Genomic DNA, 106,603 nt, shown 5'->3' on the forward strand with positions numbered 1-106,603 from the left:
CTTCAGTCTGCCTCTGCGGGGCCATCACATGCGGTGTATGTGAACCTGTTCTCCTCGGCATTTTTCTCAAACGACTCAGACCTTGACTCCTTAATTTTCCTCATGCCCTCCCTTCACAAGTATAAGGTCTCAGCGGCCTGGGGAAAATACTATACAGACGTCTAAATTGGTACAGCTTTCCTCCAAAGACATATTAAGACACAATAAACATGACTGCATCCAAACAAATTTAATTTAAATTTTTTTTTTCTGTCCGCTTCAGCTGTTTCTTCATTCAGAGGTTCAGGCAGTTTTCCAGTGGCTGCACCAGCGTGCTGCACATTTCAAGGACAGGGAAACCCTTTAACCACAGTGGGCACATATGGTGGCAGGTATGACGTCATCTGTCAGCTGATCACTGAACCTTGACGAATACTTGTTACACCATGATTTGTCACTAAACCTCTGCCTATGCAAACCTTGACAATAATTATGTTCTCTCACCATGATTTGTGTGTTATGGAATGCACAGTAAAGTGATGCAGACAAGGGCAAAACACCATTAAAGTTCCTAAAAAATAGTTTCTCTGGAGGTGATATAACATTTGGTGACCTTCACTGAGGATAAATATCTAACACTTACTATTTGAAAACAAAAAATTATGTTGGAGTTTTGCTGATGTAACTACTGTATCTCAGTTTGTGTAGTTTTTAATGTCCTTCATGAGAGTTATGATTGGGAGTCCATGAAGTTGAAGGGTAATCATCATCTTTAATGCACAGTATGAGGTGATGTTGTCTGTGATAGTTCAGTTTTGGACCCAAAAATGAATGAACACAGGCAGTTAGGCATTTAAAGGCAGTTTTCTTGAAGACTTGTGGGGCAGTGTGAAGACTGGAGGCTGGATTGTGTCTGGACTGGCAGAGCAGGCCAGGCAGATGGTGGAGGAAATAGCGATCCAAATTTGAATTACAGGCAAGGACTGAGCTGGACTGAGGTGGATTGGCTGGAGCAGGTACCGGATGTTCCAGGCGCAGCAGGATAAACTGGGGACAAACAAAGCACACAAGGGAGGGGACGACGTCAGGTAAACACAGGGAAAGAGAGAGGGAATCGGCCAAACAGACACATATCAACACATTGGGATATTCTGCTGCTCCGTTTTCCAGCTGAGCACCAACACAGCAGTTTTGTCACATTTGCTCCCAGGATTGGCACATCCAATCGTCTGGGGCTTGATTTGCTTTTCTTTCTGTACAGTATGATTCATCTAGTGTATGATATAAGTGGCATATGATGCAATTGTACGTGACACAAGGCCAGTGCATTATACACTTCTATCTTTGCCTTGGCACCGTACCATAACACCAAAAAAATTTTTTTTTTTAAATGAAAGATGGCAAGGCATGAGGAATGTAAAATCACATTTTCATGAATCAGCCGATGCTTTCATCCAAAGGGACTTTTATATGAAGGGACGTCACTAAAGCTTTAGTTTAGAAGGAGACCTTGGTGAAAGTACAAAGTACCACAGCTATTTAATAAGTGCAAGGAGATCAAGATGTGCAGTGAAAGTGCATCATAAGTGTTAGTGTATTAGTGTTACAGTACGTTGTTAAAGGAGAGGCAATGCTCTGAGATGAATTTTCAAGAGATTATTGATTCATTACATTCACTTACCTGTTTCACCAGAAACAAAAGGCAAGAGCTGTCTGGACTGTGATTTCCCGCTTTATGGTAATGCCAGGCAGGGGCCATGGAGGAGCATAAGCCTGTATGATTGAGTAGAAGAAAATGGACACAGACCTAGAAGCTGGTCTGAGGGCAAGTATTAATGACCGGAATTACATTTACGTGACCAGAGTAGGTTGATGGGTAGCAGAGTGACTTTGCCCTTTGGACTGATCAAAGACCAGATGTACTGCTGGATTGTGGAGTTCCACCGGCAAGGCAAGGCAAGGCAAGGCAATTTGTATAGCCCGTTTTTACAAACAGTTTGTCTCAAAGGGCTTCACATGACATCATAATAACATCCTCTGCCCTTAGACCCTCACATTGACTGAGGAAAAACTCCATGGAATACCCTTTTAACAAAATCGGAGAAACAGTAGCTGAGGTGAGAGATAACCATGGCATTGGCCGCGAGGGTCATGGGATGGTGTGCTGTCTGAGTCAGTTAAGGCCCAAAGCTGCACAGCCAATAGACAAATGTAACATGGTTAAAGAAGGAACATGACACAGATAAAAATGCAATTTTGACACTGATATTGAGATCAATGGGATGGGATTGTGAGTACTTTGTAGGAGTCTGTAGAATGTAAAGTAAGGACAAATAAAAGAAAGAGTTGGTGTTGGATGACAGGTTGGTGCATGGTCGAGTAAAAAAAGAGGATGATAATGAGATTGGAAGGAAGAACACACATGGGACCAGAGGTGAAGGACAATGAGACGTCATAAAAAAAGAAGTGGAAAAACAGAATGAAAACAAAACCCCTGCTCAGAAAAGAAGAAGCAAAAAGATCAAGGGGAGGTTAAAAAGGAGGTTGCATGAAGAGAAAAATTAAAGCGACCCTTATTATCTAGCAGAATAACTCAATTAACTCAGAGGTCTAATAACCTGACTTAATGAGACACACTGATTATTAGTATGCATGTTGGTGTATATCTACTATCTATTATTTGATGAGCTTTACTACAGAAGAGAGTTCTGAAACAGGTTGTAGCTAATTGTTATGGTTATCCAGTTGTTCTGTGTTTGATCACTTTGTGTAGTTGCTTCTCCTTTCATGCGTTTCTCTTGGTTTCGTTGCCAGGTTGACAGAACAACGGATGAAGCACTTATGGCGAAGACTGCTGTGTGAGTTGGGATAACTGAGACCAAGCCAGGCTTTCATGTAGCGTTCAAATTCTACCACCCTGCAGACAGGAACAACAACAAACACTACGGGGATTATACACTCCTCTAAAACTCTCCCTCTCTTCCTTCATGTCTCTCTGTCTCTTTCTCCTTCTTGCTTTCTGTCATTCTTTCTCTGTGCTTCTTTTTCTCCAGCTTGGTATCTTTCTTCCTTTCATGCTCTTATTCTTCTCTGTCGTGATTTCTCTCTGTCTCCGTCTGATTTAATAGAAGCGGTAGAATAAAGGGTTTACACTCAAAGGGAAATCATTCAGGGAGCCAGGAAAATAGAAATAGCCTGTCTTAATCACCACATGCACACTTGCAATCGCACATGCGCATGCGTAGTTTAAAAAGCACCCACACAGAAACGCATACTCCATATATCATTATCACGAGGTTCCAGGCAGCAGATAATCCGGTAACAGTTGACATTTAGCTGCCTGGTGTTCGCATAGACACATTCAGTAGAAGCCCTGATTAACACTGAGCATTAACACGTTTTATGAAGGCGAGATTAACACCAACTAGCAGGAGATACATGCCCTCGGAAGCTGCAGCAGCACAACAAAACAATTGTGTCGTTCTTTGTTTGTTCTTTGTTCATCCTGAAGGTATTTTTAAGTGTTTGCATAATGGAAGTTCAATTGTTGACAGAATAAGGCACAAATTGAAAGCAGATTGAGTCAAGTGTGAGTCCAAAGAGGTGTGTCAAATCTTGGGATGTTTTTATTGCCAACTAATTCCATTATAAGATTAAAACAATTTGTTTAAAAAAAAAAAAAAAATCAAGTCCATAAAAAAAGATACACAATTTAATCCAGTTTGACCAGTGTTTGCTAATTGCTAAGTGCTCACCTGTTTTGGTTTTGCTTACAGTATTAGTTTATATTGCTGCCATATCATGACTACTTTCCTCCAGTCTGTGTTTTTTTTTGTGTGTGTGTGTTTTATGCATAATGCAGATCATGCAGTGGAACTACTTTACTATAGTTGTGGCTCAAACAGGTCAAAATTAGTTTACTGTAATAGTAAAATATTAAAGCATGTTGAACATGTTCACTATAACAAGAACTCCCATTCAGCTCATTTGCCATTAGTAATTCCAAAAGTGGATTTACCTCAAGATCCCACAAATCCGGTCTGATGAAGTGTGTATTTGCGTGTCCATGTGCCTGTGTGTCAATGCAACAGCTTGAAGGCAGATTGATCTGGCAATGGAAACGGATGAGTCCAGTGAGCTAATTACACAGCTGTAATGTACTCATCAATATTTAGGGGTAATCACAGTCTTAACTGGTAGTGATTATGCCCGAGGAGAAGAGAAGAGAAGAGAAGAGAAGAGAAGAGAAGAGAAGAGAAGAGAAGAGAAGAGAAGAGAAGAGAAGAGAAGAGAAGAGAAGAGAAGAGAAGAGAAGAGAAGAGAAGAGAAGAGAAGAGAAGAGAAGAGAAGAGAAGAGAACTTGTATCATTCATAGTGTATCAAATAAAACTTATGTATAAGCAATACACCAATATGGCATTAGGGGACCATATTGGGCACTGCTGTGGCAGAGGAAAAAAACAAACTCTTCTTATTTCTGGCTATGAAAATAGGGGCACAAACAAATAAACACTAGATCTGGCAACCACATTATGATTACAGTGTACATATAGAACAGATTGAATTTGAAAAGACAGAAGTCCATCTCTGAATCTTTATATAATCTGTGCGGCTGTTCATGTATTTCTAGTTTTCTTTTAATCCCCCTCCTTGATTTCTTTCTGGTCTCACATCCTCCACAGGTGATTCATTGTCTCCTCTCCTTATCATCTCCCCTTTTTTAATGTTCTCCTCCTGGATACCATGAAAGGAATAACAGCTCAATGTCTGACTAATACTTCAAAATACCCCAAGGAGGGAAAACAGTTCAAGTACATTTGATAAGAAAATGGAAAGAAATAGCAATGGATTAGAAAGGATCATCCGGAGAAAGTAAAGGAGAGCAAAGAGAGCAGAAGGAATCATTATCCTCTTGATTTCATTGCAAACAATGAAATCAAGATGGAGGCAAAAGAGAGAAAGGTCATTACTGTATTTTATCATTGTGTTTTCAGAACCTAATGTTGCCACTACAGGATCTTCCGTGCTCTGGTTAGCCCTTCACATCATGACACAAAAGTTACGCAGATACATCAAGCACACATGCTCCAGGGAACATGCTCCAGGGGACGTGCAAGCATGCAAACCCCACTCAAACACACACACACACACACACACACACCCCTTCACGGTCATTTGCACCCACACCTGGATGCGTGCACAGGAACAGTCCCACACACGGTTGCTCTCTGGTTCGTCATAGCACAGTCACACACCACACAGAAAGAGGTCAATTACTAAGGTAGAACAGACAAATATTTGGGAGTATAAATAAAATACAGAGAAGTGTGAATCTGCAAACACAGACAGATGGGGGAGAATCCTGTAAGGATTTATTTTAATGAAACAGAATTTTTTTTTTCATATGTTTGCAGAGCTGGATGATTGTCTATCCTGAACGTGAGATGTGATTGATCTCTTCCGCTGTAATTCGGATGCTCTGTCTCATTCTTCACTATGATTTATTACAGGAAACTGATTTTGTTCCCCCTCCTCAACTGTGTGTCATACCAGGTTGCGCCCTGTTTCACTGACAGGTGACAAAGCAACAAATTCACAAGTGTCAACTTGATCCCAGAACATTATACCTCAGGTACATTTCAATGTAGTTATTAGTTCTGTTTGTTTGTTGCCTTCGTTGTTTAATATATGAAAGACACAGATATGAGAGGAGTTCACACTAGTTGTTTTGCATCTGTTTGTGTGATACACATCATACATCGTCAAAGGTATAGTTAAGGACTGTGGAAAGTTTGTTGATTTGGTTTCTTACAAACAGATTTATCACTCGTATGTCTCTATGGCAGGTGACTAACCTTTGGTGGGCTCTATGCACAGCTCCACTACTTCCTGAACTTAAGGCTGCTCTTTTATTTCCTGTCTTATTGGACAAACTGATTAATCCGGGTGTGTCTGAGTAGTCACAATGGTCAAACTATATTTCCTGTGTATTCCTCATATTAATGCTAATAACCAGCTGTTGGCTGTGGCAGGGATGGACAGTATATCAGTGCTCAGCGAGCAAGCAAATAGTACATTTCCCAAAATACATACATTTTCTAATTAGCTATGTGTTAACCACTCTTTCAAGGACATGTTGCATGTTAACCCATGTATCCAAGTGTGGGTTAGTGTACACACTCACACACACAGACACACACTCCCAGTTGTAACAGGTTGCTCTGTGTGTGGTCATAAAAACAAGGTCATTCCCTACATCTTGGGCATGCCAACCCCACAGGCAACCATGCTTGCAAGGTTATTAAACGGACCATCTGTCACTAGACACACACACATACAACCACACAGACACACGACTAAGCACAGTCACATGTAACATATGTATACAAAGCATGTTTTTGAAGACATGCTCATGTGCATAACAACACATGCATACAGTATATGGGTTCACACACACACATAGCATTAGTGCACACAGACCCAGAAGAGGAAGGTGTTCATTTGGGTCTGTGAATGTTGTAGTGGTTCTGCAACTGCAAAATGATCTTGTAGTTTTTTAACTTGGAAGATGTTTTCTGGATTTACAGCATGTTTGTCTATTTGCACATCTTGAGTTGCAGTACTTTTTTTTTTTTTTTACCCCCACTGGAGACAGACATTTTGAAATTCATGTAGCACACATGCCATACAAACGCATATACAGTAAATGCCAAGTTTCTTCTACTTAATGCTAAATGCAGATAATAATTGTTCTTCAACCAGTTCATGCACATGCACATGCACATGCACATGCACATGCACATGCACATGCACATGCACATGCACATGCACATTGCATAAAAAAATGTTACTTGTTAATAATAATAATAATAATAATAATAATAATAATAATAATAATAATAATAATAATAATAATAATAGCACATCTCTAACATATGGCTGTATTATTAACAAGTAACATTGTTGGTTGGTTGGTTCATAAATATATGAACCAACATGCTGTAGCACCCAATCCTAGCATCCTCACCTTCTCCTTCTCCTTGGCAAGGCTCCCTCACTGCAGCTGTTGTTGCTTGGTGCTAAGAGGGTGCTAAACCTCCCACAGAAATGACTATGTGAAAAACTACGATTCAAACAGTTGGATTCAAATGCAAGTTAAGGTTAATAAAAGAAAATTGCGTTAAGCACCTGTAATTCTGAGCACCAGCAATGGCATCCTCATGTCCTACAATTTACATGAGTGATTATAATTTGAATCACAGAGGGAGTAATTCTTCTGCCCTTCTTTCATCTGTAAATAAATGAAAGCAATCATTTTGAATTTACCTGCCACTGTGACAATTGCACCACTGAAATCCCTGTGGCTGAATTCATTTAAGAGTTAAAATTAACCATCATTCTGATTCCCCTTTTTTTCATCAGCTTAAAGACAAATCAAGCCGTAAAGCCACCATGACAGATAATCTCTGCAAAATAAAATGATGGCAGTGCTCTCTAAAGCTTTGTATTAAATTTAACCTTCCTTTAAATCTGCATGTTGATTTTAACTGATAGGGAAGGAAGGAGTAGGATGTAGGTGTTAAACCCAGATTGTCCTATTATTCTTGGTGCCATACAGAGCATGTAAGTAATGTAGCACAAAGAACTAATGGCTGAATGTTCTATTTCAAGATGACATTTGGCTTAGTGTAATCATACTACAGCAGGATGCCTACCAGCACTGCCTTAATATTGAATGTTCATGACTTAATGCTCATAACAAATGTGATAAAGTCTGAATGCCAATTTCATTTTCCCAAAACCTTTGCCACAGTTTCTTTAGGCTAATGATAGCTTGGGCACACCACACCTCATTTACAATAAAATACCAAACATTTCTAGAGTGGTATTGGAGTTGGGAGAAGACAGGGCTCACAAGGCGAGATCTGCATGTTCACTTGGTCACTTTTCAAGCTTGATCAAAAAGCTGTCTGGCTGCTACTTGAAGACTGGCTGGAGAGGAAAGCATCGGCTTCTGCCAGCCTTGGATCTATGCCTCGTGAGTTCTTCTCTGCAGAAGCTCCTCACCTATTGGTTGTGGGTTGTTTGTTTCATGCAGTTTGTCACATCTTCTCTCTTATGGGTGGTAATTTATGCAGTTTGATCATCTGGACAGGGCCAGACAAGATCCTTGGACCGCGAGAGCTGGAAGCGTCTCAGCTAACTTTCAAGCACCACTCTGCTTTTAATTCTGTAGTCTGCAAACTTGGAAGATTAACCCATGAAATATTCTAAAGGTCTGAATCCACAAGAGGGAGGGGTCACTTTGTTGTATATGTTCATCCAACCTTTGTATAGGATGATATACTTGATTAAAGCAGAAGTAAGTGGTCCGGTCGTTTTCGCTAATGCTGCGTTCCAGGCAGGCTTTTGAAATCGTAAATTACAGCTTCAAGTCACAACTTACGACTTTGTAGCGTTCCAGGCAACCCACTCGTGTTTTTCCGACCTGTTTTACCTGTGAAAGTCACTATAACGGCCACTCGTAACTTCTGACCCGTGAACTCGTACCAGATCGAACTGGTACGACGCACCATAACAGTCTTCGTCCCTACGTCGCCACATTCACGGCGTTCCTTGGCTGCACACACAGCCTTGCATGCCGTTCTCTCTCCTCATTGGATAAAAACTGTAGGATACGATAAATGTTTTCTCCTCGACTCAGAGCAGAGCAGATTGACTGACAGACCCGTGTTTCAGTCCAAACACTCTATGTAAGTGATTGCTGTCGGAAGATATAACTATTTAAGACTTATATTAACACAAATATATCACTTACTTCTGCTTTAATGCAAAATTTCATTTTAGGAACCCATTTTAGCGCTCATTTTTGGCCCAGGGCACAGATTATGTAGACAGTCAATGCATGTGTACACTAATCTGCATGATTTTTAGTATATTTTTCAAAATTCAACAAAAGGGCATTGATGTTTCACAGATGCAACACTTTTTTGGGAGGGAAATCCTTTCATGTAGAACATTTTGGATTGGATGTTGGAGGGAGTTTTGCTTCTGTTTACATCTTGGACGATTCCCTTCTTTCTTCCCAGGTGTAGTTAAATCCCAGTGGGACAACAATCCAAGCTCCAAGTGCTGCGTCCACTTTGTTAATCTGCAGTGCTTCTCTGGTTGAAAATTATACCCAGAGAAGCTGATTGCGGGAGAAAAGTATCCGTCAACACCTGTCATGTTGGAGGCTTTCCTCGGGTCAATGTCCTGCCAAGGTTTTGTATACAGTATGCTCAGTGGACACTAGATATTTTGGTATCTCCAAAGGAGCTCTGTGGATGTCCTGTGTTTCTTTTAGAGTGGTTGAAAGATTAAAAACTGAAGATTTGTGGCTTAACCTTGTCATGAAGGTTCATATGAAGTCTTTTCTCCTGTGGACAAACATTCTTCTAAGTGCTCTTCATCTCAACCTGTTCACGACCCTGAAAGACGCCATGTCCACTGGCACACTTAAGTCCAAGACCTTGTGGTGACTTCATCCTGACATGCACTAATCTAATCTACCTTTATTTTCCTGTTCAAAGATTCAGGTGTGCTTCACTTTGTTGAAGCACTTGCCTTTGCTTGACCTAAAGTCACTTGCTTTCTGAACACTGTCCGGTCACAAAGAGAAAGAAAAAAAGCTATTAGTGACAAAAGTTCAGCATATAGTCAGCTTAGGCATTAGCAGCAAATGGCTTTCCACATGCTATCAGAAGCTGTCCAGCTAATTAAGTGCTATCACGGCTGTGGTTATCTACTAATTCTGTCTAGCCAGCTTTTTCCATCATGACTCAGAATGTGTTTATACCAGTTGTGGAAATTAACTAAGGACATTTAGCCAAGTATTTTAACTTTCTGCTTTTTTTCAGAGAGAGACATTATACTCCACTACATTGATATGACCGGAGGAGAAAGTCAGGTGATGTTGTGCAGCAGAGCAATAAAGTATGCTTTAGGAGGAGGTCAGAGTGGATGGATGGGTCCACACAACAAAGGCACAGGGGATCAGTGTTTGTTTCCTGTTTACAACCGACAGTCTTTTTTTTTTTTTTTTTTTAAATCTAGTAACGATCCACAAACTTTTCAACGTCTCCTGTTGTAACAAAAACAATGAATAATCATAATATTTCCCTAAACCTAACTGAGTTGTTTTTGTGCATGAATTACACCTCCTGTCTTTATACTAAGCAAAGCTAACTGGCTGTTGGCTCTACCTTGATACCGAGTGTAGCTACCTTGATTTTCCCACCAAACCTTCAGCAGGAAAGTGATTAAGCCCAGAATATCAAACTCTTTCTCTGATATAAATCCATGTAGGAGTAGTTTCACATTGTTGCATTAGTACTTTGAGGAATCCTTTTTTTCTGCTGCTGATTTAAGCAGCCATTTACTTCTTAAGCAATTACCAGGCCAGATCAGATTCACTATCATCTTAAACAAACCAGGAACTGAAAGTACATCCTGCTTTGAAATCTTAATTATCACAACATGTATGCCCATACATGCATTCACACGCATGCACACATGTATTAAGTTGTGAGCCTTTGTGAATTGTGCAGCATCATGTGTTTCCTCTGTGTGAAAGATTGATGTTTAACAGCAGCTCCGGCTCACACTATCACAGTATACTGTAGACATGTCTCTAGCTCTTTCTGCCTTCTTTCCCTCAGTGCTTGTCTGTCATCTCTCCTCTTTTGCATTTCAGTACTCTGCTTTGAAAAGGTCAGATGACTTTTTTTTCTGCTAATGAAGTCTAACTTTTTTTAACAACAGCCTTTTCAACATTGGTCTGAAGTTATAAATGCAGTTATAAATTAAATCATTTTGAAGCTCACCCAATGTTTTCTTCCATTAATAAAAATAAGTCATTCTAAATATTAAATCCCATATATATATATATATATATATATATATATATATATATATATATATATATATATATATATATATATATATATGAAAGGGCTTATGCACCTGTTCATCTCATTTCTAATTCAGACTCAACTTTTTCATCTCTATAGGCTAGATAAACCTGCCATTACTGTCTTCTCCTCTCTTTCTTGTTCTCTTTTCTCTCCTCAACCTACCCTTGATCTTTGATAGTTTGCCTCCAACCCCTGTAACATTTCCATCACATCTGCTTTTTTACCACTTCACTGCTTCTCTTCTTCACATTTTTCTTGTCATCTGTCTCATCATGCGTGTTCTCATACTCTGTCTTGTCCTTTAAATGTTATACAATACCTATATCATCTTATGGGTCGATACACCTCTCCTTTGAATAAAATAGCACTGTGTAATGCTCAGAAGTTGGAACCAGCAGGGGGCAGTAATTTGTTGCTTTTGAAGTTGGCTAGTTTCTTTACACAGTGGTGGAGACAATTTAAATTAAAATTGTCACTACGAGAGGGAGTTAGCACCCCAGGAAGAATAGCCGATGCTGTTGCAGGTGCTAATGGGGATCCTAATAAAGAAAAGGAGAAAAAAAAGCAAATATTTGGTGGAATAATGCTACAGGTCAGAAAAGACTACAGTGTATCATAGCAACAGCTATAAGTAGATTTAAAAACTTTGGAAGGCAGACAGTAGCCTATTCTATGGGAAGAGGATATAAAGATTGTGTCTACAATTTAATCAAAATATAGGGATAATATAGGGATTTTAAGCACTTGGCTCATTTTATGGGATGGTGGAATAAAAAGTGAAAAGAACATGTTTTAAAGTGAACATTATCTCTCTGTAGCTATTGTTAATCTTTCCTGCAATATTATGAAGGTGTGTTTAAACCGGCCGACACAGAGCCACTTGTACAGCCAGATGAAGAGATAAGGCATTCTGATGTCCTATCTGCATGCTGCTTGTGATTCATAGCTGTTATAGCTATGCATGTTGGAGATCACAATTAAACAACAGAAAAGCAAGACACGTTAGTTTTCCCATGATATTGCAAACAAGAAAACTATGAAGAAGCTATTATGAGTTATTGATGCATTTATTCTAATGTCTTTGCATCTAATACATTATTTGGTGGAAGTGTAGCAATAGCAAGATAGCCTACTGTTGCTGGTTCACACACATTTGTAGCAGAAGTAGAAGAAAGTGTAAATCCTACATATGTATTGATTTGAGCATATTGCTATATGATGCAATATTGTAGATAATTATAAGTGATAATATTCATCATCACCCTTGATTCCTGTCTAATTGTCACATTTTTACAATAAACCCAGCTATAACCCGTAGTGTTTCTGATTTCCGACAGCCGTGAACGCACCATTTCACCGATCGCATCAGCTATCCCAGAAGCCTCCCCACCAGGAAGTAGTATGCCGGAGACGTCTCCGGTGTTGTTTTGACAATGATGGAGGAGGAAGAATTTGAATTTGCTGAGGATTTGGAGGCTATTTTGCACCTGACCCCAGAGGTGCAACTAGCCATTGAACAGGTAGCTGTCTGAACTCGTTACTGTCGTAGCTCTTACAAACGTCGCCGCCGGTATCGGCAACATAGAGGCAACTGTTAGCAGGCTAACCCGTCCTGCTGCTGGCTCCGGAGATGTGACACTGCTGTTTTACTGGGACAGCCAGCTAGCGTTATAAAACATTCAGTTTCCGAGCAAATAAATGACGTTAAGCTAACAGAACAGTTTGTCAAAAAGATAACATTTTGGCTTTACGTTAGCTAGGAGCAGTGTTTACCAACCTATCATTGGCTTTAGGATAATAACGCAGCACCTGTCACCCCACCGTTTACCCATTTACCAATATGTAGATAAATTCAAGTTGTCACGTATCGTTGGATTCGGTTCCTCTAGCAAATCTATGAATGACGTTTCAGGTCAGTGTGATATGTCGCGAGATATTCAGTGAGACAGTCGTGACTGATTAAAATGTCTTCTGTGCGCTAGGTCTTCCCCAGCCAAGACCCGCTGGACAGAGCAGACTTCAACGCTGTGGAGTACATCAACACACTGTTCCCCACCGAGCAGGTGCAGTCAAGTCACACACACACACACATACATACATACATACAGACACGTTTTGGTTTGTTGTGAATTACCTGTGGGTCACATTTAAGATGGATCTTCTGTAGGCTGCAGTTGGCACATTAGAAAAAGAGTAGGTGCTACAGTATTTTCAGGGGTTCAAACCGTGTACAAACATGAAGAATAAGACTTTTAAGGACAGTGAAACAGCTAAATGAAATACAGTGGTCAAATATTCTTGTATTTACAGTTGAGGTTTTCCTGCTGTGAAATGCCAAAATCATAACATAAATGGGAAATGTATCTGTGAAATAAATAAAACAAAATAAATTGATTCGGTTTTACTCAACTGGCCCAAAAGAGATTACAGCTGTAACCTACCTCTGTGGATAATATGTGTAGATGTGTATGCTATGCTGTACAAGCTAGTGACTGATGTGACCTTCTCTAAACTTTTGAATGTCCAACTGTAGCCTACATTGTTTCAGTACAACATAGCACTCACAGACTTTGCAGTAAAGGTGCTGGTGTGTGCAAAATAAGTACCTGAAGAATTCAGTGCTTTAGAAACAATATTATCTGATTAAATGTCTTAGTTCTAAGCATCTGTTCTGGAGAAAACAAAGTACCTAACCGCTCCCCACCTGCACATTATTCAACAACGGTGAAACATGGTGGTGGCAGCATCAAGCTTTGGAGGTGTTCTTCAGTGGCACAGACAGTCAGACTGGTCAGGGTTAGGGAAAAGCTGAGCAGAGTAAAGTACAGGGATGCTTAATGAAAACATGATCCAAAGTGCTCAGACATCTGGGACTGGGCCAAAGGTTTACCTTCCAGTAGGACAATAGGACAGAACAATGACCCCCTATGCATGCAGCAAAGACAACACGGGAGTGGCTTAAGGACAAACCTGTGCCCAGCCAAAGCTCTGAATCCTACATCTCTGGAGGGACTTGAAAATATCTGCTCACCAACAGTCTCCAACTCTCCACTCAAGAGGGAGAGGATCTGCAGAGAATAATGGCAGAAAATCCCCGTCCATAGGCAAAGATTGTTGCATCACACCCGAGAAGACTTAAAGCTGTTATCACTGCCAAAGTGCTTTAACAAAGAACTGGATAAAGGGTCTGAATATTTATGGGAATGTGATATTAGTTTCTCCATTTTCATAAATTTGAACTAAAATTCAGAACTTCTTTTTTCCACATTATGAAGTATTAAGTGAAGATTAATGAAGGAAGAACATTATAATGTATTGTTAGCATAAAGCAACAAAATAACAGGATGTACAAAAAACTGAAGGGGTCTGAACAATCTCTATACAATGTGGATGTGTAGTGTGAATCTCAAATGACTGTTAGACTTAATTTTTTTTTTTTTAAGATTATTTACCATGGCCACATATAATACATGTATGTGAACTCCATCTCCATGAGGGGTCACTGTAACCCTATTGTGTATGGTTCTATACCAGTGGCTCTGAGTAGTTGTCATGGTACTTTCACCTACTTTGGTATTAAAGGTAATAACTAGATAGGTGAGAGGTTTAGCTTGTCCTGCATATGAGGTATAGTATGTGTTAAGGATAAAACAGTAGATAGAACTGATCGGTGTCATCTGAAGTCATATTTATTTGGACACAAATGCATCAAAACTCTAGGAAGCATGTGCACTTAGGTCATATAATCAGAGGTGTTATTCATAGAAAAGAGTCAGTGAATGTGTGTTTTTTCAGGTTGTTAAATTAAATGTTTCTGAATGTTTTCCTGGCTTGTCCCTCAGTCTTTAGCTAACATCGATGATGTGGTAAACAAGATTCGCCTCAAGATTCGGTGAGTAGATGCAAATTATGTAACGATACATGATGTTGCTGTTTGTCGACTACCCTCGATGTGACTGCAGCATTTTGTCATGTTTCACAGGCGACTGGATGACAACATCAGGACGGTGGTGAGGGGCCAGACGAATGTGGGCCAGGATGGCAGGCAGGTGAGTTGAGCTACCGGCGATGAAGGAACTTGATGCAGTGGTTTGACATGAAACAGTTCTAGAAAAACTAGAATTTGTCCTGTTGTACAGCAGCGCTCCTCACACATCGGTGCAGAAACACAGCATGTGGAAACAAACAACCACAGTGACATATTGTACATGCTCACCACCACGCTTGTTTAATCATATGTAGCGTTCAAAACATCTTTTTCCTGAAGTCAGAATTGTGCCATTAGTTACTCCCAACCCAGACAAACATGATCCTCCCCCTCTCCTGCTCTTTCCTTTCTCCACATTGCTTCCATGGAAAAGGACAAGATGACTCAGATCCATTCCCGCTGCTCAAACTGCCCCTCTTTACGGAAAACATGTCTGGGAAATAGATTCCCGTATGTAAATACTTGGATTTCTTTTAAAACCCAGGCATTTGAGTCTTTGCCTTTTTCTTGTGGGTACATGAGGGAAAAGAACAACCCCTGCTGATTTAATCCAGGCCCCTCGCTCTGTCAAGGAGCTGTGGCTTAAAAGGAACGTGACACCTGATGGGGGAGCCGCGTATGTTCTGACCAGCTGACATGATTAGGTGTGCGTTGTCGTCAGGGTGTCTGGCCTGGTGGCCCTGTCTTTCCCTGTTAGCTACCGTTTGGTAGCGGAAACGCTCTAAATCCCATCCAGACCAATAACATTAGACAGTCACAGACAATAATTTTAGTTTGTTTTTCCAGCCCCACTGAGCCCGTCCAACATTTCCAGAGGGAAAATCCTTTCTGCGGACGGAAAAGACCGAGAGGTGTTCATTTCAAGATGGCGACTGAAACATAAAGACGGCGAATAGAATAAAAACCAATAGGATCAGCAGTTTAGTTGTTTGTCCTCTCGACTGGACTCACTCACAGAGCTCAATGAAATCCCCAGGTTGAAACCCAAGATGGTAACATTTATAGAGACGGATGGAGACAGCAAGATAGGAGGAAATCTGGGGAACGAGTTTCCTTGTGGTTATTTCTCCTGTAGGGAGTCAAGTCAGTAAAATGCAGCAGGAGTGTGGAAATGTGGCTGTCATAGTGGTCAGACCCTGTCGACTAATAGAGCTGATAATTAGCTGATAATTAGCTGATAATTAGTGTGTTGATGGCTGTGAAGGAACACGTTTTCATGAAGATGTGGTGAATAGATAACATGAGTATTTTAGTAGATTAATTATTTGCCATGAGTCCATGTAGTTTTTCCGGGGGGTGGTTCCAGACACTGAATACACATAAGCACCAAAACTGTTGTTGCATCACACTCACACAGATGCATGCACACACAGCCACACAGGCCAAACCGTTGACACAATGATTGACTGTAATACGTGGTGTCCAGGGGCAGAGAGACAGACTCGATTATAATGACATGAACACTGTCATTAACCCGAAATTATGACAGGCCGTACTAATCCTTCAGACCTTTCCTGAAGTGCTGAAGATGCGGGGGCAGATTGTGGGGATCTCCTCACCAATTGTGCACACGCACAGACGCACATGCACACAAACACAAAATATCTGTGTCAGTGTGTGCTTAAAGTTTCCTGCCACACACAGCTGCCATTGTGTGATGTTCTCGCCTGCCTGTTGTCATGGCGATGTGGCTACTTTATGCACACCTGCTCCCCAGTTAGCTGAACTCAGTTTCATAGTGCAAATGAAAAGGTTATTTTGCATTCATGCATCTTTTCTAGCAACGCAATTGAAGGAGGTGGAAGCCCTTTCTGGAGGTTGGACTGTTGGACTGTTGGAGCCCACGTGTGGAGGTCTGAGTCAGAGAGGGTCATTAACAAGACCAAACATTTGTTATCAATTCATGCTAGTTGATTGCCGTTCTGGCATTTGCCAGAGATAGCTGCTGTGCACAACGGTTTATGCACGCACATGTGTACACACTCCCAGAGTCACAACATAATAATCTGCTTGCAGAATTTGGCATCAACTTCTTTCCTCTGTGTGTGACTTTTTCTGGTACGTGTGGGCTTCACTGTGGTATCAGAAGGGCTACATTAGAGAATACAGTGTCAGGTGGTCTTCTTATAGAGTTGACTTTAATGTAAATATTTAACATCACTTTTGCAGCTCGTTTTAGTTTCCATGCTTTCAGTCTCTCAGAGCTACGGCTTGTGTCACTTCCTTTTGTTCTGCCTGCTAATGTACAGTTTAGCGTTATTCACTTTCTGCCTGAATTATGTTTCGTGACTTTTTCATTATAGCTCATTAGATGTGCTTATTTCACCATCTGAAAACACCAACTGTGCTAAAAAAAAAAAAAAAATGTTCTATTGTTTTTCAGCAGCATAGTTTCATGTTGCTATTTATAGCAGAATGCATTTGAAGTGGTGCTTCAGATTTGAGCTTTTGTCAGGCTCAGCTATTATAAAACGGAGGAGAAATTCTATACAAAGCAATGAGCATTTCCTGAGCTATTCTTCTCTCTCTAAATTGACCCACTAAAAATATTGACACCAAAGTGTTGTGCTCAGGCCGTGTTCCAGCTGTTATAGTTTGGTTGATCTGATTTATTGTCTTTGGCCCTAAACTCAGAAGTGCCTTTTAATAAACCCTCTGCTAGAGAGCTAAACTGATGCCCATCAGGAGTGAAATGCATCCCGATCCTGTTCAAGCTTTGGAGAGAAGCTCCTCACTTCTTTTTTAACCTCTATAATACCACTTAATGTGTGCCATGGAACATGTGCTGCTTATTGTGTGTGTGTGTGTTTGTGTGAGAGCAGATAACATCTTGGGCATGGAGGCGCCTGCTGGGCAGTGGTCTCCCTCTGCTTTTCTCAAGGCTAAATACAGGAAATGAGTGCTAGGAAGCGAGCCAGATTGACTCAGCTGAGTCTGGAGGAGCAACAATTGCAGCCTTGGAGGTTCTGGCCTCTTCTGAATGCACTTTGTTTGCTCAAGATGTCCTCCAGGGAACCTCTTTAAAGATTCAGTGGCACTCCCTTCCTCCACGCTCAGATCAAAGAGTAACCTGCTATCATTTTTCCAATTCATTTATCACCGAAAAACCAAAGGGTTTTATGAGGCATCAAAAGAAAGAAGGATGAAATCAAGGCGGAGTCAGTTTGCCACTCATCATACTCAAGATATTGTCAGTACTTAACCTCCTCTCACTTTCCCTCCACGGCAGACAGTCTTGACAAGGATTCAGGTTTAAACGCCCCAAATGGTTTTGTTGAGACTTTATGACCTGGTCACATGGGGCCATCATGACTTTGACCTTGTCTCCATGACGATGTCACCCACCACTGCTCTTTGACACCACTCAGCAAGGAAAGTTAATCGTCGCCGGAAGTTGTATCTGTATCTGTACGTGCATGTGTGTTTGTACGCACGTGCACATTTTGGTGTGTGTGTTCACTCGCTGTCCACTTGTTTCTCAGAGGTGCTTGTAAAAGTGGTAAATTCCTTGCACAGCTGGTGCCGGCTGTTAGCATTCCTTGTGTGCATGTGTCTGAGTGTGTGTGTCTGTGTGTGTCAGTAGAGGGTCTAAGTTGTGTCTGCAGAGCCGCCACAGCATTGGGCCAAGTGAAGCCAATTACTCTGGCATCAGATATCAGAGCAAAATCTCTGTTTAGGACCATCAAAGAACAGCTGCCATGTCAGATGATAGGGAAATATTAGAATAGCACTCCAACTATCTTACAATTGTATCTGTCTAATGTTATCTAATCCAGTCTAGCTTTATAGACTGTTAAACTGCTAATGATCTCTTTAGTCTTTTTAGTGATAGCCTTTATGCAGTGCTTAGCCTCATGACCTGTATGTCAACTTAAGACCTATCAATGTCAGATATCTAGATAGCTTGTCAATTAGACATCCAATTAGTCTGTTTGACATTACCCCCATCCCCCATTCTGGGGTTGGGAACGGTGGGGTAATTTTTCACATGGACCAAATCCAGTGGTGAGACCGGATAAACAAAATATCTCTTGGAAATTTGACCCACACCACAAGTGACTCATGGATATTCTTTCCACTCCGCTTCTCACAACAGGAAGCTTATTTTTAAGGAAGTAAATTGCAGTTGTTTTTTTAAAAATATGTGGTGATACATTTTAATCAAAAGCAAATTAAGACGTAATCAGTTGTACCATCAGCTGCCGACTGGGTTTTCATTTTCCTCTACCCATGAAAACAAAACTAAATCCAGACTTTAATCGCTGTTGTGTCATTTTTGATAGACACCAGGAATCAAGTTAATGACCTATTGTTAGGCTGACTTGTTTGTTGTCGAGCAATAGTACACAAAGAGTCCGTCAGCCCTGTGAATGCGGGTACAGGCAATTCTGAAGCGATACACACCTGTATTGTGCCTCATGTGAATACCAAACAGCAGAGGGATTTTTTAAATTGTATTTATCAATGCAGCTAGACTCACCGTTGCTCTTGTGATTGTTGAGTCAATCAGTGCCATGATATCGTTCCTCTATCAGTATATCAGTGTAAACCAGGAGAGTAAGGCTGCATCTCTATGTTCCTCTCAAGGATTTGCTCCAGCAGCTCTGTTTGGTTTTCCATTTTCCCTTCCTGCTGCTGTTTCTGCTTCAAGTGTTATTCTGACATTATTAAGGATGTGCTGAGCTCGGCTTTGACCTCAGGGACCCAGATTTTCAAGCCTGCTCAGAACACTGATTTGTGGTGTTGCCCACTCTAAACAAACACACATACACACACGCTGTTAGGGATTCTTGCACAGTTGTTAAAATGTGTCGTTTTTGTCTGCTTCTTATTTGTCTGTTTGTTTTGTGCAGGCACTGGAGGAAGCCCAGATAGCCATCCAACAACTCTTTGGCAAAATCAAAGACATCAAGGACAAGGCAGAGAAGTCTGAACAAATGGTATGTGTACACACACACACACACACACACACACACACACACAGCACACAAAGGTGGCTTGTTGAAGATAATCAGGGACACGACCCTAACACAGGGGAGATACAACCTATATCCTCTTGTGTGTCACAATAGAGGACATTAAAGGGATAGTTCACCCTAGAATGATATTTCGCTCATTATCTACTCACCCTCATGTTGACTAAGGGCTGGAAGAAGTTTCAGATTCCTCCGTGGCTTCTCTGAGTTACAGGGGGTCTCGGCATAGCAGTGCATGTCCATATAACGGTTGCAAAGGGACACTGGAGCTCTTCGTAAAAAAACACACACAAAAAAACATCCAAATACCTCCATGATGCTCGTATGTAATGTCCGTCTTGTGCTGAAGCCCCAAATTGCGTAATTGTCCCGAAAAAAATTAAATAAGTCTATATTTTAAGCTTGTTTGTAGCGGAAGCTTCTCGAAGCTCCTCTTCCTGGTCCGTCCAAATCTCGCGTGATTTGCGCCGGCGTCAGCATGCGTCAGTGCGGTTACTGCGAATCACGCGAGATTTGGACGGACCAGGAAGAGGAGCTTCGAGAAGCTTCCGCTACAAACAAGCTTAAAATATAGACTTATTTAATTTTTTTCGGGACAATTACGCAATTTGGGGCTTCAGCACAAGACGGACATTACATACGAGCATCATGGAGGTATTTGGATGTTTTTTTGTGTGTGTTTTTTTACGAAGAGCTCCGGTGTCCCTTTGCAACCGTTATATGGACATGCACTGCTATGCCGAGACCCCCTGTAACTCAGAGAAGCCACGGAGGAATCTGAAACTTCTTCCAGCCCTTAGTCAACATGAGGGTGAGTAGATAATGAGCGAAATATCATTCTAGGGTGAACTATCCCTTTAAGGAGACTCCTTTAGAGGGATACGCCAACATTTTTTTTTTTCGTGTCTTGCCTCACTCCCGAGTCCATGACCAGCAGATAGACACCATCCTTTCGACTGTGCGTGCAGTAACAAGGGAGATACGGGCAAAGCTGGCGCACCGCTAATTAGCTTAGCTCAAACGCTGGAAGTGCATAGGTAGTGTTAGCCTGCCTCCTACCCGGGCCGAAATCAGCAGTCAGAAGCTGATTTCATTTTAGCTCTAAACTCTGTAAATATATCACTTTATCGACATTTCAAACATTTTTAGGCGAGAAAGTAGCCGTTTAGATCAGCAGTGTGTCGTTAATTTGTCTAAATACCAGCTGTTTACAATTTTGTTTGGACGAATTCACTCAAGCTAGCCGTTGTGACCAACTCACTTCCGGTTACTTTCACAAAATAAAACACCCGTTGCCCTTACAAATACAGAAAACCATGACGATAGAATTTGTGCTTTTCCTTTGAAATAGGAAGCTAACCTACCCTCGATGTAGCTAGCTTGAACCAAAATAAACCGCCTTTACCAGCATTTGACCGCTCAAGATGCCTTACCGGAGTTTTGTCAGCTCTGAGACGAAGTTCGGCCCGCCGGTTTCCGTTTAGAGTTGCTGAAGAGTTTCTCTGATGACTTTAGGTGGAGGCAGGCTAACATTACCTATGCACTTACAGCGTTTGAGCTAAGCTAATTAGCGGTGCGCCGTATCTCCCTTGTTACTGCACGCACAGTCGAAAGGATGGTGTCTATCTGCTTGTCATGGCCTCTGGAGTGATGCAAGACACGAAAAAAAAAAAGTTGGCGTATCCCTTTAAATGCGACTGCGAGTTAATGCACCTTCCATGTGTGTGTCTGCGACAGTCAGTGCTGTGAGTTTGTTTGTGTGTCAGAGGAAGGCCAGTGGTCTGGGTGAGTGGGGAAAGGATGAGGGGGAGATTGGCGAGCAGAGTCTCCCTCAGGAGGCATTGAGGAGCAGTTATTTCTCAAACCAGCGGGGGTGTTGTTCATCCTGCTCTATTTCTCTTTATCCCATCGCTCCATCCAGTCAACAGCGCTTTCATTTGTTCACCTGTTTGTGCTTCTTTCTCATCCATCGCTGTACTTTTACCTCCTCCTTAATTCCACCCTAGTTTCTTTGTCTTTGTCTCTATGTGCAAAAGCTTGTCTCACTTGTTATTCTTCCTGCACAGGTTAAGGAGATTACAAGGGACATAAAGCAGTTGGACCATGCCAAGCGCCACCTAACCACATCCATCACCACCCTCAACCACCTGCATATGCTGGCAGGGGGTGTGGACTCTTTAGAGTGGGTACAATCACATTTTATACAAAAAAAAACTCCCACAGTTTAACCCTGAGTCTAATTTAACCAAAATAAAGTATTTTAAGTTGTGTAGAGACACTGTAGTTGTGAGATGTATGAGATGCACCCACAATTTTAGGATAATATATTAGCTGATTCCATTAAAAGACAGATTTTGTATCACACTTTATGTAACCTAAACAGTCTAATCTGTTTTAAGTAATGTTGACAAAATCTCTACCCTGGGGGTAAAAGCTGCTACTGTGTACTGGATTACAAGACAAGAGGGAAGTCCTACACAGATAGATGGAAACAAAACCTGTGCAGTTCACACAAGTCTTAATCATCTTAATCTCTAAGATCCATATTTTTCCGTATCACTGCTCCAGTGTTTTTTTTAAGTGTAGTGTGTGTTTAGAATTGATTTTCGTGTATAAGTGAGACAGAGTCGGATTGTTGCTAGACTGATTATGATATATATTTGCAGGGGTGGCTTGCTTAACCAGTTAACAGTTGCAGTCATGTAGAGTAGACTAATAAAGATGGATTTATTCAGATATGAGAATATAAATAATTCACACATCTGTGTTGCATTTCAGAGCCATGACCAGGAAGAGGCAATATGGTGAGGTGGCCAACCTGCTGCAGGGAGTCGTCAATGTGCTTGAACATTTCCACAAGTACATGGGCATTCCCCAGATTAGACAGCTTTCTGAGAGGTAACTAAATCACACACTGTACTTTCCTCTTGTGTATCAGCTGTGTTGAAGGAACTTTTGTTGTATATTTGCCTTGTGTCTTGCTCAAGCTCACTCGTGTTACTCGCTGAGCTGTGTAGCCGTAAAAAAAAAAAAAAGAAAGAAAGAAAAAAGCTCAATTCCAACTGCCAGCTTGGAGCCAGCTCTCCTTACAGCTGAATTATTCCACAGCTTGTCAGCTGAACTGTTGAAAAGTGGTTGCAGTATTTGGCTGGAGGTATTTTGCGTATTACATCCTGTTTATGCAGATATTCACACACATACACACACACAATCCCACACATACAGGAACACACAGGAAGGAAACACACTGAATAGGGTCCTGTGATGCCAGCATTTCTTCCATAATCGGAGATTAGAGGCATACTTTTCCACAGGAGGGTGCTTGTATCTCCATGTTTGTGCTACTACTATGTGTGTGTGTGTGTGCAAGATGCATTCATCACACAATGCACTTAAGATTGTTGTTTATGCATGTTAATTATACTGTTTCAATTGATAGTATATTTAGGAGCGTTTGTTTTATCCGGAGAGAACCAATGTCTGGATGTGGTCTTCATTTAAAGGGGAACTATGCAGGATTTTGACCTTAATTAAACAGCTTTAGAGTAATTGTTATGGTTAAATGACTTGTTAAAGGGAGAATGGAGGCTCTCTGGCTTCCACCTAGCATGTCTTGGCTTAAAAACCAACCTTACAAGATCAGCGCCTCCAACCCAGTGTCCCACGTGAGAAACATGGACTGTTTTACGGCACTACAACACAAACACCCCCGTAATCTGTAATCTCCTTTTAAAGGGACAACGAGGAGTTTCTATTCGGTTATAAAAAAAGTCTCACATTAATGTGGATGAATCTCTGCTACCCACACTTGTTAATGGGCCTGTTTTCGATAAATATATCGTTTGTCTCTATCGTTATTTTGTTATTATTAGTGGTGGCGGAAATGCTGGTCGAGCCGACCAGCGTTTCCTTACTTTCGGTTCTGTGGCGAGTCATGAGAATAACTCAGCCGAATCGCCGTTTATGGTCGGAACTACGACGGTATGTGACTCTGACTTTAATTCTTGATGAATGAAAACATGAGTCCGTCTTGCGCCGGTCAAAGAAATGTACGGTGCGCGCGGAGGCTCATAAATGTAGTGTGAAAACGCTTCGCTTTTCCAAAACTCCTCGTTGTCCCTTTAACGTTACCCACCTTCGTTGAAAACAAATGCACATGGCCGGGGGGGCAGGGTTAGCTGTGAGTTTTTACATAGTGAAAATGTGCACTCTGAAACTGTAGGGGGAGTTCCATAGAGAAAAAAAAAAAGCGACCATAACAGCGAAAATGCGATCACACTTGCATGGAACCCCTTTAAACACAAAAAACACATACAGAGAGAGACAGACAGACAGAGAATAAAGGGCATTGCATTTTGTTTTTTTCCCCCACAGCTCTGGCTTATTAAATTTCCATTTTTAGTAATGTTTTCCAAGAATATCAGAATCACTTTGGGAAACAAAGGACCAATTTGATGTTCAGGTTCAAAGTGATGTTTGCCCCCCCCCCCCCCAAAAAAAAAAAAAAGTACGGATGACCCTCTGTTCTGTTTTGACTAAGGTGTGGCAGCAGACAGTGTTCATACCAAATAACAGCTGCGTGGAAGAAGTGACTCTGCTGGAGAAACAGATGATGGGAGAGACACTGGGAAGGGAAAGATATGAAGGCAGGGCAGACAGCTGGACATAAACAGTTAACAGAAAAATAAAATCACTACTTTCTCTGTGAGGGACTTGCCGCATGAGTCAGCACAGCGCTAGAGATAGCCGAGTCAGACAAGAAACAGATGCACAGTGGAGAAATAGATCAGACAAACATAGGCAACAATAGGATAGATGCAAAGGATTGGGGGGGGGTTGCAAAATTACAAACCAGGGGGGGTAAAGTGACACAAGTGTTTGGAGCAGTAAGGCAGAACATTTACTTTTTGTTTTGAATTGTAGTCTGTACAGTCAGTCTTTTTGTGTGGTTAACAATAACAAGAGCATTTCTATTAAATTCTGAATTCAAACTTAAAGACAGAGTTCACATCAGTACAACAATTACAAAATAAGAGAGAAGGGGCTTGGTTAAAAAAAAAGACTTCAGACCATAGACTGTATGACCTGATGAAGACCTTTGTATTGAAACGTCGTTGATTTTTAAAATAAAAGTCCATTTGGAGCTTCCCTACTTTTCTCATAGTATATTTTTGCCCAGCACCTGTCAATTGTTTTTGGATGTACATGCTCCCCTTTGAACTTCAAAAAAATACATATCTCAATCATTTTTGAATATAACACAACTATTAAATATTAAATTAATCTGATGTGAAGTTGTTTTCTACCTGCATAATTTACTCACCGTCACAACTGCACTACTCTGTCACACAGAGAGATTCAGACTGACTGGACACTGTATATACTTGTACATGAATAGACAAAATGCACCTGCACACTGACTGCAGTTGGACCTGCTGCTGACAGTTTGGTCTGTGCCAGGTGTAACAGCTGTAGACACTAGATGGATCCTGACATTAGTTTATCAAAGTGTAAAAAACAGTAGCTGCAGTAGGCAGCAGTCTCATACCAAGTAGTACCCTGAGAGAAATAGGTGGAAGGTATTTAGTCAGCGGTGAGTGCTTGAAATGAAAGCTACCACTTCAGTTAGCATCCGTCAGTGATTACTGTACATCTCTCCACCCTCTCCTGTTTATTCTGGATGACTGTCAGGTCTTTGGGCGCCGTCTTCGGTTAACCCATTTCAGGTGCCTTCGGGTGAAGAAGCACTTTTCAAGGACTGCGTGTACACCTTCATTTTTCAAAAGCTTCTCCATCGTGTCTCTTTGAGGTTGCTTTACTGACCAGCAGCCAGTGTATTCACCTTCACAGACATGACTGCATGCACATAAAGACACCTGCAAACCTGTGCACTAATATTAGGTTTACAAAAATATCAACCAAATGTGCGGAATAGGCTGGAACAGGCAGTGACAGCTCTGCCAGACACTTGACTGGGATCGTTTTTTAAATGAAGTTACTGTATGAAAAACAATTGTTGAGTTTTTAAAAGCTTCTACAGTGGTGAGTGTGAAAGCTCTGGAGGGAACTGTGACAGTTTGAAAAACATCACTGCTGTTGTTTTGTCAGCAAGTGAATTGTACATAGCAAGCTGACAGCTTGAGATTTAGTGATAATGAGGGATGCATAGTGTTTCTTTTCTCCATAACTCTTCAACAATAATTAAAACAGATGTCTTTTAACTGTGGCTGGAAGCTATGAAAAGTTACTTTGACTAGTGAGCCAAGAAAGAAATTCCAAAAAAGTCAAAGTCTGGTGCATCTTGGAGGCTTTCACATGAAAATTTAATTATTCAGGTATGATGTTTGGCTGATGGAGGAAACAGTGTAAATTTCAGTGTCATTCTTTTTTGTCCTTTTTCAGAGTAAAAGCAGCACAGAGTGAGTTGGGGACTCAGATCCTGGCCGACTTTGAAGAAGCCTTCCCCTCTCAGGGCTCCAAGGTAAATATCTTGCAGAAGAGTCAGGATTTTCATGTTTGTTTCGCTTTCTTTCTTTTTCTTTTCGAGACAAATTCCTTCCATTTTCCTCGGTTTAAACATTTTCACGTTCCTCCTGTACAAACAATCACGGTTAAACTTTTATATCGCAATCAACCCAGAGACCTGGTGGTCCCAGTAATGTGCTCAGAGATGCCTGTCTGGTGGCCAATGTGCTGGACCCACGCATCAAACAGGAGATCATCAAGAAGTTCATCAGGCAGCACCTCTCCGAGTACCTGGTGCTCTTCCAGGAAAACCAAGATGTGAGTAAGAAGCTGAATTCCACAATTTAGGAGGTCATATCTACTTACAAGAAACACATAATTACCTCATTTCAAAGGTGCTATCTATACATTTATGGAAACTACCTCACCCTGTTGCCCAAGGTCGCATGGCTGGACAAGATCGATCGACGCTATGCCTGGATCAAGCGCCAACTGGTCGACTACGAGGAGAAATACGGACGCATGTTTCCTGAGGAATGGTGCATGACAGAACGTATTGCTGTGGAGTTTTGCCACATCACCAGGTAAAAAACATGTACAACAGACAGGTAAAAAAAACAAACAGGTATTTGGTTAGGCTATGAGCTCTGATAAATAGTATTTTCAATGAATATCACATACCCTGCTCTCTGTCCAAGAGAAAGGGTAAAAGGGAAAGTAAATAAAACAGGCAGAACTGAGAAATTGGTTGTGTGGGACTGACTGATGATTCTGTGACGTAGGTGGCCTACATGAGCAGTGACCTAGTGGCCGTGATTCTCTTTTGCCCATTTTTTGCCCTCAGCTACACAGGAGAAGAAAGTAGTTGCCATTATATAATGTTCCAGGCTCCAACTATAAATCAAACTAATGAAAACATTTTGCAAAAAAACACACTGTCATTATAAAAAAGCCTGCCGTGACATATTTTGCTGAAAAGGGACAGATGTAAGATGTTTATTTGAAACATGTTGGAATGTTAAATTGTAGAGATGAATGGAAGCACACACTCAATCTGTGTCAATTTTTCCTAAGGGTGGAATTAGCCAAAGTGATGCGGACACGGGCGAAGGAAATTGAGGTGAAACTGCTTCTGTTCGCCATTCAGAGGACGACAAACTTCGAGGGTTTACTGGCCAAGCGTTTCACAGGATGCACCTTGACCGACGTGCCTGGAGTGAGAAAAATACACACAGATACACAATACATCCGTAATAACACGACTAAGATAAGAATTTAGGATTTTTTAATAGTATATAAACTGAAGGTGCAGACACAGAACTGCAATATAATCAAACCCACTATTCTGCACTGAGACCTTATGACTTACTGAAATACTTTCGGTTATGTTTTGTTGTAGTTCCTGTAAAATTACTTTTCCTTATCCCACAAAAACATGTCGATAAAACTGCTGACACACATAACACACAGGACACTGTTGGTGTCAGAGCCTGAAGAAATCTTCTAATCCCGGTCATGTCATTGTGTGTAGGTGGAAGTGAGACACAGAGGTTGGACAGATTATAAAGGTCATGGTTTTTTAGTTTTGTTGGAGCACAACTAGGCCAAGCTTGTTCAGAATTGATAATATTTAGACTCGACAGAGACCCTTTTGTCCTCAGTTCAGTTTACACCCATGCCTGCTGGGCTCTGTAATTCAATCAGGGATTTGGTTGAGTGGAATTTTATAATTGGGGGTGCAGTTTCATCAAAGCCCCACACGAAATGGTCCACATAGACATGGAGAGACAGTGATGAAACCTGGACTTTATTTTAAATTATAAAACTTACTTTCACTTGAGTCTCTTGTCACCATGGAATGTTGCAGTTGGTGTCTAACCCCTCATCCAAAATCCTGTGTTTTTTACAGCAAAAGAGACCAGAGAGCCCTCTAGACTCAACTAACCCCTTCCTGGAGGATGAGCCTGGTGAGGATGTGGGTGCAGAAAAGGACGAGGATCTGACCAAGGTAGGTTGATCTGGACTGAGTCCACCTGACTCTTCAGCAACATGAAGGGCCTGTCAGATGCACTGCGTTCACAATTATTAGGCAAGTGAGTATTTTGACCACATCTTGATTTTTATACAGATTTTCCAACTCCAGGCTATATAAACTTAAATGTTTGTTGAAATGAAGCATAATGAGGTATTTGTGAAATGAGGGGGTGTGTGGCCAAAAGTGATCAATACGCTATATTAAGGTGTGCATAATTACTAGGCAACTCCTCAGACAAAATGGGCCAAATAAGAGATTTAACTGACTCTGAAATGTCAATAATTTGTAAAATACCTTTCGGAGGGGTACAGCACTCTTGAAGGAGCTGAATTAAAAAGTCAAATGTTTTGTTGCACATAGTCAACAGGGTTGCAAGAAGTGTGTGGGGAGAGAGAGACACACAAATAACTGCTCAAGACTTGAAAAGAATGAAGCTGCCAGGAAGCCATTATCTTGCAGTGCCACCATATACCAGAACTGCAACCTACCTGGAGTGTCCAGAAGTACAAGGTGTTCAGCCCTCAGACTCCATAAGACCTTTGAAATATCTGTCCTTGGATATTTCTCTGCCCAGTCTTGATTTTTCAACGTATGAGTCTTGTTCAGGTGGTCATGTTTCATCCTTCCTTGCCATAATAATGAATAATAATAATGGCTTGGCTTTATATAGCGCTATTCATGACACCCAAAGCGCTTTACAGAAATCATTTTTCATTCATACCACCATGGCCATGTCTCTGAGCACTGAACACCTTGTACTCTCTTATTTGGCCCATTTTGTAAAGAAGTTGCCTTATAATTATGCACATCTTAATGTAGGATGTTGATCACTTTTGGCCACACACCCCCTCATTACACAAATACACATCCCTCATTAACAAACATTCAAGTTTATATAGCTTTGAGTTGGAAAGTATGTATAAAAATGATAATAAGATTAAAATACTCACTTCCTTCCTGTGATGTGGAGCTTGGTGTAGCACAAAGCAGTATCAAGCTATAGCCTCCAAACGGACAATAAAGTTAAATCAATGCCTCTTAAAACAGAAGCTTCAAGTTTTACCTTTCATAAAGCTTAGCTGATGCAGTCCAATACAACAGCCCCGTGATAATAAACCTATATGTGTTTTTGCCTCCAAAGTCAGTTGCTTCAGTTTTTAAGATAAGGCACATGGTAAATTGTCAAATCCACCTTATATTTGACCCTGTTTCTACTGTATGTTCAGAGTTTGGACATTTACCTTATGCTGGCTGAATAGGAGACACAACACAAGCTCAATGATTGGATGATTGAAGCTCAGAGCAGCTCCAGCGACAACCTGTTATTTCACTAATGGCCCCCTTTTCCTCTCCTCTTTCAGCCCAGGAAGCCCAAAGCGCCGGACAACCCTTTCCATGGCATTGTCTCCAAGTGTTTTGAACCTCATCTATACGTCTACATAGAATCCCAAGACAAGTGAGCAATGTATTCTTCTCACATGCAGACATGAGCAAATAGTGTTGTGGCACACAGACCCAGAATCAGCAGGAGCAGGTTGCGTGTAAAGTTGGCACATGCGTTCCTTTTTTCCGTTGCCCACTTATCAATCAGATCCCCCTTCTCCCATTTTATTTCATTGCCTCCTCTGTCTTTCCATCTCTTGTTCCTTTACATGCCTCTGTCTCCACTGTGGCAGAAATGTTTCCCATTAGCTGCACGACCACAGACACCAAGAGAAAGAGCGAGGGAGGTTGAAGAAGTGCTGCCGTAGCAGATCTGCCCATTTTCATTCCCACCTCTTTATTTTTTTTCTTTTTGGTATCCCTTCTTTGCTCTTTCTTCCTGTGTAAGTGTTCTCAGTTTAACGTTCGTTATGCTTCTTTTATGTCGCTCCCTCTTTATAGACCGTTTTTCTGTTTTTTCTCGCTTCATTTTTCACCTCCCCTTCCTCTGTCTTCTACCACCATTCTTCACTTCTCCTCCATCAGTCCCTCCCCTCCCCCCGGTCTGTCATGGTGATCGCTCCTGAAACTGAACTGAGTTTCTGGGACCTCTGAGTTTGCATGCAGCCACTGGCTCATGGCTCTGTGGTGCGTTAAATGCTGTTTGTCTGTTCAAAGGAACAGGATTGACCCATTCTGCAGCTACAACCTCATTTCACTTCTGTCCAAAGACCTTAAACAGGCAGCGGCCAGATCAGCTTGTCCCCAGTGGGACATAGCGGGAGAGAACAGTGGCCTGCTTGTTTTGTCTTTGGCTTTAGTTCCAATGTTCAGTAAGATCGGGCCACACCAACTGACTGTGGACCTGTTGAACATAGTGCTGAGGATTTTGATATGCTTGGAATATTTTCTGCTGTTTCTCCATGTGCTACTCTGTCTGCCTGTTATTTCATCCCTTCATTTATTTATTGGGGTTACAGACCAATCATATGTTTTTAATGTTTAAATATTTTTACTTGATTCATTTAATTCCTTTCATGTGCCACTAATCCAACCATCCATGTGTGTGCATGTGAACTTCTGTGGGTTTGGCTGTACATTTTCGGGCATACGCAGGAACCTGGGGGAACTGATCGACCGGTTCGTGGCCGACTTCCGAGCACAAGGCCCACCCAAGGCGGGTACGGAGGAGGGCGGAGCAGTCCTGCCCAGCTGTGCTGACCTCTTTGTCTATTACAAGAAGTGCATGGTGCAGTGTTCCCAGCTGAGCACCGGAGAACCAATGATCGCCCTCACAACCATCTTCCAGAAATTCCTGAGAGAGTACGCTTGGAAGATCCTCTCGGGAAACCTGCCTAAGTAAGATCTGTTCAGGTTTGGTCTGAACAAAAAGCTATTGATTAGAATTGCCCTTCCTCATAGAGGGGAAGTTATACACTTAACAAGTAACTCAGAGTGCACATGGTTTTCAGTGAAGACACTTTATCCCGTGATAGAATTAAAACAAAGAGACAAAGTGTGTATGGTAAATAAAGGCTAAGGATTAGCATGACATTGTTATAAGCTGCTAATTTATACTAAATGTGATTTTTACTCATATTGTCAAATCAAAGTGCTTCATTATTCAGCCACTCCCATATCAGCTGGCTTCTGTTGCTGAAGTCAGTAGAGAAGTGGCTTAATATGAACTCTAAACGGCTAGTGAATGGTGGCTGTAAGACAGCCTGACTGATTTGAGGTGACAGAGTAAACCCTCAGCTAACTCTTCTCACTTGAAGCACAAAGTCATGACATTTTTCCACAAGTGAGTGTCAGTTGAAAACGACTCCCTCTACTCACTAGCCTGGAGGGTTTTCTAAATATAACCAAAATAATGATAATAGTCTTTTACATAGCACTTTTCTTAACAAAGTTTTAATGTGCTTAACAGAAATAAAAGGGAATTTAAAAAAACACATTTTGCTAACAGAGGAAGATATTACCATATATTATAAGCCTTGCAGTTTTTTAAAAATATTTATTCCTACAGTATATTCAACAAAAACCGTGAAAAGGCCGGACTTAGCAATGAATCAATTCTACTCAAATGCACATCCCACTCTGCTATAGACCTCCTTCTTTTTCTGAAAACTGTTGAATCAGTCCTGCAAACACTGTCCAGCTGACAAATACTCACCAGCTCCAATTCATTCACTCATGTTTTAACAACTTCTATCCACAAGAATCATTACATATTTTGGGCAGTAACACAAACTCAAGATTTGTTTAGGATTAAAGTTTCACAAACAAGCATGTCAAGCCCATATTTGCTCATTCTTCTTTCGCTATGGTGATGGAGCTGTTTAAGAGTTTACTATGAAACTTAATGTCTTCAGTCCTCGCTGTGTTTGATGGAGTGGAATGGCATGCTATGAAGGATCTGGAGTTGGTTATGTTGTGGCAAAGTCTAATACGCTACCAGCAAAAACATCTCTGGCTCATTGGCCGCATAAGAACTCATCACTGGCTGTGGCGTACTCACACACACACACAGAGGCGTGCTCTGTCTCAGATATGCATGCATGCTAATGACACACTTGCCTTCACTGAGTAATGTATGCCATATTCTGAGCTGTAAAAAGATACTCAGTCAGATGCATTCAGATGCTTTGCAAGTGCTTACACTTACGTACACAGACACGCTTCTCCATTGTGGTGTGCCGTGAATTGGCTGGACGTTGAAAGGAGGGCCTCCTTCAACTATGTTGTGGTTTTGCTCACATCTCTCTTTTATGACTTTTATTAATGACTGAGTCGTTGTTGAAGTCTAATTGGCCCAACATCCAGACACTTGAGTTTGCTTGTAGTTGCGCCTGTTGTGTCTCAGTTAGTAGAAATTGCGTTCTTTACCTGTGGTTTAAAAGTGTGGGTTTTTTTTTTTTTGTTTTTTTTATAATTAAAACCTATTGCAAAGTGAGTTCACATCAGCCTGTCTTAGGAAAAACAATATACAACATATCAAATAGTTCATTTCAGGCCCTGATGCCTTTAATTCACACAGTAGCCTAAATAAAGACTAAAAATATTGATTTATATTGTGTATATTATGTGAAATATATTGCCATGATTTACTTAACAGGTGTTTTACACTTTGCCTTCATGACTTTTGCTACTCTTCTACCTCTCCTTTTAAGTCTCTGTGTGTTCGTGTGTGTCCCTCTCTCTCCAGATCCAGCAGTAACAGTGGGGGTCTTACCATCAGCAGTCTGCTGAAAGAGAAAGAGGGATCAGAAGCCGCGAAGTTCACCGTAGATGAGCTCTGTCTGATCTGTAGCATCCTTAGCACTGCAGAGTACTGTTTGGCAACCACACAACAGGCACGTGCACTCACACAGAGATGCATAGGCCTTACTGTAACAACCCTAACTCTGTGCATATGATTGATTAGAATCAGAGATGTATCCGCAGCGACAGTATACATTAAGGAATGTAGTTACAGACTTTTGACTAATGTTTCATCAGTGTTTTAAGGAACTCACTTCTGATGGTTACAATTACAACACAACCTGAAAGATTTCATCCATCTTGTTTTTGTTGCAACATGCATGCAGCAATTTTCTGTAAAGTCTGTATTTTAGATTAGGACATATTTCAAGGGATGCACTCAAAGTTATGAAACAAATGTGCCTGCATTCATGTTTTCTTTATTTCTGTTCCAGTTGGAAGAGAAGCTAAAGGAGAAAGTTGATAAAGTCTTGGTGGAGAGAATTAATTTGACTGGGGAGATGGATACGTTCAGCACGTAAGTAACAAAAGCAGAGCTTTTTTTTTGTAATTAAAAAAACACCCTACCCTCTGTTAAGTGCAGATAATTTTTTAATAATATGACTCTTTTCTCTATTTCTCAGTGTTATCTCAAACAGTATCCAGCTACTTGTACAAGATCTCGACGCTGCCTGTGATCCTGCTCTTACTGCTATGAGCAAGGTTCTACACACACACACACACACGCTTATGTGTATAGTACTGAAGATATTTGAATTCAGCACCACAGCCATTCATTAAAAGTGAAATAAAGATTAACATATTTTTCTCCTTAACTGATACTCTAAGAAATATGTCTTTGTTTTATTGTGTAATGCATTTAAATGCATGAACTTGATGTTGAGCAGTATTCTGATCAGTACTGATGTGTTATCTCAGATGCCGTGGCAGAGTGTGGAGCACGTGGGTGACCAGAGTCCTTATGTCACGTCCATCATCATGCACATTAAACAAAATGTGCCGATCATCAGAGACAATCTGGCCTCTACTCGCAAATACTTCACACAGTTCTGCATCAAGTTCACAAAGTACTATACACACACACACACTCATGCTTAAGTACCATCTAAGCTACAATTAACGGTCCCTGAAGTTGATATATGTGTCTCTTCTTTCTCCCTAGTTCTTTCATTCCTAAATTTATAAACCACCTGTTCAGATGTAAGCCTATCAGCATGGTGGGAGCTGAACAAGTAAGTTAAATTTGTGATCATCTGTGCCAGTGTTTTTTTTTAAGCTTCATTGTGAGTCATCACCTTAAGCACATTTCAGGCTTTACATGTAGAATATTGCATCTGTATTACATCAGAAAATTATTGCATTTCATTTATTCACTGTGTGCACTGGTATATATGTTTAATCTTGAAAATCTTGTGTGTCTTACCCCACCAGCTCCTCCTTGACACCCACTCCTTGAAGACAGTCTTGCTGGATTTGCCCTCTATAGGTTCCCAGGTGCTCCGCAAGGCACCTGCCAGCTACACCAAGATAGTGGTGAAAGGCATGACCCGTGCAGAGATGATACTAAAGGTGAGGAGGGAAGGGGGGGGACTTCATTAATTCAAACCAGACTCTATTTAGTTTGTCGACTGGAGAAATCTGTGTGTGAGTGTAAAAAGCACACAGCCAAACCCTCTTCTGATGACTGCTGGAAAAAGTACTTAAACTCCTTCCTAAAGTGAATAGACATTCATTTAAACAGTTTACCTTTCATGGTATAAACTGAGGATGAACTGGCATCTTTAATTGATGGATCTTAATGAGACGCAAAATAGAAAATAGTTTAACCTCAACAAATTATCAAAACCACTCAAGTTTTATGGCATTTAACTTGGGTGGTGAAAGTCCTGCTGACCGTTTTTATTACCAAAACTTAGGTTTCTGACCTTTAAAGGATCGGAACTTTACAAAGACCCTTTTGTGGAAGTGAGTTTTCTTTATCTCTTGTTTGTCATTTAAACGATTTAGTGTCGAAACTCTGACATATTCAGTTAAACATGACCTTTGCTATTGATGTGAAGTCTTCACAAAGAATAGTCTGGCACAACCTGCAGCTAACGACTTTTTCCACTGATTAAGATTCCATCATAAGAAGCAGCAATAGACTGACTGAACTAACATTTCTTGTCTAAGTGTTTGTGGTTTGACTGGCGAGCCGGTATTAAAATCTTTGCCTTAAGTCACTGGAGCAGATTATCTACTTAGAATTTATTTTTGGGCAGAATAACCCTTTAATTGTGTCTTTAATCCGACTCACAATAGCACTTTATGAGCATGTTTCCATAAAATAACCCACCTCACATGAGTTAGGAAGGGAATAGGAATGGTGCTCATATGCCACTGGTTTAATGAGTGAAAGACGGGCACCCAGACAGTATGTTGTTGAGCCTAAGCCAATGGAAAGGTGAGCAAGTAAATAAATAAATGCATGCAACCATGCGTCTACTCACGGAAAACATGCAGTATAACGTGTTGCATATTGAAAGTTGTTTTTAATGGGAAAAGCAAAGACAGGATGCAGCCAGTCTGAATTGCCTTATGAGACCCTAGAGGACACTGGTATGTGGCTGCCGTAGATGAACCCCACCCTAATTAACTGTCCCTGGAGTGTACAGAAATGCGCTAACACACAGACCACACGTCTACCTGTCCCTTGATTTTCCTTGGACTCCCTGGAGGCCTTCTTTCCTTCCTGAAGCTATCACAGTTTGACTGTCTTGATGTGCGTAGCAGTCAGAGTGACCTTCTTCAGTCGTGCTTCGCCCACCCTGCCATTGCTGTGAAAAACAGTGGATCGGTGGCAGACAGTGAGATACTTTAGATTCATGGCATTGTACTGTAACCACTCTCATATACTCAGGCAAACTTAACATTTGAAGCTGTCTCAGAAAATGACTGTCAAACCATTGCCTGTCACAACTGGTTTCTACTGGGATGCACACTCTTCCATATGGCCTTTCTTTGTTCCCTGGAAAAATGCCCTGAATGTATACACATGAATTCCTACTCATCTGCCACACATTAAATGGGCTTTCACATTATGGAATTACAGAACGCATTCACATCAGCCCACTACTGTCTGCTTTCTCTGAATCTGACTGCCAGCGAGGCCATTCAACTGGAATGTGATCTATATATGGATTCTAAGAACTCTCATAGACGGAGCTGACACTGCATGAAGGGCTTGGAGTGACTCACATGCGCTACCATGACAGCTTAGGACAAATAATCATTTTGGAGACTAGAGATCTGATACCGGGGGAAAAAAAGCCTGATAACAAGAATTCTTAGGAATACCCAATGATGTAGGCAGTTGATCACGAATCAGAGGGTTGGTAGTTCGATCCCCAGCGCCTTCATTAACATGTCTGTGGGCATGATCACTGGTGTGTGAATGTGTGTGTATGGAAGGAGAAAGCGTAGGGGAAAAGCACTGTATTTATGCATGTATTGGTCGTTAAGACTAGACAAGCAGCAAATAAACACAAGCCATTTACCATGATAAAAACTTTATAAGAATCAATAATGCTGCGCAAGATGGATCAATACAGTACAACTGTGAATTGTATTTTGCCTACAGTATAAAGGCAAAGAAGGATTGGAGTCTTTTGAAAGAGACGAGATGTCTTCTTTAAACGTATTTGGCCTACCGTATATAAGTTAAGAGAGTAAAGAGAAACTTTTGTACTGCAGCCAGCATTTTAGCCATCGAAGCTCCCCACAGGTAATTGCTTCCACCTTGGGTTGAGACTGAAGCTTTGTTAAGACAAACTCATTGAAAGCAGTCAATACAGGAATTCCGCTGCCCAACCCCAACAATGGTTTTAAATTACACCCTGTGATACAGTGACTTTAGATCAGGAGGGCTGGAGTCTTAGCTCCTTCAAGAATCTGCTGTTCATTGGGAAAATTGGAGGAGCACTTTAACTTTGTCAAAGTTCACTTTGAAATTGAGGCACACTGTAGGATTCCTTGTACAATTCAATATGAAGTCAAGAGTCGAGTATAAGTTGTTTGATCTGAGGCAGTATTGGTTACCAACTTTGGATTTGTACATTGGACTTAACAAAATAGTCCAGAATGTAAGGATGAATAGACAGATAGATAGATAAAGAGGTAGCTAGAGGGGGAAGGAGAGCTTTATTTTTGTCCTCATTGCTGCGGGAAATTGGATTGTAGTTAGCAGCCCCCGCCCTCGTCATGGATCTATTGGTCCTCGTCCCTATGTCACCACATTCACACGCATCCCTTGGCTGCACACACAGCCCTTCATGCCATTCTCTCTCCTCATTGGATAAAGGTTGTAGGATACAAGGAAAGTTTTCTCCTCGGCTTACAGCAGAGCAGAGTGACTGACAGACCCGTGTTTCAGACCAAACACTCTATGTAAGTGATTGCTGTCGGAAGATATAACTATTTAAGACTTATATTAACACAAACATTCCACTTACTTCTGCTTTAACTCACAATCCTTCTATGGACTGTTTTTTTTTTTTTTAATTCACTGCTGTGCTTTTAAGTGAAACAGTAAGAGTAATTGTTCACTGGGGATAGCTTAGGGAGGTTGGCATCCAAAACATTTTTTATATCGTGTGCTATGAGAGTTTGGTTGATTTGATGATCTCACAATAATCAAAAGTATCCTGGTGTTCCAAAACTTAACTTGCTTAACTTAACTAGCATTAATTATTCTGTTTAATGTATTTTTTTGTTGACCACTCAGGAGCAGTGAAACAAGCTTTAATTACCAGATTGATATATTATCACCTTATAAAGTTAGTACACATAAGTAACAGCTTCCTATTTACGCATCTAGCTCGCATGGACTAGTCTAAGTATTTATGTGTCATTTGTGGTGTTAAATCCTTTGGGAAATGTCTAGCTCTTCAATCCTTAATGCTCCAGGATGTTAACCAGCTAGTTGCTAACTTTGTCTCTATCATGTTGCGCTGGACACATAGTAGTAAACACTGGGTTTTATCAAAGCTTGTATGCTGACAGAGCAGTATGGCTAAACCAAAAACCATAAGGTTCTGTGCTGCAAAGCAAATCAATGGGCTGAGGGATCTGAAGTAGCCTGAAAAGTTGTAAATCACTGCAGAGTTGGGTGGTCATTCTCCGTGGGTTTGTTACTTTGAGTGAGCTGATCACGGAAAGTCATTCGGACCATTCTTGATATAAAAATATTGGTTAGTGCACCTTTAAACTGCCACAATATTAAGTTGCCTTTTCGTTCATAGAAAAGTAGTGTACATTTTTTTTAGGTTTCCACTTATGTAAGATCCTCCAACTCTTTATGTAGCTGTCAAGTGATCTACTTTGAGTGTTAAAGATGAAATAAATTAGGGTGTCTCTTATGTAAGCCAGCGCTCAGTTATGTTCAAAGTACATAGGATTCTTTCTGTCTGTCTGAGACAGCCTCTCCTGGCCGGTGCGATGCCTGTGAGACGTGGCTGTTTTCCACGCTCTTGCAGCCCAGCCCACCATAGCTCCAGCTCCCTCTTCCCAATCCCTACTACCTCTGAAGTTCTCTTCTGGGGAGTATTTTAAAGGCAACCCCCCATCCCCACCCTTGTTCAGCCCAAGTGCTTTACCCCCTCCTCATTCTGTTTCTCTCCCTCTCCCTTTTAATGCCAGCTTTCATTCTTAAACTCCCTCTCTCCCCCTTTCTGTCCTTTTTTTTTTTTTTTTTTTTTTTTACAAGGTCCCTGCAGGCCTTTCCCTTGGCCTGGCTCCAGGACAGTTGCTAAGTAAATCACTCAGTCAGCAGGGGTGGTAAGAAAGCAAAGAATTCCACGCAATCCTGAGCCTTTCATGACTGTTCTTCCTCCTCTGTCTCTCCTGTTTCTCCTTCACCGTCTTCCCTGTCCGTGCAGCTCACCTTCTCCTGTATTTTACCTTGAGTTAAAAACGGAGCATTAAAGCTCGAAAGGATAGTTTGGGCCCTTTTGAAGTGAAGGGTAGGAGAAGCATTTTTTGTGAGATGGCCCCTGTGCGCACGCGTATGCATGGGATGGGAGGCGGGGGTCTGTCAGCCATGTGTGGGTCTGCCTGCTTTGTAGCGGCTGAAAGAAATGCTATTTGATCCACGTTTTCCATCCCGTCTCTATTGTTGAGAAAAAAAAACAAAACAAGAGAATCCAATCCAGAAAGACTTGTGCTCCATTAAACTTTTTTTCTGCCTGCTTTTGACTAATGCAGATTTTTTGCCCAGACTCATTATATCCCCCAAAATAATTACTGGTGAAGCTAATTCTTGCCCGCTCATGCATGGAGTAATTGGTGTGTAAAAAGAGGAAAAAAAAAAAAAGAGAGTGAGGAGTGGGCTTCTAAATATAGAACCAGAGTCTCGACTTTGTTTGCAGCTAGAACTTCTTGAATCTGTCAGTTTGAACCCCCCTCCTCTTCCTCCTCCCCTCATACTGGGGCCATAGCTTCCCCATGTGGGATCATTTAAAGATCTTATGGGTCGTCCCATGATGGTGCACAGGAAAAGCGGGGAGGGATTTCATTAAACTCTACTTTTTCCGCAGGTGGTGATGGCCCCACATGAACCACCAGTGGTGTTTGTTGATAACTACATCAAGCTCCTGGCTGATGGTAATCCTGAGACCTTCCAGAAGATTTTGGATATGAAGGTCAGTTGGTTGGTTTTAACAAAAAAAAAAAAAAAAAAAAATTGAAGGAGTGGTTCAGAATTTTTTAGAAAAATGCTTATTTTGCTTTCAGACAAATACATTGGACGAGAAGACCCCTCTCTGATGTCTAAACATATGATATAGCATCTTAATTAGTGAGCTTCAGTAGTGGTGACATTCCAATACCTTTGTAGAGAGCCAAGCTGGCTGTTTATCCCTCCTTATAGTCCTTATGTCAATCAAAGTTAACAAGCTGCTATAGCTTAACACTCAACATACAGATATCTAAACAACAGCAAGAAAGCAAGCATAATTCTCAAAATGGCAAATTATTGTCTTAACATTGTCACTTTGCATCTCCTCTCATGAACTCATCTGCTCTGTGTGTTCCCATAATGAGAGTTTTTTTAATAGTTTGTGATTTCCCCCCTTTGTTCTCATGTACTTGGATGTTTAGGGTCTGAAGCGCAGCGAACAGAGCAGCATGCTGGAGCTCTTCAGGCAGAGGCTACCCACTCCACCCTCAGGGGCCGACGGTGGCCCCTCACTGTCCTTTAGCGCCCCCACCCCTGAGCAGGAGTCCTCCCGCATCCGTAAACTAGAGAAACTCATCAAGAAGAGACTGTGAAGAGAAACACACTGCAATCACATCCTGAGAACAAAGAGAGCTGCAGGATGAGATTGTCCTCGGCTCTCCTGCAGTTATTCATCTCAAAAGACTTCATGCTCAGTTCAGTCACCGTGGAGAATTACAGAAAGAGCAAAGAGATGACTGATTTTACTGACTGACAGTAATGTGAACCCAAACTGTCGCTGGATTAGGAAGAAACGCCTTCTACTGCTACTTTATGTCGCTACATATGACATTTACTTCTGTCATTTCTCACATTTCTTTTCATGACACTAACATCTGAGCTTTGTAACATCAGTACATTGTTGCACAGTGTATTCGCACACATGAGACAGAATGAAGTGCTGTTAACTAAATTCTGCTCAGAGAGTCACTGGCTGCCTCACTGGGACATGTCTAATCCAGGATGATCGCAAGCAGTCTGATTTTAATTAAAGTGGATGTTTTTCTGAATATAATGTACTTCAAGGATAATCATGGCTTTCCTCAATTATTTTAATTTAAAGTGAGGGGTGGGGGGTGGGGGGTACCGGAATGAAATTTGTGTTCATCTCTGCCATCCATTAAAGTGGACATGCGTCATAGGTGTCGGAGTTGTTTGTGCGAACAGTGACCTAAAACGAATCACATGACAAGGTTCCCAGGTCTGGAACAAAGAGGGTCTTTGGATTTCCTCTATGTTCAGTGAGACACAAGGCCATCTTTGTCTTGACATTTAAAATGTCTCTGGGTAACATGTGGAAATTAGAACCAGCAAACTTAAGTCTTTTCACTTGGGCCTTTGCCTAGAAGAGAGAAGGGTTGTTTACGGGTTGTACACAGATCAGCATCAACATTAATAATAATGAGTGTATACTGTCTGTGTAAACACTTCAAATTTAACCCTGTCTCTTTTGCATTGAAATTAAAGTGCCCATTCATCCATCCATCCATTCAACTGCAGTGCTTTTACAGGCCCAAATTATGCACTGCTGTTTAGTAAAGTACATTTTTTGTCATATGAAAAAAAAAAAAAAAAAAACACTGAGACAGAACAAGATGGCTTTGTCTCAACACTTTTCCAAGTGCCCTCTGGATCTCTGAAGCTGCTCCCTCTCATATCCCTGGCGATGTCAAATGCAGAACATCAGAGCACTGGAAGAAAAAAAAAAATCTAAACTTATTTGCAGTCTGTTCCATGGTCATGGTCGCAGATTTTCATGTCTGTGCCTCTCAGCTTCTCGAGTCCTTGTAGATCAAATAGATGTAAATGCATTGGTGTAGACACTCCTGCCTTCAGGTGCAAACATTTGTATTGTGCTAACTGCTCTGCAGCTACACAGGCAGCTGTTGAACACTATTAAAACACCGACACTGATTATCCCTTGAGCCTCATCAGATGGGTGTACACTCTCTGCTTCAATTTGTACATTTTTGCGCAATAGCAGTGAAAAAAAAATACATAGAAACTTAAATCTAACCATGGTTCAACGCTGAATGGGCTGCTTTGGAAATGTTCCCATGACTGGCTTCATCTCTGGTTGCCTCTTATCCTTCATCCAATCAGCAGCCAGTAAAAGCTTCAAAAGGCGTTTCCTTTCCTGTGTTTGTGGATGTGAAGGCCCCTTTGAGGGGAAAAGAAGTTTTGAAGAGGAGCCGCGGGCAGCAGGACGCACTCACATCCTTTCTCTGCTCACAACACAAGTCAACAACACTCTTCTCTCTCACCGTTTCATGCGCAATTCAACTCAGAGCTGGGCTTTGCTTTGGATGTTTCCGCGTCTGCAAAGAATAGTTTCTTGTCTGAAGGTCGGGGTGGGGGGGGAGCTGAGTTACCGGTTACCCAGTTGATGGTATTTCCAGCGGGCAGCTGTGCATGCTGTCCGGGAAGAAGTTGGCAGTAGCACCGTGGGACTTTGCAACTAAATAGCATAATATTAGAAGAAGAAAAAAAACTGGACGGGAAAAAAAAGGAAGTCAAACCTGGAAACGTTTCTCTTTCGCAAGCTGTGTCTTAACTCGCTGGAGTTTTGCAACTTTTTAACTAGAAATGGTTGGCAGGTTGAACTTGCCAAATGTATGTGAAGGAGACCCACTGGATATGAGCTGCAGGGCTGAGAGAGGACTTGACAGCCCGGACTCTGGGTTACCCCCCAGCCCGAGCCCCAGCGCCTGGCTGCTGCCTGTGTGTGCGGATAAAGCCGGGGGCGTGAGCCCGGTGTCCGAGGACGAGGGAAGAGGCTCCCTGGTAGGTATAGCGCTACCTTCTCACTCCAAAAAAACAAATACTGTGTGAACTCTATTGGGGAGCAAGGCAAATGACCACAAATTGCTGCTGCTGAACATTAGCTCTCAATGCCAGGATATTTCATAACTTGCAATTTGATATGGAAACCCAGGCATAGTACCAGGAATATGCATGTATGAGAGTCTGATAGTTTCCACAAATGCATTAAATATCACAGTGTCGCTCAAGCTACAAATTCCACATCCTCTTGCATTTGGTGTGAATATTGAAAACAGGAAATAAGCCCCTAAAATTGTTCACACCATAGTCTCGCTCGCCAGACCCTCCTCAGAATTCACATCATATTATATATCTATCACACCATAATGTTTTGCTGACTCACTTATGAGCCTGTTGTCTAATTAAAGAAACCTAATGTTTGTGAAAGTTCTTTCACATTAACACTTAGACTTAAATTTCCCTGCAAGAACTGGCCTGCATGTTTTGGCTTGCAGAAGAAACTGGGTCACTACAGCACTGAATTTGGGCCAATAAGAACTTAAGAGTATTGGGTTCACATGTGGTAACTGTGTGGTTGATTTCTGTAACTGCAGGTTCCAGTTTTACCCACCGGATCTTTGCCACAGCTACACCCATTGTCCTTTGGGGAAGGCATAGCGCTTGATCTATTGCCGCCAAAGGAAATAAGGTGGGTTGACTTTGATGTGACCTGTACTGTGCAACATGAGACCATGCTGGAAGAGTGTGGCTATGCAATGTCAGCCAAAAAGTGGCACACCATGACATGCAGGCTTTAGTAGTTTTTACTATAATATTATGCATCAAAGTGGCTGACAACTTCCCAGTGCGTAGTATGAGCAAACAGCAGGACATTGGTCTTGGACAGTGGGTGTTGAAGTTTTATGGTGCAGGTGGGACTGCAGACTGCTTTCACAACGTTGTTTTCCACAAAATGGAATGATTTGAATCTCTCCCCTCCCACAGATACACTTCATCCGTGTACTACAACTCAGACCGCCACTTCATCCAGGATGTGGCCCTGCAGCCGTGGGGCCAGGGCCTTGAACACTGCATGCAGACTATCATGGCCGTGCCCCACAGCACTTGGCGCCACTACAAAACACAGCTGGAGTTTCAGCCCCGCCATCGGCCGCAGCGCTTCAAGAGCACCACCATCATCTACCCCAAGAAAACGAGCGCCATTTACACCACGGAGCTGAGCTACGACTGCCACCGGTTATCCAGGCGCTTCCTCTCCAGCGTCGAGCTGGAGGCGGCTGGCCACAGAAAGTTACCTCAGTGAGGGGTGGGGTGGGGTGGGGTGGGAAGGGAGTGCTGGGGTCACACAGAGGTGGTCATTCTCATATCACCTAAACTGTGGCTCCCCTGAGGCTGGTTTGCCATTGACCTGCTGTGTTTCCTTTTTGCAGTTGTGTAGCCTGTTATCTTTTTTTTTATTTATTTTTTTTAAGTATTGCTTTGTCAAGCAGTGGACAGAAAGCATCTGCACTTGTGACATTGCAGACAGCGGAGATGTTTTAGGAATGTTAAGTGTATATCCCTGTGTAGTATATAGTGCCGCGCACTTATACTAGTGTGATGAGGCTGGAGCAGAGACAAGTGTATGCGGCCGGAAGTCTAGGTCAGTAGACCTGCCTATGAATAAAAAACTATCCATAGCACGGATATTTAATCAAGCGCTTGAGTTTTTAACTTGTTGAAAGGTTTTAAAGGGACGATCATCGTCTTTGATTTGTTTTTATTGGCTGTAGAATTGACTTAGATGGGCTGAGATACGGAGAACACTTATTTGCCCTCTGCCAAGCCACTGTCCTCATGTCATGCCAAGTTGGTCAGACTCAGGCGTGTGGAGTGATTGGTTTTTTAAAGTTGAACAATGAGTCCTGTCTCGGCTCATGGAATTTGAAGAGCACTTACAGTAATAGAAGTGCAAACGGTGGATATGCTTCAAAGCAGCTATGCAAGGAAGAGAAAAGGCAATTAAACATGGTGCTGGAGTTTGGGTGCATGCTAATAAATCACTAACTTATCCACACTGTACATAGGATGTGGTGAAAATACTTAACACGTGTTTTGTTTCTTCACAGGGTATTGTTTATTTCCGCACAACATGGCACAATCTGAGCTCCACCCAAGCCTTTTCTATAGCCACTGTTGCAGCTCGTTATGTATTATGTAAATGTTGCTAGATTAAGGTAATTTTTCGGTTAATTGAGATGTGTAAATTTAATCTGGTAGGTAGTGTAGATGGATTGTGGAGTGTGGACTTTACCGTGGATAGGATTAAATTTTTCATATCACTCACTGGCTTACTCGTGAAAATAACAAGCTGCATTCCACTGCTATCACTTTCATTGGCCTGATGTGGATTGATATTGTATTTATTCTGTTGAAGTTTTAGGATCTGAAATTTTATCAGCTCATTAACGGGTCTCGACAGTCATGGTAAGGGATTTATTTGTGATGCTCTTTGTACCTTATTGATGTATCTGTTTGATGCTTCCTTTTGATATTAGTCACTTTTCAGTGCCAGTTTGAAATAAAGTGTTCATTAGATCATCAACTGTGAGGAACTATTGCTTGTTCTTTTTTTTAAAGGTTACAGAGGATTTTTTTTGTTTGTGTTTACAACATATAAACATACTAACAAACTTTGAGTATGTAGGGCCTATAAAGGGTCATTTAGAGAGATGGGTTGTCCTCCCTCTTAAGGGCAAAACTCCCTGCAGGTACAATTCCCAATAAAAAGCACCTCATATTCTTCAGCTAATCTATTAAACTACATTAAATCACTAAAACAATCCAGACAGATATTGTGCACCAAACAATTTAAATAGAAAAATTCTCAATATTTAAATTTTTGGGTGAATTGTCCCTTAAGACTCAACAAACCACAAGGAGTTTCAGGTAATTGTGTGTTTGTGTGTTGCTTCACTGCCCTCTAGTGGCTCGAGAGGAAACACACTCAAGGATTGAGAACAAGACTGATCCCCTGCTTCAAATCCTGTTATCACCAAGTTAAATTTTAATTTTGATTGAAGAAGATTTTCTCTTAGATGATGCCATAGCCTTCAACTACATACTAGCCTACACCTACCTAGAGTTGGTCACATTACAATACAGCCATGGTCTGTTAAAGTTAATTATTATAGTGACAAACTGGCATAAAGGACATATTAAAAGGCTTATTCTGATACTAGACAGATGTTTGTCATATTTTTCCTGTTCAATATTGCATCCAAGTCATGATCACTCTCCAGTTATCCACTACTGTATTCCTCAGATTGGCTTTAAGATGAGGTCTGTTGCATCAGTGATCACTTCTCTAAATCATTTGTCCCCTCTGCACTTAGACTTTTAAATTCTTCATAGGGTTTTTTTTTTTATTCTTTCCTTTATTTCTTATTCTTAAAGCAATGTGGTTTGTAGGCTCGCACAAGCTTTTATATTATTATCCATTTTAAGCTCCAAGTTGTCTGATGTGTGTTGTACTATTTTATTTATTGACTATTGTGGGCCATGTAGGCTATATAAACCACAACAGGCCCAGGCCACAAGGAACAGTATGCATTGGATAACCTCCCACACACTATTGCCTCAGTAGAGATATCGTTATTTCACATTTTGTCCTCTCTACAACACATAAGGTGAACCATTACTTGGCCTTTTTCTTGTTGGTCTTGCAGGTCACTGCAGTGTTGCACTTGTTATGGGTAGAGGTAGGTTGGAAGCTCCACCCCTGCCTGATCCACCTCGATTGAGTGCACCTGCACACACACACTGATGAAGCAATTTCTCACAACACATCAAGTTAGAAAAAATGATTAATTAGAAAACAAAATAAACACACAGCAATACAACCATAGACATATGAATACAAAGGTACTGTTTTCCCTCCATTAGTCGTTTTCCCTACAGATCCTGAAGGCAGCATTACTTACCAGGATGTGACGCAATGAAGCGCTGCCAAAACGATCGTATATTTTTCATCAAAAACGAAACAAAAAACATTGTTTTGTGAAATATATACAATAAAAAGTGGACAAAAATATTTATAATATAAAATATATAAAAATATATTAGAATAACGTAAACACATTAACGCACACATTCGGTTATGTTAAGTGACGTGTGGGTTCAGGGGTGAAGAACACGCCCATAATTTCCCGCATGGTGGACTGAACCATCGTCGTGTAATGTTTTGTAAGAGTAAACCTAGCTGTATATGTGTATCAGTATGTGACAGTGTGGGTTTTTAGGTCGTATTGTCGATTTACCATCCTATTTGAAATAGCGAAACGGGTGTCAGACTTTAAAACCCGTCCTTAAACTCTGTTAAGTCTCATATATTGTGCTAGTTAGCTTGTTGTGCTAGCTGACTAACAGTCCTATCTGAGAAGAATGAAGACCTGCAATGGAAACTCTAGCATTGTGGACATGTTTGAAAAGGGAAAAGTCCTGAAAATATGTGCTCCAATGGTTCGATATTCAAAGTAAGTAGAATCTAGTTCCCCTCTGTAATTTGATCAATTTCTTTATTGCTGAGCTAAACCCTATTCAAGAGGAGAGCAATTGAAATACATGTAAAACTTTGCTCTTTTGCCTGAAGCAACGATGGTGCATATTGCTCAACTGCGATAATAACAAAGTACTATCTTATCTAACAGCTGTTGTATTTCTTGCACACGTTGATCAACGATATCCATTTTCCCACAGACTTGCGTTCAGGTCCCTGGTGAGAAAATACAACTGTGACATCTGCTTTACTCCAATGATAGTTGCATCTGACTTCCTTCGATCCACAAAAGCCAGAGACAGTGAATTCACTACCAATACGGGTGAGTAGCAACATTGTAATAAGAGTTTTGACAGTGTTTTGGCTGTACCATCACTCTTTATATACTGCATCATGCTGCCATAAGATATTGTTGTTGTTTTTTTCTGTCCTCTGCAGGTGACCGGCCCTTGATAGTGCAGTTTGCTGCTCATGATGCCCAGAGCCTGGCTGATGCAGCATGTGTAGTAGCACCTTTCTCTGATGGAGTTGACCTCAACTGTGGCTGTCCGCAGAGGTGCAATTTCTGATAATAGGCTCTGATAATATTGGCCATAAGTCTCTTTTGATTACTGCCACATTTCAGTAGTTTGATTTTTACAGGAGATGAAAAACACACAGTTTTTAAAATGATACATTTCTAATGCCACTTTGTATGTATGTTTGTGTTTTCATCCCTATTTTTGTGAGCAGTAGTTGAATGTTAATGAAATGGATGGACAGATTGTTTTGTCTGAAGTGTTTGATTAACTTTGTCGTTGTGTTTTCAGATGGGCCATGTCAGCAGGGTACGGTGCATGCCTCATCAACAAGCCTGAACTTGTGAAAGACATGGTCAGACATGTCAGAAACCAAGTGGACAAACCAAATTATACAGCGTCCATCAAAATAAGGTAACAAAAAGAATTTCAGTCAGTTTGACATTGTAGTGCTAGATCAGAACACCTGTAATATTAATGTGAGCTTATTGCAATCTATCAATCTGTGTAAATGTTAGATGATATGTAAGAGACAAACTGTGTTTAAAAAATGGACAAGTGACAATATATATTTTTTGAAGATGGATAGATAGATACTTTCAAAAAAACCTTTAGAAATTGCAATTGTTACAGCAGCTGTGCATTCATTCATTCATTGTAACAACAGAAAATAAAAACAGATCACTTATCTACAATATAAATTAAGATAAAGACACCCAATAATCTAAAAAATACATATGAGGTATATAAAAATGCATATGCCTCTTCCTCCTGAAATCAAGGACCATCTCTTTGGTCTTAGAGATGTTCAGCCCCAGGTGGTTAAGGCTACTCCAATTTACAAAGTAACTGATTGTGCTCCTGTACTCCCCCTCACAACCACCCTTGATGCAGCCCACAACAGCTGAGTCATGTGGAATTTTTTGAAGAAAACAGGAGTCAGAGTTGTGTTGGTAGTCCGATGTATACAGGGTAAACAAAAAGGGTGACGGAACAGTTCCTTGTGGGGCCCCCGTACTGCACAGAATAGTCTCAGAAACGCTGCTTTGGAGCCACACTGGCAGTTAAGTACTGTAGTTCAGCACCCAAAAACAAGCACCAACTCCACCTGCATCCTCCTCAACTTCTTACTCAGCAACTCCGGTTGGATTGTGTTGATTGTGTTTGGACACCGATACCCATAACAGATAACATACCTGGAGATCAGAAAGACTAGTGAGGACCTAACATATATCATGACATCAATACTATAAATTAGGGGTGGTGCCGGTGGCAAAGTAGGAGGGGAGGAGATGAGTGTGGTGGGTATTTTAGCCACCGTCGCAAATATAAACCTGGTAAAATACATGTACATGTTCATTTTTAACATTTATCTAATGACTTCTTATGTTAAGATTTGGATCAGTATTAATAGTTCAGAAATTCATGTCACCCACAGAATTCACAAGGACCTGAGGCGTACAGTGGATCTGTGCCAGAAGGCCGAATCAGCTGGTGTGTCCTGGATAACGGTCCATGGCCGTACAGCAGAAGAGCGTCACCAACCAGTCCATTATGATGCTATAAAGACAATCAAAGACAGCATATCTATACCTGTCATTGCCAATGGGGACATAAAGCACCTCCGTGATGTGGAGTCCACTTACCAGCTCACTGGTGTCGATGGTACGTTTGTTTTTGTTTTTTTCAACAAAACGGCACCCCTGAAAAAATCTGGTATTTAGTTATAAAAAAAGTCTCATATTAATGTGGATGAATCTGCATTACCCACACTTGTTAATGGGTCCATTTTCAATAAATATATCGTTTTATCTCTATCGTTATATTATATATATATATATATGTATTATTATTATTATTATTATTATTATTAGTGGTGGTAATGCTGGGCGAGCCACCCAGCATTTCCTACTTTCGGTTTTGCGGACGCTGCCTGGCGGGTCATGAGAATAACGCCGCCGAATTGCTGTTTATGGTCGGAACTACGATGGTATCTGATCGTCTTTGAACCTCTTACTTTCATTCTTGATGAATGAAAACATTCTTGCCAAGATGTCCGTCTTGTGCCGGTCCAAGAATTTCACAGTGCGCGCAGAGGCTCATGGTAAATGTAGTGTGAAAAAACTCCTCGTTGTCCCTTTAACAACTTATCACATATACGCACAAATGACAGTATTCATTTGTTGATTTCATGTTTGTTTGGATTCACTCATCAGGTGTGATGGCTGCACGTGGGTTGCTAGCCAACCCAGCCATGTTTGCTGGGTACGAGGACACTCCTTTGGAATGTATATGGGACTGGGTGGACATCTCCGTAGAGCAGGGCACTCCTTTCACCTGCTTCCACCATCATCTCATCTACATGCTGGAGAGAGTTAGCTCCCAGCCTGAAAGAAAAGTGTTCAACTCTCTTTCCAGTACCTCAGCTGTAATAGAGTATCTCCAGAACACATACGGGTCAGTACAAGATCTGGGAACATGAATGTGTTGACATGTGATGTACTTGATTTTAGTATTTTTTATATTTTTGTGCCAAATAAAATGATAAAGCTTTATTTATATATATTGTCTTTTTGTTGCACAATTCAGGCCATAACTGATCAATAATCAGAGGGGTAATTAAACTTTTTTTAGCTATCATTAAATGTTTATGCACTCAAGGTCTTGAGACATGAATGATATTAAAACTGGTGATACACCTCACTTGTGTCCTTGCGGTTTGAAAATAATGTAGAAATCTGGAAAACTAAGATAGTGGTATAATTCATTTCTTGTACATTTTGCTCTTTTAAAAAAGCTATTCATATTTTTACTGATGTGTACTGGTTGTAGTAGCAGATTTGCAGGATGAATGTGTAGTATTGTTTCAATTATATGATCATTCAGGAGGATGTCATTTTAGGTGTTGCAATAACTTCACTAATATAAACGGATCAGAAAAAATAATGTAAACAAGTGGCCACAAAATCAGTGCAATCAACAGCATCACAAACTGCAGCCTGCAAGTCAGTATCAATTAAAGCAGCTTCAACATAATAATTGTGACGGGGAGGATTTATTGCGGGATTGACGTAATAAGGCTGTGTTAAGTTTTAGCCTAGTTGTACCTTATATACTGTCAATGACTGTATTTCAAATGAGTAACTGTTATACCAGTATAAATTTCAAATGAGTAAAGTAATGCAAGTTGCCATCAAAGTAGTGCCTTGTTTTGTTTTTTTCTTTGCTAAACCACGAATAAAGATGTGGGTATACAGATAAGAGCAAGAACAGGTAGTGTCATTTAAATTCAGTTATTCATCAATAGAGTACATCCTAACGACAGCGATGCTTGACATCAACCTCTCATCTTTTTTATTTTGAAAAATCAAAACCGGAAGCTGGGTCGAAAAGCTAAACAGGAAGAGAAAAAGCCGGAAGACGATCTATCTGCTCTGTGTGATTTGAGACGACAGGAAAAGTTTCAGCGTTTGGGCGGTTTTTCGGTAAGTTAATGGTTCATCTTTATCTTTACTCCTGAACTATGACAACTTAGACACACATCCCGGTTATCATTATAAATGTTACACTGGCTTTCTTAGCTTTCTCTGAGTTGCCCACGCTAGGTGAGCGTTAGCTTGTTAGTTGAAGTTAATCTTAATGGAGCGTTTAATTTATGCTTCTGGAGATGGAGATATATAAATGCAAAAGTGTATGTTTTGAGAATGTACATTTAACAAGTATATAAAGACGCACTATATTTCTTGTCACATACTGCCGTTGGTGGCGCAGTTATAAGTTACAAGTAAGCTAACATCAGGCGACTTTGAAAAGGTTTTCACTAAGAACAGGTCAAACCCTCCGCCAGCTTTACGCTCAGGTATGTGAACTGGGCGGAGAGGCAGCTTAACCTGCCATTGTTTCTACAGAGGCTGCATTGTTGAGAAAGTGGAGGAAAATTCATAGCCATACGTTCTAGCTGAATCATTTACCTGATTTGTAAAGTGCCATGTTGGTATTTCTTTCTTTTTTTTTTCAGGTTACCTCAACAGAGATGACACTGCAATGGACCGCTGTGGCCATCTTCCTCTATGTGGAGATTGCCGTCCTCCTCATCCTCTGTTTACCCTTCATCTCTGCCAGGAGGTAACAGTCACTCAGAGTCATACTGTGTGTTTTTGTCAGTTGTAAATATAATGTACTTATATGTTCTTATAAAGTATACACAGTAGAGACCTGAACCGTTGTCTGAAAATACCTGTGCATGTGTGGCTGCAGGTGGAAGAGCATTTTCCAGCTGAGGATCTGGGATTTCATGGCACCGTTTTGGAACAAAGTGTTTCTCACCATGATCATAGTACTTATTGTTCTCTTCCTGGGTAAGTGAAACACTAGCTAGTAGCTCTTTAAAGGGATAGTTCAACATTTTGGCAAATTGGCCCATTGCCATAATCGCTATAGTCATAGCAGTAGGTTCGTTACCTTTAATTGTTGGTGTAAGCTATTTTTAGAATGGCGGAGAGGAGCAACAGGCTGCTCAGGGCTATGCTATGGAGGCTAAGGGAATTTCTTGGTTTTCCTCATCAAACTCATCAAATACACAACCCAACAACTCCAAAAGGCTGTCGTGGACAAGTTGTGAGCTGCACAATCACCACGCTATGAGATAATAATAGAACGTTACGAGACAGAGTTGTTTTAGAGGTAAATTCATGCAAAACCGCTGATGCGTGTTGCGTTCAGGGACAGTTTTTCAGCAAGCAGTCTCTGTATTTACCCTGTATTTACCTCGAAAACGGCTCCGTTTCGTAACGTTCCATTATTATCTCATAGTGTGGTGATTGTGCAGGTCACAACTTGTCCACAAAAGCGTTTTGGAGTTTTGGGATTTTGTATTTGATGAGTTTGATGAGGGAAACCAAGAAATTCCTTTAGCCTCCATTGCGTAGCTCTGAGCAGCTCGCCGCTCCGCTCCTCCGTTCTAAAAATAGCTTACACCGACAAATAAAGGTAACGAACCTACTGCTATGACTATAGCGATTATGGCAATGGGCCAATTTCCCAAAATGTTGAACTATCCCTTTAAGTATTAAGTATTATGACCCCAACTCTTCAGTTATATTGAACTGGATTTTTAGTTTTATAATGTCAACAGTGAGCTGAGAGGATGCTTTTGGGACTATATTTGATGCTTTATCTTTGATCTTAACAAGTCACCTTCCACATCTTTAAAAAAAAAAAAACAGGCAAAATCAACATACAAGGAAAAAGGAAAATTAGAGGGCTGAAATAAGTTTGCATGTGTACAAAATGCCTTGACAGACAGAAAAAGTTACATCTCTAAGGAAAATCCCACACAGACAGGGCCTTAGTCTGCTTTATCCCTGGAGATCATGTTACTGAAGGCACAATCTCTAAACCTAATATGAAAGTTTGCAGTCGAAATGTTGTAAACCTAACCTTCCTTACTCATGCTGTGTTCCCTCTTCTTTAGATGCTGTCCGTGAAGTGAAGAAGTATTCACAGAAAGACATTAGCACAGACTCAAAGCTGCAACCAAACATGTTTGACCACCTGCACATGAAGCTCTTTAGAGCCCAGAGGAACCTCTACATCTCTGGCTTTGCTGTCTTCCTTTGGCTGTGAGTCTTTGCTCTTATACACTGATTATAGAAAAGGAATATAGGCCCAATTTGTATATATGTTTGTAATTAATGGAAATGGAAATAGGTCATCTGTAGCCCTCAAACGAGGTGATCGTCTTACCCTGGTTATTTTTGCAGTGTTATGAAGCGAGTGATCACCTTGATTAACCAACTGGCAGCAGTGTCTGGAACTACAGCTGCTCTTCAGGCGCAGGCCGACACCGCAAACCAAACTGCCAAGAAATACATGGAGGACAATGAGCTCCTGAAACAGGTGGGCTATCACGCTGGTTGGATCATAACTCAAAAAATGTCTCTCTGATGAGAACATACGCACACAGAAAATAATGATTCAGACTTAAAGTCAGCAGATAGAGGCTTGCCTTGTATGGTTAATTTCATTATATATTCCAGACTCTGATGGAAGGCACGGGTGACAAGGCCACTGCAGAAGGCATGGAGCTGTTGAGAAAGGAGGTGGAGAAACTGAAGGAAGAACTAAAGACTGCAGGAGACGGTTAGTGTACTGTCCATGTACTTTTCCATATATCCTGTGTAAATGTTTGGGTTGATTTTACTTAGATATGCTATTATTATTTTTGTTTTGTGATCAAAGGAAAATTGATGGGCTTTAAAATGCGTCATTATTTAGTTGGTAAAGATGATGATGATGATGATGTCCAGTGTTAATGTGTGATTGTTTCCCTGTCCAGCATTGACCAAGTCGCAGTCAGAGTCAGAGGTGATGAAGAAGCAGACGGACGGCCTCGCCAGGGAGTACGACAGGCTGCTGAAAGAACACCAGGAGCTCCAGGTAATACTAACTCATAAATACAGCAGGATAAAGAGTTGTTGGGTTGTGCACTGTTTATATATATATATATATATTAGTATATCTAGTGGAAAAGTGCATTAGACAACGTTTCAGTGTTGAGACTTTGAAAACAAGCCAACAATTCCCATTAATCTAAAGAAACATGTGGACTGATTTACAGTAGATAAATGGCCTAATCTGACCAATTGGAATATAACATTATCTGACATTTTCTTTCTTTTTTTTTTGTTCTTCCAGAATCTCCAAGATAGTGGAAGCAAAAAGGATGACTAGTCATTGTTAAAATGTATAAAAGGTCACGAGTTTACACAGCAACTAGTCCCAGCACAGAGAGAGAGCCACTGCCACACAAGCTTGACGTTCATGTATCACAATGCTTACCACAAAAACACGAGTGGCTCCTCGCCAAGTACAGAGTTTTGGTTGATATCAGTAACGGTTGGAGATGAAGCAGACTGGCTTAAATTGGATGAGTAATATTTTCATGGTTTCCTGTTTCTGCCTTGCACTGTGTGACCAAGAGGATTGCTTTTTAAGTTCACACTCTGTCAGGCAGATTAACTGAGCAACGTATTTGGAAAGAATTCAGTCAGTAATCGACCCAAGTCTGATCACACAGAGCACTTACTATGTTAAAGAAATTTGCAACGAGGAAGAGTGTTTGTTTAAAAGTTTGGGTTATACTGTATGTTTCAGCTCGTTGCAGCATGAGTGGATGGTTTGTCAAAAGCTTGAGCTCTCTATTACTGGCTATGAATGTATTTTGATACTAAAGATTTGCTTCTGGATTTCCGTATATAGCAGGAACAACTGCTCTTTCACACTTGGAGCTGAGATACAGTATGTAAATTTAGTTTGTGCCTATATGGCTGTGGAAATACAGTTTGCATGGGCATTTGCAAATAGACAAATCATTCTCATGTTTTTCTTATATTCCAGCTGATGTTGTGTTATATTCAGTTTTAACAGTAGTAATACGAGTTGAGTAACATCAGGCATCCAAGTGATTTTAAGTTTCCTTTTTAATTTCAACATGTAAATGTTCCTTCAAATATATGTGGATATAAATAAACAAGACAATTTAGTTATAAAAAAAAATTATAGTTCAACCATGTTTTTTTTTTATTTTTTTTATCTTAATTGGAATTTAAATTAAAATAGATTCTGGTTCATTTTCACAGAAGTTCCATGTTTTGTTTTGTTTTTTACTACACTTTGTCTATATTTTGCTTTAGAGCACCAGCTGCAGTGGGAGTTGTTCTGTGTGAGAAGGATCTGTATGTTCTCTATGTATACTTTGGTCACCCAGGCAGAGTGATATCACTGTGAAGGAGAAGTGGAGAGTTACTTCAGAACTAAAGCGGTTCTTGCATGGGTTTACCACATTTAATTTTCAGGTCTTAAAACTGCAGCATTGCTTCAGGTTTTTCATGTTTCTGTTGGACAGAAATCAGAGTGAAGTGCCTTATGGGTGGATCCAATAAATGTTGTTTAATAAAGATCTGTTTCTTTATCCTTTGCCTTGTTTACAGTGTTTGAACATTTACTTATTTAAGCACCTTGAATAATTAACAGCAACACATCATTTGATTGGATATTAAAAGTTTTATTTTAGTATTACATTTAAGATATTCTTTGAAATTTTACAAAAATAATCCAAGAAAATTATTTACATTCTGATTTAATGCAAGTAAATGCCTTACATTATTGAGATATTGAATTCCTTCCTCTATACCTCTCAACTGCTACTCTGAGTCTGTACTTGTGGCCACCTGTGCCTGAAACTGAACCTGAATTCAAAAGACAAAACAGTCAGCACATACTGTACGTTGGCAAAAAATGGTACATATCCATTTCGGACATAAACTCTCACAAAATAATAAACATTTACAAAGACAAATGTAGTATTCTTTTTTTTAAACAGTTGTCTTGAGATACAGCAGCTAGTGGACAGATTTCATTTTGAGAAATCAATGTTGTCCAGTTTCCCGGGAACAGGTTCTGATTTTGGATCGAAGCTGACTAAAATTGATAGGAAAAACCTGAGAAGAGTCCATGGTATTTCTGTTTGTGGGTTTTGGCACAGCAATTCATGCACCTACTAAAACACACTGACCAGTGAAACATGTTTTGTAGCAGTGGCCAGGGATGCAGAAGCTGACCTTCTGCACATCAACACAGATTTGTGATTAGATGTCACACACAGTCATTTGCCAAAAGACTGGGGCAGCATTCAGTAGTATTGGTTCTTCTTGGTGTTTTAAACAGTAGAAATTCTGCCTCTTCTAAAGGCACAACACATGGCAACCACCAGACACAAGAGCAAGCATTCACCGCAGCCACCAGTTTCAAAAAAAGAAGGGTTATTTAATTCTAGAGCCTAATGAAGCCCATTGAGATTACTCTGAACAAATTCAGTCTAATCCTAATTATAAGTGTTAACACGTTTAGTTGACTGTGTATCCTTTCTAAGAGTTTGTTTTTCCTCAATACCATATTGATAAAAATGATGCTGCCTCCTTGTGGCTGCCATTGGTATTCAAATCAGAGTAGGCTCCTTGACACAAACAGGTAGGCACATTTCACTAAAATTCATTTTCCATTTTTAGGGAACATGGAAAGCAAAACAAGTTTACATCCACTAAGCACACAACACAAACTGGGATGGACCAAACTTTGGGTTTAAGAGTCAATAAGAGGTGAAACTTTTTTCCTAATTGTAAAGTAAACCCCTCTCTGCTATCAGCAAAACAGGTGACATGATTTAGACTGAGGTAACAACTGAATAAAAGAGGCACAGACATGAAAACCGTCCAAAAGTTACTGAAAGATACACTCACACAACAACCAGCTTCTCTTTTCTTTTGAAAATGGAAAAAAAAATCTCCATCTCTTAAAAAGGCCTAATTGTCCTCAAGTTTTTTATTGTTCAAATTTTGGTCATGCCTCTGGCTTTCAATAAGGCCACTTTTCTTCTGTTCAGTAACACTGGTGATTCGGAAGAAAACTTCATTTAAGAGAAAACTCCAAAGAGACAGTTTTTATGAATGCTGGTGTTCAGAATGACTGTTTTTGCAGTAGTCTGTAAAAATTACATTTCCCCATCTAATATCTTGTGCCACCACTGAAACAGAAAAAAATAGTTTTCTTTGTAAGAAAAAAAAGACAGCATGTACATTCAAGAAATATTTCAGTTATATCAAATTTCTGTCAAATTCACAAAGCCCTCACAGGTCCAGTAGTACAAATATAGAATTGATGCTTTATATGAGATAATCGGATACAATGTGTGATTCCCTGCAAATCATTTAGAGTGTGTGTGTGTGTGTGTGTGTGTGTGTGTGTGTGTGTACATATTGTGTACAGTATCATTCTGTACATTCTGTGGGTGTGTATAGGTATATATGTATGTGTATGGTTGTATTTGTTCATCTGTGGTGTGTGTGTGTGTGTGTGTGTGTGTGTGTGTGTGTGTGTGTGTGTGTGTGTGTTTGTGTGAGCTGGGAAAATGGGGTCAGTTCTGCTGGATGTGTCACAGCCGCGTCTCCCGGTCTGTGCTGTTGTCTGATGTTTGTGGTAACTGGTCACAATTAGAAATCACAAACTCTTCTTTCCTGAGTGCCTCCAGCTCTGTTCCACCATTGGCCAAAGCTCCATGAATGGCATTTCTTTCCTCCTTCTTCAGCTGTCGCCTAAGCAGTATGAAGCCCGGGATACAAATGACAAATGAAATAGTCCGCAGGCTCAGAGTCAGACCCAGGTATGCGATCCTGTGAGGCAAGGGTGTAAAGATAGAAAAAATTTGGGAGATCAGAATAGAGTTGAAACCCTACGATGTTGCTTTTTAGAAATCTACATCCTGAGCTTGTTTTCTATGTCTATACTGTTCCTTTAAAGCTATAGTGCGTAAATTCTGTTGACCCCTAGAGGAATTCTACATAATTACAAGAACCCTACCCGTGCTTCAAGTCATGTCTGGCAGTATAGAGTGCCAAAGCGGAAGCAGGAAGTAATGTCGCCATGGGTCCTTGACTCGGAAAAAGTCTCCATGTAAGTGAACGGGAGTCAAAGTTTTATTTCGTGATCTGATAAAATTGCGCCATGAGAAAAAAATATGATCTCTACCTGTTTAAAACAGCACGTTTCATGCAGAGAAATAAGCAGTTTGTTGTAAAACTATTGTAAAATAAAATTCTGAAGAATCCGTAACCAGAAAGACTACAGGTCGCGTAGGTGACATCACACACCAAATGCCGCCCTTTCTGTTGCCGTTTACGATAAACTGCTGATTTTTTTGGCATGAAACGTGATGTTTTAAATAGGTAGAGCTCATATATTTTTCTCATGACACAATTCAATCGGATCACAAAATAAAATGTTGACTCCCGTTCACTTAGGCTACATGGAGACTTTTTTCCGAATTGAGGACCCATGGCGACGTTACTTCCTGCTTCCGCTTCGGCGCTCTACAGGCCTCAGTCACACAATCATGCAGGTGTTGTGTTTTAACATCTACAGAAGCAAAGAATAATCATGCTGCAGCTTAATGTGGCTAAGGCTGCTTTGACACAGACACGAATGCAGGCACCGGCCAGCAAGGGATAATCTCCTGCCGTTGAATGTGGCTAAGTCAGCCAAAGGGTCAGCACTTCACAGTCACAAACTCTCCAATCACGGCGTCCCAGCATCATAATTACAGTGTTCACAGCTAGACCACCTTGCCTTAGCTGACCAGTTCGATTCCCCTGTCTGAATGGGGGATGTATACATTACTGTGTGGTTGAGGGGTAAAGGGAGTACTGGTTGTGGATTGGAGGGTGTTTGTGCATGTGTGCGTATGGGTGGGAGGGGTGGGGGTCAAAGTGTAATGTTGCTGTTGTAAATATTGTGCATATATTTGTCTTAAAGGTGTGCAGAAAAGAAAATAGAATTTAAGCCCACTCTGGGTCATAAAATGAGTGTAATAACTCATCTATCAGACGATGTAGGCCAAACTTTGTGCAAAATTCTATTTTTGAGTAAATCCGGGATGAAAGTGTGTATTTTTTTTTCCGCATTGGATAATGCAGGCGCACGGATTATACGTCAGCCTGTACACGATTCATCAGCCACTGATATTGGATCTGTAATCCGTCATTCAAACGTCTGAGACACGCACACACACACGGAGCTCGGTCTCGCCCCAAGCTTTGAATATCCCGCCCGCTCGATAACGACCAATCAAATTCGTTTTCCTTACTCGGGTAAACTCGTGTTGCAGCTCGTGACAACTCGGCGCGACCGGCGCGACAAACAGGACAAACGGCCATTTCTGTACACCTTTAATGTAATTTGCTACCTTTATTATAGGTGTCGTGTCATTGCCATGCTCCATCTGACAGGGGGACTGTCAACGGAAATTAGCCTTTTGGCTATAATTGGGTGCATTTACATTTTATCTTTTTAAAATGTTCATTAATGTACACTGTCCCTCTCGAACAAATAAAGGAAAAAGAAAAGAAAAACAACATCAATGTAAACGTCTTCTCAGGTGGTCACTCTCTTTCTATGATTGTATTCCTTCTGCTGAATGACCAGATTTTTCGTCTGTAGTACAATCCACTTCAGAACCATGTCTGTCTTGGGCTCTTGTTTCTACCTTTCTACCAGCAGACCCACTGCTCCTGTAAAACGCATCATTTCCTGTACACTGCTGGAATGTCGCCGGTCGACACGAATTTCAAAACAACAAATACCTACTGAAAAATACAGCGAGAGATTTGCAGAGCCGATCGGCATAATCAATGTTGTGTTATCTCATCTAGTAATTGGCTTGGATGCAACGGGCATTTAACGGACATGAAGTTACACTTTAAGTATGCAGCATTATATATTAGGAGTACCTGTTTGTATTGGATTGTATGTATACAAATGCATGTGCTGCTATAAATGATCACAAGGAGACTCTAATATTGGAGTTATAAGGGGTTCACTGTGATATCTAATTAGATTTAAAGACGTTTTATAAGAGTCACATTGAATCTAAGAAAACATGTGTATCCATGTCTGTCTTTAGACTCAGGCAAGTAGGCTACAGCCTTAAAGCAAACTGTGGCAATAGTTATAACCTATAACATGAAACTGCAATAGACCGTATGTCAACTGAATCCTTAAAATGAAAGCAAGACCCCTGAGATACTGACTGCCATGCATGTAGTACTACCTGTATGCTGTGGTGTTGTAGATTCGACAGGCTCCGATGCCTCCACACCTTTTCTGACCCCATTTTAGACATGTGGTGTCGATGATTGCTCCAAAGTAGATGGGTGCCGGGATCCCTGCTGTAGAATCACAAACACACTTTCACAATCACAGCCTCCAGAGCTTTGACAACAGATGCTGCAAACACTGTACAGTCAGGACAAATACTGAAACCTTCGCTAACACAAACAAGGAAGGTCAGAAGTATGATTGAAACGGCCCTCAAGTAGATTCAAAACCCTGAACACATTTTCAAGACTTACATCTTACCCCTGACCCACACACATGTGCTGAATAGAGGTTGGGTATTTAAGAAGACTTACCGAGAGTACGTGTTGCCAGAGCATGGAAACCCAACGCCAGAGATTTCAGCTGTGGCTTTATGCACCTGTATGAGGAAAAATTTCACGCATCACAAGGTAGTCTGAAAATATCAGTCATGTTAACATTATAGTGGCCCTGAGGGTCAAAACTACATTTCAGAAAACACAGCATTTCAGATAACAAAAGAGGTGGGATAACACATCTTGTCTGTGATTGGACAGAACATAGGGCCCTGCCATTCAATGCCATTGCACAATTTTAAACCAAGTTTGAAAGAGATTAATTATATTACAATATAAATTATAAGGGGATGTTTTTTAATAAAGGCATTTTTATGTTGTAGTTCTCAATATACTTTCACATATAGATATTAAAATGTCCTGAAAGTAGTCTTTAATTTGGTTAGCATTAAGAAGAGAAGACATCAGAAGAGTCATTCTATCACAGCTGTGCAGACCTGAGCAGATGTTTGGATATAGGACTCTGCACATATAGGACACTTGATTGTGTGTTAAAGCAGAGCTGAATATAAATGCTTTGTGAACTGAACAGCAGCACCTTCTTGCAGACATCTTGTAGGTTTATTAGACGCATGGACTATTCTATTGGTCAAAATTACTTGTGGCATGTAGGAGGGTAATAGTACGGCACTGGGTTCGTACTGGGTTCTTCTGCAAAAAAAAAGGCACTCAAACGTGGAACAACAAACCTTATCTCGAGGGTTGGCATTATTATGCTAATTGTATATCAAGGGTTGGCATTATTTCCTCACACTGTACCACTCATCTCCTTCAGAGGATTACTATGCTACTGCAAGGTGATGTGTATTTTAGCTGATCACAGTTAATTTAGGCACATTCCTTAAGCAGCATCAGATGCCTGGCAGCAAAACAAGGAATCACTGTGGTGTAGAGTTTAGAGAGTCCCTCTGGCACCAAGTCATCTTAACACATCTACTGACTCAGTCCAATCACGAAAAACAAACTGTTGCCCACCCCTTTCCATAATTTGAAATGTTGTTGTGTTTCATAAAGTATGTTTTGGTAAATGTTGTGTTCTCTGGTTGTGATCGCGTAGGCCATTATATTATAGGTCAAACACACAATCAAACATTCACACAAATCAAGTCATGGTTTGAGTTTGGAAATCTTTTGAACATTAAAAACATGTTTTGGTGAATAGGATATCTTTACAGTTCTTGAGGTAATTATCTGCCTAATCAGTCTTATCCATTTATGACATAGGCTACACCTGCTTTCTGATCTCAGACATCGCACACGGTACAAAAGAAAAACAGAACATGAAGCAACTTCATTCCTGTAGGACCATTACATTCAAACAGGATCAGCTGATATGGCTGTAGGAAATCTTTCTATCTGTGTGTGTGTGTGTGTGTGTGTGTGTGTGTGTGTGTGTGTGTGTGTGTGTGTGTGTGTGTATTTATGTCCACACATCATGTGTAACATTCCCTCAATAAAACCCTTTCATGTAGGAAATCTGATGTATGGAAAGAAAAACTAGGCCACACATGTCATCGTGTATCAATGGAGGGTGTCATCAGTGAGGTGTTAAGTGGAGTATCAGCCAGTAGAGGGTGCTGAAGTGCAGAATTATCAATGCCATAATGCATAATTGTAAGTAAGCCATATGTGTGCTATATTCCATAGTTAATATCTATCTTAAAATCAATGTTATTTATTATCAGAATTATATCTTTTTTTTGATTTACATTCAACATAGCCTCTGTGTGTATGAGTCAGATACCTGAGTCCACCTCCCCATAAACATTGTGTAGTTGTGCAGTCATCAAGTGGGGCTATAGGAGTTAGTCTGGCCTTCCCCACAAACACCCCCACCCCCACAATCCTCTGCTGCAAACCTCTAGTTCATGAACTGAGCTCTCGGCTTAATCATCTGAAATTCATTTTCAGCCTCAGCAAGCAAGTTAAACCTTCCCGAGAGATAATTCAGCTAATTAAACAGAAAGGGCACTGCCAACTCTAGTCACATGCATTACTAGACTCTTATTTACAATTAAGGTCCTATTTGACAAATGGAAACAAATGCTATTGATGAGTAACATAATTTAATTATAGTTACAACACAGAGCAGCCACTCTCTGGTCAGCGAAAGAAAAAAAAAGAAAAAGTTCCTCTGTCACTGGTTATCCATATCTCAGAGCTTTTGAAGCTTCAGCGCTGACCTACATACAACCTATCGCAAATGCAAATAGTTGCATCTCTTTCATACCAATCTAGCAGTTACTCTCACTTGGCCCTTCACCAGTGGATGTAGAAGAGACCAACCACTTGCCCCTTAAGAAAAATGAGTGGGAGAGATGCAGCACTGTCACATCCCCTTTCATTGGAGTGAATTGATGTAAGATGAGTTCACAGATTCAACACCATTTATTGTCATTCAATCCTACAGTACCTTGCACCATCCGGGATTTAAATCTCAAGAATTTTCATGACTGGAAATTTTAAAACACTTTGTTTAACCCCACATCTGTTTCTGTGTGACAGACATAAAGATACTGATGACTCCAATCATCGTTTTTGGCTGCTTTGACCACTAACCATGATTCCATGTCACTGAGGACCTCTAACTTACTAAGCATGACGTACACTGCTACAAATCTGGCTCATGTTTTGCTGAACATCAGTGAGCAATATTTGTTGGCTGTGAAAAAGCTCCTGCAATCAATACCAGTTTGTAGCACAGCTCCAAATTATAGTAACTCAAGTGTTCAATGACTGTATGAATCTGACCTGATGAGAAGCATGTAGCCAGGTGTCCCGCCGAGGGAGATGATGAAGGAAGTGATGACAGAGAGAGCCAGGAAGTACGGGAACATCCGGTCACAGTCGTCCTTCTGAGGGCATTGACCTGTACTGGCCGTAAAGTTACCAGCCACACCGACACAGCTACAGTTAGAGAAGACCTGGAGAGACATGCATAGCAACACACAAGTGACCATGGAGCAGGACAAAGACACACACATACACACACATAGCAAAATGTACTTACATATATATAAATGCAAATGGGTGAAGTGCAGGAGTTTGCCACTAAAATCATTGCTGTGGGATAATCAATTAATAATCCATAATCAATAAAACTATACTTACATCCCTGTTTCTCCACAGTTATATTCAAACCAAGTTGTGTGAAAGATTTAAATTGTTGTTTTAGTCAATAATAGCTAAAAAAAAAAAAACTTGCATGGTCACACTAACCTTGACCTTTGGCTTTGACCCCCTATTTCTAATCATTTCATCCTTCAGGCAAAGTGGATATTTGTATTAAATTTTTAGAAGTTTTTTTTTTAGAAGTTCATTCAAAGTGTTACTGAAGAGATTGGGATGTACAAATGTAGAACAATTTTACGCCTGCGACTTTTGCTGTTACCAGCATGGAGGCACAAGATCATCAAAGATCTGCACTGATGCCCACATCTCAGATTTTCATCAACAAAATAATTTTATAACCGTGAAGTGAAACAAAATATCTCAAGTCATATTGTAATCTATAAAATATTACAAAACTATATTATGTTTCCCTTTGTTAAAGCATTTATTGATCGTTTGAGAGTTTTTAAACTGTTTTGTTTTGACTGTGAATGTGTTGAGCATAAATAAATCCACAAAACAAGAACAGATAGTGTACCTCTCATTTCTTATTATGCCAGAACCCAGATTATGTAATCAATTGTAACAGTTTTATGACAACACAACACACCATTACATTTCACCACTATAAATTCATGAATATATTTTCTTTCTAATACATTTTGAGTACCTTGTTAACTTACTGTGTTTTTCCCTGAGCCAGCAGAGTTGGTGCAGCCAGCAAGACAGGGAGAAACATATGTGATGCCATTCTCCCCACAGACTGGGTCCCACTCACTGGCTGAACAAAAACAGTCCGAGTTGCAGGCCGTGAACACTGGATGTGTATCATAAGAAATCATATCCACGCTGGAAGGAAGATTGCAAAAGCAAAGTACAAATGAGAGGTCAATATTTACTGTATCATGACATCAGTTAGTATATTAGTGTTGCATTAGAAATATAATGTTGGCCAAAACTGTCACATGTTTTAAGACCTGTGGTGGAAAAAAAATAAATAAATAAAAACAATATACCGGTATGCTACATTTATTTCCCTTATAATATTATTATTCACACATTGCTTCACATTTACTTAAACATGCCTGGATTGAGGAAATGACGGGCTTCCTGAATGAGCAGGCAGATATCTGCTCACTCATTTAATGAAAGTAAACAGAGTTAATGAGCAATAGGAAATTGAATATTTTATTTAGAACGAGCAGCATTGGCTCTTACTTGTGCATGCCAACTTCAGCAAACTCGCTGTAGGTTAATTGGCATGTTGCACCCATCTGGCTGCTTTTCATCTGTGTCGCTACACTGCTGAACTTAAGTTTCAAGACTCTGCAGCACACTGGGCACACATGATTGATTCTTTTTTTTGTTAGTCTCAAAGCTTGTGATCACATACTGGCTGCCGACTATGTAGAACAGTGGTCTGTGTGTTCTTTCTGCATTTCTCACGCTGTTCTTTGATGTTTGGGGCCCATAGAAACCTTTACTCATTTGGTGCCAGTTCATTCTAGATAGAAGTCACCTCACTGGTCAATTAACCCTTCTTACTCACTTTTTGCATGGTATATGCAGGTTTTAGTGCTGAATTTGAAATGATAAATATCTGGACCATAGTCAGCAGTCATCGACCCCAACATGCCGTGTTACCTTTTGTGGCTCACCTGTTGTATGAAAGTGTCACTCCGGCCACCTTGGCGTTCTCGCAGCTCATTGCGAAGAAAAACAATGACAGGATGTAACCAATCAGAGACGTGCCAAAGGCAAACCTGGCCGCCCCCATGATGTTCAGCTTCAGCCTCTTCATCAGCAGACCTCCAGAAAACATCCCCAGTGCCACAGCAGGGATGTTGATCACACCTAAGATTAGGAGAAGCAGAAAATAGATGTGAAATTTGGATTTCAGATAGTAAAAGACAATATAATTCAATATTGTGCTGTATTTGGCTAAAATGTTTGAGTATTGCATAGAAGTAAATAACTGAGAGTCAGTTATTAAATAATTTATTTACATCCCTATTAGCCACTACTGATGCAGTAACTACTATGCTTAGTTTCTCTGAGGAAAAATAAGGATCCAGACATCCTTGATCAAAAAGAGCCATGCTTTTTATTTTCTTCTTTTTTTTGACAATCTTTTTTCATATACCTTCATTTACCATCATTGTGAAGACACAGTCTTTTATCTATACCCATGTCATTAGCCCTGGTCACTGATATTGCATTCTCTTTCATATGCAGCCAGTTCGGTCAGCGCAGGCCTCTCCCTTGATGAGACTGCATGAACCTAGATACTTTCATCTTATGTTATCAACTTCATTAGATATTTTATTTCATATGCAAAACACTTTTCAAATTCAAAAAATGCTCGTCTCTGCAGCTGTAGCAGTTAACGGGCTGAATTACAAGAGAACCAACCCAGTCCTCCTTTCCTCAACAATCCAAAGGTCTGCTCGTGCTTCATTCAGCAAACATAAAATTACCATGAACTAAGTAGCGGTAAAAAAAAACCAAAAAAAAAACGCTGTAAATATGGAATTGGAAACAAAGATCTTTACAGTCTATGTTATGTATGTAACTGACACTAGAATAAATTTGAGTAAATTAGGCCCATTTACTGAGTCAGCCTTTTTTTTTTGCCACACAGCACAAAACAAGCAGAGAGACCTTCGCTGACTCCATTTTGTGCTGATTTTCCAGGTTGAACACTATTACTTCATGTGACACATGCAGTATTTATGTAGAGTGTACCACACCCATCAGAAAGTTGGCCTTTGAGGCAGACTGCCTGAAGTGCTGCTCGATGTACTTGGGTTTGTAGGTGACCATGCCGATGAGAGAGTTCAGCTGGATGATTGTCACACACAGGTAGATCAAGTAAACTGGGTGTGCCAGCAGAGTCCGCAGGGTGGGAATAAAGTCTGCACAGGGATAAAAATGTCAGCTGAATGTCAAATGTTTCTTCATTACTGTGATGGCTAACTGCAGCAGGCTCTAATTACTGATGTGAAATGAATTCTAATAACAAGGGGAAAAACATACATACATGTAAACAACTATATATTTTACAGAGAAATTAGACGAAATCTTAGAATATTAGAAATCTAGATGATAAATGTTGAAATATATTTGTTGTTTTCAACCACTGCACTCAATAGCCCATTTATTTCTACATATAGGGGCTTAAAATGAGAAAAAAAATCAACTACTCAATATTTATGAGCACCAACAACAGGGACCTGAATGAGAAAAATCATTCAAGCCTCCGAACTCATCCTCACCTTTGGCCATCTCTGTAAAACTAGTGTGTTTGTCTGCTGGATACTTGTGATTCAGCAGGGGAGAGTCTTTAATGAAACTCGTCTGCTCTGGTGTCTCGGAGCTCCGCGGTCCCGGCATGGGCAGAGAGCGGGGAAGGAACCAGAAAGGAATGGCCGAGAGCAGGGTGATGACCCCGGCTATGAGGTATCCCAGCCACCAGGCCCCCACCCAGCGGGCATCTGATGGGGTGATGGTGATGGTTTCTGTGTTGGGGGAAACAAGAGCATGACAGGTGATCAATACTCATATAATTCCCAGGATGTATTTATTTATCTAATTACAGATCCTAATTAGCTGATGCCATAGCATTCAGCTAATCTTCCTGGGATATTTTTAAAATTGCATATGCAGTCGTATTGATGAAAAACTGAGATGTAGAGGTTGACTATCACCCAGACCAAAAGAATATAAAAATACTTGACAACACCCAAAATTTTGGTGTAATTCAATAGTCTTTCTTTAGCTTACTGAGCTTTCTCTATACGTGACTGGATAAACAAATGTATGGATGGATAGATGAAGCACTGAGTACATGTTTGCCCTTAAGCCACAACTGCAGAAATCACCCAACCATTGCAAGTAGGTCTACTCTGTAGTTACTTTTTTTTAATTAAACAGTCCCTGAAGTGAAATGTCTACAAGAAACAGTCTGATTTTCTTGTCATGTTATAATACATATATACCTATTTTCCTCCTTCCCACTGCGCTGCTTTGATCGACTGGGAGCATTTGTCTCGCGTCTCGCTCACCTGCTCTCATTCATTAGCTAATTGACGCTAATCCTGCACACCTGTTCTGAGCTTTTGAATTGTGCACACACCTGCCCGTCCTCATCTCGTTGTATCTGATAACATCTTGTCTCAGTTTTATGAATGAAAAGACCTTTTTCAGAGCAGGACATTTTGACCTGTAACAGCATCAAAAGCACAGGTGTGACTAATAACGTTAACAATGGCTCCGTTCTATTCCGGTGTCCCAGTGAGACATTTCACAGTGACGTTGAGCCAGCGTAAACAATATCATGACCCTAAAAAACCATATTCCACAACCATTAGTTGTGTCCTTTTCTTCCTGTGACATGTCAAAAAGTCTTCCATGGGAAAGCACCTCTACACATTTTTGGCAACGTCTGAACATAGTGTTTGCTTTGATTATATCTAATTCAGTTATATCTAATTTTGATTCATGGCCCACTAATAGATCAACAGGGACTTTTACAGTTGCCAGTGGGTCATCAATAATCATATGGTGTCACGAAGTCTTGGCAGTGATTGTTTTACCGCTGCATTCACACTATGAGGCTTGGACGAAGAGCTAATGACAACAAATGTGCTCAATGGTCTGATTGTAAAATTGTAACATGCACTCTAGTTTAAAACTCACCCATTTTTACAAATCCAATGTCCACATAGATTTTGGCACAAAGGGAGCCTAATAGGTAGCCAAACACAGGGCCCACCACCGAAATGGTCTGCACACAGCCTAGGACATGATAAATACACCAGAGGAGAACCACAACTTATTAAACAGCAAGAACTTTAAAAATGGAGATACTGTGGATTATCCAAAGAAAGAAACATTTTACACACAGAGTTGAAACCCTCATAGGTTTAGGAAATACATGTAAGACATGTAACACTCAGAACAGAAAACTTCCTTGGTTAAATATCTTGGTCTTCATCTTACACACGACTGAACTCAATATTATTATTATTATTATTATTATTATTATTATACACTCACTATGGTAAATGCAGTTAGGGTTAATTAACTAATGCATAGTCAACTGAGATCTATAAAGAAGTCGTGTGTACTTGTGTGTGGTAACAGTATAAGGTGCCTTGGGGGTGTTATTGTGCAATATAAATGTATACTAGTATGTACAAAAGGTTCCCCATATGTCAGGTCAGTAACAGGAAAATTAATTCAAACTGTTACACTTATGCAGGGATCAATTTTAATGTTTTAGAATTTGCATTTTACAGATCATTTACATGGACTTAGCATCATAAATTCCCACATTTAACAGTCAGTTAATATACTTGTGGAGTTGTAGTAAAAAAGCAACTGGACTTCTTCTCTTGTTTGAAGACGTTTCGCCCCTCATCCATGACGCTTCTTCAGTTCTGAGACTAATGCCAGAAACCCAGGTATTTAAGCCCAGAGTGGGTGGTCCTATGTTTGGCTTCGGGTGAAACCAAAGTCACATGACCACACCCCCGAGACTCGAGTCACAAGACCACATGTCTCCAGGTGTGTATGAGGTTTAAACTTCCTGGGGAGAGCTCTCAAGACAGCATTGTAGGTGGCAGATAGATTGTGTCTTAGGCCACCACCTCTGTTTAGAGAAGGTTTCTCTAAGTGGACATACTGTATATGGCTTCTTTCACTCCTCTCTCAAACCACCTGTCTTCCCTGTCCAAAACAAGGACATTGGAGTCCTCAAAAGAGTGACCTTTATCCTTCAGATGCAGATGTACAGCTGGGTCCTGTCCCGATGCTTTTTTACTACAACTCCACAAGAATAAGATGACCTGGATGACTGAGAACCTTCATGGTCAGTTAATATATCTCTACTAAGAAAAACTATGTGGGTTTTTCTTACCCACATACAGGGCAGCGTTTTCCTCAGAAGCAAAATCATCTATGTAAGAGATCCCGAGAGGCTGAACTGGCGTTTCTCCAATCCCCCGCAAGACATTTCCCAGGAGCACATAGATCCACATCGACAGGTTAGACTCACCTTCACAACCTGTGAGGGGAAAGAGTAGAGTGTGAGCATCTACTTACTTGTATACACTAATGTGTATGTGTGTACCATGCTCACCTGTGGCGGGTGCTTCAGGCAGTGCACCATCTTGGGTCTGGTCTGCTGGTGAGCCCACCGGACACGGAGAGGGGTTAAGCGTTGAGTTCACTACCCATCGTACTGATGTTTCAAATTCATAGCTGGACAAAACACAAATGGAACTGTTAAAAATCATGGGACAGAGATAAAATAATTATTTGATTTGGTTATATAATAGAATCTGTGTCAATTTTGGAAGAAACTGATTTCATCAGTAACATGGAACAACAGGGAATTCCTGTAGGGAAAAGTGAAACATCACCAAGCCAGATCAGTAGAACAGCATGTTGAACAACACTACACTAGGTGCAGTCACATTCTCAATAACATCATCAAGGACAATACACATCCTGGTCACCACCTGTTTGAACTGTTACCCTCCGGTAGACGCTATATGTCCGTCAAATCCAGAACCACCAGATTCACAAATAGCTTCTTCCCTAATGCCATGATCTCACTCAACAAACATAGTAAGTAAACTCAGTCCACCTGTTGCCCTCTTGCACATCGACACATGCACTTTATTATACACTGTTCTTTTATTGTTTTTATTTATTTATTTTCCATTTGTTGTGGTATTTTATGTTATATTTATTATTGTATGTAGCTCCCAATTTTGTTGTTTTAAATGTGCAATGACAATAAAGGCTTTCAATACAACACAATAATTCAATACAGAAACATGTGATAGGAAACATATGTTGGCATTTTTGTATGTCATCTCAGACTATAAAAGTAAGAAGTAAAAAAAAAATAGCAATGACTTTATCTTTTGGTATTGATAGGGAGCTCCTACAACCAAAACATGTGCTCAGTGGCTTGTGTCGCATAATCAAGACTTTATCTAATTGGTATGGATTACGGAAGTGGGACAGCACTTTGTTTGTTACTGGACAAAATCCAAGTCCACTCAATGACTGGATCAGCTAGAGGGACATTCTGAACTCTTCTCCGCTGTCATTGGATGTTTTGCTGTTAGGCAACAGATGATACCCTGGGCATGTGTTAAAGTTAACTAGAGTGGTCAGCTGCACAGAAGGTCTTCAGACGGCTAATTGGCCAATCGTTTAGGGCTTCGGCTTCATTGAAAAAACGACGCCTTGACAAGTCAATTTCATGCTACTGCCTCTTCTGCAGTGTGTTGTTTGTTGTAGCTGTAAATGATATTGAACCATCGCCAAGGGCTTGGGTTCTATTCAATCACAAACAAGACATGTTGTCCTACGTTTTTACATAATCTGAAATGTTGTTGTGTTTTGTGCGATGGTGGTATGTTTTGACCCTCGGGGACACCGTAAATTGATTAGCAAATACACAATATGATTAATCTTCTTGTGGATATGAATTGGTGCATTATTGTTTGGCACAGCTTGTAAAGGAAGGAGATGCACATGGAGCCAACATCTTGACTACCCAGTTTCTGTCTTGCCCAGAGCTTGTTTTATAATTAAATTCTTACTGGTCTGTGTAATCTTTGCTTCAGCTAACAGGCATGCAAAAATATACATCACATTTTGGACTAAACTTGTGCTTTTACTCACCGCCCGATGATGAAGTGAGGCAGAGCGATTATGAAGGTGCCAATGGACATCAGAACACAACCCACTGCAATGATCTTTGGCCGATGGAGCTTGGCCCCGAAGTAACTAACAAAAGCTATCACCAACAGGTTACCTGCAATGACGGAGGTACAGAGAGGAGTAGTTCAGAGAGTTACTGTACATGTTGTCAGGCTGAAGAAAGAACAGGAGCTGCAGCAAAATATTTAGTTTGCAATCACTGACAGACTGACAGAGCAACATTGCTTTATTGCACTTGTTTTACACATCTTCTTGTGGGTATTTCAGAGATGACTCTGCTCTGTACAACCAGGTAATGATAATGTTGTTATATCTAAATGCCATTATCATGTGGAACGATTGAACTCTTGCTTCAAAATACAGCATGACAAAATCAAATATCAATCAATCAATCAATCAATCAATCAATCAATCAATCAATATGAACATACATTTAAATAAATCTATAAAATTAAATGTAAAAGTTGAAAGAAGTATAAAAATCAATCAAAAGTTATTTCCCCTACAGAGATTAACACAATATGATGTATATTCTGTGGATACTTATTGTAATAGTACAACAGTGAGTATAAATTCTCCGTTATCTAGGTCATGGTTGTCCAAGAAAAGGCAAATGGATTTGGTTAAAGATGCTTCTTCTTATAGTCACAGTGTTTGATATGCATTGGTTGCACAGAGCAGTGTGGAGACCCTGGCATGGTAATCCATTGTTTAGAACCACTGCAATGTTCCCTTATCTTCCCTTGTCAGCAGGATGGTGATGTATCAGTCTTTGCCTAGTGACGTTAACAGTCCTCCTTTCCTGGACAGCTTGAAAGAAAAGTAAAGGAGGCCATCTGTTGACTGGTGACTTAAGTAACTCCAAGCGTCGGTACAGTGACTGAGTTCTGACGCAGAGTGGGTCATCTGCTAATTGGAAGGTCTGCAGTTCAATTCCCAGATTCCCTGGGTAAGATACTGAACCCAAGGGGTCCTCAGTGTATGATGTGTTTGTTACTGGTGTGTACATCAATAGTTTGAAAGGCAGATGAGGTTGTATTATAATACATGATGCATTATCTTCAACATCAGTGTGTGTTAGATAGCATGAAAATGGCATGAAAATGAAACTGTGGCTTGGTAGGAACAAGGCCACTTCTCGATTGTCACCTTTCCGTGTGTTGCATATATTATCAGTGACAGGGAATCTCCATTATAAACAAGGTGGAAAAGTGGGCAAGATGTATAAGCTTACACTAGGTTGCTTGACCTTTTACGACTGCAAAGATCTGCTTGATGAGATGACGTCAAACCCTTCGGCAAAAATCCTTCAGCCGTTTGTTGCATATGTATGTGTGCGTGTGTGAAAGAGAGAGCGAGAGAGGGATCTGAGCATCGAGGAATATCAAATAATCACAGGTAAATGTAGACTTAACCTGTGTAGTTATAGGAATTCTCAGAAGTGCTTATGTCTTCTATAGAACTGTACATGGTAATTACAGTGACTATTGTTCTAGAGCAGTAAGTGCAGGAAGTGTGTGTACTTTCCCACAGTGAAACCAGAGATCCCTTTAACTTATGTCATTGTGTTTGTTTGGACGGTTCAGATCTGATCAAAACAAAACATGATAAGATTGATTCATGCATATATGTCAGATCGGCATGTACGTCAGTTGGGTCCAATCAGTTTAGCTCATCAAGCCACTGTGAACCCTGTATAGATCATCATCCATCAGTATTACTCTCTACCTCCCATTCTCCTCCTCATTATCCTTTATTCTTGTCCTTTTCCACTTGTCTTCTCTCCCCATGTCTTTTCTCTGCTCTGTTCTCCTTTCCTTTCCTTTTGTTTTTCCTCTTCACGCTGCCCTGCTCTGCCTCTATGTTGCCCTGGCAACGGTCCTATAGAAAAAGCTTGTTGCCTAGGCCACACGAGAGAAGCAGCCTTTCATGGTAGACGTAGAGATAGAGGGAAAGAGCCGGGGTATTCAGCTTGAGGTAGCTAGAGGTGTCAACGTCACCTTTTATTTGTATCAACAGGTTGCACACGCCGTCATAATGTTATTGAGGGACAATTTTGATCATAATTCACTGATATCATGGTCCATACTGCCGTCTGATGCCAGATGAACAGAGGAGGAATGGCTTAGTGGATGAAGACTTTCATCTTGTGTGAATCATGTCTCTTTTGGTCTCATATCGCTCAGCAAGTGGTATGTATGATTTAGAGCCTACGAGAGACTTTGCCACTGAATGAACTAGCCTTACATAATTGACCTAGAAACCGGTCAGGGAGCAAACTGGAAAAATACATTTTGCTTAACATCATGACGAATTCCCTGCTATCAAATGTTTAAAAGTAACCTATTCATTTTTACAAAGAAATTAAATCTGTAACAAATGATTTAAATATAACTTATTTCATAAAATATCAAATTAAAAGTACTGTAAATGCTAACTGGTATTTTAAACCAAACGTTTTAGAAACATAACCCCTATGCAACTAGACCGCCAACAGCTCAGAGATCCTTGGATGAGGACCAGCTCTCAGCTCTCAAGGTATTCCCAAACTGGTGCTTGCACCCCCTGTCGTCGACGCAAGCTGCCGCTACAGGGTGCATGATATGAAATATGTTAGATTTTAGTAATAAATAAATAAATAATATAAATAAATAATTTCAAATGGGATTTTCACAGTGTAAATGGTAAAGAAAGAAGGACAATCTTAATTTAATTAACTAAAACTTTGTTAAAACATTTTAATAAATAGTTTTAATTGAGTAAATATTTTTTTAAATGTATCCAAAATGCACTTGTCAGGCATTGAGGGTGCATCAGGTAGGTCAAAAAGTATAGAAGGGGGTACACGGCCTAAAAAGTTTGGAAACTGCTGCTCTAGAGCAACAAAATGCTTTATACAACAAAATGCTTCAGTGGAACAACACTTCATCAGTGCTAAGAACAGACTGTACAGGGTTAGTTATTGGCCAACACACACAGTGCTGATAAACACTGTGATGTATCAGTGATGTTTTTTGTCAGGCCAAAATACCAGTCAGCCTTAAGTAAGTTATCTAGTTCTTCTTTTCTTTTTTTGCCACCTACCTCATTTTGTTTTGGAAAGATTAAGCATCCTTAAGGTAACCTACTTTCCCAGAGTAAAAAAGCAGTAGGCTACTACAGTAGTCATGCATTGCAAGCAAATGGTTTGATATTTTCTAAATATCTGCTCAGACCAGGCAGTTTGTGTGTTGCACATACACAACAAATTATTTTGGTATTGCCCTGAAGGGTCCCCGCTGCTTTTAGCTGATTCACATGTCAGATAAACAAGCTGGTAAATGCCAGATGATTCCCATATACATCACTGGGGGGATAAGTGAGAATAAATTTACAGTATAGAGAAGTTGCTGCGTAACAAAAAGCTTATAAATTCCTACTGTCGACAGCAAAAGCAGAGCTTGAAGCCTGTTATGTCCCTGGTCGACACTCTATGACTCACCACACACACACACAAACACACATGGACACACACACACTCCTCTGTCCTCTTCTTGGAAGCCTGATGAATCCTTTATCTGCAGCTTGAATATCTCTGTAACCCATTCATATTTCCATCCCAAAGACAGAGAGAACGGGGGGGAGGGGAGCCTGTGACACAGAGCCTGCAAACAGAACAACAAAATAACAGCAGTGACTGGCAGGCCTACTCACCTATCTCGAAGCTCCCGTCAATGACACCTATTAGGTAACTTGGGATGTCAAAGCGCCTCTCCAGCTGAGTTATTGTGCTCTTCATGTAGCTCCCCGACAGAGCCTTTGCAAAATAGGCAAAGGACAGAGCCACCAGGAACATCTGGGGAAAGAGAGGGGAGAAAAAAACTAAGAAAGGAGTGTTCAACTACAAACAAGCAAATGCAGAGTATTAACCTAATTATCACTTATAATTATCTACGTGACTGAGTAATGTTCGCACATGTTTTGTCCACAAAGAATAGACAGAAAAAGAAGCTCTTGTGTGAAATCACTGTGGCTGCTACAATGCATGAACTACCCTCATTAACCTACTTTTAGTTGTCCAACATTCACTAATTAAGTGTCTAACAAGTAAAACAAGCATCGCGAGAATAATGAGGTTCGGATGAGAAGGGGGGTTTTTTTGAGTGGGAGGAGAGGGATGAAGATGAGAGCCAAGTGTAGGTTGGAGAATGTGAACCATTAACAACAATGAGAGAATATAGCGGCTTATACTTGAGTTATACCAGACCAAAGGATGAGTTTATTGATAAGTGGGATGGACGAGCACAAGACGTCTCTGTCATAAAACAAATCAAAATCAGGTGTAACAAAAAAAAAAAAAAACTGTGAAAGGCAGACCAAACTCTTCCACAAAAAACAAAGCTGAGATAGAGAAGGAATCTCTGTGAATCATCTTCTCATCTTGATTGAATTTGTGTTATAATGACAATGAAAAGCAACGAGCAGCCTCTGACAGTGACTGGGCCCAGATCAACATTTCTCACAGTTATGACCAAAGGAAATCTAATAACACACTCACTCGTGGCAAAGGTCCAAACCCCCGGAGCTTGACGCTTACTTTTTCAATATGGGGCATGTGTGCTCCTATAAACTGAACAATTTATGAACATTTAAAGGATTTACAAGGTGGCATTTATGACAACATGATTATTATTTAAATACAAAAAGCATACTATTTTCCACTTCAAACTACAATAACTATGGATATTTGAATTGATTTAAATTAAGAACTACAATTCAACTGTTAATACAGTTGAATTGCACCTTCAAGCATATATAATTACATTGTTACAGCATTAAAAAGGTCTGCTCGGCCCGTTATTAGACATAAAAAGTGGTGACCACTGTGCCTTTTGCACTAATGTGGGATCAACTGATTTTTTTTTTCTACACTGGTTCAGTTCCGTGACTGAGTCATCTTCAGGCAAAAGAAAAATAAAGAGAGAGAGATAAAAAGGAGGCTGCTTGGGCTGAATTTTGTAAAAGGCTACTTTTCATTCCTGCACATGCTCCTAAACACATTTTACAGTTCACACATCTATTTTTAGTCGCAAATGCGAGTGAAATGCTCACGCTGTCAAACTATGCCTGACAAATTCAGTTTCCTTAATAAGATCAAAGCTACTCAGAATGCAAGAAAGTTTCTTCGCAGTGTAGGAAATGTAAGTTCCTCATCAAAAACCAAACAAGACAAAAACATATATAGATGTGGATTGTGGCTTTTTATATTTTACATAGAAAAAGATTACTTACACACTCTACACTACTTCTAACACAAGAGATAGATAGATAGAAATTAAACAACCATAGTACATATTCTGAGTGACACTCTTTAAAAGTATTTGTTGTTTTTCTCATATAAGATAAAGTATTTTTTTAAAAAACATATTAAGTCTTCATAATGACCATTTGACTGTTCCACTTAAAACAAGATAATGTAACGACCGACATTAAAGGGACAAGTCATGTTGAAGAAGTCATGATTTAGCCCTGAGCTGGTGAAAACCACAGTATTTATTATGAGAATAAATCTCTTATGACCAGTTTCCCTGTATACTGCATGTCTTATGACTGTAAGTTGCATTTTTACATTTAAGAATACTTGAATTTTGCTGGCAAGTATTTCCATAATCAACACCCACAACCATGAAATACACTGTTTCTAATGAGACTACAAAATAAAACTCTCTATTTGAAATTCCTGCTTCTTGGAGGAGATGGCTCCACTGTTGGCTGCTGCAGTCGTTTGCACCTCTAGTGCGGAAACGAGTTGATGCTGAAATATGCCATTCATGTTTATGTAATGAAGCTGTAGTTTCCTGTAAAATATGTTAAAAATCATAACAAACTGGTGTTCAGGAATGGTGGACTAATTTAATCTAATCTCAAGTCACATGTCCGCCCCTGCTTACCTATCTATATGAACAAATGGGCAAATTCCCTATAGGATTTGTATTCTGCGTCTCCCGTGACATTTCCACTTGTCTAATGTACGCTGTCCACTCGGCTTATTTCACTTCACATGACATTATTTCTGCAAGAGGAGTGTTTTTCCTAAAGCATACTATAACCTGATGGGTTTTTTTTTTATTGATTTATTTTCAAAATATATCAAAAAAGTAACCAGAGACACACAGGGGTCAATACAACAATCTTGGCATAACATCATAAGAACTAGAACAACCCAATCTGAGTATTTACTTAGGTTAAAGCAGAAGTGAGCGATATTTTTGTGTTAATATAAGTCTTAAATAGTTCTATCTTCCGACAGCAATCACTTACATAGAGTGTTTGGACGGAAACACGGGTCTGTCAGTCCCTCTGCTCTGCTCTGCTCTGAGCCGAGGAGAAAACTTTTCTCGTATCCTACAATTTTTATCCAATGAGGAGAGAGAACGGCATGCAGGGCTGTGTGTGCAGCCAAGGGATGCGCGTGAATGTGGTGACGTAGGGACGAGGACTGTTATGGTGTGTTCAAGGCAACTCTTAACAACCTGTGTGAAGTCGTACCAGTTCGATCTGGTACGACTTCACGGGTCGGAAGTTACGAGTGGCCGTTATAGTGACTTTCACAGGTAAAACAGGTCGAAAAAACACGAGTGGGTTGCCTGGAACGCTGCCTACAAAGTCGTAAATTGTGACTTGAAGCTGTAATTTACGGTTTCAAAAGCCTGCCTGGAACGCAGCATTAGCTAAAACAACCGGATCGCTTACTTCTGCTTTAATCAGTGCATCCTTGTATAGTGTTTTCTGAAGCTGACAAGTGTGAATTTGTGAAAGCAAAATCACTGCTGCAAACATCTACATGAAAAAATATCAGTGGCTGCTCCTGTACAATATGATTAGTGTGTATACACGTATAAGTTCATTTAATTCTATCTCTTTTGTGTTCATATTTTATATTCACTGCTTGCTTCTTTTCTTGCCAGTTTTGCTTCAAGAGAGAAATGCAGTGGTTTTTACAGAGCAGTGTTATTCAGAAGAAGAATAAAACCTTTGTGATGCCTATAGACTATGTGTCTGTAATCTCTTTCTGTCTCCTTGGGCATTTGGGAATAAGTAATGGTTTGTGGCCTTGTTCATGGTTCTTACACAGCAAGAGCTATGGCTATCAAGCAGTGGCGTAAGAAAAGCAGTGCACATGATAGTCACATTACACGAATGATCAGGGACATATCATGGCCATGGCCAAGAACAATGGTTAAAAAGTATTATTTTCCTGGTTTATACGGCAATAAAATCATTCATTAAGTGATAATTATAAGCAATGAGGAGGAAATTTGACCTTTTGACCAACTGAATTGGAAGCAGCTGACTCTACTAGTGGTAAAACCACCTTAACAAAGTTAGAGAGGCAGCTATCTCTGAGTAAGGGTCTATTCAGAGTCGTATGACAGCATTAGTGACTAGTGAGATAGGACTCTGAGATACTGAGATAAAAGTCACAACTTGTCTTATCCCTGCATTGCTTCCTCGCACAGGGTGTCCATTTACGTACATGACATGATGTGAGAGAGACCAAAATGTAAACAGAGTTCTGTTGAGATCACGCTCACCACCAGTGCTGCAGGCAATCAACGAAAGCAGCTCATCACATGTGCATTTCCTGGAGGGGAGTCTGTCTTCCAAGGAAGCATACATACACCTATGTTTCCCTTAAGATCAACAGAAAGGAAAGGGCTGAACTCTTTCGAGTACATCCTCCAAATCTGAGCAAGTCAGTGGTCTTTTTTAATTTTTAACTCCTTAATAAAAGGACAGAGGAGAAAAGGGCCATGAATGAATTAACAACAGCAGCAGCAGCAGCAGCAGCAGCAGCAGCAGCAGCAGCAGCCATCACTGGGAATGAAGCCAATAACAACAGTGTTACATTCTTAATTCAACAAGTCCTTCAACTCTTAATTATACTTTTACAGCTTTGTGCTTTACTGAGCCAAGGTTTTGCACCAACAAAGTGCCAGTTGGTGTTTTGGAGGTCAAAAGAAGATTAGTTCCTACTTCAGTCTTTCAGTGGCTCACAGTGACTATTTGTCATATAACAGGCCTGTGTTTGTAAAATAAAATAAAAAATCAACTGTTTTTCTTGCACCTCTGCATTCTTCAGAGAGAGAGAAATAGCTGAGTTCACTGATGCAGTGTAAGCTTTAAATGTGCCATGGAGAGGACCACACTGCTTTCAAAGAAAATGAGAACTGATAGCTGATTCAGATAGGATCTGATGACGCAGGTGCTTTTCCTACAACTGATTCAACAGTTTGAAGCAGAGGGTAAAAAACAAAAACAAAACATGAGAAATAAGATTATCCTTGTAAACAACAACAAAACCTATATCTGTGTCTTATGATAATAACAGCAATGAAGGCTATTGCTTCTATTACATAAAGTTTAATTTAAAAAAATGTTCTTGTAAATGCATTACAAGTAGAACTGGTATGACTTTTACTGAAGAACACTATTGTAAATAATGCCATTATTTTTGATTATTAGCTAAATTATGAGTAAAAAAGAAGTTGTGTGTTACTAATGGATTTCTTTTTTCCTGAATAACGTCACGCATCTTGTGGGATTTGCAACAGTGGCATGAGCAGTGGCCTCATGGTGATTTAAAGATCACTTCAAAGATATTCACATCCAGCCCCCTCATGACCTGTGACCTGCTGTTCTTGCAGTAACTCAAAGATTTCACACACCTATTATGTTGAGATTAACACAGGAGCCTGACACAAACACATATGCACACATATGACCGGTAGAAAATAACTAATAATACAACACAGAACTTCATTAGAAAGTGTTTAGGGAGTTCTGAGACTGTGTTTGAAGCCAGAAATGAATGATGAATTCAAGAACACAGGGACATTGTTGCACCAAAGTCTGAGTCTTATTGGTGGAATTAACAAAAAGCAGAGAATAACACTGAGTGCCGGATTAGAGTGTGCCACGTCCCACCCAGCCGGTCAGGGGACCAAACAATTCTGAGAAAAAACAAAAACCTGTCCTAACACTGCCGTCTGTATTATGATAAGCTGCTTGAATACCATTGTCTCACATAACTTTCATGTGGGAAAAATCAACAAGGGTGTCTGATCTAATTTGGGGATTTGCAAACTTTCATGTTGTTGGCAGACGACATAGTTTCAGTCAACTGACCCCCCATTAGCTCTCTCCTTGGAAAGGCCGGCATCAATCCTGTGTTATCAACAATATAAACACCAAGAGAGCCCAATTTCACCTTGTTCTCTTCAAAATCTATTTTAGTCTTTATTGCTTCTCTAATACCTTTTTATATATACAATAATTGATACTTTGTGTATGATTCATAAATACAGGATAATAATTGTTCGGTTTGTTAAACATCGAATCCTTTGACTCTAACCGACTGAAAAGGCTTTTTAAAAACACACACAAAAAAATAAACATCTGTATCAGCATCAGCTATCGGCCAAATATTTTAAACTTTGTACTATTAGCACAGAATTTCACAAGTTGTGCAATCATTATTCAAATTTTTTGTAGGTTAGCATGTTCCAAGTGCATTGTTTCATGACTTCTGGTATACCTGAACTCAGAACACATCCTAACAGAAGAGCTGAAACCAAAAGGTTCTTCTGTTTTGTGGTTTACCACACACTCTTAATTTACTTAAAGGTGCAGTGTGCAATATGGAGGGTAAAACCGTGATATCTAGCGTTCAGATTCTAGTTTGCAGCACTCACTCACTTGCTCGCATTCATCGCTACCATCAGCAAAGGGGTGGTGGCCTCCGAGGACAGAAAAACGTGTTTACCACGACTGGGATGACTGGGAGTATGATATGTCTGCTGTTTCCTCCTCCTTCTTTCCTTCCACGTTATTCTTCGTTGGTTTATTTATTCACACGAAACTCTCGAAACGTGCTCTCTGGCTGGCTGGATTTTCCATTCGGGCTGCACTTATTATACATTATTGATTGATGATTATATACCTATAAAATATATATTCATGGGTAGTATTCAGATTTTGCCAATAACTTTTAATCTTGTTGCTTGCTACATAACACACTTGGAATACCCTATACCTCCCCATGTAGCAACAGTCCCCACTTGTGATCATGTCCACCATGCACCAATAATATTTGACCACCACTAACTTTGTGCCATTGTTGTTACAAACATCTACTTTTCAATTGTTTCTCAAGGGAATAAAATGCATAGATCAAACCTACTGCAACATAGGAATGATACATTTAGTTCTTTAGAAAATTCTAGGAATTCAAATGATTGGTAGCAATGGTAACCAAGAGAGGCAATACTTGCCAATTAATTAGTCCAATAGATTATGTCATTTTGAACAGAATTTCCCTCCTAAAAATAGTCAGCTGATAAAAGGCTTGATCTTCAAGAATAGCTTGGGTGTACTCGACACAAACTAATAAGTCAATTTAATTTCTATAGAGCCAATTTACGAAACCAAGTTAGAGTCTAGACTTTTTCTTCACTATATACCTTCTCTTCAGTAGAGACCCACCAGATCCTATGCAGAGCAAGCACACATGACCAAAGTGGTGGGGGGAAATGTGCTTTTAAGAACATTAAACCCAAACAGGACTCAAGGTGAGCAGCTATCTGCCTCGACCGTTTGGGTTGAAGACGAAGAGAGAGAGGCAGAGGTGCAACAAGCTGGCTACAGATAAAATCTAATAAGACTAATAAAAATATAAATCTGGGTGATGCCTGATACAGGTTGTTAAAGCAGAAGTAAGCGATCCGGTCGTTTTGGCTAATGCTGCGTTCCAGGCAGGCTTTTGAAACAGTAAATTACAGCTTCAAGTCACGACTTACGACTTTGTAGCATTACAGGCAACCCACTCATGTTTTTCCGACCTGTTTTACCTGTGAAAGTGCATTATAACGGCCACTCGTAACTTCCGATCCGTGAACTCGTACCAGATCGAACTGGTACGACTTCGCAGGTCGGAAAAACACGAGTTACGGGCTGCCTTGAACGCACCATAACGTCTTGTCAGCCGATGGAGTTAGCAGCCCCCGCCCTCGTCATGGATCTATTGGTCCTCGTCCCTACGTCACCACATTCAGGCGCATCCCTTGGCTGCACACACAGCCCTTTATGCCGTTCTCTCTCCTCATTGGATAAAACTTGTAGGATACGAGAAAAGTTTTCTCCTCGGCTCAGAGCAGAGCAGAGTGACTAAAGAGACCCGTGTTTCGGTCCAAACACTCTATGTAAGTGATTGCTGTCGGAAGATCTAACTATTTAAGACTTATATTAACACAAAAATATGGCTTACTTCTGCTTTAATGTCTACGCCAGTTAAACATAATCTACTTTTTCCCACTCAATAGTTTAATCACAAAATTTTCATTACTTTTCTTCAGGATTACTCATCTAGTCATTGTGTTTGAGTAGTTAGTTGAATCATTGATTCATTTGATTGAATTATACCCTGTTTTGTCCTTCTTTAATTATGCTTGAGGGCTTTTATTTTGAAATAATTCTAGAAACTGTAGCACTGTAACTTCAAACAACTTTAATTTAAACTCTAAACAGAAACTGATGATGATCTGTTGATCTAAACAAGCCATCCTTTAAAAATAAGACCAATTTTATCCCTCAAACAAATAAAAACCTACTGTTAGCTTCTATACTTACGGTAAAGAAAGCCCTATTTGAGGAAAATACATATCATCAGTGTTCAATACTGTATACGTATGACAGATATTGTGTCTCAATATTTTAAATTGTGTTGACCTTTACTACTTTACTCTAGTCACGGTCTATGTAGAAATTCAGAACTGTATTATAGTTGTGTAGTCTGCCTTCTAGGAAATGCCTGACTGACAGTTGCTGTAACAAGAGGAAATGCTGAAACATGGCATAGTGGTAAAAGTAATAGAAAAGTCATGGTGTTGCTTGGTGGCCAAGGGGTTTAAACACTTTCCACAATCCACAACATCATTGGTGCACCAGCAACTGTCATTCTATCATTCAAATAGCAATGCCACAACAGGAGCTCAATTGTTGTCCGATCTCTGCTTACATGCTGCAGGAAGCTGCTGCTAGAAGTCACTGTTGACATTCCCTCATTACTTTGACTTAAAGTCACATGTGTTTTGATTCTGAAGGCACCTTTGGAGTAAAGGTTGGCAAAAAAAGAACATTGTGTAGCAGTCTAAGGGCTCTTATTTCCTAGACCAGGCGCAGCGCGGCACAAGCCCGCCTCCATCCCTCCCACCAGCTGCAAGTGGCAAAGAGGGAGGAGAGAAGGTGTGGAGTGGGTTTAAGCCGAGTCCGTTCTTCACCAATTAAATGAGCTCTTCTCTTCGCCTTTAAATGCGCCGCGGGCGAGGCACAGTGCAAGTTTCATTTCACCGTGAAAGAGGGAGGCAGCAGTGAGATGACCAAACTTCTCCCAGGAGCAAACTGATGTTCTGCTCCGGCATGGTCCAAGCTCGCAGTGTCCGAATATATGGTCACGCGAACAGACCTCCACGGGATGATGATGCAAAAGTAGTCTGGGAGGAGGTTACTGATTTGTTACCCAGGTTTGCTGTTGCCCAGTGTAAAAACAAAACAAACAAACACACACACACACACACACCTTTTCCACTAATAAAGACACTCATATTTAGTAACCTATATTTAAAGCCGTGTGCACGGATCAGAACATAAACAAATACCATGCGCAATGGGAATGAAATCAGAAGCAGCTGTTCGTAATGGACACATCGCCGAGCATCTCTCTTTTTCTTTTTTCTTTAGAATTTTCCTGGAAATCTGCCTGTGAGGTCTTGGTGACATGTGAGCACTGTGCGCCGGTCAGCCAAATTACCACTGCGCCGGCTGCGCTTCGCCCTGCACCAAGAGTAGACCAGGTTGGAGCTGGCGGGCTTTCAGCGGACCTTCGGTGCAGCCTTTTGGCATGAAATTGTCACTCTGCCCAGCTGAATCTGTGACACCTCCCCTTGCTGCGCCGCCACACCCATCTCGGCGCACCGCGGTCTACCAAATTACCAAATTCGCTGCGCATGGTGCTGCACCGGACGAAATTACCATTGGGCCACCTTGCGCTGCACCATGAAATTAGAGCCCTAAGTCAACGGAGTTGATTAGAAACTTTATAGTACAAAATATATTTTATGAAGTTCATCTGTTGGTGACGATCACATGATACGATCAAAATCTTGAGTAAAGCCATTAAAAGGCTTTGTTTGCAACATGTATGAGAAGTCATTGAAGTGCTGAGTATATGACATCTGAGCAAACTCCTTGACATCATGTGATATGACTGAAAGCTCAGGAATAGAAACCGTTTCTCACTTTGAGGTGAAATTGTGTTGTGGACTGATTTTCCTATGCCAAAACTTAACTTTAAAATGGTTTTATTACATCTTCGACAATGAACAATAAGATAAAATTGATCTATTGACTTTTGTCTTGTGACTAGGAGGAAGGAAGGAGGCATAGGCACTGAGCAGCCTTGTCTTCTCCCTGATGAATTCCAGGAAAAGGTACGGCTCATACATAAAAGCGCTACCCTGTTATGATGCACGGTGTTTGAACATTGTTTGTTGACTGGCTACCTGCTACTCTACCTAGTGTGGAAACCCAGGGGGACACTCCAGCCATGTGAAGTTTTCTCTAAACTTCTAACTGATGGAAATACTGTACATGAATGGAAGTACAGAGTCATGATTCAGTTCCTCGGGCATTCTACTAATGCCTTTACATTAAGACAGAGATGTCACGGGTTAAAATGTACAGTATCCCTCATTGAAACACACACACATCATCATCCTTGTGACTTGTTGGGCTGTTGGTGTAATTTTGTTATCAGATTTAGTACTGATCTTTACACACACATGAGTTCCAGCACACGTACAGTACAGGCGAGATCCCATAGCATTATCCACACAAATAGCATCTACAAAAGGAAAGAGCTGCCAGCTCCTCTATCCTTCTATTCATAAAGACAATGCAATTGGCATTTATCTGCCTGGTGCTGCTTGTAAACACCCCCGGAAAATACCCACTTGGACGCTGTCCCCACAGATTTGTTCCCAGTTTGTATCACTATTCAAAACAAGCTCTTTTCAGTTTCTTGACTGACTGAGTCTGTTCAAATGAAGGATTCAATCACAGCATCATTCTGTAGCTCCGACTGCATAGTCCCACACACAGAAGTGAAGCACAGCAGAAAGGTGAGTATACCTCATGATCCCAAGATCTGCCAGAACCAGAGGTGCTGTCATTAAAACAAAAACAAACAAACAGACAAAAAACAATAACTCTGATAATAACAGTTTTTACATGATTTTTAGAGCTATTGTACACCTATCTGCAAAGGGCCAAAGTTCAGGCTCTATCCCAGGCTGCTGCAGTAAGGACTAAGCCTTAATTTCTTCACAGATAGCACTGACTTTAAATGACGTCTACAGTTCAGCATCAGTTCAGCATCTGATTACTTTGGGCCTCTGACTATCACTCTACACTCATGCTCACACAGGAACATGTTCACTGATCATGTATCACTTAGCCATTTCAGGAGCTGCTATACATCACTGACTTTTTTTCCATATCATATCTGCTGAAATGCATGTATCCTCCTGACATCGGCGATACATTCACAGCATCTTCTGGCTGTGCAGTACAAGAAGGAATGATGGTTCTTCCCATTTTTTTTCTATCTAAGAATTATGGGGGAAACTTTCAATGAAGCAGAAATGTTTATAACTTTTCTCACATCTGTGCCTCGACACAAACCTTTGGTATTCGCTCTGATATACATTATGTGAGACTTCAAATATACTATAGGCCTACATAAGTTTGTATGTTTCCAAATCAAGTATAATCAATTGAATTTTGCCCAGGTGGATGGGTGCTGAAATATCTCAAAGATGATCAAGAGAAAAAAAGAAAAGCAATAAATTGTTTTATTCATTATTTTGTTGTCATTTATCCAAATTTTGTTCTGTTTGTCCTGAGGTGGCAAAATAACCTCCATCCAGTACTGATACCTAAACTAACCTCATTCCTCCAGCAAAGGCAATGGACTTGAACACTCCATGTTAGGGAGTGTATCCCTGCATGAATGAATAACTTCCGCAGGGAAACACATGAGTGGGTGAATCACGTTCACAGAGATACACTCATTCCCTGTGAACAAATCACAGGGACTAGAACCACTTAGTAAATGTAGCCCTGCATGTTTGAGCTGAGAACTGAACAGACTGTTTCAGGAGGTGATTCAATTCAGCTCACTTCTTAAAAAAAAAAAAGCCATTGGGTGAATGGTACACGAGTAAGCTTCAGTTACAATCAACTGTTCAAACACCGCTAACAAACAACTTCACAGGTTCTGTCACTGCTGCACTTCTCACAACGTGTTAACAGGAACAACCTGCACTAGATTATTTGGACTGGACTTTATGGATCTTACTGACTTGTACGTAAGTAAACTAACTTTATGTTTTGCATGGATTTTAACCAAAATGTTTATAACAGAATGTATTTTTCAGACTCCATATATTTGTGTTGTTCGTGTGTGTAGGGTGTAAGTGTATATCTTGCATCCTTTGTTTAGGGTTGACTAAACAGAGCTCATCAAAAAGATCTGCAAAGTACTTCAAATACCCCAAAGTTGAATATACAAAGTCAGACAGTTGTTATGTGATGTTAGCTGGTGTACCTTCAGACTGGTGCATGGAGAGGAGGGTGGCTCTCTGGCCACGCCGTCGCTGCGTCCATTCTCCTGTGCACGTCGTTGCTCAGCTCTCTTCTCCATCCTCCAGAAATGTCTCTGTGTCTCCTAAGCAGAAGTCTCCCACGTAATGCAATTTCTTGGCACTGATGCATGCAATCCTGCAAATGGATAATTCAAGCATGTGACCCACTTCTCATCCTTGGTACGAAAACAGAAACATGTCTTCTGCAGCCGGCAGAGGAGAGACTGACACAGAAACACACAAACAATATGTATTTGTTCTTGAGATCTTAAGACTTCAATCACAACTTAAGAGGTCAACGTTGTAATGACATGGGTGACGTGTGCACTTCTTCAGAACAAAAGGTCGTTGTTTCCTGTTAACTATTTTAAGTCACAGTATCAAAAACTCTGAGTTAAACTTTCCTGCATATCACCATTACATACTGTTATTATATTGTCTGCCCAGTAATTACCATCATGTGACCAAACACAGTGAAGCACAAATGTTGGTCATGAAGAGTTAAGCCTTAATGCAGTAAAATCACATACTGTATATAAACCACTTGAGTGGTAGAAAGCACTCAGTTGCTTGTGGGCCAAGAGCTAAAGTCTGTGTGCTAATGGATCGTAAACAGGGTATCATATATATACAGTATGTGTGTGTGTGTGTGTGTGTGTGTGTGTGTGTGTGTGTGCATAATTTCATATATGAACTCTGTTGTCAGTCATGCACCAGTGAAACGCACCAGTGGGATCACCAGTCAGGTGTCAGTATGTTCTCTTTTAATTGAGCTGGGCTTGTATTGGATTTTTAACCAGCACCGTATTACCCACATGAAGCCCCGTGCAGTGTGCTGTAGCAAACTGTTTGAACATGCATTTGCAGCAGGAAATTCTTGAGCCCGTCTATGCAGTATCCATGCTGTGTTTGTGAGCAGTGCCAAAGCTGCACTATACTGGCATCAGAGGTCAACTGGTGCGGCTTAAACAAAGAAAAAGGGCAACGCAAGAAAAAATGACACAATCAGCCATTCAGTAGTTTGATATCAGTTTGTTTGATTGTGTCAGTTTCTCCTATATTCTTACAATTCATCAGAATAAAAGACAGCCTTAGTGTTTTGTGATCTGACTTCCTTTGTTGTTTTTTGTTTCATCCATATCAATGGCGGATGCAAAAATAAACACCATCCAGTGGTGCATTTCTTTCTTTCTTTTTTGCCAGATGTCTTTGTTTTGTTTATATAAATTGTTTTTGTTTCACAAATTACAAATTGGGCACAAAAGTAAGTAACTGTGCATCATCATTCTGTAAAAAGTATTGACCCCATTATCCAGTGAAAGGGTTTAGTCCGCCACTACGGCAGCCTCACTGATCATTTGAATTTGTAAAATTTAGATTAGTGATGGTTCCTCCTCCAACAACCAAGTACAGTAGGCTGTTTCTCAACCGTCTCATACAAGTGCGTCCTGAAATACCGCACCACATGTGATGAACCTTGGTTGGTTGTCAAAAAAATTACACTTAATTGTATCAGCGTTACTAACACACTTGTCATTGCTTCATTAGGTTTAGGCACAAAAACTACTTGGCTAGCCTCAGGCAGTAGAAGTACTTGGGTTAGAAAAATCACTATTTTGGTTAGGGTTAGTGTGCTGGTAAGTGTTTTTGCAACATTTTACCAACTCTGTTGTCATGATGACTATGACTTGATTACATTATGAAACACTCTGGTATGAATGAAGCTACTTAAAGACCCCCTCCCATGAAAATCGTGTTTTTCGTGCTTTTCACATGTTCCTGTGGCATTTTTCTTGTGTTAGAGGACATATCAGCAGAAAAGGAAGTGCAAAATTGCATTTCTGAGTTTTTCTGCCTTCAAATTGCTGTGAACCAATGGCAGACGCAAACTGGCAGTTTCAGGGAGACTGGAGCTGACGCGTCACAATCCCAGGGGAGGGCACTAGTGCTACAAGCTCCCGCCCCGCTCTGCATCTGGCTCAGAGGTGCGAGGGGGTGGCTGGGCGGGTGCAGAGCAGCACAGTCTCCGCCCACCCTCCAGAGGTGCATTGCTAATGAGCTGCTGGTGCTGTGCAGAAGAAGAGCCCTGGGAAATGGCACAGGTTTTGTGATTTTGGCTAAAAACTTCATAATCACAATTTAAAGACCACGGAGAATGTTTTGAAATAACCAAAAAGGGTCGCGGGAGGGGGACTTTAAGCCTTATAGTTTAATGTGGGAATCAAACTCTCCTGAATGAGAGTCATCCTTCCACCCATCTCTAACCCTAACCAATCACTGCGCTCCCTCAGATCCCGTCATAATTCCTACAGCCACTAGGTGTCGTACCTTTGGGTAATAACAAGCTGCTGAACAAACAGCCAAGAGGCTCTTTTTCCTGGCAGACAGTATAGGCTATAGTATGAAGACTATATCAGCTGACTATACCCCTTGCTCATTTCATCCTTCCTAAGCCCTCTCTCTTCCTCGCATCAATTCCTCCTCTCTAACTCCTAACATTCGTCTTGCTTATTTCACATATTGCCCACTCCTCCCCCTCTCAGTCCATTTCCAGTGGTCATGTGAACTACTGAATGCAATTGCTGGAGGGGACCAACTTCGTCATTGCTATGTAGCAGAGTACACTAACACAATACCATCACCGTTTGTGCCAGTGAGACTGCCACTAGTTCCAACGCATGTTTGTAACATGTTTGTATTTCAGCCTGAATGATTTTTCCGTCTTCAGGACCAGAGCAGAGCAAAGGAGCAGGCTAATCGCAACAGGTTTGACCTAGATTCAAGGAATTAGACCAACTGCAGCTTTAAGTAGTATAAAGCAGTAGTCCACAAAAGCAGAAGATTTTTAAAAAACATACAGGCCCTTTTTCTTTTATGCCTTAATACACACTCAAATAACATTCTCTTAAAAACACTATTTAATACATTATTTTATCACAAAACATATAGCATTTTCTGGTATTAAGATTCAAATTCACTTTCACTATGTTTTGAGTCTTGATATGATATAAGCCACTACATTGTCATGATGTTAACTTCTAGGATAACTTAAAGTCCATATAATAAATTCAAATTACATGGTACATTGAAATGTCACATGTTGAGGATAAACAAAGTCCACCTTCTGGCTTCAGAGCTTTAACGTGCATCTGGTGATCTTCACTCCAGCTCTGAAGCTAATAATAATGCCTTTGTGTTCTTATTTGTTTCTCAAACATTGTTCAGAAATCACAAACTTTCATCTACTCCAATTCTACTTTGCTCTAAAGTACATCATGCAGCAGTTATGATGATTTATTATTCAGAAATGATCTTTTTAATAATTGAGGCAAACATGATCTGTGTAGGTTGATGTGATGTGAAGAGAGACGGCCGAGAAATAAGTGCTGCTCGCTCCAGCACAGATTAAGTTGGGAAACAGCTCATTTGTAATGAGCACACCACTGCGTACTGTGCCTATAATTTGCTTCTGATTTTGTTACTGTCAAATATCAAATGTGAAAGAATGCCAAATTGATTGTTTCCAATCACATATAAGCCTAACATGATGCCTGCAAACACAATCACCTCTACTATTACATTTGTTTTACAAGGCCACTTTAAAAAAAAAACTTGGATAAATACAATCTTGCACCTTACAGTAGCTGTTGTTGTGGATTTATTGACGGTAGATCTATGCTGTTACTCACAGTATGCACTTTTGTATAAAATAAACAAATTAACGCGTTAAAGTCCCGGCCCTAATATTTGACCATTAATACATTTGGTGGTGCTGGTGGACTAAATGCAATTTATTTCATGAACTAATGACCCAGCTTCCTCAGTTAAATATGGTCACAGCATTACTTCCCCTTTTCTACAAACAAAAACCCTGTGATTGAATACACTCTGATTCCTGAAAATTTATATTAAGATGGTTCATTATACTATGCAATACATGTGTGTGTCTATTGTGTCTTCTCTCCATTGTGGTAGACTTTTTCTCTGCATATAAAGAGTATACCTTTCGTTTTTTGTTTTTTTGTTGTTGTTTTTTTTTTGGAGGGGGGGCGGGGAGGGGTATCACTCCCCACTGATTCTATAGCATGTTGCTAAAGGGCAGGAGCCTAGAAATAAGGAGCTGATACATCTGCATTATATCATCGTTACCAAGTGATTTACTGAGGGTGCAAAACAGGATTAGAAAATTATTATACACTGGCAGCAGCCAACTCCACAGCTACCCATGCTCTTGCATAAAATATTAAGTCAAATCTGTATAAAAATGCACTTATTTGCTACAAGAAAGAAAGATAATAATAAAAAAAACCCTCTTAAATACTGTAATAGAAATGGCCTGTCTGTCCAAAGGTCAAGATAGGTACTCAACACATTTGCCGGGAAACAGCACCTCAGAATGATGGGCATTAGTGAAAACAGAAAAGTATTTAATCAGAAAAAAAAACTAGTTAAAGCCCCTCTCCCCTTCAACGAGTGGAACCACTAACCTAACAAGATAAAACACACACACATGCATGCAGATCACTGACCACTATCAGGCTGAAGATTAAAGTTAAAGTTAATCTTAAGAATTGATTATGAATCAGCTCGACCATCTTTCCTGAAGGTAAAACATCACTCCAATTAACTCACTGTAGTGTTGATAGATACATTCAGTAGCTAGTGATGCCCCTTTAATGACTCCTTCACCTATGGCTGCTGCTGCTGCTGAATGAAGTAGTAGGCTATAGGGTCCTATTAACACTGTCTAAGATTTGTTCAGACTCAGGTCTGACATCACTGTGAATGACCAAGACCAACGTATAAGAGGGTTTTGGTTTTTTTTAGTCTTATAAGGATTTTTTTTTTTTTTTTTTTTTTGGGGGGGGAGTCTTCATGAAGATCATCAAGCAATCTTTCATTGATCTGGTTGCCAGTCCAGAAATTACCCCAGGCAGATTAAACTCAGGATGATCTGCAGGTACAACATCAGGCACCCTTTTTAACATCTTAGCCTCTGTTCACCACTTACACATACCAAGTTTAACAGACCATAAAACAGCATACAGGTATTATCATATTTTTTGCCTTCATAAAATAAACTAAAATAATCTAACTTGCCAATTTATTAGTTGATACTTCACACTTCACATACGTACATATATTGAATACGGAATATTACTGGAACTACATAAATCCTTTAAGATCTGTCATATAGCAAACAGATCTGATCTGAAAAATGCCTGTTGCCATTTTTTCGTTACAGAATACAGACAGACGCTCCTTGAAGTAATGGCTCGTACAGCTGTGATAAAGACCGATAAGTGTCAGAATGGGCTTGAGAAAAATCAAACTGCTTACCTTAATGTCCTGTCAATAACAATAAAAAAGAAGCAAAAAAAAAAAAAAAAAAGCCCCAATCACCAGGTTGCTCTGAGCTCCAAAGACGAAACAGCTGGTCGGTAAAACACGGGTAGCCTCCCTTCAGCCAGCTCCGGTCAAACTTCTCATGTGAATGAGAGAAGAGAAGCGCCGGCTCTTATCATGAATGCTCTGAGACCGATATGTACCTTCAGAGTTCATTTCCAGCCGACTTCACGGTAACTCTCTGGCAGACTAGACCGAATCAAATCTGGATCTACTGAATCATGCCTGCACCGGTCTGGTGTGGATTTCTCAGTGAAACGCCGCTTGGAGATACGGCGCGTTAGATGCGCACGGAAAAGTGACCCCCACAGCCTCTTGTTCCCGGACCGACTGCACTGTAGCAGATAGACGTTCAGTAAGGACTGGCTCACTCACACACACACGCGCACACACACACACACACACGCACAGAGAAGGGCTGTCTCACTATGCTGTTCTCTCCCTCTCTCTTTCTCCTCAACCATCTCTCTGTCTCCCGCCCCCGTGTGTTCCTGCCTCTCTCTTTCTCTGTCAAACGAGCTTTATTAGAATCATAAAGCCAAGCATTTACACTGCCATGCATTCATCATCAGCATGCTGATGAGCTGTCATTGACCAGCTAGTATTTGAAAGCATCATAGATTCAAGGGGTCAGAAATGCCCGTTTTAAACTCTGAGAATAACATTTGCCACTGACATCTGCGTTGTTTGGTTTATGGCATTTAATTCTGTCTTCCCCTCATGGCCACTCAGTCTTTGTGAGGTATTTTCCCCATGATTTGTATGGTTTGCATGCCATAAGTGGGTTATGTGAAAAATGAGGCTTTACTTTCCTGATTTCCTGGTTACTTTTGGTAGTAGATTGTCCACTCCTGCAAATTTAGAGGCACCTGTTATCATTTCATTTGTAAACAATCGAGAAAACAAAAGACTTTACCTAGGTTTATTGCTTTTCAACAACCACTTATGTTATGAATGATTTTCCACCTCAGCTCCCAGAGCCCAATCTACTGTAGGCTACAGTCAGTTATTTTTGTTTTGTAAAGAAAAACTATGATAAGACAAAGCCCCAGTAGTGTTAAGTTAGTTAGTTAATGTCAGCCTGTAGGTTATATTAGTGTCACCCACACTCCTGGGAAAGCATACAATTTGTCTAGCCCTCTTTGTCAATCTTTGTCATTCTTTCATTTGGTGCTTTCATGATGATGACGATGATGGGCGGTGGTGCTTGTATTAGACATAGTCCAGTTTCAATTAAGGAGAGATGTGGTGATTTAAACCTAGGCTTTCTCCTGGGAATCTCCTATCTCTCCTATCTCTGGATTCAGAGAACACCATAGCACTGAAACAGCACTTGTCAAAGTCTCTAATGATCTTCTTATAACTTCAGACAGAGGTCTCGTCTCGTCTCTGTACTTGTACTTTTGGACCTCAGTGCTGCATTCGACACCATCGACCACAGCATCCTGCTGCAGAGACTAGATCATGAAATTGGGATTAAAGGACCTGCCCTAAAATGGTTTAAGTCATACTTATCTGACAGGTTTCAGTTTGTTAATGTTAATAACGACCATTCAGAGTATAGCAGAGTTACGTATGGTGTACCGCAGGGTTCAGTCTTAGGGCCAATCCTCTTCATTCTTTACATGCTCCCATTAGGTGGCATCATCCGGAAGCACTCAATCAATTTTCACTGTTATGCGGATGATACGCAACTCTACTTGTCCATGGAGCCAGATGATAGAAGCCGCCTCATCAATCTGCAAGACTGTCTGAAAGACATTAGATCCTGGATGTCCTCTAACTTCTTGCTACTGAATTCAGATAAAACTGAGGTCATTGTGTTTGGACCTAAACATCTCAGGGACACTTTCTCTAATCAGATCGCTACTCTAGATGGCATCACCCTGACCCCGAGTACAACCGCGAGGAACCTTGGAGTCATTTTTTGACCAGGACCTTTCCTTTAGCTCCATAAAACACGTGACTAGGACCGCCTTCTTCCATCTGCGCAGTATCACTAAGATTAGGAATATCCTCTCCCAGAGTGATGCTGAGAAACTAGTGCATGCATTTATCACTTCTAGGCTAGACTACTGCAACTCTCTCCTGTCAGGATGTCCGAAAAACTCTCTAAAGAGTCTCCAGCTGGTCCAGAATGCCGCAGCAAGGGTTTTGACAGGAGTTAGGAAGAGAGAGCACATCTCTCCCACCTTAGCTTCTCTCCACTGGCTTCCTGTAGGATCTAGAATAGACTTCAAAATCCTTCTGCTGACTTGTAAGGCTCTTAATGATAAAGCTCCAACCTATCTGAAAGAACTAATCATTCCTTACTGTCCTACCAGAGCACTCCGCTCCCAGAACGCAGGTCTGTTAGTGACTCCCAGTATCTCTAAAAACAGACTGGGAGGTAGAGCCTTCAGTTACCGGGCTCCTTTACTGTGGAACCAGCTCTCTCCATGGGTCAAAGAGGCAGACACTCTAACTACATTTAAGTCTAGACTTAAGACTAGGGCTGCCACGATTAGTCGACTAGTCACGACTACGTCGACTATTAAAATCGTCGACAACTAATTTAATAGTCGATGCGTCGTTTTTTGTTTTGTTTTTAACTTTGTTTTTCTCTCAAAACTGCTGGGGCACCTTCCACACACGCACCCACCGCTGCAGCCGCCCACCACACACACACACACGTGCACTCACTCACTCAAGGTGAGTTTACAGGTGTTCTCTCTCTTTTCTCTCTCTACCTGTCTTGTCCCTCATCAAGCGGCACCGGTGAAACCCCCCGCCGCCGCCGCCGCCACCGCCACCGCCGCCACCGCCGCTCCTCACCCTCTCTCTCTCCCTCTCTCTCTCTCTCTCTCTCTCTCTCTCTCTCTCTGTGTCATTTTAAATGAGAAGCGCTACTAGGAGCGGTACCGCCGCTCCACCGTTTTAAATCACGGACTGAAAAACAGCCGTTCGTCATTTAAAAATAAAACCGCGGACTTTGAGAGTCGGTGTTGAAGAACTAGAACGTTACCGCGTCTGGTCACAGTGGTCCTGGTCACGTAATGAGCGCTCATCTTAACGAGCAAGTCTTCTCTCCCGGCGTAAAACTACGTCAATATTTTCCGGTAGCTTCTCATCACAGTCCACACCTTGCAGAGTTTGAGCTGCACCTCAGTTTCACTTGTTTTCATTTGACAGTTTCACACAGAACTTTCTGGTGGAGTCTTTCTATGTGTCTCCTTCTGTGACAGTAAAAAGGACATTTACATTTTTTCAGACAAGACGATTGTCTTATAAACTAGGCTATTTGATTTGAACGACTCCTATTATTTACAATGAGCACAAGTTATATTTGAATGATAAGCCTACCAAAACTTTATTATTGTGAACAATTCCTTCAGGTGTCTACCTCATTTTATTTAAATGTAGCTATGTTTAATGCCAGAGACAAATGAAGGAAAGACAAAAAACCTTTAAGTATTTATTTTGGTGTTGTTTAGGCCAGTGCCTTATCCTTATTTTACTCAGCTGTTTGCACTTTATGCTACAGTTAAAGCTGCATATTTCATTAAAAGTTTAATTAACTATCATCTTAATTGTCTTTATTTTTAGTTAGCATATACCTTAAACACTTCAAGCTGAAAGCTAATGATGGTATATAAGAGCAGCTGCATGCTGGTGCGATAAGCTGTATGTTTTACATTCAATTTACGTATGATCCGATTAGTCGACTAATCGAAAAAAATAGTCGGTGACTAGTCGACTATCAAAATAATCGTTTGTGGCAGCCCTACTTAAGACCTTCCTTTATGACAGGGCTTTTAGTTAGGGCTGGTTCAGGTAGCTCTGAACCATTTTATAGCTACGCTGCTATAGGCTTAGACTGCTGGGGACACATCTGGTTACACAGAGCCATCTCCTTTCCCCCCCTCTCTGTGTTTCCACAGATCCACCGGAGCTCCATCTCTCTGTACCAGCCGCAACCTGCATCGCCCCCCCTCCCACCCTTTCCCCTGCTGTTAGACCGGCCTCCCCTCCCTTCCCATGGACCAGTCTACCACCCAGTCCTCCCATCGAGCTGGCCAGCTCTCCCTGCCCCAAACCCCCCCCCCCCTCACCAGAGGCTGCCGTCATCAACTCCTGCTAACATTTCCATATTTCGCACATTCTGTGACATAAACTGTAAACTTTTTTCTTGTCTGTAACAACATCTATTGCACGTCTGTCCGTCCTGGGTGAGGGATCCCTCCTCTGTTGCTCACCCTGAGGTTTCTCCGATTTTTCCCTGTTAACCCTTAGATGCATAAGTGGGGTCATTTCCTATGGAATCTCCAAGGAACCTTTGATTCTTATCAACATTGACTGTCAGTCTCGCTCGCCAGACCCTCCTCCAGAGAAGAAGGGTCTGGCTGGTCCGCCTATGATTCTGCGATCAGAGAAAAAAACGCTCCCACCGTTTGGAATTTTTTCAACCAGTCACAATCGATGCGGTCGGCGCCGTATTGATTATTGATGTGATGTATGTGTGTGTGTATGTATACGGTGTGTGTGTATGTGTGTATTTACTTACATATAAATGCAGAGACATTTACTTCATGGCTACATACTGATTTATAGAGTAGTTTTGTGTGCCATTCAAACTATTCTGAGGGCCTTGCCCTGACAAATGTGCTGCACACAGAAGAGAGAAGATGTTTGTGTGTTTACTTACATATAAATGTAGAGATATTTACTTCATGGCTACGTATTGATTCATAGAGTATTTTTGTGTGCCATTCAAACATTGTCCTTTTTATGTTTTCTCATCTGAAGTATTATGGCCTCTATAGGAGGCCAGCTAGGATTACTGAGGGCCCCCAGATCTACTGAATGTTCTCTGTTCGTCCTCCATAGTCAAACAGACAGACGGACACACAAACAATGGATTTTGACATTTTTTGATACCTGATTGATTGTTTTGTGATCAATGTGAATAAAAAGTGATAAATAAACATGTCAAAAATGAAATCACTCTTTTGTTGACCAAAATATAATGAAAATCATCATCTTTAACCTAAATTAAAGACATTTATTGCAAACACGCATTGATTCTAATTGGGGTCATTTTTGACCCCACTCATGGAAGAGTGTAGGAATTGGTTGCTCATGCATCCAAGGGTTAAAAGGGTTTTCCATGGAGTTTTTCCTCAGTCGATGTGAGGGTCTAAGGACAGAGGATGTTGCTATGATGCCATGTAAAGCCCTTTGAGACAAACTGTTGTAAAAACGGGCTATACAAATAAAATTGCCTTGCCTTGCCTTCCTTGCCTATCTGATTCAGGGGCTTTTAGTTGTGCTGTTGTTCTTATTACCTTTGCTGTTTTGCCGTGAAAAGTTTGTTTTATGGGTAAATTCACAATATTTCCAGTTTGAACTTTGACCGGTGTTACATCTAAATTGGTCTGGACGGGCTTTAGGAGCCGGGGAACCTTTGTGAGCGCCGCACACAGCAGCCTGCGCGTCACACATTTCAGGATTTGGCTGATTCTGATTGGCTGCCAGTACTGTCAATCACATCAACGTGGGTATAGCCTCATTCTATTGGCTCTAACGGTTCGAATGAGCTGTCAATCACTCGAATCAACCAATCCGTTGCAGAGATAGAGCCAGGCGTAACTGCAGCAGGTCAGTGCAGCTTTACGCAGAGGGACACCGAGGGCCTAGAAAGTAATTGTTATTTAGTCCCGGTTGATTCTTTTTCAGTTAGTTCATGAAAATTGTGTGAAAATAAAGATTAAACAATGGTTTATAGTGGCAGGTGGTTCCAAGTTGTGCCAAAAATGGACATTTTGGAAAGCTCACCTGAATATTTTGTAGTAAAATCTCAATAATTTTGTACTGCTTCACTTTATCAGAATCAATCACTGCAGAGATAATGTTCATACATTGTACAATCATTTGATAGAGGTTTTGAATCATTCTGAAGGACACTCATCTAAAATATGATTTTTGGGGGGGGCGCGAATATTAATTTTATAAAAAAATTTCTGTGTGCCATCTTAATTTACTCTTCACCACCAGTAACACATGTTCTCATTTTTTCCCTTTACTATGACACCAAAAGTATTCAAATAGACCTTGTGGTTGCAGAGATATACTCATTTTATTATGGATATGCAATTTCGAGAAAAGGCCTAGAAAATAGGCTTGGTTTTGTAAGCTGTTAAACTAAACTAGAATAGGAATTTTGGCCTGTGTGGAGCCATGTAAAGACGTGTTTTGAGTGCTGCTCTGTGGAGCACCGACACTTTAACTTAAGGGTACATTCAACCTGGACTGAAGCAACTTATTTTCTTTTTGACTGAGAGGTATACTGTATAGCTGTTTTTCAGCAAGATACTTCCAAAAATGCCTAAAAATCAAAGCAGTTGGAGCACCAAGGCTTAAGAAGCTAATGCTAGTGTGCAGCCATAGATAGTACTATATATACTGACTAGATGCCGCCTTCTGCTTCTCAGCGTACGTCAATGCAGTTTGAGAACAACGACGACTGGTTTCATTTGGATGGGCCACCTATCAGTTTGAGACTGAGTTTACCGAAGACGAGCTGAAGGAAATGGAGGAGAAAAGTGAAAGAGGGAGATCTGCTGGTGGAGTCTATGTGCTGAGTCTGGGGGGTTCGAGTGGTGTGGTCACTGCCTGCCAGTGCCTGCTGAAACTGAATGTTTGTGCTGCCAGTCGGACTTGGATGTGTGTGGTTAGTGCTTGGACTCTATGCTGGATGCAGACATTTGCTGCATAACGTATAACTGTAGGAGAGTGGGTGAGTTGTGTTTTGGTCTCTTTTCAATAGAAACCAGGCAAAGCTAACAGTTGATGTTTGATGCCTCGTATTATGTGCTGGGACCCTGTTTGTACTGTTGATGACATTTGGTGCTGTTCTGAGCGGCTATGAGTGGCTTTTTGATCGTGGTTTGCACGTGGAGAAATAGACTGCACTCTTTGTTATGGTGCAGTCTTTGCTAAAGTTGCTACAACTAGAGAAGCTAGCGGTTACTTAGCAGACTTGTCTCTCGAGGGGGGGATCTAACAGTGTCAGGGTGTGTTGGACCATGCGTTAATCTTATGCCGGAATATCCCTTTAATATTAGGAAAAAGGACTTGGCATATAGCAAGAGAGGTCAAATGCAACACAATTACTACCACAATTCATAAAGTTACATTGACAATGAGAAACAAGTAACCAATTTCAAGCCACATAACAAATGTACTGGTAAAATAAATCACCTTTTCATTAAAATTGTACTTAAAAGCAAAACAGTGTCTGGACAGCTTTATTTTTGGACAATTCTCCAAGCAACCACACTCCATGTGGTTTCTGTAAAGCATGACTCAGAAAGGATAAAAGTGATTTTGCTTGAACTGCTGTGGAATTCTGTGGTGTGACCATGGCTTTGTATAAGTAGCAATGCCATGTGATTAAATATGGATTACAGCTAATTATTTGGAAGATATAGGCTAATATATTTACCATACATGTATGTCATCATTCAACATTGGTTTTTCCAACAACATTGTCCTGGGAAACAGGAATAATGACCATACTAGTGGATAGTTCAAGTGCTCTTACAGTCAGAGGGGTTAATTCTGATACAAGCATAGAGAGTGCTCACGTGGCAAATAACTCATATGACCCATATCCACCACCACAATCATGTTCACGTCAGTGATAACAAGTCAAGGATCCTGTATCAGTGCAATGCCAAACAAAGCTTTAATTGTGTGTGTGTGCATGTGCATATTTCAGTTGGTGTGTTTTCAGAGTGTTTCTAGCTCTGGGGGCCCTGTGCCAGATGATGTTAGGGGGCCTAGAATAGTACAGTAACTCTTCCTTACCCCCTTTGATGAAGATAAAGATGCAAAAATATATTACACCTTAAAGGTAGTGTCTGTAGGTTTGTTCATTGCAGTTTTTAAACTCAACATTAAAGCAGAAGTAAGCGGAATGTTTGTGTTAATATAAGTCAACAGCAATCACTTATATAGAGTGTTTGGTCTGAAACACGGGTCTGTCAGTCACTCTGCTCTGCTGTAAGCCGAGGAGAAAACTTTCCTTGTATCCTACAACCTTTATCCAATGAGGAGAGAGAACGGCATAAAGGGGCGGTCCTCTCTGTGTGTGCAGCCAAGGGATGCGCGTGAATGTGGTGACGTTGGGACGAGGGCGGGGACTGCTAACTCCATCTGCTGACAAGAAGTTAGCCAAAACGACTGGATCGCTTACTTCTGCTTTAAATTTGAGCCCCTTCTCTCAGGCTCAACTGCACATGCCCCCAGCCTCTGATAGCAGTTGGGCCACACTATCACTCGGGCTGAGACGTTAAATCGTGGGCGCCACAGTGGCTTGGCCTGGGTGGAGTCCCTGAGCGCCCGCGGCTCGGCTATCCCTGCACCCGAGATTTCTGTGCTCACGGCGGTGGCCTTCCTAGATCTAAAAAAGAAGGTATTTTTAAAGTCTGTTTAGAGTAATTTCTAAACCATAATAGTCCAAGATATTTTTCAAGTTATTAGTATGCATTTTGCAAACAAACTCAGGCTCTGTATCATTGTATTAAACACTCTAGATTTTATAACATAGCTACATGGGTTACACTTACATCCCACAAGGCTTGGTTCTGGTGCCCCTCCGAAGGTTAGACCACAGGATGAAACAGATTATCAAGAGAGAGGAATGAAGGAAGGAGAGATCTAGATAGTTATGGACATTGCAAAAGACAAGAGAACAGGGTGAGCAGTAATATCTGAAATGATAAGGAGAGGAGGGGAGATGAGGCACACAAAGGCAGTCTGTGTAAATTCCAGTATAGTCAATACCAGAACAATTTGCTGTGGAATATATCATCAAGCATGTCACTGAAACTTGATATGCCATAAAGATCAATGGCGCTGTGTTGATATCAAAGTGTGAATGACTTACTTACCCCATGTTCTAACTTCACCCTGTACGGAAGAAAAGGATGTCTCTTGATATTTAACACACTGACTGGAAAATTGCAAAGGCTGAGGCAAAATTGATCAGACAAGGAGCACTTCAAAGAGAAGGCAGCTTCAATGAAAACAAGATTAGTAAAGGGATTACTTTGGATCTATACTAGACAGAACACAATCAATTTATCAAATACTAGTAGCTTAAAAAAAGTAAAGACAAAAACTTCAAAGATTGAATTAATTAATTTGATGATATTATTGCTCTACATTTCAAAATGTTATCAATAATAGTAAAGAGCTCCAGGGTCTAAGCACACATTTGGACTATAACTGGCTCTGAATGAAAAACAAGCGAAGCAGGAGACACCACAACGAGATATTCCTGACATTCTCACTTCCAATTTTAAGTGGAAAGATTCTAACCGTGTGCATACCAGTAGTGAAGCATCAAACGAACAAAGACCCCCTTTTTTTTTTTTTTTACAAAAGCAATCAGGCAAGAAATCTCTAAACACAATGATGTTCTATGCAATTAAACATTATTTTCTGGCTATATTTCTCAACATTACTAGGAAATTGACTGTTATTTCTAGGCAATTTCTTGACATTACTATGCAATTAATTGTTAGTTCTTGGTTATTTCTTGACACGATGACGTAATTAACAGCCTGTAAATTAAAGGTTTACCCTACTTTGCGAACATAAACCTTTCACTAATCAATATATGACTTGAAATTAGTTGTACAGTACACAGCTCTTTGTGGCTCCCTGCCTGCCTCCCTCCAAGCTCAACCTGTAACAATTAGCTTTCATTGTCAGGAAAGCACGCTGGTGGCAACTTTCCCAGAGCTTGTGCTGTCTGGGGAAAGTCTACATGTTCTTTCGGTGTTGTGGCTTTCTTCTGACATTCAAGTGAAATGTTATTGCTCAAGATTAGAAAACAGAAATTCCTTGTGTGCATTAATTTATCTGCTACTGAGAATTTGAGTAAAAAGGACAGAGATAATTGGATTGGTCTATTTTTTGCCAACACACACACACACACACACACAAAATAATGGCATACATACATGTACAGTGAGTAGGTTAATTATAAGCACAAGATTCAACAAAGCAGAAAATACATAAACATCTAAACATTATTACAATGTCATCGGCAATTAAGAGCTACAATTAAGTGCATAGAGTTGTGCTAGTTAAGATTTGCTATAATATGTCAAGTAATTAATAATTGATTATGGACCAACAGGACTGGAAGAGATACTTTAATGAGGCAAGTATATATGGAGTACATGTTACTCATTACCAGCTGAAAATATATGATCAGTGTTTTGGAACAATTGCAACTCATATCAAGTCAAACGGGTATTTCACATTTTTTATATGAACTTAGCCATTTTAAAATTTGTTATATTGAAATAAGTCTGACTGGAAATCCTCACATGAGTTGTTGGAGAAGTGGCTTAAAAACAAGACAGACACATGTGCAGCATTTATAAATCTTATTATTCAACAATATTCACATTACAACATCAACACTGCTCTGCTAGTGACAGGTTCTAATAATCCCAATATATTGTATAGTTACTTTGTAATACATTGTCGAGAGGCACTTCCAGTAAGTCTGGCAATAGAGGAGCTACAGTATTGTGTCTAAATTACAAAACGGTAAAAATAAATATTTTTCTAAAAGTTTTTTTTTGTTATAATATACTTTTGAATCTGTACAGTATATATTTTTTTTATACAAAGTCAAACAATATCTAGAAATAAAATATCATATTCCACTTAAACAAATACTGGTGAAACACACAATTTCGCCATCCTGTAGGTATTGCTACATGTGTTAAGTGCAAGATACTAGAGAGAAGAAAAGAATTGAGTCTGTGAAGCGCCTGCTATAGTAGATAAAAACATACCAGCCTTGTTTATCTTCCTTTAAAGGTGGTGGGGGAAAAAAGTTTGTTTTGGTTTCCTTTGTGGTTTCCCAAACACGGAAAGCTGAAGAATATATATCATTCAAACAATGTATACATACATACATATATGTGAAAATGTTATGGCACAGGAGCATAGCTCCCTTTTAAAATGTCTGAAACAACAAACAATACAAAAAAGGAATATTTTTGGTTCAAACCATCAAAAAGAAACTGCAAGGGCTTCAGTTTGAGAACAGAACAGTTAGTCAGTTCCATTGTAGTGCTACTGCTGCCTATTGACACGGCTGTGAAATAACAGTGACGGTGCAACACCATGAACTCCAGTCTGTTAGATGAACGCCAAGATGGTTCTTATGTTGCTTAAACCTGTCCTGTCTGTCCTTCGCATGAGAACGAAATACATGCATATCCAGACATCCTCAACAGGTTCTGGATAACACTGACAAAAAAAAAGAAAATGCAGGAAACATGCTCCTTTTTTAGGGCTCATTTTGTGCAAATCACAAAAAAACACAAAGTTCAAAAAGTTTCTTTGGTTTGCACAAGTTAATCCAGTATGCAGCAATCCCCTTCTTCTTGTTCTCTACAAGAAACCACTGATAACTGGCTTTAACAAACTAAAAAGTTGCACTTTTAGACCCTGGACTTTTCTGGCCAAGATTTTAGAGGCTACGAAATGAGGTTATGAATGACCTTCAACTTGCTTGGCACAAACCACTGGCCAGCGTACCTACTGTATGATGACCAACACCACAATGAGCTTTTATGTGACAATGCTTCTCAATCTAATCTACAGTATTTATGATTGTAAATAACAACTTGTCAAAATAATATGGAACTATTCCAGTGTTTGTTTGTTGGTTTTTTACATGTGTTGGCACATTTACTACAAATCAGTTACTCTACACTTAAAATCTCAAGTAACCACTTTGCAGACATTGCAGACTAATCCAGGTATTCATTGGTTTCCATCCATCCATGTAGGCCTACCATGTTTTAAAATGATGCAATCCATCCGAGTGATGGTTAAATTTACATTCATATATGTAATGTTATTGGTGCAAAGTGATGAAATAATATAGTAATAAGGGCTCCTCAAATAAATATACTCTTACACTGAATTATGCATGTAAAGTGTCAAAAATAATCCACACTTGCAATGATAAGAAACCAATGGCCACCTGTAAAGTCTGCATTTGAAAATTGCCAGCGACTGTAAGTTTACATGATATGTAGTTAATAAGTTAAAACTTGCAAAAACACTGAATGATTTGTAGAATTTTCAAAAAGACCTGAGGAAAACAAGTTTTCCTCTCCCATACAGCCTCCCTCAACGGCTACACACATGGCCTCTAATATTTTGGATTGTTTTCGACAAAAATAGCAACTCCCGCCCAAATCTATCACAGCGTTGATTAAGTCTCTTTGATTGCTGCACTGTAGAGTACAAAGTCAGTGAGGGGAGGGCTTAAGGGGGGACATCAGAGATGGGTAACGTCTATTGATCCCAACTGAGCTTTGATTTCTCTAATCATGTAGAATTCAAGCAGAAAAGTGACAGTAGGACGGTTGCACGGGTAGAACATGTGTGAGATGCGAGTAAAGTATTCCATCAGAAATGGTGCGCACATTAGACTGTAAGTGAAGCACTGACACTCATACGGTGGGAAGGGTATTTACAGTGCATGTAGCTCAAACTCATTCATGTCTGCTTCAATGAGGCGGGAGGCTTGCAGGGCTTTGCACAGTCTTGTTTAGTTTAATATCAACTGAAGTCTGAAACACCCCAGCTGATCTATGACCCACAGCTGTGTGTAGCTCTGTTGTGTGTCAGTTGATGTTTACAGGTCATGTTTCACTGCTACAGATGAACTCATCGGTGCAAACTCAGGGGAGTCTACTGGAAGACATTTGGTCCAGGAGGGGAATCCAAGTGCACCTTACTGCAAATGCTACAAAACACAATGCTCCCATTTGTGTTGGCAGGTGAGATACATATTGTTTCAGGGGTCACATATCGCTTTGCCTTTTTTTTCTGTTGCCAGGCAACATTAGCTTTTTATTATGGACTATTTTTGTCCAGGGCTTCCTGTCTGATTCGCTTTAACTCTGGAGGTAATTTTGCTTTCAACTGTGTATTATGTTGGTATGTAGCTAGCTTGTGACATGAAGCCCGGACATTTTCTTTTTTTTTTCTTTCTTTTATGTTCTTTCATTGTCTGTAATAACTATATTAAAGGTAAACAAACAAATACAGTAAATAAACAGACTTAAAGCACCTATCAAGAGCATTCGATTTAAACTGAAACATGGATGATAAGCTCAGGCTTTGGTTAGCACAGGGTTTCTTTTTCATAAAAGTAAAAACAAGCTCAACCAGTGCAACCTTTTTTTGTAAGTACATGGAATAAGCAGTCAAGGGCATTATGTTGCACAGTTTAGCTCTCCTAAGCACAATGGGCATTTTGATAACAGTGGAATGGATACAGCTCAGGATTTAGACTGTATTAACATTAGCAAACTCTAATTGAGTTAAGAAATTGGGTCACAGCAGGGCAAGTTCAGCCAGTAAAAACGTAGACAGTCTCCGCAAACAAGCTTGTTCAATCTGTCCCTTAGTCTGCTGCTATCTAGTGAATGTATTTAGGAGATTTGCATTTCTATCTTTTAGCCTCTTTTTGGAAATTAAGCGAGTTTCAGTGTCCAGTGTCACCGATTACTTTTAGTCCACTTGTGTGGCTTTAAAGGATGTGTTTATAACTATGTTGCAAATGTTTAAGGAGCCTTGACACATCTCAGAAGTCTGGGGCATTGTATATTATCTCATGCACATCAGCTAGTCTTTTTTTCTTTACTGCAACTGCTGTACAGCTATGCAGATTCCCCACCAGCTACAGTGCTCCTGCTTCAGAGTCACAGATCAGTGCTGTTAAAATGTCACAGCAGATAGAACCACATCCCACTCTACTCCCTACCTATTAAGCCAGACTTAAGCCAGACTTAGGT

General features: G+C 40.5%; 5 protein-coding genes across 5 annotated transcripts; 4 read left to right on the top strand and 1 right to left on the bottom strand.

Moving 5' to 3' along the window:
• The first annotated feature begins 12,322 nt into the window (after positions 1-12,322).
• On the top strand, positions 12,323-40,863 carry vps53 (VPS53 subunit of GARP complex). The gene is made up of 22 exons (XM_085795547.1): positions 12,323-12,454; positions 12,917-12,997; positions 14,777-14,826; positions 14,917-14,983; positions 19,776-19,862; positions 21,965-22,080; positions 22,677-22,796; positions 26,301-26,379; positions 26,538-26,681; positions 26,805-26,947; positions 27,438-27,579; positions 28,273-28,371; positions 29,760-29,854; positions 30,937-31,179; positions 33,029-33,176; positions 33,519-33,601; positions 33,708-33,786; positions 34,003-34,151; positions 34,247-34,316; positions 34,516-34,653; positions 39,657-39,761; positions 40,219-40,863. The coding sequence occupies exons 1-22, from the start codon at positions 12,368-12,370 to the stop codon at positions 40,387-40,389; spliced, it is 2,496 nt and encodes an 831-aa protein (XP_085651673.1). The 5' UTR covers positions 12,323-12,367; the 3' UTR covers positions 40,390-40,863.
• A 1,149-nt stretch (positions 40,864-42,012) lies between these two features.
• On the top strand, positions 42,013-45,203 carry rflnb (refilin B). The gene is made up of 4 exons (XM_085795548.1): positions 42,013-42,619; positions 43,213-43,307; positions 43,604-44,182; positions 44,270-45,203. The coding sequence occupies exons 1-3, from the start codon at positions 42,422-42,424 to the stop codon at positions 43,920-43,922; spliced, it is 612 nt and encodes a 203-aa protein (XP_085651674.1). The 5' UTR covers positions 42,013-42,421; the 3' UTR covers positions 43,923-44,182; positions 44,270-45,203.
• A 1,582-nt stretch (positions 45,204-46,785) lies between these two features.
• On the top strand, positions 46,786-50,228 carry dus4l (dihydrouridine synthase 4-like (S. cerevisiae)). The gene is made up of 6 exons (XM_085795543.1): positions 46,786-47,133; positions 47,357-47,478; positions 47,595-47,712; positions 47,966-48,088; positions 49,113-49,339; positions 49,891-50,228. The coding sequence occupies exons 1-6, from the start codon at positions 47,042-47,044 to the stop codon at positions 50,154-50,156; spliced, it is 948 nt and encodes a 315-aa protein (XP_085651669.1). The 5' UTR covers positions 46,786-47,041; the 3' UTR covers positions 50,157-50,228.
• Positions 50,229-51,066: 838 nt separating this feature from the next.
• On the top strand, positions 51,067-54,640 carry bcap29 (B cell receptor associated protein 29). The gene is made up of 8 exons (XM_085795544.1): positions 51,067-51,159; positions 51,693-51,799; positions 51,932-52,032; positions 53,148-53,295; positions 53,437-53,572; positions 53,713-53,815; positions 54,012-54,112; positions 54,371-54,640. The coding sequence occupies exons 2-8, from the start codon at positions 51,708-51,710 to the stop codon at positions 54,404-54,406; spliced, it is 717 nt and encodes a 238-aa protein (XP_085651670.1). The 5' UTR covers positions 51,067-51,159; positions 51,693-51,707; the 3' UTR covers positions 54,407-54,640.
• Positions 54,641-55,762: 1,122 nt separating this feature from the next.
• On the bottom strand, positions 55,763-87,474 carry slco1c1 (solute carrier organic anion transporter family, member 1C1). The gene is made up of 14 exons (XM_085795542.1): positions 87,275-87,474; positions 75,265-75,406; positions 71,533-71,665; positions 69,971-70,092; positions 69,749-69,895; positions 68,527-68,625; positions 67,104-67,346; positions 66,579-66,743; positions 65,487-65,682; positions 64,512-64,677; positions 63,469-63,641; positions 60,697-60,761; positions 60,336-60,453; positions 55,763-57,903 (listed from the first exon to the last, which is right to left on the bottom strand). The coding sequence occupies exons 1-14, from the start codon at positions 87,368-87,370 to the stop codon at positions 57,666-57,668; spliced, it is 2,103 nt and encodes a 700-aa protein (XP_085651668.1). The 5' UTR covers positions 87,371-87,474; the 3' UTR covers positions 55,763-57,665.
• Positions 87,475-106,603: the final 19,129 nt, after the last annotated feature.

This window comes from Trachurus japonicus, chromosome 13 (assembly GCF_045865225.1).
Source record: "Trachurus japonicus isolate A0001 chromosome 13, Traja_1.0".
Lineage (NCBI taxonomy): Eukaryota > Metazoa > Chordata > Actinopteri > Carangiformes > Carangidae > Trachurus > Trachurus japonicus.

Bases quoted from the DNA above. Each gene is read 5' to 3' on its own strand.
- slco1c1 (XM_085795542.1), bottom strand. From the start codon at position 87,370: ATGGAGAAGAGAGCTGAGCAACGACGTGCACAGGAGAATGGACGCAGC. The intron at 75,407-87,274 runs GTACACCAGCTA...CTCTTTCCCCAG, and splicing joins CTCCATGCACCAGTCTGAAG to ATGTTCCTGGTGGCTCTGTC. The intron at 57,904-60,335 runs GTAGTACTACAT...CTTGCCTCACAG, and splicing joins TACAACACCACAGCATACAG to GATCGCATACCTGGGTCTGA.
- rflnb (XM_085795548.1), top strand. From the start codon at position 42,422: ATGGTTGGCAGGTTGAACTTGCCAAATGTATGTGAAGGAGACCCACTG. The intron at 42,620-43,212 runs GTAGGTATAGCG...CTGTAACTGCAG, and splicing joins ACGAGGGAAGAGGCTCCCTG to GTTCCAGTTTTACCCACCGG. The intron at 43,308-43,603 runs GTGGGTTGACTT...CCCCTCCCACAG, and splicing joins TTGCCGCCAAAGGAAATAAG to ATACACTTCATCCGTGTACT.
- vps53 (XM_085795547.1), top strand. From the start codon at position 12,368: ATGATGGAGGAGGAAGAATTTGAATTTGCTGAGGATTTGGAGGCTATT. The intron at 22,797-26,300 runs GTAACTAAATCA...GTCCTTTTTCAG, and splicing joins ATTAGACAGCTTTCTGAGAG to AGTAAAAGCAGCACAGAGTG. The intron at 34,317-34,515 runs GTAAGTTAAATT...TTACCCCACCAG, and splicing joins GCATGGTGGGAGCTGAACAA to CTCCTCCTTGACACCCACTC.
- bcap29 (XM_085795544.1), top strand. From the start codon at position 51,708: ATGACACTGCAATGGACCGCTGTGGCCATCTTCCTCTATGTGGAGATT. The intron at 53,573-53,712 runs GTGGGCTATCAC...TATATATTCCAG, and splicing joins ACAATGAGCTCCTGAAACAG to ACTCTGATGGAAGGCACGGG. The intron at 54,113-54,370 runs GTAATACTAACT...TTGTTCTTCCAG, and splicing joins AAGAACACCAGGAGCTCCAG to AATCTCCAAGATAGTGGAAG.
- dus4l (XM_085795543.1), top strand. From the start codon at position 47,042: ATGAAGACCTGCAATGGAAACTCTAGCATTGTGGACATGTTTGAAAAG. The intron at 47,134-47,356 runs GTAAGTAGAATC...ATTTTCCCACAG, and splicing joins CCAATGGTTCGATATTCAAA to ACTTGCGTTCAGGTCCCTGG. The intron at 47,713-47,965 runs GTGCAATTTCTG...TTGTGTTTTCAG, and splicing joins AACTGTGGCTGTCCGCAGAG to ATGGGCCATGTCAGCAGGGT.